Genomic DNA, 144,179 nt, shown 5'->3' on the forward strand with positions numbered 1-144,179 from the left:
CTGTATACATATTCAGTACAGATACAATGTTTTCAAATGTTTTCTGAGTTTGGTTGAATCTGTGGATGCAGAGCCCATGGATTTAGAAAGCAGACTGTACTTGGATTTAGTAGAGTTCCCACTATGGTCTAAATGATTACATTGGCTCTCTGTGCCTGAACTGTGCAAACAATATGGCTTATACTGAACATCTGCTTCCTCTGGGAGACAAACTTTGTTACAAGAGTGCATCTATATGACTGGCCTCCAATAAAATCTTTGTATTTCTAATGAACTTCCCTGATAGACAACATTTCACGGTCGTCGTCACAGTGTAATGCTGGGAGACTTAAACATGTCCTGTGTGAATCCATAGGGAGAGGATTCTTGGAGAATCTTCCAGACTGTTTTCCTCATGTGCCTCTTCCTTTTGCTAATTTTGCTCTCACTGTAATAAATCTTAGCTACAAGTACAACTATATGTTGAGCACTCTGAGTTCTAACAAATCACATAGGCGGTCTGACCTCTGAGTTCCCAGCCAGCCCCTCAAATCAGCTCAGCCTTCAAAATCTCTTCTATATCAGCCTGTGCCTGATTTCTGTACATTCTACCCAAATCCAGCACACCCAGAGACAGTAAACTTGAAAATATAACCATAGCGATATTGGATTTAGAACAGCAGTCTTTCTTTTTTATGATAATTTGCTAGCTGGGGCCAGTTACCTTGATAAAGAAAATAAAACTGTATATTTTATACATAAAATTTTAAGTCTATATTCATAGTTAACAATCTGGTTATTTTACAGATGCAAGTTAAGCCCAAAAGTTTAGTTATAACGGAGTTACCACATCTTTCGTCTACAGAGGCTTTAAGGCAGGTATAAACAAGATGCCTGCCAGAGTTATCCAAAAAGATCAATAAAAGAATTATAGAATGCCTAGTTTTGAGCATTACTCTTTTGTGATGAAATTTCCAAGATACATTAATTGTAAAAATCTACGCTTGGTGAATGGAATTACAATTTTTCCTATGGACTCCTTCTACGTATAACTGATTAAGTCCTTTCAGTTGGTAACATATCTCATTTTTTTTTATTTTTAAAAACTAAATTGAGTTTATTGCTGAACTGCTTTCTTCTTGCCTCCATGTGTAAGTAAGAATGGATTTCGTACACCACAGCTCACCATATGTAGATACTGTTCTTACAGGGTAATGTTCTTAGGTGGTAAAGACACAGGTCTTTTCTCTTTTCAAAATGAACGCATTTTCTTGCATAGAAACTAGGAGGCCCAGAAAACACTTACAAGTAGGAGATAATAACTGATTTAGGTGGTTTAACGGGGGTCTAGGGAAAGCAGACTGCAAAGTTACAAAAGCCCTATCTACATACACAATACCAGCTCTCTGTGAAGGGCATAAGATACTAGGCACGTCCACTGTCTCCTCTGTCTGGAGGATCTCTCTCATCCTCCAAAACCTCCAAAATGTATTTGCTAAAGAGTAAAGCGCAGGAAGTCAGCCTTTTAACAAAGGCTGTGAACAAAGCACCATACTGGAACCAGAGATACTCAGTGAAATTCTGCCTTCTTCCTAAGGACATCTGCCTCCGCCACTTATGCCCCTCTACAACTCAGCTCCAACCGACAAACAGGCTTATACTCTCTTCCCAGGGAAACATAAGAGTCTAGTTTTTGCACCAAAGAAATGGACTGGCTTAAGAGAAAAGATGTAGGTATCTGTGAATATCCTAATGAAATAGCCATGTTCCTGCTTGATTATCCAGTAATGAAGCTAATCTTTTCACCTTGTGCCAGAGATACAAGTCCTTGTCTCATGTTTTATGCTTTGTTGATAAGGCTTTTATTATTTTATTAATAAACTGTTTATTTGTGCCTCACTGATAATATGTGCAAAAATTTTTTTGTTTTATTTTATTTATTTGATAGAGTTAGAGAGAGAGAAAGAGAGAGAGAGAGAGAGAGAAAGAGAGAGCGAGCTTCCAACTACTAGTTTACTCCCCAGTGGCTGCAACAGTCTGGGCTGGGCGATGACAAAGCCAGGAGCCAGGAAGTCCACCCATCCAGGTCCCCCACTTGGTAGTACTTGGTCTAAGTCCTCGGGCCACCTTCGGCTAACTTCCCAGGCACATCATTAGGGAGCTGAATCAGGAGCAGAGCAGTCGGGGTTCAAACCATCACTCCAACATTGTATCCAGCACAGCAGGCAACGGCTAAACCCTCTGTGCCACACTGCAAGCTCAGTGACAAAGTTCTTGAAAAATAGACAAATATCACTAGAAGTTTGAAATTTCTGAGAAAATGAAAGAAGATAAATAGCTCTGCCTCCGAAAAAAGAATACAGAGAAAAATAGAGAAAAGAAAATAAAAATGGGGCCATTGCCGTGGCATAGTGTGTAAGGCCACTGCCTGTAGTGCAGGCATCCCATATGGCCACCACCAGTTTGAGTCCTGGCTGCTCCACTTCAAATCCAGCTTCCTGCTAGTGTGCCTAGCAAAGCAGCAGAATTTGGTCCAAGTCCTTGGGCCCCTGTGCCCATATGGAAGACCTGGAAGAAGCTCCTAGCTCCTGACCTCAGATAAGCCCAACTTTGGCTGTTGCCACCATCTGGAGAGTGAACCAACACATGGAAGATCTCTCTAAGTCTCCAGTCTCTGTCTCTGTCTCTGTCTGTCTCTATCTCTCTCTCCCTCTCTCTTTCTCAATCTCTCTCTCTTTCTCTCTCTTTGTGCCTCTTTCTAAAATAAGTAAATCTTAAAAAAAAAACTGAAAATGAATATGTAAAAAGTGTTAATACTCTCAAAAATAGAAAAAAAGATAAGATAAAAGTCGAAAATTCTCAAGTATAGAAAATAGCTTTTTATTTTAAAAATACAAAATATATATAAAACAAAATATACTTTACAGAATGGCTGAAAAATATAAGGGTGGGTATTTTGCTTAAAGATGCCAGTTAAGCCGGCGCCACGGCTCACTAGGCTAATCCTCCGCCTATCGGCGCCGGCACACTGGGTTCTAGTCCTGGTCGGGGTGCCGGATTCTGTCCCGGTTGCCCCTCTTCCAGGCCAGCTCTCTGCTGTGGCCAGGGAGTGCAGTGAAGGATGGCCCAAGTGCTTGGGCCCTGCACCCCATGGGAGACCAGGATAAGTACCTGGCTCCTGCCATCAGATCAGCGCGGTGCGCTGGCCGCAGCGTGCTGGCCGCGGCGGCCATTGGAGGGTGAACCAACAGCAAAGGAAGACCTTTCTCTCTGTCTTTCTCTCTCACTGTCCACTCTGCCTGTCAAAAAGAAAAAAAATTAAAAAAAAAAAAAAGATGCCAGTTAAGATGGCCACATTCCATTTTGGAGTGCGTGTGTTTGAGTCCCAGCTGTGACTTCTGCCTCCAGTTTCCCCAGTGTAGACTCTGGGATACAGCAGATGATGGCTCAAGCAGTTGAGTCCCAGCCTCTACATGGGACCTGAACTGATTCTTGGCTCCTGGTTTTGGCCTGGTCCTGGCCAATATTGGCACTTAGAGCGTAAACCAACAAATAGGCACTCTCTCTCTTTGTCTAATCATTTCTTTCTATCTCTCAGTCTCTCAAATAAAAACAAATAAACAAAAAAAATGTGGTCTTGAAAAGGGAAAAAAAAAAAGGAAGGAGGGGAGTTGAAGCAGTCCCAAATAAAATGGACTCAAAATTCAAAGAGAATAAATATGAAAGCAAATGCAAAGGAAAACATAGAAAGCCCAATACCTAACTATATATGTCTAAAATAGGATAATGCTCCAAAAAATAGATGGGAGAAAGTTCTTTAGCAGTATGATTATAGTCTATAACTGAAAAACATGCCCTTCAAGATATCAATGGCCTAGAAAGTACCAGCGTGAAAAATCCCACAAGAAATAAATATAACATTCCACAGGAGAAATAACAGATGAAGTATAAATATTAGTAAACCATATTCTGCTTCTGAAATGCAATGCCTGCAGCCAGAAAACCTAGTTTTTAAGACTCCAAAATCATTTAGGAAAAACATCTTAAACACAGAATTCTATATGTAACAAAACATGCAATCAAGGGTTAAATAAAGATATTATTAGTTATGCCAGCAATCTAAAAATTTGCATTTTTAACTAGTAGGTTAACTACTGGAGCATGTGCTCATTAAAGTGACAGAGTAAATCTAGAAAGACAAAAAAAAAAAAAAAAAAATGGGATCCATACAGTCAAGGCAATCAACAGGAAAAAAACAATGAAAGCAAATGCTGGAGCCGGCGCTGCGGCTCACTAGGCTAATCCTCTGCCTCGAGGCACCGGCACACCAGGTTCTAGTCCCGGTAGGGGCGCCGGATTCTGTCCCGGTTGCCTCTCTTCCAGGCCAGCTCTCTGCTGTGGCCAGGGAAGTGCAGTGGAGGATGGCCCAAGTGCTTGGGCCCCGCACCCCATGGGAGACCAGGAGAAGTACCTGGCTCCTGCCGTCGGATCAGCGTGGTGCACCGGCAGCAGCGCGCCAGCCGCGGCAGCCATTGGAAGGTGAACCAACGGAAAAGGAAGACCTTTCTCTCTGTCTCTCTCTCTCTCTCACTGTCCACTCTGCCTGTCAAAAAAAAAAAAAAAAAAAAAAAAAAGGAAAAAAAAAAGAAAGCAAATCCTGGGATAAATGTAAAAGCATTACCAAACCACCAATCCTGTTTGAAGCAGAAATATAGAATATTCTGGAATGACCTCTTGTGGAAGAATATGGAAGCAATAATTTACTGATAAGCTGAGCCCCAATGAGAAGAGCTTCTTTGCTCTGGGAGCTTGAGGAATTTTTAATATTGTATTCATAGCAAAGCATCACGAGAAGAAAATGTAAGACCATTTTCAACTTGTAGGAAAAGTTTTACCACAAAGAAATATATTTAGAGTTTAGATATAAAGATATATAGATAGATATATAGATTAGCACAAAATTATATTTATATATGAATAAATGCTACAGTAAATTTTATTTTTCACAACTTTAGATTGACATTTGAAATAAGGAATATTTGTCTCTGCATGTGTGTGTGTAAAAACAGAGGGTGGTGGGCAGCAGTTAAGATGGTGATGACTGTGATGTCCACATACCATAGCACAGTGCTTAGTTTCCATCCCAAATCCACTCTTTATTACAGCTTCTACTAATACAAACCCTGGGGCGCAGCAAGTCATGAGTCAAGTAGTTGAGTCCCTGCCACCCATTGCCAGGCCTGCTTGAGTTCCTGGCTTCTAGCGTTTATGGTGTGAACCAAGAGATAGTAGTGCTGTCTCCATGCCTTCTCCATGCCCCACCATCTTCCTTTCTATCTCACTTTCTCTCTCTCCCTCTGTCCCTCTCTCTCTCCTCTCTCTCTCCCCCTCTCTGCTCCCCCACTCATATAAATAAAAAAGTATATACATAGTCGTAAAAAATAGAGAGGACCATGCCATAGCGAAAATTTCTAGTATGTTGAATCAAAGTAAGGAGGGTGTTTTGCTGGAGTCAACTTCAAAGGTCTTCCTTCTTCCCAAGCCACAGTTTCATCTCTGAAATTTCTTTTACTGGCTCACTCAGTCTCAAGGGCATGTTCTTTTCCTATGATCATCTCTAAAATTCTCTAACCCCTAAAGATTACCTACAACTCCACTTGTGTTATCACCTTCTGTTTTTAAGCCTCTGAGAAAAAGTGGACACGGATGCTTACATTGTGAAGTTGAAGAATCTGAAATTCAGAGTTTCATTCCTCAAAGTCAGATGACCAACATCAAAATTCAAACGTTTCATTCTGAGCTCTGTGGTGTTTCTCTCACCGATTATGCATGAAGCCACAGACAAATCTTCTCTGCATTTTCTGTCACAAGAAAGTCTACGTTGTCTGCACATTGGGAGGGAGAAGACAAGAATAGGCAATGGTAGAATTAAGGAAAGACGCGAGGGGAGTCAACACACACAGAAGAAGTTTGTGAAAAGCAGCAACCACTGCTGTGGATTGCACTAAGAGAAAATACAAAGGCAACCCTTTCCTAAACACACCCACCATCCCCCTTACACAGACATTTATCAAACAAGAAACACCACCTCAACACTTCTACTCTCTGTCTTTGCCATGGGAGTGGCAAATAGAAGTATTGTAGCCCAAAGTACAAAATACACAATTAGAGCACCATCTTGACTGAACACCCATGTATTCTCAAATGTGCATTGTATAACCTCAAAGGAATGTTTCACAAATTTATGTGTAGTTGATTTTTTTTCTTTCTTCATGCAAAGTGCAAATTTGCCCTCTCCCCTCCTGCCTGCAATAACCTTTCCTTCCATGCATATCTTCAGATCTTATTCTTAATTAGCTCTGGAATATGACAGCATCAATTCTGATTCCCTACAACCTGACATCAGTGTTTTGAGTGGTCGCTTTTTAAAACCTGCCTTGAATTACCCAAATTTGAGTCTGCCATCTGTTTCCTTCAGGAACCATGAATGATAAAAGTGCTGTCTTCCCTTCTTCAAAGATCACAGAAGAGACAAAGTAGAAACTGATAAATCTGAAACAAAATATTGCTGTTCCGATGGGAAGATAAGAACTTCTATGTCCCATAACAGGAATAAAGACAATCAGTCCTGAAAAGCAAATCTACAAGACCTCACATTTGTAAGTAGGAAGTTGTAGTCCTATAGGACAATGGAGGTGAAAAGCAATTCTTATGAGGAACGTAAATAGAACTAGACCTGGGCTTGCTGCATAAATATGGAGACTGATGCCTACCTTCTCTACCCGTTAGGAAAGAGAAAATTAACTCAAAACCTTGCCTTTTTACGGCTGCCTGTATAAAGTGGAAAACCTGAAGAAAGTAGTGAATATTTCCTGGTAGATGAACACATGAAACAAGGTCCTGACTCTGAGCTTTCAAAGTCTGACCTAGATGTGCACTGGTATCTCTTTAAAGACATGAAGAAACACGGACCTAACTGTTAGACACTGTAAACTCTGAGCAAAGAGGAAGAAAAAATAAGAAAAGAAAGGAAAATGGGCTGGTGTTGTGGTGCAGTGGGTTAAGCTGAAGTTTGCAGTATCAGCATCCCAAACCAGAGTGCCAGTCCAAGCCTCGTCCGCTCTGCTTCTGATCCACTTTCCTGCTAATGCACCTAGGGAAGCAGTAGAAGATGGTCCAAGTGCTGGGGCTCCTGCCACCCACATGGGGGACTGGGCTGAAATTCCAGGCTTCTGGGTTCAGCCTTGCCCAGCCCTGACCATTGCAGTCATTTGGTGAGTGAACAAGTGGATAGAAGGTCTCTTTCTCTCTCTGACTCTTCTTCTCCTGTGTAACACTGACTTTCAAATAAATAAACAAATCTTTATAAAAGAAAAAGAAAGGAAGAAAAATTGATTTTTTTTGGTGAAAAGTAAAATACATGAGTAAAACTAGTATTAAGGAAATCAGTTAATAAAATCAATCAGTAGATGAATTCTCCACAGAAAAAAGAAAATAATAAAAATTAGCTTTTCAAATTGTGCATACTAAACAGTATCTCATTAAAATAAAATGCATTATATTAAAGATAGGGAAATCTTGCTAAGAGACACGTTGAATAAATTCATAGGTTCAAAAGTAAACCACTAGGGATTGCAGAAGAAGAGAAGAATTGATGATGGAAAATATCATTGAAGAGGTATTATCTAAGAATATTCTAGAATTGGAGAGAGACATGCTTCACACTGAAATTGCATACCAATTGCTGAGTAGGATGAATAAGAAAGATGTCTACCTTTATTCACATAAAACTATAAAAAACACACCAATTAAAAGATATATCAAAATTTTAGTAAAGGAAAAAAAAGCAGGAAAGGACATACAAAGTAATGGTGGAGAGTAGCTTGTTCATCATCTTCAATAGCTACAGAAGAAAATGGACTCAGAAATACTTTCTACCTTTACAATCAATATCTTGATTATTTTTAACAATTGCTTGACTTGGACAAATTTAATGTCAATTTTCTACAAAGCAGAGCAGAAATAAAGTTAAGAACATTGTCTTTGCATTCAGGCAATCATTTCTAATTTCAATTCACTTTCACTGGTGGTGGGAGATCATTAGCAAGTGACATAATTCCCTTGGGACCTGGTTTCCTTAGAATTTAAATAGAGGCAATGCAATTACTTCAGAAGATTGCTATGAATATTAAACTTGCAATAATCTCTGTCATGGAGTAAATATTTAGTTTCTAGTCCGTGTTATTAATTAAAGAAAATGCCAGATTTTCCTTATTTTTAATCAGACTTATTGGTATATGTACACAGAATCCTTATGACACAAAAATATAAGAACCAAATAATTTTAGGATGTATAGATAGTCACAAAGAAAAAAATTACCTTAGTTTATACTATATAATGGCCTTCTCTTCACGAAAGTCTTTGTCTGAAAATACCATCTATATATATATATATATATACACACATATATATATATAAAGTGTGTGTATATTATAGCTTTAATGACTAATAATTGTAACATCTATATGTTGCAACACATATATGTATAACTGTACAATAATGAGTTCATCTTAGGTAACTTCATCCTCACACATAACAACTACCTATACACTGATGATATCCAAATATTTTACTCTAACCATACAGCTTTTCTGAATTCAGAACCTGTATTCACACCCGATTGCCCTATAATATCATCATGGATAATTCAAATTCATTGTAACAAAATAGAATCCAATCTCTTTGTTTCCATCCTCCAAAAGTAGCTTTTCTCTTACATCATCCTGTAGAGCAAAATCCACCCAGTTACTCAGCAATGTGTGACAAACACTATCTTCTATTTTTCCCCTCAGTCTCTGTAAGAACTACTTGCCATATCCTATTAATGTTATCTCTTAAAGATAGGAGAGATATTAAAAATCTTTAGCAACCTGGACAAAGTATCAGAGAGAATGCCCTGTGTGGTGGCTAGAGCGGTACTGGGAATTCCCCTTGCTAAAGATTCCTTGAACCTACAGTTCCTGGATCATAGGGAGATTGAGAACATTCAGATGATGAGCTGAGTAAAATAGTTGTGGGCTTGGGACAGTAGCTATTTACCAAAGTATATAGAAGGATTTCAATATTTTTACAACCAACACAGCCTATTGATATCAAACAATATCACCTCCTGCCTAAAGTATTTTTGCTAATATGTTCTATTCTCTTTATTCAAAACAACATTGCTGTTTCTCTGCTCATTCTCATCAGTTGCTTGGGCAATTGCAAAATTTTACTAACAGGAATCCAGAGCTCCAATTCCTTTCTTTATAGATCTTCTGCACTGATGATTCAGATGTTGTTAGTTGGTGTTTTCACTTGCTGTGACTTTGATAGTAGTATATCACTAAGGAATTATAAAAATAGTTAACATTTGCTTTATTTCTATAGTTTTCCATGTGATTTTTTCCTCCTTTATTTATTAGATAATGTAGATCTTTATAGCTTTGGGGATTTTAAAAACTGACATTTTATTCATATTCTCTCTTTAATAACTGAAGATGTACTTTCAGTGAGAAGGGAGTTGAGGATAGAGTTGAAAGCAACAAAATCCCTGAACCAGCTGTATAGCATTAAGAAAACACATTTAAAACACATTTTTCTTGAGCCTGAAGTTTTGGGGATGCAAGCATCACTCATCTTGTACGATGAAAAATAGATTTGTACATTCGCACATATGAGACTAAATCTTAATTGGCAACTGCACAGAAAGTAGCAAAAACTAAGTAGTTTATAACATTGTATATTTTCACATGACAATGGGTCATATTTAGTGTTTTCCATCATTTTAAGAAATACTTGAAGATGTTTATGGCTCAAGCATAAAATCACCTGGCATATTACTGAATCAAACAGTAAAACCAAAAAAAATGATATACTACTACCTATATGTTGAGAATCATTCTATATGTTTTCAATGAGCACATAGCTTATATCAATTTCTTGCTCATTTATAAAGTTTAAAATTCATTTGAAAGTGCAAATGACTCACACATGTGTTGATTTAATATATGGTGGTCAGTTAGTGGGATGATGGACCATTCATTTTTAACATGTATATTTACTTTTCATTATTAGTAAAAAGGTAGAGAGACAAAGTGGCAGACAAAAGGAGATAATACATATGCTTGTTATTCCCCAAATACTTAAAAGAGCCAGGGCTGGATCAGGTAGAAGCCAAGAGCCAGGAATTCAATCCAGATCTCTCATGTGGGTGACAGGGACCCAAGTACTTGAGCAGTCATCTGATGCCTCCCAGGGGCACATTATCAGGAAGCTAGACTCAAGAATGAAGCCACTGGCCAGCGCTGTGGTCGGTGGGTTAAGCCTTTGCCTGCAGCACCAGCACCCCATATGGATTCCGGTTTATGTCCTGGCTGCTCCTCTCCAAATCCAGTTCTCTGTATGTGGCTTGGGAAAACAGTAGAAGGTGGCCCAAGTACTCAGGCCCCTGCACCTGCATGCAAGACCCAGAAGAAACTCCTAGCTCTTGGCTTCAGATCAGCTCAGCTCCAACTGTGGCGGCCATTTGGGGAGTGAACCAAAGGATGGAAGACCTTTCTGTCTCTCCCTCTCTCTCTAACTCTGCCTCTCAATAAAAATAAATAAATCTTTAAAAACAAAAAAGCAAAAAAGACTGAAGCCATCTTAATTAGAATCTTAACTGCTGCACAAAATACCCACTCCATGACAAATAATTTCTTTTTGTGGTTAACCTTAACTTTCTCTTTTCTGGTTCAAGATTCTCTACAAAAATTATATGGTTTCTTAAAACAAAGTTTCTACTATTAACTCACTTATTATTAGCTGACTCCTTTAACAATAATGTAAAACACTGTAATAATTTGCTTACCTGGGATAAATCCCACTCAGTCCTCATGGGTGATCTTTTGGATGTTTTCTTGGATCAAATCTGCCAGTATTGTGTTGAGGATTTTTGCAACTATGTTCATCTAAGATATTGGTCTATAGTTCTCTTCCTGTTGTGTCTTTCTCTGGTTTTGGATTTAATTCAATGCTGGCTTCATAGAATGAGTTTGGAAGTGTTTCCTCTATTTCAATTGTTTTGAATAGTTTGAGAAAAATTGGTGTTAGTTCTTCATTAACGCTTTGGTAGAATTCATCAGTGAAGCTATCCAGTCCTGGTCTTTTCTTCACTGGGAGGCTCTCTATTACTTAGTCTCAGTTTTGGTTTTGGTCATTGCTCTGTTCAGATTTTGTATGATTTGTGCCTCCATTTTGGTAAATTTTATCTATCACTTCTTCTAGATTTTCCAATTTGTTGGTAAATAGCTTTCTTAACAATTCCCAATGATTCCTTGTGTCTGTATTATCAACTGTACCATCTTTCTTTGTTTTCTCTGGTTTTATTAATTTGGGTATTCACATTTTTAGCTAGGTCAATGGTTTATCAATTTTATGTATTTCTTCAAAAAAAAGCTCTTAATTTCACTGATCATTTGTATAGTTCTATTTCTGTTTTGTTTATTTAGCCTCTAATCTTTATTATTTCTTTCCTCTTACTAACTTTTGGTTTGGTTTGTTCTTGTTTTTCTAGGTCCCCAAAATGCATTGTGAGATCATTTATTTGATACCTTTCCAACTTTTGATGTAGGCACTTATTGCTATAAACTTTCCTGTTAACATTGATTTTGCTGTATCCCATAGGTTTTGATATGTTTTGTTTTCATTTTAATTTCTTCCAAGGATTTTTTATTTCCCTTTTGATTTCTTTTTTGATTCACTGTTCATTCAAGAACATGTTCTTCATTTTCCGTGTCCTCGTATATTTTCTAGAGTTTCTTTTGTTCTTAATTTCCAGCTTTATTCCATTGTGATCAGAAAAGATACATGATTTCAGTTTTTTTTTAATTTGTTGAGACTTCTTTTATGGTCTAGTATGTGGTCTATCCTTTGGTTTCTTTGTCGACATTTTTGTCTGATTGATCTGCCTATTGAAGACAGTAGGTTGTTGAAGTCCCCATTATGATTGTCTTGGGGTAATGTGTCTGGTTATATCCATTTCCACTTGTTTTATAAAACTGGGTGCCCTAGCATTGGATGCATATACATTCACTGTAGTCACATTTTCTTGTTGAATTGAACCCATAATTAGTAAATAATGACCTTCTTTGTCTCTTTTAACAGTTTTTGTCTTAAAATGTATTTTGTCTGCTACTAGTATAGCTACTCCTACTCATTATTTTAATTTGCATGGAATATCTTTTTACACCCTTTCATTTTCAGTTCACGTATATCTTTATTGGTGAAGTGTGTTTCTCATAGACAGCAAATAGATGGGTCTTGTTTTATCCATTCAGTTAGTTGCATCTTTTAATTTCAGAACTTAGTCCATTTAGTTACAAGGTTATTATTGATAAGTAATGACTTGGTCCTGCCATTTTTCATAAGTATTTCTATTGTTTGTTTTGCATCTCCTTTTTTATTAGATTTTCTGCCTTCACAATTTTTTCATGATGCTGATTAACTCTCTCTGATTCTGTGTGTAGCACATCTTTAATTATCATTTATAAGACTGGCCAGGTGGTTACAAATTTTTGTCATTATTGCTTGCCTTGTAAGGTCTTTATTTCACCTTCATTTATGAATGAGACCTTGGCCAGATAAAGTATTCTGGTTTGGCATTTTTTTTTTAAATTTTGGGACTTGAACTGTATCTCTTCTTTCTCTCCTACTATGCAGGTTCCTGTTGAGAAATGAGCTGTCAATCTTACGGGAGTTTCTTTTAAGGTGATCTGGTGTTTCTTACAAATTTCAGGTTATTATCTTTATGCTTTACTTTTGAAAGTTTGACTATAATGTGTCATTGTAAGGATATTTTCTCATCGTGCCCATTTAGGGTTCTATGCTCTTTCTGTACTTAAATGTCTATACCTCTCTCCAAATTTGGGAAACTTTCTACTATTAATTCACTAAATAGGTTTTTAGAACATTCTTTTGTTCCATATTTTCTAGAACTTTTTTTTTTTTTGACAGGCAGAGTGGACAGTGAGAGAGAGAGACAGAGAGAAAGGTCTTCCTTTTGCCATTGGTTCACCCTTCAATGGCCGCCGCGGCCAGTGCGCTGTGGCCGGTGCACCGCGCTGATCCGATGGCAGGAGCCAGGTACTTCTCCTGGTCTCCCATGGGGTGCGGGGCCCAAGCACTTGGGCCATCCTCCACTGCACTCCCTGGCCACAGCAGAGAGCTGGCCTGGAAGAGGGGCAACCGGGACAGAATCCGGCGCCCCAACCGGGACTAGAACCTGGTGTGCCGGCGCCGCAAGGTGGAGGATTAGCCTAGTGAGCCGTGGCGCCGGCCCTGGAACTCCTAAGACTCATGTATTTCATTGTTTGATGGTATCCCATAGATCCTGAGTATCATTTTAAGTCTTTCTAATTTTTCTTCTTTTTCTCTATTTCAAAAAACCTGTCTTCTGGATTGGGTAGTTTTTCTTCTGCCTCATCAATCTGGCGTTAATGTTTTCCAGTTTACTTTATTTTTCTTATTGAATACTTCATTTCTAATATTTCTGATTATTTCTTTTAAATATCTCCATTACTTTGCAGAATTCCTTGCCCATGACATGTATTGAATTCTTTTTTATTTGTTTTTTTGCGAGGCAGAGCCACAGAGAGAGAGAGGGAGAGACAAAGAGAAAGGTCCTCCATCCACAGGCTCACTTACCAAATGGCCCCACAGCCAGAGCTGAGCCAATCCAAAGTCAGAAGTCAGGAGCCCCCTCCAGGACTCCCACATGGGTGCAGGGGCCCAAACACTTAGGCCATCCTCCACTGCCCTCCCAGGCCACAGCACAGAGTTGCAATGGAAGAGGAGCAGCCAGGGCTAGAACCAGCTTCTATATGGGATGCTGGTGCTGCAGCAGAGGCCCCACCCACCACAACACAGCACTGGCCCCTGTTCTTAGTTCTTTATTTCATTTAATTTTTTCTCTTACAATAATTCTTTTAAATTCTTTTTCAGACATTCCATCAGTCTCCCCATCTTCACAATCCAATATTGATGAATTATTGTGTTCCTTTTGGGGAAACATATTGCCTTCCTTTTGTGTTTCTATATTGATTTTTGCACGTGTGAGTTATCTCTTACTACTGTCTCCTCTGGAGGATTTATTATTATTATTTCTGTAGGCTTTATTCCCTGGAAATGTGATTCCGGAACTTGGTGGAGTAACTAAGGTTTACACTTGAGCTCCAGGGGTTTGGTAGGGCCAAAAAAGTTCTAGCTTCTGATTGTGGGTGGGGCAAGAGTTCAGAGTGACATCCAAGTAGGTGTGGTAGAGCAGCTCTGGTTATCGCCAGCAGGGGATGGACTGTTGGAGCTGGCTAGTATGTTCACAGCCCCAGCCCTTCTCTGTGCCATGGTGAATCAGCTGATTTACAGTCTAGTTTGAGCTCATGGTGCCAGCTCACCCCCCTCACTCACAGGTATGCACTGTACAGACCACTGAAATACTTTGCCCTGCGTACCCCAACCCCTCTGCAAGCTCTGCCCCTAGCGTGCAATGAGCTTTGAGTCTCCAAAGTCAGATTGGGTGAGTGTGTAGGAATCCAGCCACAATCCATGACCTTCTCTGCTCTGAGGCCTGTGTCCAGTACCCCCACAGTCACTGGGTACGGGGGTCCAGTCCACACCTTGCAAGCTGCCCCATTCCCACCCCCAGTAGCCCCTGGCTGCAGAACAGACCACTGCTCTCCAAGTCAAGACAGAGTTTGGTTGCTGATCCACCTCAGCAAATTGAGTCTGGCACTTTGGTGGTGGGAGGAGAGAGAGGCGATGTGGCCTCCCTTCACAGGGAAAAGTCATCTTCCAGACCCCCACCAGCTACCCAGGTCAGATTGAAGCCAGAGGAGACTGTGGAATTCTCCCTCAGTAAAAACCACCCTTGGTGGCTATCACAACAGCTTCTTCTCCCCTTGCCCTGGGAAGATGGTCCTTCCCAGCCAGCAGCCGGCCGTAGAGATACAAAAGAGGCTGTTGGCAGTGTGTCTGTGTGTCTGCCTTTGTGGCTGCTACATGGAGTCCCTGTTCTCTTCTGTTCATCCTCCACCAAAAAGTTCTTAGTCAATCCCTCCAGAATAGGGTCCCTCCTTTGTTTATCTGGTATCTTTCTGTGGCTGAGGTCAGTGCAGCTTTTTTATTTTTGGATACAGATTTTTGACTACTCTGAATGGAATTTTATAAAGCATGTAATAAAAGTCATGAATATCCAAAAATAATTCAAGACATTTTATTTAATGCTAAAAACTCATTTCTAATTTTTGTGTCTTAAATTTTTAGGTTAGTTAAGCAAAGCGTTTTTAAAAAATAAACAATACTGGGGCTGGCATTGTGGTATAGATGCTCTACTTCCAATCCATCTCCCTGCTAATGTGCTTGGGAAAGCAGCAGAGGATAACCACGTGCTTAGGCCCCTGTGCCCATGTGGGAGAACTGGAGAAAGCTCCTGGCTGCTGGCTTTGGCCTGGTCCAGCCCTGGCCATTGTGGTCATCTGGGGAGTGAACACCTGGATGGAAGATTTTCTGTCTCTGTTTCTTCTTCTCCCTGTATAATTCTTTCAAATAAAAAAATATTTTAAAAGGTAAATAAAATAAACAATATCTCTTCATATGTTAAAATTCTACCAGTGTTGACTATTGCAAGAGTTGCAGACATATATTAAATATTATTTTCAAATGGAGATATATATATTATATATAGCAATGCAGAGTAGTATTCATTCTTACTATGTAACCAGAATAATTACACAATAGGCTTTATATAGCAATAACTAAACCTATTTTAAAGTTTATTTTCATAACAAGAAGTAATATTTCACCTAAAGAAATGAAATTCTGGGACCAGCATTGTGGCATAGCCAATAAAGCTGCCTCCTGTGATGCCAGCATCCCATATGGGTGCAGGTTTGTGTTCTGGCTGCTCCACTTCCAATCCAGCTCCCTGCTAATGGCCTGGGAAAAGCAGCAGAAGATGACCTAAGTGATTGCCAGCCTTATGGGAGACTTGGTAGAAGCTCTTGACTTCTGGCTTTGACCTGGCCCTCCTCTGGTTGTTCAGGCCATCTGGGGAGTGAAGCAATGGAGAGAAGGCATCTCCATGTCTTTGTCTCTTCCTCTTTTTGTGTAACTCTGACTTTCAAATAAATAAATAAATTTTTTAAAAAAGAAATGAAATTCTAATACTTTAATTTCAGTTAAGTAGTTGTAAATGCTGAAAGTTATTAAGCATTTTAAATCACATCATGTTGTGATTTAAATGTAAATTATTTGGAAATAAGGATGAAACAAACGTTAACTGAATTGAAATATTTATTTTTAAAATTATATATAAAAATGCTTTCTTCTACAAGTAGTTTTATAAAAGCATAACATTTTTTGTATTCCCATGAAAATTGGATTCTAATCATCAGCTCCTAGAAGACACTCAATGCATATTTGCGATGTGGCAAAGGATATACATTTAATAAATATTTGCTTAATAAGTAATATTCAATGTAATCAGGAATCATAGAAAGACAGAACACCGCTTCCACATTTAAGAATCCTTTTAAAGGATAGTTATGAGGCAAGAGGAGCTATTATTGGCATATGAAGAAAGAATGCAACAAACTAAAAACATGAACAGCAGTTCATAAAATATAAAAAAACTGATAAATACTAATAATTAATGTAAACTTGCTAACAAAGAAAAGTTAATAAAATAATGCAAGTACTTAATTACTTAATTTTTCTTTATAAAATCATGATTTTTTTAAATGGCAATAACAGTGTGGATTCAAGCAAAGAAGACCTCATTGATACCACCTTATCATCAAAGGGTATGAAAGTATGAAACCTACCAGTGAAATAACAAAGAATATTAAAAAAATAAGAAAAGAAATCTTAAAGGAAAAATAACAAGGTCAAGTCATTATTTATCAAAAATAGCCTAAATGTAAATGAACTAAGTCATCAATTAAAAGATACAAACTGACTGAATAATTTAAAAAAAAAAAAAAGATCCAAAAACATGCTGCCTATAAGAAATGTCCTTCACCAGCAAAGACATACACATTCCAAAAGTGAAGGGATACAAAAACATGTTCTATGTCAATGGAAATAGGAGTAGCTATATTTCTATCAGATAAAATAAACTTTAAGACAAAAATTGCTAAAAGGGACAAAGTTACTACAAAATATTCAAGGGATCAATTCAACAAGAAGTTGTTACCATTGTAAATGTATAAGCTCCTGAATGCAAAAGCACTCAGGGCTTTTTAAAATTAATTTATTTGGAAGCAGAGCATCAGACAGAGAGGGGAGGTGGGAGGGAGAGGGGGAGAGAGGGAGAGAGAAAGGCGGGGGGAGAAGGAGAGAAGGAGAGGGAGAGAGAGAGAATCTTTCATCCCTTCCTTCATTCCCCCAATGCCTGCAACTGCCAAGGCTAGGCCAGGACAAAGGCAGAGCCAGAAACTCCATAATGGTCTCCCATTTGGGTGGCAAGAGAAAGCAAAAAGAGGCATAGAAATAGGAAAGGAGGTTGTCAAATTATCCCTGTTTGCACATGACATGATTCCATGGTTAGAGAACCATAAAGATTCCACCAAGAGGCTCTTAAGCTCTCAAGCTGATAAGTGAATGCAAGTTGCAGCATACAAAACAAAGTAAAAAAAAAAAAAAAAGTAGTATATTTATACACACCAGCAACGATCTTCCTGAGAAAGAACTTGTAAGTACTCTCATCCACAATAACTACAAAAAATTAAATAAACTGGGATAAATTCAAGTAAGGATGTGAAAGACCTATACAATGAAAATCACAAAACACTAATGAGGGGCAAGCTTTGTCACAGTAAGTTAAGCCACTGCTTCTGATGGGTGTAAGTTTGGGCTACTTTGCTTCTGATCCAGCTAATGTATCTGGGAAGGCAGTGGAAGATGGCCCAAGTACTTGGAACCCTGCTACCCATGTTGGAGAACGAAACGGAGTTGCTGGCTCCTGGCTTCAGCCTGGCCCAGACCTGGCTGGCTGTTGCAGCCATTTGCAGAGTAAAGCAGCAGATGGAAGACCTCTCTCTCTCTCTCTCTCTCTCTCTCTCATTTTGCCTTTCAAATAAATAAATCTTTAAGAAACACTCAAAAAGATATTGAATACACGCACAAAAAAAATGGAAAGAGTTCCCTTGTTCTTTGATAGCAAAAACTGATATTATTGAAATGTCCATATTGCTTAAAGCAACTTCCAGATTAAGTGCAATTCTCCTAACAATACCAATGAAAAAATCCTAAAATTCATATGGAAAAACAGAACATCCCAAATAACCAAATTAATCTTGAGCAAAAAGAACAAAGCTGGAGGTATCACAATATCAGAGTCCAAAACATAATAGAGGGCTATTATAACCAAAACAGTGTGGTACTGGTAGAATAATAGATACAAAGACCAATGGAACAGAATAGAAATGCCAGAAACAAATCTTTGCATCTACAATCAATTGATCTTTGACAAAGGTGCTGACAACACTCCCTAGAAAAAGAACCATCTTTTCAAAAAATGATGTTGGGGAAACTGAATTCCCACATGCAGAACTTTACTTATGCCCTATACCAATATCAGCTCCAAATGCATCAAAGACCACTAGAGTCATTACTACATATATATGGAGATTCCTCAAAAAAAAAATAGAATGACTATATGACCCAGCTATCTCCTCTATGGGGATATACTCAAAAGAAAGGAAATCAGCATGTGAAAGAAATAGCTTCACTCTTATGTCCATTCACATCACTACCCACAGTAGCAAAGATGTGGAATCAGCCTAGATGTCCATCAATGGCTGAATGGATCAGGGAAATGCAGTATAGATACACATTGTATAATTATGTATAATCCAACAAAATGAAATTCTGACATTTTCAGCAATATGGAAGGAATTAGAGGAGATACTTAATGCTAATTGCCTTAAGCCAGACCCAGAAAGACAAATACCACATATTTTATTTCATATATGGAAGTTAATGTAGATATAAATATAGAAAACTGTATATGTACTATTTGGTGTATAAGTGTTATCTTCACCGAATTATGCCTCTTACAAAATAAGGGGCCAGTGCTGTGGTATAGCAGGTAAAGCCACCGCCTGCAGTGCCAGCATCCCATGTGGGCACCAGTTCAAATCCCGGTTGCTCCACTTTGAATCCAGCTCTCTGCTATGGGCTGGGAAAGCAGGAGAAGATGGCCCAAGTCCTTGGGCCCCTGCATCCACGTGGGAGACTAGAAAGAGGCTCCTGGCTCCTGGCTTCAGATCAGCGCAGCTCCAGCCATTGCAGCCAATTAGGGAGTGAACCAGCAGATGGAAGACTCTCTTTCTCTCTCTCTCTCTCTGCCTCTCCTACTCTCTCTGTGTAACTCAGATGTTAAAATGAACAAATCTTTAAAAAAAAATTATACTCTTCTGTCCTCACTTAATGATATTTATCAGAATTCCACATTATGCAATACTACTATGCCACTCTTGATTTGAAAAAAAATAGTATGGATGTGTATATGTATTATATATGTATATATTATATGTATGTATGTGCATATGATACAACATTTATGCATAAAACGAGTATGCAAATTATTTAAAATTGTTAAATCTATAGTGCTCATTGGACTCTAAACTTTATTATATAATTTAAAATAGTTTAAGATAAAAAGACAAAAATATTGATCCAGTAATTCTTCTTTGAAGAATTAAATAAATATCTACACAAAGAAATAAATCACAGCAATTGCAAATCACAATTATGATCTCTTAAAACTATTCATCATTAGGCCGGCGCCGCGGCTCACTAGGCTAATCCTCTGCCTTGCGGCACTGGCACACCGGGTTCTAGTCCCGGTCGGGGCGCCAGATTCTGTCCCGGTTGCCCCTCTTCCAGGCCAGCTCTCTGCTGTGGCCAGGGAGTGCAGTGGAGGATGGCCCAGGTGCTTGGGCCCTGCACCCCATGGGAGACCAGGATAAGTACCTGGCTCCTGCCATCAGATCAGCACGGTACGCCGGCTGCAGCGCGCCGGCTGCGGCAGCCATTGGAGGGTGAACCAACGGCAAAGGAAGACCTTTCTCTCTGTCTCTCTCTCTCACTGTCCACTCTGCCTGTCAAAAAAAAAAAAAAAAAAAGAAAGAAAGAAAAGAAAGAAAAAGAAAAAAAAAAACTTTTCATCATTAAAGGAAGCAAGGCAACTGAGGGAGTAGAAATAAGTGACTCCAAATCCAATGTAAGAAACCTCGTCACACCAGAAAACAAGTTTATTATTAAAGACCACTAAGATTATGCCAAAAAGTCAAGAAAACCAATTCAAAAATTTCTATTAATCAAATATGAGACAATTTTAGAAGTAATAGAACAAACTAGAGCAGATTTAAATACTAAATATTCTGGATTCTGTGAGCTCATCTTCTGTAATGAAGATTCAATCTTTTCCATTCAAATGTGGATGCATATGGTTCAAAATAATGACTACAAAGTCTCAAAAATGCTGTCAGTTTTCACTCAACATTAGAGGACTCTGGGCGCTGGTGTAGCAGCACAGCAAGTTAAGGCACCCTTTGGTAGGCCCGCACTGCACATCGCAGTGTCTGGGGTGTAGTCCCATTGACACTTCTGATCTCCTTTCCTGCTAACAATGTACCCCAGGAGGCAGCAAATGACAGCTCAAGTACTTGCATTTTTGCCACTCAAGTGGAGACCTAGATGGAGTTCCTAGCCCCCAGGTTTAGTCTGGCACAATTCTGGCTGATGTGGGCATTTGGGGGAAGAGAGCCAGTGGATGGAAGCTGTGTGTGTGTATATATATGTGTCTGTGTGTGTACATGAGTATGTCACTCTGCCTTTCAAAGGAATAAAAACACATAAGCATTTTTTAAAAGAAGAAAAAAATTAGTCCTAATTTTTTTAAACAAATTATCACCTCTAGTGAGAATAAAAATATGATTTTCAATGTTTATTTTCTATGCCAAATTCAAGAAACCTGGGCCAGCGCTGTGGCTCCATGGGTTAAAGCTCAGACCTGCAGCACCAGTGTCTCACACGGGCAGCAGTTCAAGTCCTGGCTGCTCTGCTTCTGATACAGCTCCTTGGTGATGCACCTGGGAAAGCAGTGGAGGATGCTCCAAGTCCATAGGCCCCTACACCCGCATAGGAGACCCAGAGGAAGCTCCTGGCTCCTGGCTTTGCCTTAGCTCAGGTCTAGCTGTTGCAGTCATTTGGAGAGTGAACAAGCAGATGGAAGCGCTCTCTCTCTCTCTCTCTCTCTGTAACTGCCTTTCAAATAAATAAATAAATCTTTAAAAAGAACTCAAGCATGCCTAGTAGTCATCTCTTTTGATCTCTATATGCTTACCTTTCTCCTTTGTTTATATTCAAACATATAATTTGAATTTTCCTATATTGTTTATAATTAAATTATTAGTGCATATTATTTTAAAGATTACATATAGCTTAAATGCGAAAGAAAAAGTAAACATATTTGGGTTGTAAAACTTAGCTGAAAATATCGATTTATTTCAAAAAGAAACAAGAAAGCAGTTTTTTTTTAATGTTTAAGGTGGTATAAGATGGGTACTGTTTCTTATATCGATACCCATAATTGTGATTGCAATATAAGGGGACTTCAAAAAGTTCATGGAAATGGAATTCAAAGATAATTTCAGGTACTAAAAAATTTTGAAATCCACGCAATCTTTTCATAACACACATTTTCTGTAAACTTGCAGGAGAGTCCTCAGGTAGTACAAGAGTACTGCTAGTAACGAAGCATTCTTTAGAAAAATAAAACTATTTTCATAATATTGTTATGTTACTTAATTTATTTGATTAGTTCCAATAAGCTTAAAGAACATAATTAGAATCCAAAGAAATCTTTATTTTATTTATTTAGTTGTTTTTAGAGATTTATTTATTTACTTGAGAGGCAGAGTTACAGACAGAGGGACAGAGAGAGAGGTCTTCCATCCGCTGGTTCACTCCCCCTGATGGCTGCAACAGCTAGAGCAAAGCCAATGAGCTTCTTTCAGGTCTCCCAAGCGGGTGCAGGGGACCAAGCGTGTGGGCCATCTTCTACTGCTTTCCCAGGCCATCAGCAGGGAGCTGGATCAGAAATGTAGCAGCAAGACTCGAACCATTGCCCATGTGGGATGCCAGCACTGCAGGCAGATTCTTAACCTATTATGCCACAGTGCCGGCCCCAGAAATCTTTATTATAAGATGAAAAAAAATTGTTTCTGGATTTAGGCAGCCTACTCCATCTATATTTCTGAAGTATTAACAAATGATTTATTATCTGAGAACATTTCTCACCCTTTTACTTTTTCTTCTCTTTATATTCATTTCTTTCCTTTTTAAAAAGATGTATTTATTTAAAAGACAGAATTACAGAAAGAGGAGAGACAGAGAAATCTTCCATCTACTGGCTCACTCCCAAAATGACCACAAGAGCCAGGGCTGGGCCAGGCAGAAGCCATGCACCTAGAACTCCATCCTGGTGTCCCACATGGGCGGCAGGAGCCCAGGCTCTTGGGCCATCTTCCACTGCTTTCTCAACCTCATTAGTGGAGAGATGGATCAGAAGTGGAGCAGCCAGGACTCAAACCAGTGCCCATATGGGATGCTGGTATCCCAGATGGCAGGTCAATTCCCTACGCCACAATACCAGCCCCAATACGTTTATTCTTTAACAGCCCATTTCTGGGAAAAGCGTGTGAGGTTTTCGATGTTTTTCTTTTTGTTTGTTTGCTTTGCTTTTCTATTTTAAAGATGCTTGACAAGATTTTAATGTTACATTCGAAAGAAAAATCCAACCTTCTAAATAAGCTATAATATAAGCTCAATCATTATTTCAGATTGCCAAGAGTTCAAATTTATGAGCAAACTGAACAAACTTGTGAAAATGGAAAATTGTAATATGTAAATGTTTGTTAGCTTTTAAGTTTGATATCAATAACCTACAGTATTTTATTAGAGGGTAATTCATAATATTTAGAAATCTATATGCATTTATTACTCTAGTCCTTAAAAATGCTAAGCATTCACATCTTCAAAATGATTTATCTTGGCTATAATTCTCTTTTTTTAAATGAATGACTCCTATACCACTTTATTCAAACCTAGATATCATAAGAAGAAATTTCGAAGTTCCTGCTTCTGGTGTACTCTTATCATTCAATATATAGAAAAATTCTCTATCTCTTAGTGCGTGGTAAACTCAGATGGCACATTTGCCCTTAATGGACTGTCATTGATCTAACAAAACATTACTCTCTACCTGGAAAAAGATCAGTATCTATAGAGGCCTTGGTAAAATGACCCTCTATTTTCAGGCCTCTTTTACATCCTGATACCACATAAACTGCCAGAAATGTTGCAGATAAATAAGGAGGACATAGAACCATTTAGAGAAATTGATGCCCAATTGCTCAAGGCTTCCTACAATGCGAAATGTTCAATTTGACAGGAATGTTATTTCAGTTACTAGTTGACTCAATTTTAGAATTCTACTGAAATTATTCTTTATCTTTATTTTTCAGCTGTATTAATTATAACTGATAAGCACTGCACATATGCAAAATGCACAAATGTATGTCATGATACACATATACTTTGTGAAATGATTTACATAGATAAGTTAATAAACATATCTACATACTTAAGGTTTACTGTCTTAGTGATTTTCAATTACCTTATTATTAGCTGTACAGGTTATTCATTATATCTGTACAACTTATCCATCTTGTAATTGAAATTTTGTATCCTTTGACCAACATTTCCCCATTTCCCTCATTCCCTGACCATCCTTCTAATCTATTTTTCCATGAGTTCAACATTTTTAGATTCCACATACGAGCTGAGGTCATGCAATATTTGTCTTTCTGCGTCTAGCTTATTTTCTTTGAAACAATGTCCTCCAGGTTCATCTATGTTCTCACAAATGACAGAATTTATCACATTTAAGGGTAAATAATATTCATATATATTCATATAAACATGTCTGTCATAATTTTTATGCATTCATCTGTCAACAGACACTTAAACTGCTTCCATACTTTAACCATTGTAAATTGTGCTGCAACAAATGCGGGAGTGCAGACATATCTTTGACAGATATTTTAATTTCCTTTTAATATAATCCAAACAGTGAGACTGCTGGATCATATGGTAGTTCTATGTTTATCTTTTGAGGAATCTCCATCCTATTTTCCATAACGGCTGTACGAGTTCACACTTCTACCAATAATGTATAAGAATTTCCTTTTCGGCCGGCAACGTGGCTCACTAGGCTAATCCTCCGCCTTGCGGCACCGGCACACCAGGTTCTAGTCCCGGTCGGGGCGCTGGATTCTGTCCCGGTTGCCCCTCTTCCAGGCCAGCTCTCTGCTGTGGCCAGGGAGTGCAGTGGAGGATGGCCCAAGTGCTTGGGCCCTGCACCCCATGGGAGACCAGGATAAGTACCTGGCTCCTGCCATCGGATCAGCGCGGTGCGCTGGCTGCAGCACGCCAGCCGCGGCGGCCATTGAAGGGTGAACCAACGGCAAAGGAAGACCTTTCTGTCTCTCTCTCTCTCTCACTGTCCACTCTGCCTGTCAATGCTTGTAACTTTGTCATTTTGATAACGGACATTCTAACAGGTAAGAAGTACTATGGTAGTTTTCATTTGCAATTCTCTCATTAAAATGTTGAGTATCTTTTGTACACCTACTGTCTATTTGAATACCTTCCATGCAAAAAAAATAATTCTTCAGATCTTTTACAAATTCATAAAAATTATTTAATCATTATTTGTTTGCAAGGCAGAGAGACAGAGACAGACAGAGAACTTCGATTTGCTGGTACTCTTCCCAAATGCCCACCATGAGGATGGTGGCCTGAAGCACTTGGTGGGCTAGAAAAATACTTAGCCAATGGCAATGCAAACTTCCCAGCTCTACCCAGAAAGGCAAATTACTTAACTGAGAAAATGGACTACAAGAAACTAACTTCAACCTAGCCACGAGGAAGCTGCCGTCATATATAAACATCTCTGATTCTAGTCTTTGTCCTAAGTGCTGCTCCCTTGCAGTGCATTCAATAAATCTAAGTCTATTCATTCTATCTGACTGCTCTGCTTCATTCTTTCATTACACACACACACACACACACACATATAAAACACACACCCATGTCATGAACCCCAATAGGTCACTTCCCAAAACATACTACAGGAAAATTCAGGAGCCTGAAACTCAATCCAAGTCTCTAGGGGTGACAGGAACCTCGCCAGGGTCATCACTTGCTGCCTGCATCCCAGGATGCACATTAGCAGGAAGCTGGAATCAGAAGGCAGATCTGCGCTTGTACCCGGCGTTCTAATCTGGGATGCAATCATCGCAAGTGGCCTTTCAAGAACTATGCCAAATGTGCATTCTCTTTGCCAAGTTTTTAATAGGATTGTTTGATTGGATTTTTTGGCTATTTATTTGTATAAGTTCCTTACGTATTTGGATATTAACTTCCAATAGGATACATAGTTAACAAATCTTTTCTCCTGTTGTGTAGACTGCCTGTTAATTTTGTTTATTGTTTTCCATGCAGAAACCTTTCAGTCTGATGTAGTTTCATTTGTCTATTTTTTTTTCTTTCATTGCCTGTGTTTTCTGAGGAATACCTTAAAAAATTACTGCCAAAACCAATATAATAGAGTGTCCCCTTTGTTTTCTTATAGGAGCTATAAGTCTTACATTTAAATCTATTTTTTTTTTTTTTGACAGGCAGAGTGGACATTGAGAGAGACAGAGAGAAAGGTCTTCCTTTTCCATTGGTTCACCCCCCAGTGGCCGCCATGGCCGGCACCACGCTGATCCAAAGCCAGGAGCCAGGTGCTTCTCCTGGTCTCCCAGGTGGGTGCAGGGCCCAAGCACTTGGGCCATCCTCCACTGCACTCCTGGGCCACAGCAGAGAGCTGGACTAGAAGAGGAGCAACTGGGACAGAATCCGGTGCCCCGACCGAGACTAGAACCCGGTGTACTGGCACCGCAGGTGGAGGATTAGCCTATTGAGCCGCAGCGCCAGCCATTACATTTAAATCTTTAATCTATTTTGAGTTGACTGTTACATAATCAACCCACCTCCCAAAGCAGGTCAGCTAAGGGAGATGCTCAATCAAGGAGATTAAACTCCACATTCCAAATAAAATAAAATAAAATGCCAAATTATTCTTGCTCTATCTCTCTCTGTCTCTTGAATTTTTCAAGGATGTAGGCAACTTGGAAACCCATATTCCCCAGTGTTCCTCAAACTTCAGCAACAATAAGCTACCTGGAGTCCTTGTTATACTACAAATTCCTGGGCACAGACCACAAAGATTCTGAGTATGATGGAATACGTTGGGGCAGGGGTCCAGATTTTGCATTTTTAGGAGTCGCACATAGTACTAATAGCCGCTTGAAGAGTTAGAGGTCTGATTCCCAATTTATTTCATCTTGGTCCTTAGGTAATTTGGCCCATCATTTTTTCACTTTCCACAACACTACTGTAAACAACACCTCCTTTTACTTCAGTTTTTGCCTGGAAATATATCCAGGGAGCTACTGTTCACGTGCTCTTCCTTTACTCAGGCATGGCAGGCATACTGTAGTATAGAATTGAATTTAAATACTCTAAGTCTTGGTCACTGCACACATACATTGCTGGAGCTATAAACAATATTACTTCAGCATGATATGGAAAACTTATCACTTTGGATGCTTATGCACCAGAGCCCCACAGGAATTCTTTCTTTTGCTCCTATTGCCTTTGAACTTTAAAAGCCTTGTTGCTTTCACAAATGTTTTAGACAGAAATTATGCAATATCCATCTTCTAATCACCATTAAGTCTTATAGGATCATATTCCAAAGATTTAAAATTTTATAACATTTAAATTGGCTCCCAGTTCATATGGAAATATAGGATCCTTGTTCATTGGAGGGTTTTAACACTTGATAGCAGATAATAATAGCAGTCACCACTATTTTATAAGTAATTTCTAGGATGAAAACATTTCTAATAATATTAAACCAGTACTCTCGGAATGTCTAGCACCAGAACTCCTCCCAGGGAAAAGGGGGCATTCTGATTTATATTTATATATATATATATATATATATATATATATTTAAAGATTTGTTTATTTAGTTGAAAAGTAGGATGACAGAGGGAAGGAGATACAGATATATTGTTATGGGAACAATGATAGTGATCTTGGTTCTCCTCTCACATAGAATTTCTACATGGACAGGACAGTAAGCAAAGCAAGACTATTTAAGTCAGAAACCTCCTGCTGCAATGGAGGAGGAGTAGGCTCCAAGGGAGAAATACCCCAAGAAACTTGCCAGTGTCTTTTATGCCCAATTCCAGGTAGGAACAGAGTAATAACTAACAATCAGTTAGAGGGCAGGGATAAAACCCTTCAGAGGGCTGGAATTGTAATCCTGTCTATCCTGCTGTTGATAAACAAACAAAAACATCAGAAGAGTGGGATTGGTAATTTTGTCTTGTTGAAGGCTGCCCACTCTTAAAGGAACTCTGCTTCTCTTTTTTTTTTTTTTTTTTAAGAGGCAGAGAGAGAGAGAGGTCTTCCATCTGCTGGTTCACTTCCCAAATTGCAGCGACAGCCAGAGCTGGTCCGATCCAAAGCCAGGAGCCTCTGGGTCTCCCATGCTGGTGCAGGAACACAAGGACCTGAGCCATCTTCTACTGCATTCCCAAGTCATAACAGAGAGCTGGATCAGGAGTGGAGCAGCTGGGACTTGAACCGGCACCCATGTGGGATGCTGGCACTGCAGACAGCAGCTTTACCTGCTGTGCCACAGCTCCAGTCCCTCAGGCTCTCTTCTCATTCCAACACGGAATTGACTTAACTGCCAATTAGCGCATCTAACTCCTCGCAATATTTTCCATCTGCTGGTTTACTCCTAAAATGTCTTCATTAGTGAGGGCTAGGCCAGGCAGGCCAAACCCAATACCAGAAACTCCATCCTGGTTTACAGCATGTAGATGGCGGGAACCCAAATACTTGGGCCATCATTCCTTGCTTCCCAGGCACATTAGCAGGAAGCTGGATCAAAGCACAGAGTAGCAAGGAATCTAACAAGACACCCCTTTACAGGATGTGTGTGTCCACAGTTGCAATTTAACCTACTGTGCCATAATGCACAATCTACTAAAAAAGTCTTGATAAGTCACTAGAGATTTAAACTCATGTGTAATTCATTATATGCATTTTCTATGGATTTTTAAAAGACCCTTTGTATGCATGTCATCAAATAACTTATTTTTAATTGCATTTTCCATCAACTTTTCAAAGTACCCTCATACATGTTAATATATTTAATCATAATAATTATTTCATAAAATATAAATTCTTTCTTCCTGCATTTGACAGATAATGAAAGGGAGGTATGTAAAAGTTAAGTGATTTATCCAAGGTCACACCATTGTCAGCCTCAAAATCAAGATTTGAACCAATCTACAGTCCAGCTTCAATCAATATACAACGCTGACTTTATCTGATAAGAGCAATTTTATAGATATTTGTTGTTGTCTATCAGTTTTCTAGGGAATACAAAGAGAAAATGAAGAGGGAAACTAAGAAGAAAAAGAAATGATTCAGAGAGATTTAAAAAAAGCTAGAGGATGATGAGTTAAGACCTCTGCCTTCAGTGGCAGGATGACAGAAAGGAATTTTTTTAAAGGCAGAGAGTTAGACAGAGATCTTCCTTCCACTGGTTTCACTCACTAAATGTGCACAGTGGTCTGGACTGGGACAGGCCAAATGGGAGTATGGAGTTCAATCTTCCACAGGGCAGGAAGGAACCCAATGACTTGAACCATTACCTGCTGCTTCTCCAGGTCTGCATTGGCAGTAAACTGGGTCAGGAACCGGAGCAGAGTTGGGACCTAAGCACTCTGATGTGGGATGTGGGCATCTGAACCAGTTTTTAGGCCAAATGCTTGCCCTGGAGAGGTGTTTAATATGAACTGTGACAATCTTTCGCAGAACAGTGCATATTGTGGCTCTTCCTCATGACCTTTCAAAATGATGGTAAAGGTCCTGAAATCACAAAGCCTGCAGCAACCAGAAATAGGGCAGTGTTGCACATCTGGGTTAGCGTTACCTGGAACAGAGACTTCATGGGAAGACGGTGGAGAAGCAGCAAGGGCTCAGAGAGGCAATCAGGAAATCGTAAGCCCCAGGAGGTGTCAGAAAGCTTGGATCAAGTTTTTTACTACAGGTTATAGAATTATGGTTCAAATCATCTTTTCTAACTGTCAAGACAAAGGGAAATCACAGATAATACTTGCATTTCAGTTTATGATAAGGAAATAAATGTAAGTGTTCTGCCCTATAAATTGAGGGTGAAAAAAATTCGACTACCCAATGTTAACAATGGAGCGCTTTATTCAGATAATAAAAATGGATTCCTATTTTAATTATAATACGAAATCACCTGAATACTTTGAGTTGAGGACATAGTAGCAAATCAGAATCTTTTCAAATATTTTCTTTTAGCTTTTTCTTTAGTGAACAAGTCAGTTTACTCTGAATAGACAATTCCTGTACCAATTTATGGCCACTCTGTAGTGTATTCCTGAACTAGAGTAAAGCTGTATTCCTATGTCATGGAGCCTAAGTACAGCATTTTCCTTCATATGTGAAGCCAAGAGTTTCCTTTTTCTCATATGTGTGGCACCACAGCCCAAACCAGGACAGGCGCTAGAATGAGGGGCATTGTCAGGCTGCTGACCTGGTTTACTCTGTGCCTTGACTGTTATTGTGCATCTGAGGCCATCTGGGCCCCTGAGGGTTCACAGACAGAGCTTTAGCAGGTGGGCCTCCTGGTAGAGTCAATGAGAGCACTAATAACTTTGTCTCAGCTGGATGATACTCTTTGCATATCTTTGCATTTCCTTGTTCTTCCAAGGAACTGCCTTCAGGAGAAAATTCACCCAGGTCACCAATTACACAGCTCCCCAGTTGGTTTGTGAATGTTTCAGCAGCTTATTTGTTGCAACCAGAACCAAGTTTTTTGGTTACCTTCCCCTTAGCTCTCACAGACAAAAAAGGAGTAATAAATGTCTTCTTAACACAAGACATTTTCCTTCATTCATTCAAAAATCAATTCTTTATGAGGGATTCAGTATGAGTACAACACTACACTAGGCATTCAGGGGTGAAATAAGTAGTGGAAACATTTTATTTAAATGCTTTATATGCCAGAAATGTTGTCAGTTGCTTTGAATACACAATCACAGTTAACTTTCACCATAGCCACATGGAATACACCCCCGAGGTATACGTTAGGAAACAACTCAGAGAGAATTTTGCACTACTTGTAGGTATATAGCCCAGCAGTCAATGTCCCACAAAGGACTGCTTGGGTTGAGTCCCAGCTCTCGCTCATGATTCCAGCTTACTGTTAATACAGACCCCGGTGCACAGCGGTAATGACTGAACTAATTCTTGACATTCATGTGAAGCCCTGGGTTGAATTCCCAGCTCCCAGCTCCCAGCTCCCCGCAGCAGCCTCAACCCAGGCCCAGCTGATATAGGCATTTGCAGAGGGAACTAGCACCAGGAAGTGCTCTCTCTCTCTCTCTCTCTCTCTCCCTTTGCCCTTCTTTCTCTTCTTCCATCTCTCAAATAAAATTTTTTTACAAATTTTGCTTATGTCCATGCAGCCTCTACTTAAGTTGCAAGACTAGGTATTATCTCTGGTAACAGCAGGTTCCATTTTCTTGAACACTTCTGTCGGAAGTAAACGGTTCTGGCCTTTGAAAGACCTTATAGTTTAGAGATATATGGAACTCAGTATACAAAGAGTTAGTTTTCATTAAGAGTTTATAATAATGATATGATCAAGATCCAACAGCAAAAAGTTGGAATGGGCTAGCACTTGCAATTCTGTCAATCCATATGGGCTTTGATGCCAGTTCTAGCTGCTCCCCTTCCAATCCAGTTCCCTGCTAATGTGCCTGGGTAAGCAGCAGAGGATGGCGCTCTCTCTCTCTCTCTCTCTTTTAAAAAATTATTTATTTGTTTGAAAGTCATAGTTATACAGAGAAGAGGCAGAGGCAGAGAGAAAGAGAGAGGTCTTCCATCCACTGGTTCACTCCCCAATTGGCCACAACGGCTGGAGCTGCACCGATCCCAAGCCAGGAGCCAGGAGCTTCCTCTGCGTCTCCCACGTGGGTGCAGGGGCCCAAGGACTTGGACCTTCTTCCTTTGCTTTCCCAGGCCATAGCAGAGAGTTGGATCAGAAGTGCAGCAGCCAGGTCTTGAACTGGCGCCCATAAGGGATGCCGGCACTTCAGGCGGTGGCTCTACCGCTATGCCACAGCACTGGCTCCTGTATCTCTCTGTCTCTCTTAATTCTGCCTTTCAAATAAATAAAATAAATCATAAAATAATAGAAATAACTCCACATCTTGCATGAGAGACAATGGAAATTATACCAGGTCTTTCTGACAAAGATGAAAGTGACACTCCACAGGGTGTGTACACAGAAGTAACAGGCAGAGTAAGAAACCAGAAAACCCGCAGGTAGATTTAGGGCAACTTCTGGTTCATTCCAGGGCAAGCATAAAGCATTGAGTGTAGTGCTTAGAAATATGAATTGAGGCTGGCACTGTATGTAGCACAGCAGGTTAGGCTGTCACTTGCAAAGTACTCATATTTTGGAGGGCCAATTCAGGCATTGGCTGTGCCACTTCCAGTACAGCTCCTTGTCTATGTCCCTGGGAAAGCAGTGGAAAATGGCCCAAGTAGTTGGGCCCCCACCACCCACATGGGAGATCTGGATGGAGTTCCTGGATCCTAGCCTCAAGTTTGGCCAGCCCTAGCTATTGCGAGCATTTGGGGTGTGAACAAGCAAATCAAAGATTGATCTCTTTCTCTTTCTCTCTCTCTTTCTCTCTCTCTTTCTCTCTCCCTCTCTATCTCGCGCTCCCTCTCTCTCTCTCTCCCCCTCTCCCTTTCACTTTCCCTCTCCATTCTTCCCTCTCTCTATTCCCTTTCAGATAAATAAATACTTAAAAATATATATGGGTTGACATCAGTCTAGAAGTGCTTTGAATTTTATAGTGATGTTTAGACAGTATCCATATACAGTGGTTACCAGACATAAATACTAGTCACTCAGTTGTTAATCCAGTTTCTCACATCAGTGTGCACATTGACTGTTAATTAGGGACAACCAGATTTTGAGAATTTCCTCTACTTTGGGAAAATTGTTTCCTCCACCAGTTAATACAGGCTAGAACAATTCCACATAATTCTAGATATTGAGGTATAACAAGCCACAGCTCTACTATTGTAGGTTCAAAGTTTACATTCTCTGATTGGTGGTTGAGATGACGTTCAGTGTCCTTTGTGGAATATTTAAAAGGAAACTCCTGAAAATAATCTCTTTCAGCCTCTAGATCCTGCTGTCATGTGTTGAAGGACAAACAGAGAAAGAAAAGAAGTGGTAGGCATTAATACTCAGGTGCATGTGTGTGAGAGAGAGACAAAGAGTACCCATAGGAGTGGTTTCCCCTTTCCCCTAGGTTATGTTATAGGACAACCAGTGTGTTACAATTTTAGTGAAGCTTTTGAGTTAATTCTTTTTTAACCGTCTGCTAAAGGAAGAGGAAGCAGAAATTAGAATTTTAAAACTGAACATTTTTATTATGTGGGCCTTGAAATAGCTCATTAATATTTCTGATTGTTCTTTCTTCAAATATATTTCATGTTCTTGGCTGTTCTGGAATGCCGACTTTGGAAGAACTTTGTAACGTGTGACTGTATTAGACTCGGTTTACAGAATTTCCTAATGATTTCAAATAGTTTCAGTGGAGTGCAAATATAAAATGATTTTTACGCTTGCAATGTCTTCAGTAGAGAATTTCAAAACTTTGCCTTCCAAAATCCTTGCCATCCTGCCTTGCTGAGTCCCACCAGATAACACAGACTGAGTGGTCTTTTTGTTCTTCAAAAGGATGAACTAAGGACAGGGGAATGTGTGATTGGATGTTTCCTGTTTGCTCCTGTGTTCGAAGTTTATGCAGAGCAGGATACCATAATGCTACTGTGTGACCTTCCCTTTGCCCTTCCTTGGAGAAAGACAAAATTTCAAAGGCAGCCATCTAGGACATTGTAAATTCCAATTTGTCCATGAAAGAGAAGTTAATCATAGTAAATATGATGCTTTCCCATCTAAGCATTTGAGAACCATGGAGTATACAGTAAGAGGTGTTTTGCTGCTTTTGCTATGACAACAACAATTCATTATCATCTAAATCCTCTTAGATGGATAATATCAGGGCTTGATGCCAATAGGACAAACCACATCAGGGTGGAGAGTTAAGCTGATGTCAGTTTCCTTGTTTTGTTTTAAAGTCCTGCTGAAATGTCTCTGAAGCTTCACAAGAGATTTGCTTTGATCAACATTCTTCAACCTTCAAAGGCATCCCCGTGGTGCTTGTGAGACAACTGCTTACTCAAGTCACCTTGATTGCTTGTTCTAAGAGTCCTCTCTGCATGCCTCACAGATCTGTAGGAGGCCTCTAGCAAAAGCTGCTGACATTGGATCCAAATTCATCTATATTCAAGCTACTAAACTTCCCACTATTTTTAATCTTGTCATGTACACATATGTGCTTAAATACAAGTCATCCAAGATGCTATTTAGGTTGTTATTTTAAATGTTCATACAATTTTTCCAGGACAAAAGTAATGCATCCTCAATTATGCAAAGCTTGAAAATAAAAAAAAAAAAAACTGAGAAAATGGAGAAGCATCCTTTCTAAGACCATAGATGAAATAATTTCTTTCTAGTAATCTGTGACATAAACAGGTTTTTGGTTTGTATATTGTTAAATATAGCTCTAAGGAATATTCCCACAGATCAGAGACTACTAGTTTATTTACAATTAATCACAATTAGTTTTTTAATAGTTAAAAAAGCCATCCTGCTGAAACATTGACTTTATGACTAAAGTCCCCCTTGTTCCATTATCAGATTTACATTTTCTTGTTCAATTCCCCAAGCATTACCAACACTCCCTGTAGTGGAAGAAGAGAAAAGCCAAGTTGAGTGGATGGATATTTGAGAAATATTTGGTTTAGAAAACACAAAAAATCAATTTCTGAATTACAGGAAGTTTTCTCTTACATTCTTTGACAAAAGAAGATACCGGCCTTCAAAGTTTTCTGAATACTACTATGTATGAGTTTTGTAGTTACCATCGGACTGATGAAAGGGAAGAAATGGTTAAGCCGGGATGGGGGAGAGCCGATGAGCATGCCCTTGGCATGGCCTGTGGCACAGTGATAGAGAGATCAAAAGTCACATGAAGGAACTGAAAGGCAAATGAGTCTTGGAGTAGGTCGGGCATTTGTCCTGGAAGTTAAGACATCTCCTGGAGGGTCCATACCCTATATTGGAGTGCTTGGATTTGAGTCCCAGACTGTCTCTGAATTCTAGTTTCCTGCTAATGAGAACCCTGGAAGGCAGCAGATGAAGGCTCAAGTAGTTAGGTCTCTGCCACCCAACTGTGTGACCTGGATTAAGTTTCTGGCTCCCAGTTTTCATCTGACCTAGTTCAAGGCATTCCAGACATTTGGGGAATGAACCAGCATATATTTATCTTTCTCTCTCTCTCTCCATCTCTCTCTTTGAAATAAATCTTTCTAAAATTATAGAGATTTTTTTATTTATTTATTTATTTATTTATTTTTTATTTTTTGACAGGCAGAGTGGACAGTGAGAGAGAGAGACAGAGAGAAAGGTCTTCCTTTGCCGTTGGTTCACCCTCCAATGGCCGCCGCGGCCGGCGCGCTGCGGCCGGCGCACCGCGCTGATCCGATGGCAGGAGCCAAGAGCCAGGTGCTTTTCCTGGTCTCCCATGGGGTGCAGGGCCCAAGCACCTGGGCCATCCTCCACTGCACTCCCTGGCCACAGCAGAGAGCTGGCCTGGAAGAGGGGCAACCGGGACAGAATCCGGCGCCCCGACTGGGACTAGAACCCGGTGTGCCGGCGCCGCAAGGTGGAGGATTAGCCTAGTGAGCCGCGGCGCCGGCCTCAAATTATAGAGATTTAGGAAATTTTATAAGCATCACGGTGGGATAAGCAGACTACAATAGGAAGAAGAAACAATTTGATTTGCTATCTGGGCCAAACACTGTGTTTGACACTTTACAAATATTATCTCCTTTAGTTTCTACAACTATTCCATGAAGCAGACCAACAGACTGAAGGCCAGAGGCATTAACTAACACAACCATTTTCTCATGGTCACTAATGACAGAAAGCTCTCTGGCAGATTTTCAAAGCAAATCAAACCAGAAAAGTGTTGCTTTTGAGAAGATGCACAGAAAATGAATTGTCAATCATTAAGAGTTTGTAATATTAGCTTCAAGTTTTTGGTTTAAATATTTGAAATAAAATAGAAGCATTAAACATTCTTCTAAATCTCAACCACATTCTCATCTCCCTGTCCAAAGATGCCATTCTTACCCTAGAGGTCTCATACCTTCCCATTTGATTTTTTCAATCTACTACATAATTTGCAAGTGTTTATATTAGTCATATATTTTATACTGAGAATAGGCAATTGTTTTAAAGAAGCTATCATGATGTATCTGATATTGAAAACACCAGTTAGTGGAAAATGGGAGAGAACTACCCTACTGAAAATTCATGTCAAGATAATATCTGCCAGATACATAAATTGAATTTATTTTAGTAAATTCATATATGCACATCAAGATAAATGTAATGTTTAAAACATTTATGAAACATTTCTTTTGTTTGGGAGTTTCTGTTGGTAGAAGTAAAACTTTAAAATAGGAAATTCATAATGGTGCACGTTGGCATATACTATTAGAAGGTAAATGCTCACTAGTAGAGCCTGGACTTGTTTCTCTTAATTCACTATCAATAATAACACATGGGAGCTACATTATTTTTAAAGCATTGATTTTTAAGTACAATGTAGAATAATTCCAAGCATGAGACATTGAAAGTAGCATTTTTATTTACTTTGTAGAAAACATTTTATTTATAGTTAAAAATTATGAAATATATCATTTCAAATTACTTATAATCAAAAATATTTTTATAACACATTTACCTGATGTAAGTTAATAAATAGAGGAGATAATATAACTTTATGTTATTAAATTGTTGGATATTATATTCAATTTATGGTAATAAATACTATAGTGGTAGAAAATAAAATATTTGGTTTATAATGTTTATGTAACACATGCCAAAACTTTGAAATAAATGAGAAATTTCTATAATTGTTCAATAGATTTTATACTGTCGTGAAAGAGGTTAGCAAGCTAAAACAAAACAGAGGGTGAGAAATGCTAGACTGGAGGTCCTCCAAGGCCCTCGTATTCTGAAATGCTATAACTTGTGGCATCTCATCTTCCCTCCACTCACTAACTGAAGGTCTTGCCACAAAGAAATGGAAAAAGGAAGATATATAATAGCTCTTGTGGATCGATTCACTCATGAGTTATAAATCAAAAGGAAAGTCTGGATTTATTTTTAAGAAAATCTACGCATCATCCTCCACTCCCCCACCAATCCCAGATGTAATTCTTGCACAAAACAATGTAACACAGCAAAATATTAATCTCAGTAGTTACACATAATTCTACTCAAAATTAAAAGATCACTTAATTTCCCACAGGTCCATATGTTCTAATATTACACGCCATTCTTACTTGTATTTTCTGCCAATGTTGACTAGTTAGTAAAGTTAAAATATTTAGCACCTAGCTGAAATGACATAAAATGAGAGATAAATGAATTGAATACAACCTCTGGCCCTTTGCTGGATTGAACTCCCTGTTGTATTTTGGAGAAGGTAGTGAAGGATGCTGATAAGTAATTAGTGCACTTTGGTGTGAAAATTATGAGAATTAGAGAGAAATATATTAAAGGGTTGAATTCACCAATATCTCAAATTAGCTAATCTAGTCTTTTGGCGTAAAATAAGCAGCCTGTTTTGTGCGCATTTTGGAAGGTTTTAAAAACAAATCAATGTAGCCATACACTCAGGACGATGCTAAACAGATCCTGTGCTACACGCACTGCTCCTCCACAGTGTGCCCATTGTGGAGAGCTGCCACATCCCAAACACCTTCCAGCTGTTGGAGAAAACCACTAGAGGAGCAAGTGCAGACAGACACCCTCAGTCAGATAATTACCTTGATTAAGATTCTCAGAATTAAATGGAGTTTAATCAAGGACCCTGTGAAATTGCGAAAGCGCCAGTTTTCTGGGCTTGCCCTTCTTCTCTGCAGATGGTGAGTTGCCAAACAAAATCAAAGGAGACTTAATTACAAGGATGAGAGGCTAAGTCAAAAGGGACTGAGAGAATCTGTGCTTTGTGACGGAGATGGACTAGCACCAATCAGCAGCAAACTCAGCTCTCCTCTGCATGGAGAGAAGCACAATGCATCAAAGCTGAACTCACCATCAACGTTCTTGACAATTCCAAGGACTGAATTAATAGCTATGCCAATATATCTAAGAAAGTGACTAATATTGAATCTTGTTATGATATAATGATATATGTGAACTTTAAAGGCAACAGTTGGATGGATATTACAGAAAACAGCCATGCCACTTCAGCTGTTAGTTACCAAGATAGCATGGTGGAGCTTGAATCTAAACTATTATTGGGAATAAATTCCTATTTAAATGGAAGCCTAAAAGAGCAATGATATAGGGAAATCAACTTTTTTTTTTTTTGTAAATTTTCCTGCTCCCCCTGAATTTGTACTACAAACAGAAGTGACAGTATAAATGATCGATTTAATGGTATGAGACAGTATTTTTCAAAGCTCACTCAATTCAGCACCTATATCCTTTTCACGCATGCTGCCATTAAGCCCTTTCCCACTATCCAGTCTATATTTGATTTTTTAAAGATGGATTTATTTATTTATTTGAAAGCAGAGTTACAAAGAAGAAGAGAGAAAGAGGGAGTTTCCATCTGCTGGTTCTCTCCACAAACGGCCACGAGAGCCTGAGCGAGCCAAGCTGAAGTCAGGAGCCAGGAGATTTTGCTGGGTCTCCCATGTGGGTGCAGAAGCCCAAGGACTTGGGCCATTTTCTGCTACTTTCCTCAGTCATTAGCAGGTAGCTGGATCAGAAGTGCAGCAGCTGGGACTCAAACCAGCTCCGGTATAGTATGCTAGTGACACAGGCAATGGTTTTACCTGCTACGCCACAATGCCGGCCCCTGTATTTGATCTTTTGGCATGCAGGATTCTGTATTTATTTCTATTATTTTGGTTTATTTTCACAACATTTAGCCCTAATTATGAATAATTTCTATAAATCATCATCTCATGATGTTAACTAACTTTGTGAAGTTACTTTAAGAGGGTAGAGTATTATAAAATTCATATCCTCTCCAAAAATCATACATCCTCCACATAAATTTCATGTTTTATATTATAAAAGTTAAACATACATCCAACCCTGTGAATTAGTACAAGCTAAAAATGTGAATGGTTCATGGAGAACCCATTTGCCTACAGATTTTCTTCTTTTTAAAGTAATATAATTTTTATTTCTAGGGTTTATTTTGCTTAGTGTTCTAAAGGCCTTGTTCAAACAGTGTTTAACTAATGCTGTTTCACATCTAGTTTTACATTTTCTCTTTTTCTCTGGTTCAACACCTTCACTTTCCAATATCCTGATATCTAATAACTGATAGAACTTCTATTTTGTCTTCTTATTTTTATGATTTATTTTTCCATCTATGTTTCTGGAATGATCTTAAGGGCTTTAATTTCTGTAGGCTTAAAGCTAACCCATTTGACTACTTTAATTGTTTTCCCCCTGCAAGACCCATTGCAACATAGCATTTTTATAAATCTTCAACATTTTTTTCTTACTTTGTTTTCCTTTTATTATTTTTCTTCCTATAAAACATACTCTCATTTGTTACACAATTCTTCCCAATGTACCCTCTTGTAGCCTGCTTCTTTCAGTCAGATAAAGAGACTGCACTTCAAGCATACATGTACATATTCCAACTTCAACTGAATCTTTTCCAAATCTTGGGGGAGGCACCATTTGGGTAATCTGTTCTCCCTGCTCCAAGTTGCACAGCATAGACACTTTTCACTACTCTTTAAACAGAGATTTCTACCCTTTTGTTACTTACTCAATTTTCTAAGTGCATATTAAGTACAAAACAATTCTCACAACACCCCAGTGTATCAGGAATAAGATGACATCAGCTCAGAAGGTGAAAAACTTGGATTTCAGTGAATATTGAGTAACAAGTGTTCTGTAAGACTTTTGACAATTTAATAAGTTACTGTGGATAGTAGGTTTTATTTTGGTCTGGTTTGGTTTTGTGTTCATTCAGGAACATGGTCAAGTAAAATGGTTGATGTACTGTAACACTTGAATTTTAAGTAAATATGTCATCCAATATAGTCTTTAAAAGTTACTTTTGGGGCACCAGCATTCCAAATTGGAGTGCAGGTTCAAGTACCAGCTACCATGCTTCCAATCCAGCTTCTTGCTAATGCACCTGGGAAGGCAGCAGAGGTTAGCCCAAGTACTAAGTCCCCTGCCACTCATGTGGGAGACCAGGATGAACTTCCTGGCATCAGTGTGGTCCAGATCTGGCTGTTGTGGCCATTTGGGTAGTGAACCAGTTAAACATACATACCTCTCCCTCCCTCCCTCTCTCTCTCTCAACTTCTGTCTCCTTCTCTCTGCTGCTCTGACCTTCAAATAAATAAATTTGTTTTTAAAAAGTTACTTTCAAGCCGGCACCGTGGCTAACTAGGCTAATCCTTCGCCTTGCGGCACCAGCACACCGGGTTCTAGTCCAGGTCGGGGCGCCGGATTCTGTCCCGGTTGCCCCTCTTCCAGGCCAGCTCTCTGCTGTGGCCAGGGAGTGCAGTGGAGGATGGCCCAAGTGCTTGGGCCCTGCACCCCATGGGAGATCAGGATAAGTACCTGGCTCCTGCCATCGGATCAGCGCGGTGCCCTGGCCGCGGCGGCCATTGGAGGGTGAACCAACCAACGGCAAAGGAAGACCTTTCTCTCTGTCTCTCTCTCTCACTGTCCACTCTGCCTGTCAAAAAAAAAAAAAAAAAAGTTACATTCAGGAAAACATTTCAACTCTACCACCATAATTAGCTCCAAAGAAAAAGAAAATATTTTTAAATGTGTAAATATTCTGTAGATATCTTTGTAATGTTGCTCTCGTTAGCATTTTATTTCCTGAATTCTATGAAAATCTATTAACTACTTAGTAAAAAACAAAACTTCCGGCCAGTGCCATGGCCCACTTGGCTAATCCTCCACCTGCGGCGCTGGCACCCCAGGGTCTAGTCCCGGTTGGGGTGCTGGGTACTGGTCCCAGTCATTCTTCTTCCAGTCCAGCTCTCTGCTGTGGCCCAGGAGGGCATTGGAGGATGGCCCAAGTGCTTGGGCCCCTACACCCGCTCAGGAGACCAGGAGGAAGTACCCGGCTCCTGGCTTTGGATCAGTGCAGCACCGGCCGTAGCGGCCATTTGGGGAGTGAACCAATGGAAGGAAGACCTTTCTCTCTGTCTCTCTCTCACTGTCTATAACTCTACCTGTCAAATAATAATAATAATAAAAACCTCTTCTATTTTCCTGTAAATTAGACATGGAACCACAAACAATACTACTGCACTTAGAATCTAACACTGACCATATCAAGGTTAGTGAAAATGGGGAAGAACCAGTAATATTCACTGGTGGTGGGAATGTAAAATGGTGCAACCATTTTAGAAAATAGGTTGAAGGTATCATTGCTGTGGCACAGTGCATTAAGCCACCACTTGAAACCCTGGCATCTTATATCAGTCTGCTGCTCCACTTCCATCCAGGTCCCTGTGAGTTCACCTGGGAAAGCAGCAGCAGATGATCCAAGTACTTGAGCCCCTGCCAGCCTGGCCCAGACCAGGCTGTCATGGCCATCTGGGGAGTGAACCAGTGAAGGGAAGATCTTTCTTTCAAGCTCTCTCTCTGCCCACTCAGCCCCCTCCAATAAATAAGTAAATCTTTTCCAAAAAAAGGAAAAGAAAATAGTTTGACAGCTTCTTAAAAACTTAAACATGTGCTTGGTCTATGATCCAGCCATCCACATCTACATATTAATCCAAGACAAATAAAGTATATGTTCATAGAAGTTTCATTTGTAATAGCCCCAAATTAGAAACAATTGAAATGTCCATCAAGAGGTGGCTTGTTAACAGATGAATGGTTAAATGTACTGTGATATATCCATACAAAGGAATTTAGCAATACAAAGGAATGAGCTAGTGATACACAGCAAGACTTTGAATTTCAAAATAATTATGTTGAATATAATAACACAAAAAATCTTTTTTTAATTTTCAGATTCTATTGAAGTTATAGAAAATGCAAAGTATTCTATAGTAATAGAGAGCAGATCAGCAGTTGCCCAGGGAAGGGTATGGGGGGTGTTACAGGGCTTACAAAGGGACACAAAGAAACTTTTGTGGACGGTAATTTATGTTTGTTATCTTGATTGTGTAATAGAATATATGTCAAAACTTTTCCAATTGTGCAGTATAATACATGCCTTTATTGCATATTAATTATACTTACAGCTCAATAAAACTGTTAAAAGAAGAAATATTAAAAATTGAATAATGTAAGTTACTTTAACTGCTGTGAAATAAAATTTAACTCAAATATATATCTCCTACTTTGAGATAGAAGGAGAAACTTGCACTTGAAATTTGCTGGGTTTTTTAAAATTAGCTTTTATATATTTTTGGTACAGTCATATTTGTCTTAGGAAAAAATAATTATACAGTATCCTTTGTATTCCAACAAAAGTGAATAAGATTAGACCTGTGATATTTGCTTAAAGAAGCACATTTTCTTGAATGCAAACAAAGACTTCTTTCTGATCAAAGTGATCACAGGCATGATGCACATATGGGAAAGCTCTCGGCAGTCATTATGGGGAGGCCTGACAATAGAGGTCAGGACAGGGAGTTCATTACCAGCAGAGAGGCCACAAGCACCAGTGAACAAAGTAGCTGACCGAGTGGCATCTCTAGAAGGTCTGAACTCGAGCTCCTCCCCTACCTGCCATGTCAATTGACAAGCTGTGGGGCTTCAACCTTCAGTTAAATCAGCAGTTTAAAATTTCAGAACACATAAAAGTAAATATTGAACTGATACTATCTCTGGGATTTTGTATCCCTTATTTTTTAGTTTTTATCATAAATATAGTTCATAGATAAAATTCAAAGAATATTCTCTTCCTCCTTCCCTCTCCCTTTCTTTTTTAGCTTTTGAGATAACATATTTTTAAAGTTACATTACAAGATTTTATTTTATCTATTTGAGAGCCAGAATCAGAGAGCAAGAGAGAGAGACAGAGAAACAGAGAGATCTTCCATCAGCTGACTCACTCCCCAAATGGCCACAATGGCTGGAGACAGACCAGGCCAAACCAGGGACCTGGAACTCCATCAGGGTCTCCCACCTGCGTTCCGGAATCCAAGCACTTGGGCCATCATCTATTGCCCCTTTCTCAGGAGCATTAGCAAGGAAATAGATTAGAATACCTATGACTCCAAAGTCTTATAATCTTAATGATTATATGAAAGAAAGGTACTGATTCCAACTTCAAATATGTGGGATAACTTCATGTCACCCAGATTAAAGCGATTCTTTCTTGGACTTCAGAAAACACAATCTTAGGGACTATCAACATCTAAGTAGTCACTGAAGCCATATTAATTGTTGGCAAGCTGCATTCTAATTGCCTGAATAGACAAAACACCAGCCATTTTATTTTTGATAAATTATAATAAATCACAAAAGAGACATACGAAAGCTCACAACACCTCTCCAGAGCTGGCATGCCAATGACTGAAGTTCACTGCTACCTTCTCAAGTACTAGAATGCAGCTGAGAACAAAAAGCTTTCTTGTAAACAGTTTGGTTTTGGAGTAAGAAAAGGAAAGGAGCTTTCGTTCAGAAAAGAAAAAAAATTTTAAGTCCTCCAAAGTGTGACATCATCTGAGTTGTTTTGTTGATTCTGTCCTGAACCTAATAGCAAAGCTCAAAATAGAGAAATAACATGCACTCCTATTTTAATAGGGACATTGAGAAATCCAACTACTATATCCATTTTACAGGCCCTGGCAGGAAATGACAGCTGACATGACAGCTCTGACCAGAAAATGCACCAACAGTGCAGTGACAATGGACCCACACATCTATACAGTGAGTTCTAGGGCATCAAAGAAGGAGAGAGGACATCGTCATGTGACCAAGGGACCTCTAGTTGTCACGGCTGGGTAAGAGCTCACAGGTCTTCCAACAAACCCAGAGAAGATGATGCTTGGTGTCTACCTCAGTGACAGCAAAGACAACAGAGGACTGCTGTTACCTGCCATTATTCCATGCACCTGACTGAATTACCCAGGCCTCCATGACATGAGCAAACATGAATTACTATTGTTCATTCTTACCCATCATCAAACAGCTTTGCTGAGTTTGCAGATCCAATTCTATTCAATCATTCTACAACTTTCCCCAGGAATTCTGATCATGCAATTTAAAATCAGTATTCCTTTTTATAGAAAATGTATAATAAGACTGGTTTTATACTGAAATGTTTTACCAGAGTTGCCCACAAGTTAATATTTTTGAATTACATTTATTGGTATATTTTAATGCTTAAATAGTCTATAATTGCACCAACCTCTAAATATTTAAACATTAATAAAGGTATACATATACATGAAGATATCATAAGTGTTCAGAGAAATATAAAATGAGAAGTCTCTGTGACTCCTTCTCCACAGCCATTGGTCTGTAAATTTAAAATCAGTTTCCATGCAGATGGTGACTTACATACATACATACATACATTTTAAACCATAAACATGATCATGCTATAGTTACTCTTCTATATCATACTTCTTATTTATTCATGGATCTTGAATGATTATATATTATGTATAATTATAATATATAATGTGTTATGTAATTACATATAAGTATAATATATAATTGAAGAAACTCCTTCAAGATCCATGAATAAAAATAAGTAAAAATAAAATAAAAATATATATATTTATAAAATTTTAGCAGTGTCTATATCATGTGGGTGTTGGTAATGCCCTCAATAAGAGTGTCAACTAAAGCAACATATTGTGATTACATGTCTTCTTTAAAAAAAAATTTATTTTTTATTTATTTGAAAGGTAGAGTTACAGAGAGAGAGGAAGAGACAGAGAGAGATCTTCCACCTACTAGTTCACTCACCACATGGCCACAACTGCCAAGGGTATGCCAGGCTGAAGCCAGGAGCCCAAAACTTCTTCCATGTCTCCCACATCAGGGCAAGGTTCTATGCACTTAGACCATATTCTGTTGCTTTCTCAAGTGCATTGTCAGGGAACTGGACTGGAAGTGGAACAGCCAGTTCTTGAACTGGTGTAAATGGGATGCCAGTATCAGGTGGCAAGTTAATATGCTATATCACAGCACTGACCCCAGATTACATTTATTCTTAGGAAGAGAGCTATACTTACACTGCGTACTTAGGTCATAGTGCACTTTATTAGATGTATTGAAAAATGTGGCCCATATTCCAAGATTTTATTTGAAAATAAGTTACATCAAATTCCTCATTCACCAATTGTATGGAGGGCCTCCGTTCCTCTTCAGAACTATCAAGCTTTAAAATAGTTTTTTAACTGATCAACACATGACTGTGTAGCAGCAAGTATTTTGGTAATAAATAACAGAAGTTTGAAGCTATTAACCTAAGAATAATAATATTAACACATGAGTGTAACAAGTTTCTTAATTTAAAATTATTTTTTATACTTTGTGGGTTGTGTTTATTTCCTCAAATATCGAGCTATTTACAAACTTAAAGGGAAAAGAACCATTTGGGATTCCTTTGAGATTAAACGAAAGAAGATAGGCTTTCATTCGTCTATGAATCGCATATTTTCTACATCTCCCTTAACAAATCAGCATGAAATTATATAAGACCCCCACATATTACATTTTCTGGAACTGAATATTTGTCTTACAAAACTAACATAGTCACTAAAGAAAGTAAAGTGAATTTACAAATAAGTAATACGTTTTATCACACCAGAGGATCTATTTCTTTGACATGAAGCTGTTATTATATTGATTTTAGAAAACAATTCTTGTTGTACATTTGTACGTTTCTCTAAAACATTCACTGGAAAAAGAAGACACAAGGAGACAGAACGATCAGCGGAGGGAGAAGAAGAGAGAAAGACATGAAGTTGAAGAAAAGGTGGAAACGAATGCCCAGGGTGGAAATGCCTGCTTCATTTCCTTATGGGATTTCCTTTACCCACCAAAAAAAAAAAAAATGTTTCTTTCTGACATAGAAGATTCACACTGCACATCCCAGTGTATAACATTCTCTTCTGAATTTTGATTTCATTTTGATGAAGCTGATCTGGGTTCACGTTTGGGGCATTATCAGATCCAAGCCAGCAGAAAACAAAATGTTCACAATAGATGATAAATGTTTAAAGTATACTTTAAACAGTTCAGCTTCAAAGAATTCCCACCCAATGTGACCACCTGTGAAATTAACAAAGATTTAATCACTATGCGCTGTGTTTAAACTCTACAGGATATTCTGGTGATGTGCAGAGGGAGCACAGCTACATGCTACAGTTTGTAAATATTAAATAGTATGTATTGGGTAAAAACCCATAAGCAGAGAATTATCAGAGCACACTCAATCCCTTCAGTCCCTCATGAGTCCACAGAGATATGTGCTAAATAGAGCGTAGCTAGGTGGATGCTTTTCCTCTCTGGGAAACTTGTGCTCTGAAAACTTCCCCTATTTATAAGAAAGAGGGTTCAGGAAAAACCTATGCAACTAGGCAATAAGGGAAGGGCTCTGTAGTCAAGAAATGAAAGAATTAGGGTTGGAGGAGGCTGATAGGGAAGCCTCTCCCCTATCCAGAGCTTACCCTCTGGTATGAGCTTAATTTCCCACTAAGCTAATACAAACCAGCTAGGCCAGGTCTTTCCCCAGCATTCATCAACAAGTCAGGAACAGGCCTTTAGAGTTCTGCAGATTTCCCCCTCCTCTGTTGGTTTGCGGATTATTACACAGAATAAAAATTCTAAAGATATAAATTTTATGGCCACTTCCCAATATAAACTCGCAGCTGGGATTTGGATTTTCTGTAGGATAAATACAAGCCAACCTGTTTGCTTATTGACTTATTATACCAAACTTTTATTCAGTATTATGAAATTCTAACTCTGCTGCTTATAATATTTATGAAACTGAGCAAGTGCTGAACTTCACAGAGCCTCAGCTCGCTGGCTGGCCAACGGGAGATGGCAGTTTCTTCCTCACGGTATCATTTAACGGAGAAAAAGACAGGACTAACATGCAAGAGCGCCGTAAACTGCCGCTTCTTGGAGTCCCACCTCCACGCTTCAGGTCTGCTCCTTGTGGGTGCAGCTGGGAAGACAGAGGAGGACGGCCTCAGTGTTTGGCCCTTGCCACACAGATGAAGATCCAAGCGACTGTCTGGCCTGGCCCAGCACCGGCGATTGAGTTATTTGGAAAGTGAACCAGCAGATACCATAGCTCTCTCTGGCTCGCTCACTCTCTCACTCTCTCTCTGTCTTTCTCTCTCCCCTCCCCCTCTCTTTCTGCATTCAAACAAATAAGTCAGTAAGTACAACAGAAAACAAAACAAAACAAAGTAAATCCTGCAAAGCACCTATTTGACATACTCGTCCCTTTCTTTTTATAAGGAAGGAGAGAATATGAATTTTCCAATTTGGTTATCCTAAGTGAGAGGACTATTTAATACTTAAAACCTTTCTTAATAAAATTCTTCACTATACAGAATATGTTAGATTGATGTCTTTTCAAATTATTGCTTCTTATTTTTTCTGTGTGCATGATATCTTATGTTTCAAGAAGATAATGTGGAATCTTTAAAATATAAATCTTATGATAGTGAGCTGTTTCCAAACAGCCCCATTCCAGACACAACTTTAACAAATGATATAAAGCACACTTCCAAAACAAATCCAAATATCTGGTATAGCCAAATAAATACAGAGCAATTAATTTTGCTGAAGGAAATAGATCCAGGCTAAACAGAGAAAACAGCATCTATTGTGGATATATAAACACTATGTGACAGAAAATTAATGATTCTCATCTCCATGGTTTACCAAGTCAGATTGGTTAATTATTTCAATCAGATGACAAGCTCATAAAGAATTTCTGAATAATCTCTAAATACCTCTCTTTTATACTCATAAAACTGAACAAAGCTCAAGTTCTAATGACCTGATCCTTTTTTTTTTACTTATTTGCTTAGTTATCAGTAATTTTAAAAATAATGTTAGTGTTCAAGTTCAGACTAGTTCAGCCTATTTGAACTTATGAACACATATTCTAAGCAACAACCTTGGTACTGGTTTTAGGGAAACACGACATCAAATTCTTTGGGTATTCTACAAAGGACTTCTATTTGAAAGCTAGTGTTTCAAGAGTGTGTTTGACCTGAGGCATATCTGAAATGGAATCATGGTGACATGTGTCAAAATGGGCTAGTCTGTCACCTAAAACACGTCCCCAAGTCTCCCACTGGTAAAATAATGATATTTTGGTTCTGGAAAGTAGGTCCACTCTGGTGGGAAAAGGCAGAGTCCTAAGATCATCACTTTCGTCTTTCCTCAGATCTTAAAGTCACAGAAAAAAAAAAAGCCATATATTTCCCATTAGAGAACTGAAGTTAAAATGTCGTCAAAAATAGAAAATAAGCGAAATCTTTATTGTTTTTTTGGTTTGGGGAAAGCTCTTTAAAACTTTGTTTTTTTAAACTCAGAGCAAAACAACAGTAGTTAAAACCTTTTAGAATACTAGTCTCTAGAGGACAAAATGGTTACCTTTTTGGTTCACCTTAAGTAATCCATGGGCCTGATGGGAACTTTGAATTTTAAAGCTGTTTTCAGACCATTTGCAAAGCTTGAGCAAGCTAGCAAGGCTTGGTTTCTCCATCTTACATGGCAGATTTGAAACAAGATTAAAATGTGGTCATAAATAATATCAGTGTTGGGTAAAAGAACTTCACTAATTGCTTTTCCTTTGTGAAAAAAAATCCCAAAGATCTTTTTTGCCTGGAGCCACAAAGAAGATCAATACAAAGGCAAATGACTGTGATTCTCTGTTCCAAATGAAAACAGTGGGTTCCCAAAATGCACAGCAGGATGCATTAAGTTGAGAGTTGCACTTACCTGTTCAAACAGCTGGTAACTTCCCCCATTTTACCAGTAGGTAGTCTAATTGGAAGGATATCAAGCTAAATGATTGAAATTAAAAATTCAACACTCATGAGTTCCAGTCATGACTCCACCACTTAACTGTGAGTCATTTATGTTACCTATACTCTCTAAGGCCTAGTTTTCCCAACCACAAAAGGAGTTAATTGCCTAGTGCAAAGCCTTCTATGTTGTAAGCACTCAATAAATGTTTTCTCCAATATACGTTCTTTTCAATGAAAAAATATCAACTAATGTGTGGGGTTTGAAAATACCTGATATATATATAGAGAAAAATAATAATCAGGTAAAGATGAATGAACAAATCTGTGAAAAAAAAATCCCTAAAATCTTCCCAGTTCAAAGAAAAATGTTTTTCTCTATTGTCACTCACTGATGTTATAATAAAATCCTATGTCATCCTTACAATATCTCAAAATCGCAAAGTAGATTAATTTATTTGCCATGAGATTCTTCAGTTTGATTTTTACATGACAATCAAAATGCTAACTTTAATCTTAATAGTTTCTGTCACTGAATTTTGAGATAAACCCTATTCAATTTTTCCAAATAGTAGTCTTTTACAATGCAATTGGAAAAAAACAGTCCAAAGCTAATGAATAATGGAATGCATTTTTCATATGAGTTCATAAAATCCATAAGTAATGACATGAAATTTAATTTTAGACATAAATGTTTTTATGTAAGGATGATTTGATGAACTACATTATACTGTAATTGTTGTTTGCTGAAAAGATTTACAATTTATCCCCCATGACATCTGTATCCTGTGCCTTTTACCTTATTCACGAGAAAACTAGCTGTCAGCCACCAAAATAACATATGGTAGAATTAAGCAGATGTCATTACTTGTAGAAGAGACTTCAAATTTTGCAAAAGTGAAACAACTATCTTACTCACAGAAACTCAAAAGAAATCTGAGACTCTCTGCCCCCAAAATAAGGCATGTGCCAAAAGGAATCCAGTTCTCTCAGAAAATAATCACCTCCAGGAAATCCCCAGGGGACAAGTTTCATGCATTGTTCTGTAGCCTCTGTGCAGTGCTCCAGCGTAAGATAGCAGGAAAATTAAAAGATTGGTTTTGTGTACAGAAGACATTGTTGCCTTCAATGCTTTTAAATGAATTCATATCATTCTTATTCATAGGAAGAAAACTCCCACATATTCCATGAAGCCAGAGTCAATAGAAATATCCCCATATCCAAAATAAGGATTTTCGTCAAGGAGGGAAGAGATGGCTGAAAGTATTCTGAACACTGAAGAATTTGTATGCTTTTGAATTTGACAATTTTTTTTTTTTTGCAAAAAAGAAATGAAGTCTCCAACTTCCTAACCTAAAAACACTACTTTTTCTCAAGATCTTCCCAACTATATGAAACCAGGAAATCTAGACCTCTTCAGATACAAAGAGAAAGACATTTATCTTTAGTTATAACTGAATCAGTAAAAATTAAAATAACATTAAGAACGCATTCTCAATTACAAGACAGACAAGAGTTTAACACATGCAACATTAGTATGTGGGAAAATTATGTGGGAAAAGAGATGCAAGCATATATTATTGGTCAGTCCATAAATTGGTGGAAATGCTTCAGAGCAAATTTTGACAACATCTATCAAATAATTTACAAAATGAGGATCTTGCCTGTAGGAATTTATTCTCCACGCTCCTGTGTGCAACAAAAATGTCAGTGGCACTTTTTTTTTTTTTTTTGCCAGACAGAGTTAGACAGTGAGAGAGAGAGAGAGGGAGAGTTATAGACAGTGAGAGAGAGACAGAGAGAAAGGTCTTCCTTTCCTTGGTTCACTCCCCTAACGGCCACTACGGCTGGTGCTGCGCCGATCCGAAGCCAGGAGTGAGGAGCTGGGTACTTCCTTCCGGTCTCCAATGTGGGTACAGAGACCCAAGCACTTGGGCTATTCTCCACTGCCCTCCCGGGCCACAGCAGAGAGCTGGACTGGAAGAGGAGCAATCTGGACCAGAACTGGCGCCCCAACCAGGACTAGAACCCGGGCTGCTGGTGCCACAGGCGGAGGATTAGCCAAGTGAGCCACGGTGCTGGCAGGTGGCCACATTTTGTAACAGCAAAACACCAGGGGTTCTAGCATGGCCACAGTCAGTGAAAAACATATGAATATATACTAGTGGCATTAAGAGGATATATAAATATGATTGAGTTAAGCACCCAGAACCCAGAAGGATCTCAAATGATGAAGTCTTACTATTTGGACTAGAAAGCACTGAGCCACATTCTAACATCTGGTGAAAGAAACAGAAATTCAAAATTCTAAAAATTAACCAATTAATTAATTAGCATTACTTTGTGCTGATAATAAATGCTATAAAATGCATACCACTGTGAATACATATTTCTATCTCATTCTAAAACTTACATTTTTACAAATGGTGATTCTAAGTACTATGATCTCTATAGATTTAGTGGTTTTTCTCCAAGACAGAGATCACAAAAATTATGTTTTCAATTAATTGCAATTACATTCAAGAGCAAGTTAGCTAGATCACATCAAGCTGATACTCACTTCAGAGTAAGTTCCTCTACAAAGCGGAAATTCCATGAAATACTGCTTTTGAATTTTTTAAACATGTTTCCACCACCACCACCAAGAAGAAAGAACAAGTGACACCTAACAGTCAATGTAAACTTGCAGAAAACTTAGCAAGCTTCCTCTAATGAAGCAAGTGTAAGTGCATTACCAATGTGAACTCTCATGTTCTTCAAAAACTTTTGTCTAGCAGGCACATTGAACTGTACATACTTTCATATATTTATTTTCAGAAGTTTGAATACTATGGGTCATCCATTGATTTAAAGAAGCCCTAGAACTACAGAAAACTGAAAGAACATTCAAATAGCTAGAATTCAGTTTTATATGTAAATGGTAGGATGCATTTTCTTTCTGTGGACCCACTAAAATTATGGTCTATGTGGAAAAAGCCAAGGAATATTAACAAAGAGAACTCTCTTATAGAAATAGCTCTAATGTTGAGTAGTTTTGTAAATTTAACCATGTTCTTCCCACACTTTTGTCTGTTTTTTGCAAGATAGAGGTTGGGGAGTTGCTAAGTTTCTATCCAGCTTCAAAATGCTGTAGTATATGACTTAGTATCAACATTATGAATCTTGTTGACAATGAAAGAGGTTCCTCTATAGGGGAGATATGTCAGACAGAAACTCACCACAGAGGGGAAAAAATCAATCTCTTGATATTGCCACTATTGCTGTTCATGTAAGTATTTTCAATGACAACTGGGAAAAGAAAAACCTTGGCCTGGATATTCTATTAAATGTAATATATTTCCCTCTCATCCTTCTCTCTCACTATTCACTTTTTAACAGTCTTCCATTGCAATTCAGAACTTATTGATAAATTCAGCAAAGAGTTAAAATCTCCACATGGATTACTCATAGATCACTTTTTAATTGAGCAACAAAACAGATATTCATATACTGCTGTAGCACTTATGGGATAAAAAGACAACATAAAAGAAAGCTTTCTTTTTTTTAAAGATTTATTTACTTATTTGAAAGTCAGAATTACACAGAGAGAGGAAAGGCAGAGAGAAAGAGAGGTCTTCCATCGGCTGGTTCACTCCCCAATTGACCGCAAAGGCCAGAGCTGCGTAGATCCAAAGCCAGGAGCCAGGAGTTTCTTCTGGGTCTCCCATTCAGGGGCAAGGGCCCAAGCACTCTGGCCAACTTCCGCTGCTTTCCCAGGCCATTGCAGAGAGCTGGATCGGACGTGGAGCAGCGGAAAGGCGGGGACTCAGACCCAGCACCCATATGGAATGCTGACACTGCAGGTGACAGCTTTACCCACTAGGTCGCAGTGCTAGCCCCAAGAAAGCTTTCAAAACATGCAAAAATATTGTACTCAACAAATCCACTTATCTAAATATAGCATTTTAAATTATTTTGAGTTCATTGCAGAGTTAAGAGATTTGCATAAATATTTCACAGAATCTGTATCCTTCATCCATTATCCAAATGCTTAAATTTTATCACATTGTCATTTTATCTATGTTTTTGCATCTCCATAGATATCAAAAGTCATTCATTGGTGTATAATTTATAATGAATAAAACTGAAATATACTTAAATTTGATATTCATCAGGAAATTGTTTCCTCAAATTATGGCATATCCACTGTATGATATATTGAACAGGAATTAAAAAGTCTGAAGTGATTGTTAAAAAGTGTATGGTAGGATGCTTATTTTGAAAGGCTGAGCAAGTTAGTAAAATTTTAAGATGATTATTATAAATATTATACCATAATGCTTACTAAATATTGGCAGGTGAAAACAGGATAATAAAAGTGACAACATATAAATAGACACATTTGAAAAAAAAAAAACAGAAGATGCAAAATACATGTAGTTATACATATTTCATTGATACTATGGATGAATTTCTGTTTTCTAAATAATATAATGGCCAGCATTGTGGCATAAAGGATAAAGCCACCATCTGCAATGCCGGCATTTTAAAAGGATGCCAGTTTGTGTCCTGGCTACTCTACTTCTGATCTTGTTTCCTGCTAATGGCTTTAGAAAAGCAGCAGAAGATGGCCCAAGTGCTTGGGCCCCCGCCACCCACATGGGAGATCCAGACAAAGCTCCCAGCTCCTGGTTTTGGCCCGGCTCAGCCCTCGCCATTGTGGTCTCTTGAGTAGTGAACCACAGATGGAAGACCTGTCTGTCCCACTTTCTCTGTTATTGTTTCAAATAAATAAATAAATATTTTAATTTTAATATAATTATTTATGGGATATTCTTTAAGATTTAATGGATGACTACTTGATGTTGAATTTGAGAAGGTAATTACAGGTCTATGGAACAGAAACCCAAAGTTGAACCACAGTCCATAAACTCCCATGGCTTATGAGAGAAAGAAAAAAAGGATCATTTTCCCAAAGGAAAAACTAAATATGACTCAAAACAGATAACAGATTATTTGGATTGAGATTTACAGAGGGTCATCTGCAGTGAATGTTTAACAAGCAAAATGCTGAGTTCTGCTACATCTCAGTTTAAATTTTTATGTATTACATGATATAGTTGGATTGGTTCTAACATGAAATTTCACTGATATATTTTATTTCTCAAATATCTCAGGTGGCATAAAATAATGTTTTGTTTTGGCAAATTTTCACTTTAAATTCTATTTGATTGTTTGGCTATAAGGCTTACAGACCCTGTACAGACAGTTCTGCTGAAGAAAACAGAGAGGAAGAATTCTACCCTGCATAATGACAATCCTTTTTACCACACACAGTAGTGTTTGGGCCTTGGAACACATCTAGAAACAAACAAAACCAGTATAATATCAATCATGACCAAAGTATAATGCTTTGATATTGGAATATATTACCCAAAAGTAAGCCGGCTGTTATCACACATTCTTGTTTTTTTTTTTTTTTTCCTCATAAAAAGGAGAGCAAAGGATAGGAGTATAGATTTTTAGAAGCCACCAAGCCATTCTTCACTTCCATTGATGTGTTTTATTGAAGTAAGAAAGAGAAGCAGGAAAGGAAAAAAAAAATTTTGTTAGATTAATCATAGTTAAATATTTTTATTTTCATTCTCTCATTAACCCACCATCCTTTCTTACTACCAGCCACGGGTTGATTTTTTGGGATAGCAGCACAATGACAAAGTATAATAAATAAATATTATATTTGCTATTTGGTCATTTTCATAATCTCTTATTTCCTCAGTGGAACTGAATATAATGGTGACTAAAATGAACTCAGTTTCATGAGTAGTTAGGGAGAAATCTATAAAATGATTCAAGAAAATAAATTAAAAACAACACATCATTGTAATGGGTTGATATTGAATTAATATAAACATTTTATCACATGAACACTGACTTTAATAGCCATACAATATATATTAACTTGTGTTGTTAGAATTAGTGCCATTATAAATGAAGTTCTATGCCGATTTGGAACATATTATCTTAAGAAGAAAGTTTCCAAGAGGCATTTCTGTTTCCCTACAAAAGTGGCATTGGTCAATATTTTCAGGTTCCACAGCTGGCAGGGGCAAGGGTTTGGTGCAGCAATTAAGCCACCACTTGGGATGCCTGCTCAGGAGAGCCTAGATTTCAGTCCTGGTTCTATCCTTGATTTCAGGTTTCTGCTAATGCACACTCAAGGAGGGGCAGGTGGGAGATGGCTCTGATAGTTCCATCCCTGCTACCCACGTGGAAGACCAAATTGAGCCTTAGCTCCTGGCTTCCACCTGGCCCACCCTTAAAGAAAATAAACACATAAATAAAACATTTTAAAAACAACTCTGTGGATGACAAGTCATTCAACTATTTTACAGTTCATTTTTTAGCTGATTTAGCCAGTTACAGACACTGAATAGAAGTATTTTTAGGGATCAAAACTCAAGCAGTTCAGAAAAGAGAAATTATACTGAGGCTGATTGTTCAATGGAGAAACTCTGCATTCAATCCTGAAATGTCAATCACTGGATTAAGTTGGACCACCAGAAATCTACACACTATCACAGGGGCACTGGGTTCTTCAAAGAACTTTATTTAGACATGCTCAATTTCTCAGCTTCAGTCAATGCAGAGAAAAATGATAAAGGCTTCCATAAGTGCAATTCTTGGCCCATTACATCATGCAAATTCTATACAAAGCCCTACGTGAAAAAAATTACCTTTTCTTTCATGAGCAATTATTATAATTTCTTATTATGGTGATAATAATATAACTAATCATATTTACCAGTTCCTGCTAATATCCAGGAATCCCTGAGGGAAGTGGTAAGCTCCAAACTTAATTGATACCAATGGTTTGAATTGTGCTTCATGTTTTCCTTGATTATCCTTTTGTTATTGATATTGTAATAAATATCTTCATATATGTTGCTTTAATTCATTCTTTGTAAGCAAATAACAATTAGACAAGGAATAAAGAAATTATTTTCTCAGGGTAGGTAGTTAACCTAGCAGTTAGGATGCCAGTTAAGATGCCCACGTTGCACATCAGATTGCTTGAATTCAAAGCCCAGCTCCAACTTTGAGTCTAGATTTCTGCTCTTGTGAACCCAGGGAATCAGTGGTGATGACTCAAGAGGTTGTGGTACAACTGTAGTAAGCTTCGAGTTACCGGCTGTGATCAAGTCTAGGCCACTGTGGTCACTTGGGGAGTGAACCAACAGATGGATGACATATTTATCTCTCCCAATTAAATAAATGAATGAATGAATGATTAAATAAATAATGAATAAATAAATATTTTTCTCTAAGTCATTAGTTTTGTAGATGGTAGAAATTTTATGAAGGATGTGCATATTAAAAATTCTGATTTCCACTTGATCAGCCCTCACCCTGACTGTTGATGAGCAACTTAATATGTTTTCCCTCTTAGTATTTTTTTTGTTTGTTCTACTTAATACTTTTGGTTGAATACTGTAATCAATACACAATTCTTCTTAAGTGCTGAAACTTAACTGAAAAGTGATCGCTGTTAAATATAAGAGTGGGAATAAGAGAGGGAAGAGATGTGCAATTCGGGACATGCTCAAGCTGACTTACCTCAAACGGTAGAGTTAGAAACATACCAGGGGATTCCAATTCAATCCCATCAAGGTGGCATGTACCAATGCCATCTCACTAGTCCCAGTGATCAATTTCTGTTCACAATTGATCATAATGATAGGACTAAGAACCAAAGGGATCACATAAACAAGAATAGTGTCTGCAAATACTAGCTGATAGAGTGAAAAAGGGAGAGAACGATCCAACATGGGAAGTGAGATACACAGCAGACCCATAGAATGGCAGATGTCCTAAACAGCACTCTGGCCTCAGAATCAGCCCTTAAGGAATGCGGATCTGGCTGAAAAGCCCATGAGACTATTTCAGGCATGGAAAGCCAAGACACTCTGGGGAAGGAAAAAAAAAAACCTAACTGAAAGATCTCCGCAAGTGAGATCCCAGTGGAAAGAACGGGTCATCAAAGAAGGAGGTACCTTTCTCTGAAGGGAGGAGAGAACTTCCACTTTGACCATGGCCTTGTCTAAATATGATCAGAGTCGGTGAACTCAGGGGGCTTCCATAGCCTTGGCAGCTCATGACAAGAGCCTGGGGTGATTACTGAGGCCATAAACAAGGGTGTCAATTTGTTAAGTCAACAACAGGAGTCACTGTGCACTTACTCCTCATGTAGGATCTTTGTCCTTAGTGTGCTGTACATTGAGATTTAATGCTATAACTAGTACTCAAACAGTATTTCTCACTTTATGTTTCTGTGTGGGAGCAAACTGTTGAAATCTTTACTTAATGTATGCTAAACTGATCTTCTGTATATAAAGAGAAACGAAAATGAATCTTGATGTGAATGGAAGGGGAGAGGGAGTGGGAAAGGGGAGGGTTGCGGGTGGGAGGGACGTTATGGGGGGAAGCCATTGTAATCCATAAGGTGTACTTTGGAAATTTATATTCACCAAGCAGAGTGGACATGGACAGCTCTTCCTGCCAACTTCTCTTCCCCAGCACCCAGGCCTGGAGCCCTGTCCCGTGCCTCCTGCCTGCTCCTTCCCTCACCCCTATTCTGCCAGTTGCCATGTTTATGGTTCTGTGCTGCCTTCCCACCTGCCCTTTCCTTTCCACTGTGGTCACTGCCACACTAGCTCACGCCCCCAGCTCTGTTTTCCCTCCCAACTAATCCATTTGCTCTCAAATCTAAAGTTCAGAGAATTTACCACTTCCTGTTCCAAAATGTCAGGCAGTTGTCTTCTGCCTGGTGGAAAATAATTGATGAGATGTTGGCAACGTCCTGTCCACGATCCACACATTATTCACAACTGATGCAGGCCCCTGGCCATCTGTCCCTTCACCGGTCGTCAGGTGCTGCTTTGTTCGCTGCCTGCCCTCACACAGCAATGACCTTCTAAATCCCAAGGCAGCATTTTCCCCACACCCTCTTCCTGCAGGGATAAGTGAGTAAAGGGCTCAGGCCAGGTTCCTCTCTGTTACAGGAGAAAAGCTGTGGATGAGGAAGTGAGGTGGCTAGAGGTGCTGGATTGGAATCAGGGGTGGTATGAACTCATGGCTGTAACGTATGTGTAGACACTGAAACAGATGCACATCTGTGTGAGTGCCAGGCTTAGGAACATGCATATCCTGGCCCTGCTTGCTGGGAGGGCCTGAAAAGCAGTGACACCCCCTCACGGCACAGCATCCAGACCTTGGTTCTTAAATCCCATTCCTCATTTCCCTGGGGCAGGAAAGTACAAGATGAGTCTGGAATATCATGGTACCACAAAGCAAGGCAGCACTAACAAAAGAGGGGCTGGGGAGTTGGGGGAGCCTTGTCTAAAGGACACAGGAACCAACCTGAAGGAGGTCTGTAATGGATTATGAGCCATGGATAACCTGTGAGTCTATACCGATGTGCAAGAAGGGACAGCAGAATTCCAATTCATGTAGAAGGAGTCTTGAACTAGTAACTTACCACTGGGCAAACACCACAGTAATAATTGTTACAGTAATAATTTGTTATAATAATATACTGTATATTTTTCTAAAAAATAAACTAGAAGATTTTGAATGTTTTCACCATAAAGAAATGGTAAATGTTTGAGGAGATAGGTATGTTTACCCTGGTTGGATATTATACAATGTATACATGTATTGAAACATCATATGGTATCCCATAAATGTGTATAATTTTCATGTATCAGTTAAAAATAAATTATTTTAAAAATAAAAAAAAGAAAAGAAAACAATAAAAAAGATAAATTATGAAAAAAAAATTCTTATTTCCCTGGGAATGGCCACAAAAAAATTTATGGGTGAACAATCAAGATAAAAATTTCATAGTCAGGTGGCTCGCACTTTGGTATAGCAGGTAAAGGTGCCACCTATGTTGCTGGCATCCCATATGGGTGCTGGCATTTGAGGAGTGAAATAGCAGGTGGAAGATTTCTGATTTTGCCTCTCTATCTCTCGGTGACTCTACTTTTCAAATAAATAAATGTCTTTTAAAAAAATTCACAATCTACTTTTTCCCAAAAAGCCTTTTATTTAAAAGAGTACAGATTTCATAAGTATAACTTTAGGAATATAGTGATTCTTCCCTCCATACCTGTCCTCCCATCCCCACTCCCACTCCCACCCTACCTCCTCCTCCCTCTCCCATTCCCAGTCCCACTCTCCATTAAGATTCATTTTCAATTAACTTTATATACAGAAGGCCAACTCTATACTAAGTAAATATTTCAACAATTTTCACACACACACACACACACAAAGACAAAACTGAGAACAAGTTTTACAGTTAATTCTCATAATACAACTCACTGAGTACAGAGGTAAAGCATGGGAAGTGCACAGTGACTGCTGTTGTTAATTTAACAGTAACACTCTTATGTATGACATAAATGATCACCCAAGGCTCTTGACATGAGCCGCCAAGGCTGTGGAAGCCTTTCGAATCCACAATCTCCATTAGTATTTAGACAAAGACATTTTTCAAAACAAAGTTTATGCCTAGAAAATACAACTTGTGTGCCATTCCTACAGAGCCCCCATGTTGATGAATCCAGCACCATTACCCTGTAACAATACAGCAGCAAATGCAGATCTAGATTTGTGTAAGTCTCAACAAGTAGGAAATTTGCAATCTGATTCTGCCTCTCTGCCAGATTCTAAACATAGTATTAATTTTTTAGGTTGAGCCCATTTAAAAATGAATATTTTGACAGAGGCTGAGAATCAAAGACACAGGAAAGCAATGTTAATGCAAGAAGCATCTAAAGAGCTCTCTAGTCATTATTTTTTGTTGTGCACAGGTAGAGAACTAAACCATGGAAAATTGGATAATCCCAAATACTAGTTTCTGGATTCTCATTTTTAAAAGTGTTCATTGTGTTTCATCATATACACAATATGAATTTTATATAATATTTTAAAAACATTTATTTATTTGAAAGTCAGAGTTACAGAGTGAGAGGGAGAGCCAGAGAGAGAGAGAGAGAGAAAGATCTTCCATCTGCTGGTTCAATCCCAAGTGGCTGTGCCAAGCCAAAAATCGGAGCCAGAAATTTCTTCCAGCTCTCGCACAGCTGTAGGAACCCAAGCACTTGGGCCATCTTCTGCTGCTTTTCCCAGGCCAATAGCTGGGGTCTAGGTCAGAAATAGAACAGCAGGGACATGAACAGGTGCTCTTATGGGATGCTGGTGTTGCAGGCAGCTGCTTTACCCGCTATGACACAATCCTGGTCTCATAATGTTTGCCACATATTTTAGAAGCTAATTTTGTACTTTGCATATTTTATCCAAATTTCATGACAAGGATTTTGGTTTTACCCTGGGTTACATGAGAATCCAACAGTTTTGAGCATGAAAATAAAACAAGTGACTTCTATTTTATCAGTATCACCACTACCCTGACAGCATTTTAAAGGAGTACAAAAGTGGAAGCTGAATGTTTTACTCCATTTGTCTTGTTATAACAAAGATTCAGAAACTGGGTAATTTGTAAACAGCAGAAATTTACTTCTCACAGTTCCAGAGGCCTGGAAATCCAAAATCAGAGCAGAAGGAAGTTTGGTATTTGGTGAGGGTAGCTGATTGCTTCCAGGATGGAACCTATGGCTACTACTTCTGGAGGGGAGGTATGCTTTATCCTTACTTGGTAGAAGACAAAGGAGCAAGCAAGCCTACTGAATACTGCATAAAATGACTTGGAAATGGACTTCATTCCACTCACAAAGGTAGGAGGCCTCATAACTTAAACACTTCTTAGAATATATACCCTTTAATACCTTCACATTGGCCATTAAGTATCAATATGTGAATTTTGGAATGTCAGACCAAACCATAGCACTGGAATAGACAACAGGGGGCAATTGCCAGAATCCAGTGAGACATGATGGGAGCCTAGAAGACCATGTCAGCATTAGCAGTTACTACAATGAATATCAGTGCCCTGTCCAAATTCCTTATATCTTAGATTTCAGCTCACACCATCCATCTACTAACAACCAATATCTCGGCATTAACATCGCTTTGCTTGAGAGTTGTCTGGGACTGGAGCTAACTTTTCCCATACATGTAGAAGCCCAGAAATCACCGGTTTTTTCTCTTGAACAAGCTACCCACCAATAAGAGACAGAGTTAATATATAAATATCATAGCTTTAATCACTCCTGGAGTTGCTCAGGGCAAGTTAACCCTAGTTGCCCACTGTGGAAACCTGCTTCGTGTGTGCTCCTTTTACTGGTTGACTTTCCTATCATGTCTCATTTTTCCACTCATTACTGAAGTTCCTTGGCATCACATAGAAAAGAGTTATGATACTCATATAATTGTCTTGGGAATAGGAGTATCTGAGAAAGTCAACCTAATGTAGAAGTAGCCTTAGGAAGAACTTCAGGCTTGAATTCTGGAATTTGGTCAAAGATGGGCAACTTGGCCCCTGATTTTGGTGCTAATTGTGATGGCGATAAGCCATCTTTTATGAAAGCACAATGGTTACTGATGCTCTAATCAGTTGAATTGGGATGAAAAGTGGAAATCTATTCTCTAGCTTATACAACAATGCCAACTTTCATGACGTGGAGTCAGCGGTAATTACAAGGTCTATGGGGTTGATTGGTTGTTGTTAAGTGAATCAAAGTGCTGAAAGAATAACAGCTGGCTCATGACAGCCAACTATTAATTCAGGTGAATGTAAAAGCCAGTATATCTCAAGGGACGCATTTAATTGACTTTCATCTTGCACAGCCAATGGTACACTGTTTTGAAAATCAGAAGCAAAGTTGATTATTGAGAATAGCAAGGATGTCTGAAATGACAACATCAGCAAATCTCTGTACTAGAATCAGAATCTGATGGAAAAGAAGTCGTACATACTTTGAGCTAGGATAAGAACCTCTGAGAGCATGTATTTAAGAACCTAGAAACTTCAGTTCCCTAGGAATTCTTTGTACCAGCAGATCTGGCATACAGCCTATTTCTCCTTTCTAGAGGATTATAACCTACAAAACAGCTAAGAAATATGCAAAATTCTTACCCAAAGAAGATGTCATACAAGATTATGCTTACTGTCTTCACAATCTTTCTCCGCCTCCTCTCATTTCTTCTAGATTGAGATGAATAATCATAGTCAAGTTCATCATGGACCAATTCTGGAAAGTCTATCTCTGATTTGGGAAAGACAACATTATTGCCAAAAGAGCTGCATAAGCTGGATAATAGAATCAGGGGAACATATTTGGGAATGAATCTTAAAAGAGCTACACCAGTAGAGATGGAACATAGGACTTAATAGGGAATATTTATTGATATGAAGTCATTCTCCCATAACTCAAGAATTAATAACCTGGGAAGTACATATTAGAGCCAATCCTTATATGCAGTTAGGTTAGTTTCTTTAAGTTTGAGAAATAATAACCAATAATTACTAAAGTTGAAAGTCTTAAGCTACATTGGCAACGTATAGAGAAATGGATTTGAAAGGCTTCAGAAAGAGCAAGCATTGAACCTAGTGGTTAAAACACCAGTTAAGAAGCCTGCATCCCATACTAGGTTTGAACCTCAGCTCTCCTCCCAATTCCAGCTTCCTGCTAATGCACAGGAAGCATTAATAATGCTATTCAGATTCAGCCCATTACAGAGGTAAGAAAGCTAGGGTATTTATATGCCAACTCTGAATATTACTGCTGGACAGCATTCCAAGTGGACAAAGTGAGTATTTCTGGGCTTCTACACACACATGGGAAGTATTACTTCTGTACACATGGCAAAAGTCCAGAATGGCAACTAGAGATCTTTGTCAATGACTAAGACCATGGCATTCCTAGGGATGAGATGACTGGGTGGCACATGAGGGCATTTTATGATACACACCACAGACAACACTCAAGCAAAGACAAGTTGATACTGACTGAAGTGATACGGCATGAGCTGAAATCTAACATCTAGGGAATGTAGGCAGGGCACTGGTGTTGAGTGGTTGGGTCCCAGCTACCATATGGAAGACTTGGATTCAGCACCCAGCTTCAGGCTTCAGCTTGGCCCAGATCAGCCACTGCAGGCATTTGAGGAGTAAACCAGCAGATAAGAGATCACTTTGTCTTTCTGTCTACCTGACTCTTTCTGTGCTTTTCGTAAACAAATAAATTATTAAAAAATAAAGACTATTATTCTCAGTGCAAAATGAGACAAATATGTATTTTCCCTGATTGTGGTGACTCATATATACAGTGCACAAAAAATGTAATATATATGAGCAAAACTAACACTTTGAAACTTGATTATTGTTTATAGCCTTTGGCTATACCATGAGGAACTGTGGTTTTTCTACTTACTACTTGTGGAATTCTTGACTTAGTGGAAGATTACCCTTGTGATTATAAAGAATAGTACAAATATATCATTGTAAAAATTAAAATTAAAATAAGAAAGGAAGAAGAATGGCAGCAAGGGGATAGGTAAGAAGTATCATTATGTTCTTAAAACTGAAACTGTGAAATACATAAAATTTGTTCCCTTTATATAGATAAAAATTTTACAAAAGAAAAATAAAATGAATAAAACATGGTCCTTGCTCTTAAAATAAATAAAATAGACTCAGAGGTCAACCATTATATTAATATTATTATATAAGAAATATTAATATTAATATATAAGGCCATGGAAAAATCAGCCAATTGATTACAAAAGAAGGCACAGAAGATATTCTCTTCATGACGACATTGAGCAGTGTGCTGGTGAGGCAGCCACAGTATCACTGAGAAGCCCAATCATGGTTGTTCTCTATGGGCTAAGGCTGGATATAAGAGTTGCTTTTATGAAAACAGGCTTTCCAGTGCCATTAGGTATGATAAGATTACCAAATAATAAAGGTCAGGGGACCTTTAACCACCAGAGGACAGATGGATGTTAATTACTGAAATTAGCCAAAATAGGGGCCGGCTCTGTGGCACAGTAGATTAATCCTCTGCCTGCAGCCCTGCCATCCCATATGGGCACCGGTTCTAGTCCCAGCTGCTCCTCTTCCAATCCAGCTCTCTGCTATGGCCTGGAAAAGCAGTACAAGATGGCCCAAGTGCTTGGGCCCCTGCACCCATGTGGGAAACTGTGAAGAAGGACCTGGCTCCTGGTTTCAGATCGGCACAGCTCGGGCAGTTGCGGCTATCTGGGGAGTGAGCAAGTGGAAGGAAGACCTTTCTCTCTGTCTCTCTCACTGTCTGTAACTCTACCTCTCAAATAAATAAATAAAATCTTTTTAAAAAAAGAAATTAGCCAAAATATTCAGAATGGCAACTAGGACATTCTGACCTATAAGGATCTGTGAAGATGGTTGAGAGTGAATGAAGGCATTGTTTAACATATAGAAAAAATATAGAAACTCATAAGCAGAAAGTAGATGATGGAAAATACAACAGAGAATCATAAATGCTTGCTCAGCAGACCCAGAGCCCATCAGCTGAGAGAGCACGTAGGACCACTTGAGGAAAGATTTTGGTAACACCACTACGAATGCACATAACAATGAGTCTCCCAAAGGAAAATACTCTGGTCATTTGTCAAAGTAATTGTGGAGAAAATAATATACAGATCCTTTAGATGATATGGAATATGGTATATGAGCTAACATGAATGACAACAACTTGAAATTATTTACTCTTACTAGAATGAGGAAGTTCAAAGCCAGATAGGAAATGGGGTCCAAGTCCAGTCTTCAGATCCATTTGTTACTTTCCCGTCTATGAGCATACATTCGGGATGGACCTTCTTAACAACTAGCAGAACACTCATATTTTATAGATTATATTATTATTCAAAAATATTCACCACTTCTCCTCTTACCTCCATGACAAAGAACACTGCCCTTTGTCATGTGGTTTGACTTAGCCAATGGAATACCAGCCAAACATGAGGCAGGCGGAGACTTAAAATGTAGTTGTGCAATTAGGCTGCTCTCTTTCACCTCCATCATAATCTGAAAAGAGAGTCTTCCAGACAACTGCTTGCACGTCAGCCTAACTGTAAGAATGAACACACGTGGAATGGACCCAAGTCCAACTAACACTGTGAAATTAAGCCCCGTCAAACTCACAGCTTGAAGAAAAGCTGCCCAGCTCAGCCCAGACTAGATCAGCTGACCTCCAGCCAACTCACAGACAAATGAGCAAGAATAACTAATTATTAGTTGAAGTCACTGAGCTTTGGGTTAGTTTGTTGGATAGCAACAGATAACAGTTAACCAAAACATGTGATACTCATTTTGTAATGAGACATTTGATAATGAATAAACTGTTACAGTAGACTGAAAAAACTGGTGAGAAAACTGCCACATGAGACTAGAAAAATGTTGACCCATGTTATGTAACAACAATATTTATTTGGCAAAACTAGTGCTGGAAAATTATGTACATAATAAACTATTTGAATTTGAGTGAGAAAATCAATGAAAAAATTTTAGAGAACGAAATGGCTGCTACTAACACATTTGATAAGATATGATAAGAATGAAATATTTTATACTTAGAAAAGAATTGGCTACTTTGCAAGCCGATTTTATGCAGATATTGAAAATCCAAGTATTACAGTGCAGACATTCTTCAACTTATGATGGGGCTATGTTCCAAGAAACTAATCATAAGTTGAAAATATCACAAGTCAAAATGCACTTAATGTAGCTAACCTACCACACATCACAGCTTAGCGGCAAAGCACACTGTGGAGTATCAGTTGCTTACCCTCTGATGGCATTACTAGGAGCTGCTGCTGCTGCCTAGAATTGCAAGAATCACACTGCATGTAAGAGACCAGGAAAAGATGAAAATTCAAAATTCAAAGTGCAGTTTCTACTGATTGTGTATGACTTTCATGCCATGGAAAGGCCAAAAAGTCAAAATTAATAACTACCGTTAAACTAGGAACCTATATTTAAAAATAAATCTACTTTTGACCGAATAAAAGGTACATTCTTTATTATGCAACTTTATCAAATCCAAGGGTTTCCACCCAGATATACTATACCTCAGATTAAAGATCAAAGCAATATGTGGATATCAGAGTCTTTGCTAAAACAATATACTTAGATCAGATTCTTAATAATTCTCTCAATTAGATAAAAGACCTCCAGGTTTTAGGGTGTGATTCTAGAAAATCAATAATAAGTCAAAAAAGTGACTCATATCCCAAAACATAATTGTGTGGGAAAATGTAACTTGAATACATTTAGAAACCTACAAAATTCTTCACATCTAGATTTCTAGAAACACTGCCAACATGGATCAAATGTAAGTGAGATTTATGAAATGTAAAACAGACATCTCAATCTGTAACTTTCTTTAATCAAAAAGAAGTTCAGAAAACTGCCTAATCTCCAAAATGGTATATTCCAATTGCTCTCTTCAAAAGTGATCAAGGAAGACACTAGAGAAGGAAATAGCTTCAGAAGTCAGAGATAAGGCCCAAGGGAAAAAGACCTGGAGCTTCTTCCAGGGGATAGAACTGGGGGCTAAACAAGCAACATTTCCTATAACCTGAGGAAATAGTCCTAACATGTTTTTCTGTAAGGATTATCAGAAATGCTATGAAGTAGTCATTCATCTCCCCATTTTTTCTTTTTAAATGAAGATGTTTCTTAATTTTTCTCTTGCTTCTATCTCATCACTTTATGCTGAATCAATGTGGAGCAGATAATTTGGTGTTTTTTTTTTTGTTTTTTTTTTGTTTTTTTTTTTTTGTTTTTTTTTTTTTAGTTCATGGTTCTCTGGACCAAGAGGAATAACATTTAGATTATGAATTCCTAGTGACCCTGATGAAATAATGCCTCAGGAGTCTGTGCAGTCTTAAACTACAGTAACTATATTTAGCATTTGGAAAGGATACCTGTATTTGCAAGCAAAATACAAGATTCTGATAGATTCAATTATTCAAAAATAACCACTTGCTTCATTAGTTCAACTTCTGTGGAACAAGCGTATGTCTCCAATATGTAACTCGATTGGGCAATGGGAAAATTTCAAACATGACACAAGCAGAAGCTGAAAATGTGCTTGTACAATCTATCTTCCCTTCTTGTTCCTCTGTCATCACCAATTAGGATGGCTTTTCTGAGAACCTGTTGTCCGTTCAACATGGCCTCAGATTTGAAAAGACACGTAGAACACAGTTAAGTGCAAATAGCAATAAGGGGACAGCATCCTATCCAGGAGCTCACAGAGTGACTGATTTATTTGCATGGCACACCTCATAATATTATCTCTAATAATCTACTCACTTTTTGATGAAATAAGTACAACAATCGGGCATGACTTCAGAATTCACTGGTTCCATGCTCAGTATCAGTGAAAAATTGCCACCTGATAGAAAATTCGAAAGGCCTTTTTTAGGTAAAACTAAGGAATTAGTTTGGAAATAAAACCTTGTCAAGTTTAGGTGCTATTTTTCCAGATACATTATATGCTACCAATCATATCTGCTACACTCTGGGCAATTGATCACACCATGTGAGTGAGAATGTAACTCTCACCATCAACGTCAAAGACCAATTGTGGGAAATATGCTTCCCATCTCCACAAACCGGGCTCTTGTGGATGGCACATCCTAAATGACAGAAAAAGACGTGGAGGCAATTTTACCAGGGAATACAGTAAGTATTCTACTAACCTTCAGGCTAGATCTACCACATGGAGTCTCTCCTTACTAGCATAGCAGCAGTTAAAGAAATACTATAATGAGTAAGTAAATTAATCTTTATTATCATGGGAAGATATGGTTGCTGTTAAATAATGGGGTGGGAGAAATATGCCAAATATGTCTCAAACTGAAGAAATTGACTATATGGTGTCTCTAAGAGCTGCCAGACCCAGGTGGACTTTTAAGTGGGGATTTTTAAAAAACTGAGCCAAGGGTAACTCAATCATTTACTTGGATGAAGGTCTATAGTATCTATATTCAGGCAAACAAATATACTGGCTGGAAGTGAGAAGAATGTAAAATGATTAAGAGGAGGAAGATGATGAATATCAACTATAGCCCTAATCTCATTGCTTTAAATCTTTCCTCTGGAAATTATGACCAGCCAACATTCTTGAATAGTCAGGGACAGGATGAAGTTAATTTAATATGGGGTACAAGAGAATCTGAACAGTGCTAGAGATGTTCATTTGAAGATATCTAGTGCATAGCACCTCCATTTCCATCCGATGATATCTGTATCTTTTTCCTTACTGCTTATCTTTCATTTCTGAAGCACATTTGTATGGCCTGAACACAATTTGGGTGTTGCCCCCCTGTCATTCACAGGTTAGTTAGCTCATTTCCCCACTGACTCGGTAAGAGGTGGTGGAACCGTAGAGAGATAGTGTCTTGGGAAGTGCTGACATCGGGGGGCACTCACATTGGAAGAAATTAAGGTAGTTCTCACAGGATCTTGGTCAGTTCTTGTGTGAGGGTTGTTATACAAAAGCAAGGCTGGCCTCTGCCCAGTCTCTCTGGCTTCGTGTACCATTCATTTTATGATCTCTCCCTGTCACACCTGCTGTCACCAACCCCAAAGTGATGCAGCCGAGTGGGCCTTGCATGAGCGAGTACCATCCTGTCTGTACTGCCAGCCTCTAAAACTATGAGCTAATTGAATCTCTTTTCTCTTTAAATTGCCCAGCCTCAGGTATAAAACAGACTAATAGACCACTCTGCACATACAGCAGGACAGAAGCACTAGGAAACTAATATCCCTTAAGAACAGCCCTCAACTAATCACAGAGGAAATCTGGTGTATAAAAACACATTTTGTTCATTATTTGAGTGGAATGATAAAAGTGAACTATGTGTTTTATTCTGGTTTCCAGTAACATTAAGCTTTAGATGCCTATAATAGTAATTTACTTAATGACACACACTTTACTAGCTGTGATCTCTTCCCTGTCTTATGATTTCATTTCTCCAGTGGCATGTTCTGGAATTTTCTCTCAAATGAACTAGGTTTACTCAAGTTTTTCTCTCAAGGTCAATATCTAGTGGAAACTCTACCTAAGGTAGGGGTTCCCAGATTATAGATTTATTTTAAATTGACTATGGCTTGATTCGCTAATAATCTGGGCATGTGGTTTGAAAGAATGAGTGGAATAATGCTGAATGTAAATTTTTGAAGGGAAAACCTACAAGAATGAAAGAGGTATAAACTAATATGGTAATGACCACAATGGACGAATTTTGGCAGCCAAGATAATAAATTTAGTTCTGGACACGAAAAATTAGAATTGCCTGATAAATACACAAATGAAGGCACTGATGAAGCAGTTAGATAAGTAAGTCTATACTTCATGGAGAAGTCCTGGTTTGAGAAACAGGGTGCAACTAGTGTATAGATGTAATTTAAAGCTGTGACTCTGGGTCATGGTCTCCAAGAGAATGTCCACAGAAACAAAAAAGCACATAAATGTTTTTATAAGAAGCTCATAAGCTTTTCAAAAGTGAAACTGAAAATCTCAATTGATTATTTAAATAGCATATTAGAATCAGCTGAAGAGAAAAATAGTGAGCCAGAAGGTTAGGTGAAGTAAAAGGGATAAATTATAAAGGAAAAGTAAAGATGCTGGAGGGGAAAACTATGAGAACATCTAAATCAGAGATTATTTTAGATACTGAAACATAGGAGAAGAAATATGTGACTGCGGTAAGCAAAGCACAATTCTAAAGTGTTCCCCAAGGTTATTGCTCCTCTGGTGCACATAGCCTATGTAACAATCCCCTCCCCTTGAGTATGAGTGGAACCTATCAACATTATTGGCTATCACTCTTGTGATTATGTTATAATTTGTTGAGATTATCTTAGTTGGGCCGGATCTAACTGGGTGAGATTTTCAAAGAGATCAGTGAGATTCAAAGTGAGAGATCTTCTATTGGTTTTCAAGAAGAAAATTTCATGTTATGGAGAAGACCACAAACAGCTGAGAAAGTCCCTCACTTAACATTAAACAATAAAGAAAGAAGTGTCAGTTTTACAGCCACAGGAACTAAATTCTACCAACAATCAGTAAGGTTGGAAAAGGGTCCCAAGCTTCTAATGAGATTGTAGCTCCAACCAACACCTGGATTTCAGATATATGACACCTTAGGCAGAGGACCCTGCTGTTTTGTACCAACAGAAACTATAATATAATAAGTTAGTGCTATTTCAAGCCATTAAGTCTGTGATGAGTTGTGCTTTAGCAATCAAAATATGAATCTGGTGGCAGAATAAATAATTGAAGAAATATTTTCATATGCTGAAGAAGACATTCAGTCATAGATTCAAGTCATGCTACCAATTTCTAGCACATAGCAATTTAAAGAAAATTTCATAGGAAGATAATAGAAAAACTATTGGAAAATAAAGATTAATACATTTTAAGTGCACACAGGAATTAAATATTAAGATACTAGATTTCTTTCACAGGAACATCAGTCTGACTAACAGCAGATTTCTTATTACTGCAAGGAAATAAAAGAGGAAGCCAGAAGAAAATAGTATGCAATCTTTATGGCACTATCCAAAGAAGAGGAAAAAAACCATAATCTTAGAATTCTATACCCTGTAAAAATATCCTTTAAATACACACACATACACATGCACACATGCACATGCCTATATACTTGTGGAAAATAATCTTCAAAAAATTAAAGTAAAATAGAAGTATTACTATGCAAATTAAAACCAAATGAATTCAGAGTCAGTGTTATGGCATATTGAGTAAAGTTGCTTGCTGCAGTACCAGCATCCCATATGGGCACCTGTTCAAGACCCAGATGCTCCACTTCTGACCCAGCTCCCTACTTATGGCCTGGGAAAGAAGTAGAGGATGGCCCAAGCCCTTGGGTCTCTAGGTTTGGCCCAGCCCCAGCTGTTGAGGCCATTTGGGGAGTGAATCTGAATAGAAGATCTGTCTCTCCTCTCTCTGTATCTCTGCCTTTCAAATATAAATAAATAGATCTTTAAAATAATGATCCTATTGGATATTCACAAATAAAGAAAGAAAAGTAGTTGATAAGGCAAAAAATATTCATAAATATTAATTCATAAGACAATAATATTGTCTTGAGGCATTTAAATATATTAATATGAATTATAGTATTTTAAGTCTATGTGAATATAATAAAATAAAGAGATAAGTTAGATAAAGTCAGTTAAGTAGTTCTAAGGTGGTTATATTTTTTAAGTAGATGGCTTTAACTTTATTTAACTAATAATTAAAAATATGTATGGATAATCTTCAAGGAAACCACTAAATATTAAAAATTATATACATCAAAATAGGAAATGGAATAAAAATCACAGACCAAGTGCTATGGAGGAAGATAACAAGATGGCAGATTTAACATCAAATAAGCTTAAGTGGAATATATCCTGGTTAAATTCAAAGATTGTGTGGTAGCTAACCCCCAAGATGATCCCCAAATTATTCCTACTTCCTAGTATTCTCATCTTTGTGTAGGCCGATTTAGTGATTTGTTTATAAGAAACAATTCACATCCCTCCCACTTGCAAAATGTATTTATTCCTTTCCAAGACCCACAAATGTCTTATCCGATTACTTCATTAGCTCAGAGTTCAGAATCCATTCAATAAAATAGGGCCCTTGTCTAGATGAAGTAGCCAAAATAGTTTCTCTTGATTTTTGGACTTGGTAAAGAACCCAAGTTATCTTACTCCCACCAAATCCAACATATATATAGGATAGACACAGGACAATATCTACTTCAGCTTCCTCTTAATGTATAATGAATTACTACAACCTGATTCCTTAAAACAGTCATTTTGGGAATGCTATAGCAGAACACTGTAGAATGGTTGATTTATAAACAGAAATTAACTTCTCACAACATTGGAAGCTGAAAGTTCAAGATCAAGGAAGATCTGGTGTCTGGTGACACCTGGCACCTCATGGATGCTGACTTCTTGCTGTGTCCTCATGTGGACGAGAGAAGAGAGCAAGTTTTCGGGAGTCTCTCATACAGGGTCATTAATCTCATTCATGATTCCTCTACTCTCATGATCTTAGTAACTATCAAAGTCCACCTCATAATATCAATGTATTGAGGGCAGAGGATTTTGGACTAACAAATAATTCGTTATTGTGCATTAGTATGGAACAATATAAATATAAAAGCTGAATGTTTTACATGCTGGCACAATGAGAATTGGTTCACCTTCATTTGTAATATCTATTACAAGTCATTTTCAAATGTGGCTGTGAATACAGTCAGTATGATGACAGGAGAAGAGAGGATTTCACATGCCAGGATACTTCAAAAAGATGGCAGAAAGAGAAATTAGATGGAATAAATGATGCAAAAAATGAAATTCATGCATAGTTTTTTCATAATAATTTTCCATTAACTTTTGGAAGATTCCTTGTATAGTGTCTTAAGGTCAGTTTTGGGCTCAAGATGCTTAAAGTTGCTTTCTATGACTTTGGTATCATCATCTGATAATGTAGTTTTGGTTAGTATTAGAAACTTCAGTAAAGAAAGTTATAAGGTGGTAATCAGAGATGCATATGCTGAAATCCATCAAGTATAAGCATAAGCAGGGATTCATTTACTTAGAGGGAACAAAATCAATAGGGAATCAAAGCTAGATTTTCTTCTGTTGAGAATGAATTAACATGATTCTACCTGAAGGCCGGAACTCTATGAATGTTTTCCAGTTCTTTGATTGTAAGATCTCAAAGAAAAAAATTCCAAAAAATTGTATGTGACTTAAAAGACTTTACACTTGTATTGATATAATCTGTCCTAATCCATTTTAATTACATGTATTTAAAAATACAGTATTGATAAGAGTTGTAACTGTCTACTTACTTAATTTCTTATAAATTAATTTCTTAATACATCCTTTTATGTAGGTTAAAGATTCCTAATTTGTCTGCACAAACTACTAGACTACAAAATTTTCATCTGTTCTTTATGCATTATAATTGCCACAGATTTTTCAGAGATAAAGGAAGCAAGGAACCGTGGCCTGCCAAACAGTGAGTTTCAGTGGCCTACTTTAAGTTTTTTGGTCTTAATCCACAAAACATTTCTCTTTCTCAAATTATTTTATATTATACATTTTAGATATATTTGGTTCAGTCCCATTCAATATATGTGATTTGAGCACTCTGTAATCATCAGGCAGGCTACGGTGAAGATTCTTAGATGAGGTCCCAGTCCTCAAGAAGCTTAAAGTTGAGGGCAAGGCTATCTTTGTAAATTTTTATTTCTTATGAATTGTAAATTATAAAATGCATGTCACCTATAATTGTACAGTAACTATCTTTTCATGCCAATAAATATAATTCTACCATAGTGATTTTAGTAGCTGAATACTATATCATGCTGAAGATTATAAATGAACAATTATGTTTAACTGTTCTTTATTTTTGTATCTAGCTATTACTTATATTTTACTATCATAATCTTCTGTCATTCATTTTAATTTTCATATACAAGTTAAATTCTGACTGAAAATGTTTCATGTTTTAAAGCTTTAGTAATGTTGTCAAACCATACTATTTTTATAGAATTGTCAAACCCTCGTATATGTATCATAACAAAGGAAAAAATACTAGATCTGTGTTTCCTGGAAGATGTTATATAAATACTTCTGTACCTCTTGAGGCTTCCCAGAAAGAGCTTGACTGAAAAGACCTTGGAGAATCTGATATTATTTCCCATAATTTGCTATTCACAATTCATGTTAGCATTTCAAACACTCTAAGTGCAACACTATAGAAACATGTTCAATTTTGTTTAAGTCAACATTTATTAAACAGGGCATGTTATTTCAGTGTAATATTCAGTGGCATGCTTTAGAATACTCTTCATTGATAAAGAGAATTTGAAAATGCCCAGATTTAAAGAAAATGAGAACACATTCAGATGTTTACTCAAAGGAAACATAGCTTATATGATTTGGTGATTAGCATTTGAAAAATTTTAAATAATTAAAACAAAGAAATCTAATTGTTATAACATTATTGTTAAAGTGTTTCAGTTTGAAACTCTCGCATTCACATTTCATTCAATAATTCATTGTTAAACTTTAGAGAAACATTTTTACTATGTATTTATCTGTAAGCCAGTAGTATTATAATGTGATTATGAGAGATATGTAGAAAGGATATTGGGATTAAGGTTTATAACATATTTACTTCAGTGGTTAAGTATATTTCTCATATATGACACAAGATGTTCCATCATCAATTAATAGTAAAGTTAATCTAATGACTATTTTATATTAACTGAAAGAAATAAATAAGATAATGCATAATAAAATATTTACTGACCATCTTTTATTTCACTTCAGTATAATATCAATTTAGATAGGAATATAAAGACATATTGACATTTTTCATATGTCAATCAAATACCTCGTTACACATGACTGTAACATCATATCCATGTGTAAAAATCTACCCTGTCAATCAAACGTCTTGTTATACACAAATCTGACATCAGATTTAAGTATAATAAGATGTAAGATTGACAACTAATTAGTCAAATATGAAGGAAATAAATTGTCCTTTGCTCTGCTTTTCTAAAATAGACAGTTCTTATTTTTTTATTACTCGTGGCTTCTCCAATTTGTAACATTTCACTCTTACTGAAATGTCTATGCCATAGTTCACTTTAATTTTTGGACCACTTTTCTTACTTTTATTTGCATGCAGATGCGTGTGATCTATATGCATTGATGATTATGTGATACTAGTTCAAAAATCAAATATCAGTGGTTACAAGTCATTTCTGGAGAATTTTTAAGACTATAAATGTGGTGCTTCACAGGTTATTCTGAAGAGCAAAGCAAAATTGAGCCATAGTATACAAACTGCATTTTTTGACTCTTACTCTAAAACTAATTAACAGTCCTGGGTGCCAACCATTGCCACCAAACTTGTATAACTTATTTTCCTCATCTCCAAGGGTTTTGGACTTTTTTGATCTTAACAGGTCAGATCCAATCCACAGTGGAATTTAGTGTCCTATTATGACTTAAAACTACCTTAGCAGTAATATCTTGCAAAGGAAACATTTGAGTAAACAGAGGTTTAGACAGTCCAAACAACAAATAGACTATAGACAGAGAGAAGGTCGGAAACAAAGCAAGCAAATTTCAATACGTAGAACAAAATACAATATATTGAATAGTACTGACATAAAATGGAGTGAAAACAAATATCTTCACAATTGACTAGCATTTCTTTGCACCTCTTACAAAGATGCCACCAACCATAACCTGGGGTTAAAGTTTGCCTGTGGATAAAGGTGCCTCCTCACCTCCTTCAAAGGGAATCATACTCAACCATCTACTCCCTACTTTTCCTCTCATTTTAAGTTGTGAATAAAAGCCACAGTGCATGAACGGCAGAACCAATCCTTCAGTTTGGCCATATTCATTTTCCTCTGGCAAGATTTTTAAACTGAAAATGGAAGTATTCAATGGAAGCATGGAATTAAAAACTAATCTCTGTAACATCTCTTAAGCATGACCCCCAGAATGTATTATGGCCCCGAAAGGCCTTTTCCACTGAACAAAGTTGTATTTTCTCATCCCTTGTGACATCTTGAAACTACATATCACAGAATAGTCCTTGATAACTTATAATCATTTTCTAACACCTGTGGGCTCCAAACACTCTTCAAAAGTTAGTAAGCAGAGGAGTTTTCACTTGAGTCAGGGAAATATTACATTTCAGGAGATATCTTTAAATGTACATTTTTATCATGATTCACACTATGTTAGTCTTTTTTCAAACTAAATTTCACTCATTAAATTTTAGATAGATATATAACATGCTCATGTAGGATTATGCTAGAGATATACCTGTGAGGCCGGCGCCGCGGCTCACTAGGCTAATCCTCCGCCTAGCGGCACCAGCACACCGGGTTCTAGTCACGGTTGGGGCGCCGGATTCTGTCCCGGTTGCCCCTCTTCCAGGCCAGCTCTCTGCTGTGGCCAGGGAGTGCAGTGGAGGATGGCCCAGGTGCTTGGGCCCTGCACCCCATGGGAGACCAGGAAAAGCACCTGGCTCCTGGCTCCTGCCATCGGATCAGCGCGGTGTGCCTGCCGTAGCACGCCGGCCGCGGCGGCCATTGGAGGGTGAACCAACGGCAAAGGAAGACCTTTCTCTCTGTCTCTCTCTCTCACTGTCCACTCTGCCTGTCAAAAAAAAAAAAAAAAAAAAAAAAGAGAGCGAGAGAGAGAGAGATATACCTATGGAAATGAGGGAGGAAAGGCATAAGAAAAGGGAGAGATGGGAGGGACTGAACTGGAAATGGCAGAAAGTAACAATGTATTCTTAGAGATGTGACCTTATCAAGTTTATAAATTTCTTAATTGTCATTTACCTGTTCTTTGGAAGAGACGATATCATTTTAGGAGTCTAAATCTATTAATAGAAAAAGTTTTGATGGACTTTTAGGAAAGAGAATTTATAGAAATAGGGAATGAACACATACATAAACAAACACAAGCCACACAGAGAAGTATTTCAACAAAATTTCACATTGAATCTTGAAATCCCACTGCTTAATGACCACACAATCTACTTGACTAGAAATTGAGGGTATGCAATTACTGAATATAATTCTCATTTGAAGAAATGGTCTATCTAAATGTTAAACATGTACTCTCACTTCCTTATGTATTTATATGAGCCTTTTGTTTAAAACAAATAATATGATAGTATCATTAATTAGCAATATTGCTTTTTCTAGATTGCTTACATTAAATAATACTTCATACAGGTTCGTAGAAACCATTTTTCCACAGATTAATAAAATATACTTTGTTCATGTGTGGATAAAGTCTATTCAATATATGCAGTTATTAAAAAATACTATTGTTACACAGAATTTTATAATTCTGGGACTCTCCTGTCTCCCCATTTTCTTAATTAGGACCCTCATGATGATATTGGGCTCACCCACATATTCCAGAACAATCTCTCCATCTCAAGATCCTAATCACACCTGGAAAATCTCTTTTGCCATGTAATGTTCCAGGGATTAGGATGTAGATATCTGTTGTTGGGGGGCTGGGGAGAAGGCAAGGGTGAACATTAGTCTCCTTACTCCAATGTGTTGCTGTGACTTTAATAAAAATATTTTTCAAAACATTAAAAACTGCAATTGTTTTGTTTGAATGAAATAAAAATCTTTAAGATGTATTTGTCAGTAAGGGTATTACCTTGTGACATATGCATCAGGTAGTCTGGTCCAAATTTGTACAACAAGCATTCATAGATCACTTAATGTCTGCAGGCACTCTTAGACAAAGGGGATACATTTGTGAACAAAATAATCCAAAATCCTTATCCTCAGTTGAAGATGATAAAATGGCAAGGTGATGGTAGGTGATAGAAAGAGTTGGGAGTTAGATGTAGTGGTGGTGGTAGGAAGGGGTGCTGGGGGAGTTTCATTTTTTAATTTATTTTTTAAGGAATACAAATTTCATAAGTACACCTTTAGGAATATAGTTGTTCTTCCCACCATATCAGCCCTCTCAACCCATACTTCCACCCCTTCTCCTCCTCCCTCTCCCCTTGCCAGTCCTATTCTCTGTTAATATTCATTTTCAATTAACTTTGTACACAGAGGACCAATTCTATACTAGTAAAGATTTCAACAATTTTCACACACACACACACACCCACACACACCCTCACACCCTCACACACACACACACAAAATGTTTGAGAACTGGTTTTACAGTTAACTCTCAATACAACTCTGTCCTCAGTAGGTTTCATTTTAAAGGGAAAAGTCAGATCTAATCTTGAAAAGGTTATTATTGGGCAAGGACAAAAAGGCATTGATGGGTATACAGGAACTAGCCTGTGCAAAATTCTATGACAGGAACATGCCTGGCATATATGAGGGACATATAAGAGTGGGTACGGGAAAATGAGAGAACAAGGGAAGAATTCAGAAAGGGAATATGGAACCAGATCCTTCAGGATTACAGGTCATTGTATTCCAAATGGAATGGGAAACACTGCACAGCTGTAGAATAAAGAATAAAGGTGGTAAAAGTTTGCCTTACCTTTTCAATGGTTCTTTCTGGCTGCTGTTTGGAGAATTATGTGGAACCAAGAAATCTAGTTAGATCTTCTAATCTGGATAAAAGATGATGGCAGCCTAGAAGAGAACAGAATCAATGGAGATATGTTAAGTGTGGCTTTGTGGATGTATTTTGACAGGACTTACTGAGGGAGTGATGGGAGGTGTTGGGGGAAAAGAGCCTGTAGGGGTGATATCAAGATTTTTGTATTTGCACCTTGGAAAGATGTGGCTGCCATTTATTTCCATCAGAAAAAAAATTCTTTCAGTATCTACATGACAAAAAGAAGTTTAATACATGGGAGAAGGATAGTTCTTTAAAGCTGTTCATTAAAGCTCTATTCATTCAGGCACAACTAATTCAAAATGTTGGATGGCCCATAAAGATTGAGACTTGCCAGAGACCGCCTTTGTACGCTCTACAATGGAAAGATTTGCAAAACATATTAACATTGCCTACAAATTTTTAGGAAGGGAAGAAAGGAGCATTAAGTTAACTTGCAAAAAATTTGTTTTTTAGAATTATCTCTTTTTATGGGAAAATGTTGTATGAATAGATATTCTCAAATAAATGCTCTGTGAAACCTGAGCTTGGCAACACATATTTTTTGTGAAAATGTGAACACCTGCTTTGCCTGAGTCAGCCATGGAGTGAATCTGCCTCTTATACATAGAGAGGAAGACAGAATTATTTAAAAATGTCCAACCTTTGAGAGAATCAAGATGGCTGAATGGGGAAAAGACATAATGATTTTGACCACAAGAAGATACTAGTAGAACAGGGGAGGGACCATGTTCCCAGGGGACAACCGTAGAGAAATTTTCAGTGGAAAGAGCAAATACACAATAGCTAACAGGATGATACCTGTGACTTCCATGGCTAGTAACTGATGGGGATTCCATCTTATCAGAGTGAGCTGGGAGGGCATGCCACAGCTCGCAGGCCACTAGTGATCTTGTCGGAGACAGTACTCCACAGTTCACACAGACTGTGGTTCCAGCCCAATTAGATGTGTGAGGGGTGAACTCATTGCTTTCATCCTCTCACCCACCAAAGCACTCAGCAGCAGGTAGGGAGAGGTGCCATCCTCCCACAACAAGGTGAGTAGAGGCTACTGTAGCTTCACACACCACAGTTGTTTTTGTTGGAAGGAGAACTCCATAGTACCCACTGGCTCTGAGCCCAGACTGAAGGGTTGGAGTTGAGGAAGCAGGGCATCTACTTAGTTCTACAGTGGCAGTGGGTTGGGAGCACATTGCTTCCCTCTCCACCCCGCACCAAAGTGCCAACTCAGCTTTCCCAGGCAGAGCACTAATAGACCTCACGCAGGCAGGTGGCTGGCTCCTGGGACAAGGAGATTTGCTCTGTGGACAGAGAGGCTTGCAGAGAGAGGATCCTCTGTAGCCTGTGACTATGGGAATCCTGTGACTGTGCATCATATGCATAGGCCAGCAAACCGAGGGGGCCTGATCTGACTCCAGAAGCTCAGAATTCCCTAGAATGGGGAGGGACATTTATGGGGGCTCTGTGCCAACACTAGAGAGTGCATAGATCATTTGTGCAGTGCATGCACATGAGTGGGTGGGGTGTAAAGGCACAGTAAGCTCACCCTAGGCAATTGATTTACCTTGGCACAGAGAAGAGCTGAGGCCGGCCAGCATGATCATGCCCCTCTTCCCCTTACTGACAGTAGAAGAGCTCTACCACATCCAATTTGGGTGTCACTGTGGACTCTTGCCAGATCCACAAACAGTGGCCAGAGTTCCCTGGCCCCACCAAGCACACACCTCTGGATATCTGCTGAAGGTGCTGGCATACCACCAAGTCAGAGGCATTTTTCTAACAAAAAAGCCTTCAGTTGAGATACCAACAAGTGTTTCCCCAGATACACAAAAATAAACTTAGATATACAAGAAACATGAACCTGTAAGACAGTATGACAATCCCAAGTGTTTGAGCCATTGCACACAAGTGGGAGACCCAAATGAAGCTACTGGCTCCTGGCCCAGCTCTGGCCATTGTGGCCATCTGGGAAGTGAACCAGTGGATGGAAGATCTCTCTTTCTGTCTCTCAGTCTCTATAACTCTGACTTTCAGATAAATAAAATAAAGCCTTTTTAAAAAAGTAAAACATAAAAAGATGCTAAAATTAACAAGAGAAAAAGGCCAAATTACCTTTAAAAAATCTCCAATTAAATTGACAGGAGATTTCTCATCAAAAACTCTACAGTCTAAGAAAGAATGGAGATATATAGCCCAAGTTCTTAATGAGAAAACGAACGGAAAAAAAAATACCTTTTAACTCAGAATACTGTTCCTAGTGAAGCTCTCATTTGTAAATGAAGATTAAGTGAAGATCTTCCAAGAAAAACAAAAATTGAAAGAATTTGTCACCAGTCAGCCAGACTTACAATTGATATTTCAGGATACACTACACACAGAAACAGAGAAAGATAATCAGCATCACGAAAAAAGAAATGTGAAGGCAGAAATCCTGATAGTGATTGTACAAAGGAGATCCAAAGCAAACAAAAGGAATAATTATGAGAAGAAAAATGGCATGACCATATCAATTCCTAATCAACAATAACCTTGAATGTAAGTGAACTAAATTTTCCAATTAAAAGATTCAGATTGGAAGAATAGATTTAAAACCAGACCCATTTATACATTGTCTAAAAGAAACACACCTTATCAACAAAGATACACACAGACTACAGGTACAAGGATGGAAGAAGATATTCCATTCAACTGAAACTCAAAAATGAGTAAAAGTGACTATGTTAATATCAGAAAAATAGACTATAAGACAAAACAAAGAGACTAAGAAGGTAATTATGTTGTGATTAAAGGATCAACTCAACAGGAAGATGTAACAATAGTAAATAGATATGTACTCAATGCTAGTGTGCCTACCTATACAAAATAAATGTTAACGGACCTGAAGGGAGACTAGGCTTCAACACAATAATAATGGAGACTTCAAACACCACTTTCATCAGTTAACAGATGAATTAGAAAAAAAATTAACAAAGAAATAATAGGTAATCTACACTATTGACCAAATGGATCCCATTGGTATCTACAGAACATTTCATCCCACAGCCACAGAATATACTTTTTTTTCATCAGTGCATGGAACTTTCTCTAGAATAGATCATATGCTAGGTCATAAAACAAGTCTAAACAATAAAAAAAAGAAATCATACCATGTATCTTTTCTGACAAAATGGAATGATGCTAGAAATTAATAACATAAGAAACTCTAGAATACATACAAATATGTGGAGACTGAACAGCATGTTCCTGAATGAACAATGTGTCATAGAAGAAATCAAAAGGGAAACATAAAAATTCCTTGAAACAAATGAAGTGACAACACAACATACTAAAACATGGGGTACAGCCAAAGCAGTGTTAAGAGGAAAGTTTATATCAATAGTGCATACATCAAGAAATTATAAAGGCATTAAATAAATGTTCTAAGAATTCAACTCAAGGACCTAGAAAACCAAGAATAAACCTAATGCCAAATTATCAAAGAAATAAAAATTGGAGGAAAATAAACAAAATTGAAATTTAAAAATAGATATGGGGGCCAGCACTGTGGCATAGGGGATAAAGCCGTCATCTGCAGCGCCAGCATCCCATATGGGCACCGGTTGGAGTCCTGGCTTCTCCACTTTTAATCCGGCTCTCTGCTGTGGCCTTGAAAGGCAGTAGAAGATGGCCCAACTCCTTGGGCCCCTGCACACACATAGGAGACCCAGAAGAAACTCTTGGTTCCTGGCTTTTGATTGGCACAATTCCAGCCATTGCAGCCATCTGGGGAGTGAACCAATGGATGGAAGACCTCTCTCTCTCACTCTCTGCCTCTGCCTCTCTGTAACTCTGCCTTTCAAATAAATAAATAATTTAAAAAAATAGATAAAAAATATCAGTGAAATGAAGAGCTCGTTTTTTTTTGAAAAACAAAATTGGAAGGGGAGAGGGAGTGGGAAAGGGGAGGGTTGTGGGTTGGAGGGACGTTATGGGGGGAAAGCCATTGTAATCAATATTCTGTACTTTGGAAATTTATATTCATTAAATAAAAGTTAAAAAAAAAAAAGAAAAACAAAATTGATAAACAATTTGCCCAAAAAACAAAAAAGGGGGAAAAGACCCAAATTAATAAAATCAGAGATAAAAAATATGCTACAGCTGATTTCGTAGAAATAAAAAGATTCATCAGAAAGTATTACAACCAACCATATGGCAAAAAATTGGAAAATCTAAAATAAATTGATAGATTTCCTGACACATACGATTTACCAAAACTTAGGCATAAAGACAAAGAAAATTTGTGTACATGTACAGAACAAGCAACCAAGATGGAGACTGAATCAGTAATAAAGTTTATCCCAACAATGAAAAGCCCAGGGCCAGATGGTTTCACTGCTGAATTCTACCAAACTTTTAAAGAAAAACTAATCCCAAGCCTTCTTAAACTATTCAAAACAATTGAATGGGAGGTAACCTTCCAAAGTTCTTTCTATGAGGCCATCATCATCTTAATTCCAAAACCAAAAAAAGATAAAACAAAGAATGAGTACTATACACCAATGTCCCTGAAGAACATGGATGCAAAAAATCCTCAATAAAATATTGGCTAATTAAATCTAACAACAAAACAAAAACATCATCCACCCACACCAGTGTCTATAACTGGGATGCAGGGATAGTTCAATGTATGCAAATCAATAAATATGATACATCACATTAACAAATTGAAAAAAATATAATTATACCCATAGATGCAGAGAAAGCATTTGATAAAATACAATATCACCTTTCATGATAAATAACCTTAAGAGATTTGGGTATAGAAAGAGCATAACTCAACTCAAAGCAATATATGATAAACCACAGCCAGCATCACGTTGAATGGGGGAAAGCTGGAAGCATTTACACTAAGATACACTAATAACCAGACAATAGTTCTAAAGTTTTAGCCAGAATCATTAGACATGAAAAGGAAATCAAAGGGATACAAATGGGAAAAGGAAGAAGTCAAATTATCCCTGGTTGTAGATGACATGATTTGGGTTCTCCTATGTATAGGAGAACCCAAAGACTACATTAAGAGATTATTGAAATTCATAAAATCACACAAAAATCAATAGCATTTGTAAACACAAGCAATGCCATGGCTGAGAAAGAACTTGTAAGATCAGTACCATTCACAAGAGCTACAAAAAATTTCAAATACCTTGGAATAAATTTAATCAAGGATGTAAAGATTTCTATAATGAAAATTATAAAACATTAAGGAAAGAAATAGGAGACACAAAAAATGGGAAAATCTCCTATATTCATGAATTCAAAGAATTAATTTGATCAAAATATCCATACTACCTAAAAGTAATTTATATATTCAATGCCATCCTAATCAAAATACCTAAGATATTTTCCTCAAATCTATGAAAAAAGTCCTAAAATTCATACAGTAACATAAGAGATCCTGAATAGCTAAGTAATCTTGAATAGTAAAAATAAAAATGAGGGATCACAGACATAGAACTGTCAGTTATAATCAGAACACCCTGCTACTGTCACATAAATAGACATATAGACCAAGGGAACAAAATTGAAACCCCAGAAAATAATCCACACATTTACAACCAACTAATCTTTTACTAACTGAAGTCACTCTGGAGAAAGGACAGACTCTTTAACAATTGATGTTGGGAACATTGTATCACCATATGCAAGACTGTGAAACAAGACTGTCCTACCTCACACCCTAAGGTGTTACCTTACATCTAAATCTATGACCTGATACCATCAAATTACTAAAGTAAAACAGGAAAACACTGTAAGACAAGGACATAGGAAAGGACTTCATGGAGAAGACTCCAGAAGCACATGCAATAAAGGCAAAAATAGACAACTAAGATTACATCAAGCTAAGAAGCTTTGGCACACCAAAGGAAACAAGACAGAGTGAAGGCAACCAACAGAATGTGAGGAAATATTTACAAGTTTTGCATCCAGAATATATAAGTTGTTCAAGAAACTCAACAAGAAAACAAAAAAATTCAGTTAAGAAATGGACAAAGGACATGAACATGCATTTTTCAGAGTGAAATACAAATGGCCAAAAAACAAATGAAAAAAGTGCTCAGGATCACTAGCCATCAGAGAAATGCAAATAAAAACCACAGTGAGGTTTCATCTCACTTCAGTTAGGATGGCTATTGTCGCTCCCCGTCTTCGTGGAGGAACGACACAGGACCCTGCGCTGTTCTTTCGTCTGCTCGGCCCTCCCCGGGTTTGCTGCTGGTTCTTCCCGGGTTGGCTACCGACCCTTCCACCTCCGTGGAAGGGCGGTTCCCCCTGCCACATTCCCCACTTCCGCGGGGGAGCGGCACACCGCCAGCTGGCTCTCTCGGGGGCTGCACAGGTGTTTCTTCAGATGTTCCCCTTAGATGTTCCTGGTGCATGCCGTCTCTCTCCTCCTTTATAGTCCTCCTCCGCCAACCCTAACTCGACTGCCCACACGCCGAGTATGCTGCTCTCCTCCAATCAGGAGCAGGATCAGCTCCTGGAGGTCAGCACTCAAGTTGGCAAGAGGCAGCTGCGTAGAAGCTGTTTTCTCCTCTCCCAGGGCCATATTGTGGGAGAGCAGATGCATAGAATAAGTCTTAATTCCAGTAACTTAGTCTAGTCCGGGTTGCTCCCCACAGCTATCATCTAAAAATCAGGAAAAAAACAAGTGCTGATGAGGATATGGAGAGAAAGGCAGCCTAATACATTATTAGTATGAATGTAAAGTAATGCAATTATTATGGATCAGTATGGAGGTTCCTCAGAAAAGAAATATGCCATAGGACCCAGTCAGTCCTCTCCTCAAATTTACCCAAAGGAAATGAAATCAGAATATGAAAGAGTTATCTGTACTCCCACTTTTATGGCAGCCCAATTCACAAAAGCTGAGATCTGAAATTAACCCCAAAGTCCATAAACTAATGACTGGATAAAGAAATTGTGGTGTACACACACACACACACACACGATGGAAAGCTACTCAGCCATAAAAAACTAATGAAATTCTGTTTTTTCCAACAAAATGGATGCAAATGGGGACCATTATGCTTAGTGAAATAATTCATACTCCAGAAGACAAATATCATATATTTTCTATGATTTGCTGTACAAATACATAGAGTACAAAAAAACCCTGAATATAAGTATGAAATTGACATCTTATGATCTGATTGTCATTTGTAGCCCTTTCCTATATTCCTGTGTAAGAGTGGTCTTTCTACTTTCTACTTGTTGTAAAGTATATTTAGTGTTTCATTAAGCCTAAAGTTATAAAGTAAATTGAAAGTATGTACTACAGAGATTAAAAGAAAAAAAGAATGTAAGGAACAAAAAGGAAGAAGAAAGGGAGAGAGCTATCCTGAAGTTCTTAGAATTTTGTCTTTGAAATATATGAAATCTGTTCTTTTTACATCAATAAAAATTTTAATGTTTAACGTTCAAAGTTACTGGTTATGTGAGTTTAATCCATACTAAGATTACACCTGACATCCATCAAATTAATAAAATTTGAAATATTTTAAAAACATCTGATTTTCAGATTTAAGATTAATTCAGTGCATGCATTTGTCTACCTTCTTAGGCCAAATTTTACTACAGAGTTGGGATATACACAGAATACATAAGGATAATGATGAAGAAAGTAAAAATGATAAGCAGATAACAGATTTTACAAACTTCCAGATGACAGTTTTAAAACTATATCATTTTTAAAGATATGCTTTAACAGTAGAAACAAAAGCTTGAGATTTACAGACAAGCACATTTAATCAAAGGTGAAAGCTACAATTTCCATCGATGTTCTGGAGAGGATCCAACCATGTAGCCAGTAGGCTTGTAGAGCAACCATGAAATGGAGAGCTGAAATCAGTATAGTTAATAACCTGGATATCCACAAACAGCTGGAAAATCCCTGTTCCACCATCACCCTGAGCACATACACAAAGCTGGTCTGATGGCATTTAAAGAACTCTTGTTCAAAGAAATGTGCAATTTTAGGGACACTGTGGGGAAAACGAAATATGAAATATTTAAATCATGATTCATTGGGAAATAATTTCTATTTAATGGCAATAGTGGATATCAAACATAATTTTTCATTTTAAAAAAGTCAAAACTTCTCAAATAAAAGTGTTTGTAAGATCACCAGGGCCAAAGTTAAAAAGTTAAGTCTAGGGGCTGGCACTGTCCCATGTGCGTGCTGTTCGAGTTTGGGAGGCTCCACTTTCAATCCAGCTCTCTGCTGTGGCCTGGGAAAGCAGTAGAAGATGGCCCAAGTGCTTGAGCCCCTGCACCTGAGTGGGAGCCCCGGAAGAAGCTCCTGGCTCCTGGCTTTGGATAGGTGCAGCTCCGGTCATTGCAGCCCATTGGGGAGTGAAACAGTGGATGGAAGACCTCTCTGTCACTCTTTCTCTGCCTCTCCTTCTCTCTCTGTATAACTCTTTCAAAAAATAAATAAATCTTAAAAAATAGTTAAGTCTAAACTACAGAAAATCTAATTCAGCCAAGTTTATACTGCAACCTAGGAATATGTATTCTGAACAAGTACACTCTACAAGATTATGCTGGAAATGATACAAAATAGAGTAAAATGCAAAAAATAGTAGACAAACTTTATGTGTTTTCTAGTAGTAACACTTGCATCATCATCATTTCTTTATAGAAGTTCTTCCTTCTTTACTCAGATACCAGAAACCATTTAAGTGTTAGCCTGCCTCCATTAAAACCTCCTTCCTCAAATGTCTATTTTGCTTTATTTTCTTCACAGGCATATGGCAACCATTCACTCTATTAATATAACTGTACTATATCTTTTCAAGTTATTACTTCATTTCATTACTACATGTCTTTTGTCTCAGTAGAGTATAACATAGGTGTGGATTTGGAATATATTAACTGAAACAATATTTATTCATGGATGATGGACTTATCGTGTTTATTGAATAAATTGATATTTCCCCATTTTCTTGCTTTCTATCATACAATGCCACTCAGGAAAAAAAGAAGGGAGTGCAAATAGGAAGGGAAAAGAAACACAAGTGGCAAATCCTGGACCTCTGCCAAATTTTTTAAAGATATCATTTTTAACTTCTCCATGTATCACCATTCTATGAATTTGATTTAAAAGTAGAAATGTTAAAAGATAAATCCTTTACCTCAGAAATCTGAATATAGACCTACCATATGATCCAGCCATCCCACGCCTGGGAATTTACCCAAATCAAAAGAAATCAGCATACGAAGGAGTTATCTGTACCACTATGTTCATTGCAGCTCAATTCACAATAGTTAAGATATGGAATCAACCCAGATGTCCACCAACTGATAACTTGATAAAGAAATTATGGTTTATATACACTATGCAGCAGTAAAAACAAGAAAAAATGAAATCCAATCTTTTGCAACAAAATGGGTTCCACTGGAAACCATTATACTTAGTGAAACAAGCCAGTCCCAAAAAAAACAGCTATCATTTATTTTTCCCTGATCTGGGGTAACTAATAGAGTACCTAAAATGTAATGTATTGGAGTGAAATGGACATTTTGAGAGTTGATGATTGTTTACAACCCTTGTCTTGACTGTTGAGGAATAGTATTTTCTTCTTCATACTATTTGTTGAACTCTTTACTTAGTATAGAGTTAACCTTTTGATCATTAAGTAAACTGAAAGTAGATATTTGTAAAAATTGAGTAGGAAAGGAAGAGGAAGAAAGATTGGAACATGGGCAGGAGGGAGGGCAGGGTAGAAAGTATCACTATATTCCTAAATCTGTATATATGAAATACATGAAACTGTATAACTTAAATAAATTCTTTTTAAAAAAGATAAATCCTTTTCACCCATGACCCTATATCCACCTACATATTTTTTCCAAAGTATCTTTTATGTGTGGACATTCCAGGTATTTATTACCTATACTCCAAGAAATTTATAATCTGAGGAGGAAATTAAATATCAAAAAATAAATCCAACATTAAACTCATTAATTAGGATTAGATAAACACAGAAAAGCATTGGTGTGATTCTTATAATACTGAAAAGTTTGAATAATTAAATTTTACACGATAATAATTATCCTGTATTTGACAATAATGTGTTACTTTTAATTTTAAAATAATTTATTATTTAAGTTGCAAAATCAGAACACACTCATATTAGCAGGGATACTGAAGCCTAATATCTCATAAGTACATGTGTTCCTCAAATTCCCCATTTTCTACTCATTGCACTGCTCCTCCCAGGGCAATCTACTACTATTAGTCTATGCAAATTATCCCAGAGTCGGTTTCAGTACACTTACATAATCATAATGATGGTGCTGACATTTACAGAATATTCAGAACAACTATCTATGTTCTGTACCTGGACCATCTCACTGATGTTCATAAGTACTCTGTAGATATAAATCATAGAAATCCCCATGTTTTCTAGTGAAGAGACTCAGATCTAGAGAAGTAAAGTAACTTTACAAGGGCATAAAGCTAGTAACTGATGGAAACAAAATTACAACCAAACTTGAATGGATGCAACCTCTTACACTTCCACACTATAACTGTTTAATACATATGTTGATATGTATTAAATCATACATAGGAAATATAGTAATGAGATATGTTTCAGAACATAAATTTTATTATTCAAATGAGGTCATGTTTTATATATTTTGCTATGATGAGCTAAGAAAGTGCCATCCATAGTACATGACTGATGCTTGTATGGCTGTGATTACTCTCCTTTCTAACTAAACACAGTGAGGCATTTGATCTGAAGCTATTTCTACTCACCACAGCACCTGTCACATACTAGATGCTTAATAAATATTTCTTTCAGCCTTGTTTCAATTTTTAGACAGTCTTCAATTTAGGTTTTAAGAGAAACATTTTTTCTTCCCACTTCTATGGCAAATAGTTATTGATTTTGTTTGTACATATTTCCTTTAAAACATAATAAATTAACCCAGGATCTCATGTTCTGAATTTTAGCCTTGAAACCAATTTACCACAAACAATATATATTTATATGGTAAGAAACTTAATGGTAACATCAAGAGATAAAAAACTGATGCTGCCTTGGTAATACACTTTTGATACACATTCTTAGTCAAAACCAAAATATTATCAGAAAGCAGGAAATTGAATGTCTACCTGTAGTGTCATGCTTTACTTTTAAAAATAAGGGAGAGATGATGAAAGTGAAAAAATTGGCAATGAATCAAATTGTTAGGTAAACAATCAGAAATGGTTTTGAGTTCTTGATATACAAATTATCTATAACTTTGGATAAAATAAATATTATTCAGTGGATAAGCTACTATATTCCATTCTTTTCAAATTTTAGCTAAAACACGTCTTACATAGGAGAGTTTATTTTAAACTAATACAGGTAAAACTGATCAAAGGTACAGCATGTGGCTGATGAGGAAATGGGTGACAGTAATCTGCTTGCCCTTTAGATTCATTCCTAATGAACCCCAAAAAGTTTATGGAAGACTCTACTTCTATTCCATATTCAGGAGGTCGCTTTAAATAGTAGGCACTATTAAAACTAGAAAGTGATCACATGTTCAATAAAGAATAATTTCCTATCAGTAGACGCAGTAATGTTAAATGAGTTCACACGTATTTTAAGGAATTCAGTCTGTCTCAAAGTCTTATTCATGGACAACCTACAACACCTATAGCAAAATCACCTGCATGGTTGTTAAAAAGTGTCATTTCCTGGGCAGATGCAGAATATTTCAAGTGTGATATGGAAATTTGCATTTTTAATAAGCATTCCACTTGAAACTTATGTTCCTGAAATTTTTAGAACCATTGATTCAGATTTTACAGTAGAATTATGTTGTGGAAGAATCCAAATGCATTGAAAAATATGTGCAATAACTGAGCCAAAATTTTCCTAATTTTTAATGCAAAAATAATAGAAATAAAGTTTTTGCCAGAAATCTTCCTTTGTGAATGGATGGTTCAGTTAGATGGCTTTGTGTATGGATTTAGAGGGAGTTAATATACATTTTGATGCAACATGTCACAACTCCTCATGTCTGGATAACTTTGCCAGCAATAACAAGTAGAGCCTTCCCTTAAGAAATTAAATGTTAGATTTTTCGCACTTAGTTTTGGTTTCCATAACAGGCATCTTTTTTACACGGGGCAAATTATCAAGCATTCACTGGTTTGTGTTTTCCTCTATGATGAGAAACTGCAGTTTTTGCCTCTCTTACTATAGAATGTGTTAAATCAAGCCAATATTTTTTGAGGAAACAGTATACAGAATGAATCTGAACTGAATCTATAAGCAGGAAAAGAGCCCAAATTGAATCAGAACTGAAATAATACTTTGATTCAGTTACATCACTCTCCTCAGGAAAAGTATTCCACAACTGGAAGGAAACAATTCTTTCAATTTAAATAAGAAATAACAAAGTTGTAGCTTTATGATATTTGAGTCCACTGTAGGTTTAACAAGGGAGCAGGTGAATGACATTAAGCTACAATAGTAATGATGTAAACACCAAACACTGTGTAAGACTATGCAAGACAAGGCTCTGCTCTCTGTAGGGAGGATATGACCCAACACAGACAGAAATGCTAGAAAGGTGGACAGCATAAACGGTTGAGTATTTCAGAGAAAAGTAAAATTCATTTTGGATTAAAAGGGATAATGAAAGCCCTCAAATAATGTTGAAATTTCAAATTTACTTTCAGTAATTAAGAAAGGGAAAGTAAACTCCAAGTGGAGGATTTTGGCAACAAATATAACCCTTCTAGGAGATTCATTCTTTGCCTAATACAGAATCTTCTCCAGAAGTGCTCTCAGATTCTATGCGAAGGTATATAGATCATGTGCCTTTACATTGTGATACTATTTATGTACATACGGCTTAACTTATTATAAATAAAAGTAACCTATTAAAGGCCATTATCAGCAGACAATGTTTATGCAACTCAGTCTGAATTGTAGCATCTGAACTATTTGATCAGATTTCGACTGGGTTTCCTGGTCCACCCAATTCCTCTTGTAATATAAATGTAAAGAGTATCTAGTATCCTTTCTTCTTTTCTACACTGTTTTTTGATTTATACACTATCTCCTTAATTCATTGATTCAGTCAAGTATTTATACAATAAAGCTAAGAAACAAACAGCCACAAAGCACATGACTGTGCCTCAAATGGGTGTTGGCTGATTCAGGCTGAGCTTAGCCTCGTAGCTCTATTGACTTTAGCTAAATGTGTTCTTGTCCAAGGAAGGTCTCTGAAAACTTAATGAAAAAAGCATATATTGGAAAAAAATACATAGATCTCAAAATTTTCTGTACCCAAATAAGCAAATCTTAACTCCATTTTCCACAACATTTTAAGTATATCTTGCATCTTCCTCCTGAATCAACAGGCTAACCAACGTGTATACTATTGATGAGAAGGCAGAGGTACATGGTAACTAGCAAAACCTTACCAGCCCTCTTACAGCATTTCTAGCCCATTCAAATATCAAAGCAAACAATAAGGCCAAACTCACATTTAAGGAGACACAATCAATATATACTTGGAGCAGCAGGGGTTGTAAAGTCAGATTCCACTCCTCCCATGAATTAAGCATTTCACCCCATATGTCTTTAACACTCCGTGTTTACTGCTAACTTTGTTGCTACCACAGCAGGGTATAGTGTTCTGATAGCTTGTTTTATTTCCCTCAAACGATGAGGATTTTCTCCTGGGCAAAAACCTTGACACATTCTTCATCATGGTATCTGATATACAGACATTTGCATTTTCTGAGAGACAGATGGGAGTGAAGGAGTTAGGCAGGAGCAAGGAGGATAAAGCATCTCAACACAGCCTATCACTGCTGTTATAGTACAACAGGATGCTGTTTCCCAAGGTTTTTAGGCCTGGTGTCACTCCTCCAACCTCCCCATCCCCACTTCCCAAGAACACACAGAAGCAGTTCATGAGAATACCCAGAGCGATCAGAGATGAAGAAAACATACAGTTAAGGTTTTTTCTTTCATCAACAACTGGATTAAAAGTTCCCCGACTCTGTACATTAATCTGTTTCCTGCTACCATAACAAAATACTGAGACTGGATCACTTCTGAAGAGGCTTATTTAGCTTGCAGGTTTGGAGGCTGAAAGTCCAAAATGTCAGGGTCCCAGTTCTTGAGGAGCTCTTTGGCTGTGTCACACCGTGTCTTCTGTTATCATGGTACGAGTGTGCACCAGAAATAGAGATCACATGACAAGACAGGAAGCCAGGGAGTGAAGCATCAGACCTTTTTTTTGATAACAGCCAGTCTTAGGAATTAACCAGGGTCCAAGAACAACAATAATACCTTTCAAGAGTACCTTGTGCTTTAAGTGGCTCACCCTTTAAAGCTTCTGCCACCTCCCAACCTGACAACTCTAAAACTAACTTCCCAACACTTGAGTCTTTGAGGGAACACTTTCAAACTACATTGAAATCATAGCATTCTAAAAAAAAATGCTTTCCTAATCTTGAAAGGAGAAGCATCAACAGCCACTGATATTGTTCTTTTAAATATAGTAAGACAAAAAAAAAAGACATTCACCTTATCATTTGGCAGGTTTAAGAAATTGCATGTATTTGAATGACTAGTAATATGACGTTTGTTATATTCAGAAGTCAGGAGTTATATAAAGAGTAAGATATTTAGAATTAATACATGTGGATTCCCTCTCTCTCACCCCCCCCACTTCGTGTGTGTGTGTGTGTGTGTGTGTGTGTGTCCCTGTCACTCTGCCTTTCAAATAAGATACAAATAAATCTTTTTAAAAAACAAATGTGGATTTATTTACAGTTAGGCTATCTGGATCAGCTTAAAATTAAGCTTCTTTTAAGCTCTTCTAAGCTTCAATTGATTCCATATGTACAGCTATTATTATTAGCAATTGTCAGCTCTTTGTTTTGTAGGAAAAATTATACATGTAATGCAGTAGTGATCACTAGATTATTAATATCCCAATTTTGAGTGCTTACAGTTCTCCTGGCAAAATGCTAGGAAATTTTCATAGATTACTTTTGAGCCTTAAAAGAGAATCTTTGTCCCACTTTACAGAAAACAAAACAGACTCGTGGCATGCTCGAGCCAAATAAAGAAATGCTAGAACGAGAATTAAAGGACAAATCAATGTAATTCTCAAGTTTGGGGATTTCGTGCCTTAGCAAAGCTGAATAATTTTACAATGAATATTGGAGTGCAGCTATCTCTCTGTTTTACTGATTTTAATCCTTTGAATACATATCAGGAAGTGGGATGGCTGAATCATATGATAGTTCTATTTTTTTCACATTTTGAGGAACTTCCATACTGTTTTCCTTAAGTGCCTACAACAATACACTTTCCCACCAATAATACACAAGTGTTGCTTTTTCTCCACATCATTGCCAGTACTACTTTGGAGAAATGCCTATTCAGGTCCTCGGCCAATTTATTTTTTTAACTTTTATTTAGTAAATATAAATTTCCAAAGTACAGTTTATGGATTACAATGGCTTCCCCCCCCCCAATTTCCCTCCCACTCGCACCCCTCTCATCTCCCACTCCCTCTCCCATTCCATTCACATCAAGATTCATTTTCGATTATCTTTATATACAGAAGATCAATTTAGTATATATTAAGTAAAGATTTCATTAGTTTGCACCCACACAGAAACACAAAGTGTAAAATACTGTTTCAGTACTAGTTATAGCATTAATTCACATTGGACAACACATTAAGGACAGATCCCACATGAGGAGTAAGTACACAGTGACTCCTGTTGTTGACGTAACAATTTGACACTCTTGTTTATGGCATCAGAAATCTCCCTAGGCTCTAGTCATGAGTTGCCAAGGCTATGGAAGCCTTTTGAGTTCGCCGACTTCGATCTTATTTAGACAAGGTCACAGCCAAAGTTGAAGTTCTCTCCTCCCTTCAGAAAAAGGTACCTCCTTCTTTGATGGCCCCATTCTTTCCACTGGGATCTCACTCGCAGAGATCTTTCATTTAGGTCTTTTTTTTTTTTTTCCCAGAGTGTCTTGGCTTTCCATGCCTAAAATACTCTCATGGGCTCTTCAGCCAGATCCAAATGCCTTAAGGGCTGATTCTGAGGCCAGAGTGCTATTTAGGACATCTGCCATTCTATGAGTCTGCTGTGTATCTCACTTCCCATGTTGGATCGTTCTCTCCCTTTTTCATTCTATCAGTTAGTATTAGCAGACACCAGTCTTGTTTGTGTGATCCCTTTGACTCTTAGACCTATCAGTGTGATCAATTGTGAACTGAAATTGATCACTTGGACTAGTGAGATGGCATTGGTTCATGCCACCTTGATGGGATTGTATTGGAATCCCCTGACACGTTTCTAACTTCACCATTTGAGGCAAGTCCGATTGAGCATGTGCCAAACTGTACATCTCCTCCCTCTCTTATTCCCACTCTTATATTTAACAGGGATCACTTTTCAGTGAAAATTTAAACACCTAAGAATAATACTGGGAAAATTGGATTTCCATGTGCAGAATCATGAAGCAAGACCCCTACCTTTCACCTTACACAAAAATTCACTCAACATGGATTAAAGACTTAAATCTATGACCCAACACCATCAAATTATTAGAGAACATTGGAGAAACCCTGCAAGATATAGGTGCCGGCAAAGACTTCTTGGAAAAGACCCCGGAAGCACAGGCAGTCAAAGCCAAATTAACATTTGGGATTGCATCAAATTGAGAAGTTTCTGTACTGCAAAAGAAACAGTCAGGAAAGTGAAGAGGCAACTGACAGAATGGGAAAAAATATTTGCAAACTATGCAACAGATAAAGGGTTGATAACCAGAATCTACAAAGAGATCAAGAAACTCTACAACATCAAAACCAACAACCCACTTAAGAGATGGGCCAAGGACCTCAATAGACATTTTTCAAAAGAGGAAATCCAAATGGCCAACAGACACATGAAAAAATGTTCAAGATCACTAGCAATCAGGGAAATGCAAATCAAAACCACAATGAAATTTCACCTCACCCCGGTTAGAATGGCTCACATTCAGAAATCTACCAACAATAGATGCTGGAGAGGATGTGGGGAAAAAGGGACACTAACCCACTGTTGGTGGGAATGCAAACTGGTCAAGCCACTATGGAAGTCAGTGTGGAGATTCCTCAGAAACCTGAAGATAACCCCACCATTCGACCCAGCCATCCCACTCCTTGGAATTAACCCAAAGGAAATGAAATTGGCAAACAAAAAAGCAGTCTGCACATTAATGTTTATTGCAGCTCAATTCACAATAGCTAAGACCTGGAACCAACCCAAATGCCCATCAACCGTAGACTGGATAAAGAAATTATGGGACATGTACTCTATAGAATACTATACAGCAGTCAAAAACAATGAAACCCGGTCATTTGCAACAAGATGCTGGAATCTGGAAAACATTATGATGAGTGAATTAAGCCAGTCCCAAAGGGAAAAATATCATATGTTCTCCCTGATTGGCGACAACTAACTGAACACCAAAGGGGAAACCTGTTGAAGTGAAATGGACACTATGAGAAACAGTGACTTGATCAGCCCTTGTCCTCACTGTTGATGTACAATGTAATACTTTATCCCTTTTAGTATTTTTTGTTCTAGTACTACTGGTTGAACTCTGTCAATTTATTAACAAACTGTTTTGGTTTTTGTTTCATTATTGAGTTGTACGAAATCCCCACATATTTTCTCTATTTAATCCTTTTCAAATACATGGTTGGCAAATATTTTCTTCTATTCTATAAGTGGCCTTTTCCTTCCATTGGTTGCTTCCTTTGCTGTGTGTGTAAAGCTTTTTAGTTTAAGGTAATCCCAATTGTCTATTTTGCAGTTGTTGCCTGTGCTTTCAGTCTTATACCCAGAAATCATTGCAGAGGTCAATAGCAAGAAACTTTTTCCTTATGCTTCTTTCTTGAAATTTTTAAGTTCCAAAGCTTACCATCTAATTCTCTAATCCATTTTGAGTTGATATTTGTCTACAATATGTGATTGGGTCCAAATTCATTCCTTTGCAAACAGATACCTGATTTTCCTAATATCATTTGTTAATGAGACTATGCTTTCTCCATTGTGAATTATGGGCTCCTGTTAAAGATCAGTTGACCATATATGCATAAGATTATTGCTGGGCTCTCTATTCTGGTCTATTGGTCTATACAGGCTTTTATGCCAATACCATACTGTTTTGATTACCGTAGTTTTATAATATATTTTGAAATCAGGAAGTGTGATGCCTCAAACCTTATCTTCTTGCTTAAAACTGTGATTTGGAATTGGTGATTTGAAATCTTCTATGGTTCCATAGAGACTTTATGGTGTTTTCTCTATTTCTATTTTTAAAAAAAATTCCCTGAGGATAGTATCCATTAATCGATGAAGGGATAAAGAAAATATAGTATATATGTACAATGCAATGTTATTCAGCCTTAAAAAGGAGAAATCCTGTCACTTGCAAAAACATAGATGTAACTTGAGAATATTATTCTAAATTAAATAAGTCAGATATAGAATGACAAACACTATAAACCACTATCCAAAAGAGCTAAAATAGACTTTTAGGTGGAGAGAATGGCATGGTGGTTGCTAGGCCTAGGGGAAAGGGAAATGTGTAAAAAAACTAATTAGAGTACAAGGGTACCAAATTTTGATTATTCAGGATGAAGAAATACCACGGGAGTATTATACAGCATAGTGACTATAGTTAATATTCTATTATATACTGAAGAAAGTGCTAAAAGGGTAGACCTAATGTTGTAGTCTTGCAAAAAAAATGTTAATAAACAGAGCCAGGGAGACTTTTAAAGGTGATAGATGTATTAAATAGATTGTGGCAATAGTTTCAGGGATGTACACATGTCCACCTCATTGAACTGTATATATTAAATATGTACAGCATTTTATCTATAAGCAAACATTTCAATAAGGTTATTTTAAAACAGTAACATTTGTATATTTTGTTTATAATACATTTACAATCTGCACTTTAAGGATTGTATCTTATTTAGAAAATAATTGCATTTGTTAAACAATACAATAGGGTCTTGTGTTTCAGGTAATACCAAAATTTCCAGATTGTTCCCTGTTTGACAACCAGTGAATGATAAACTCACATGTAGTGAGTGCTGACATTCAAACAAAATCACTGCTTCCGTGTGCATGACTTGAAGAGAGATGTAATAGAAAGTCAGAGTGCAAGGACAATACAAACCATCCTGAAATCTATGCATTAGAATACACATACTTAAGATGTCAGGGTCTCAGCTCACATGCTTTGCAGGAATTAATTTGTAAAGCCCTAGTTATGCTTACTGGAAAAATCAAAAGACATAATGTGATTAAACAGATCTGAAAATACAATTTTACTTTAAATTGAAGATAAAGAAATCAAATGGTCCATACCTCTTTTTCATATCCAATTACTGAAATTCATAGATATAAAAGATTCTTATTGTATTCTCTTAGTATGTGTCCACTTCCATCCTTCTTGTCTTTTTCCTTTTTAGAGAATAAAGAAGTTCATTTGTTTGCCAGACACATGTTAACAACATTCATGAAGTTTTGAGCAACTGTTGAAAATAATCATACCGAATCCCTTTATTTCTCTCTGAATACCTATTTAATATGAGGAGAATGAGGTGGCATAGGTAGACTGAAATAAACATAAAATATCTCCCTGTAATTAATTGTTTAGTATATGGTAAAGAAAGTGCAAATCAATGAATATGTCTTAACCAACACATTAAAAAAGCTATTTAAAAGTAAACTGTGATTTTTTCCACTATTGCTTCAGATTTGTAAACAGATCAAAAACCTAAGGTAAGTAATAGCATCAAAATGGAATAAAGAGAAAGATTGGTACTAACTATGTTGTTTTTTGTTTTTACTTGAATCACAGCTGTCCTAGTAAGCATTTAATTTGTGGAAATATACACATCGGACTCAAAATATTCTTTTATTACCTTGCAATCAGTGGTATTACAAATGCCTTATCCCAATATTCACACATAAAATCTAAGGTTGCAGAGGACCAAGATAGGAAATCTCAGTGATAGAGCAGTCAGTGACTAGACAAATCCCACCTTGCTACACAGTGACATTGCTACATAGGTGTCATTAGACATGATTAAGAAAAAGTAGAAACCTACGAACCATCAAATAAACTGATTTTTCATTATTGTTATTTAAATTATTCATTTGAAAGGCAGAGATAGCTCAAAAGAGACAGAAATCTTCTATTTGCAATTTCATATCCCCAATTGCCCACAACAACTAGGTCAGGAGCAAGGAGTTCAATTCTGTCTTCCCACCTAAGTGACAGGGACCCAAGTACTTGAGATGTCACCTGCTGCCTCCCTGTGTACTTGCAGGAAGTTGGATCAGAAGCAGAAGCAAGACTTGAGTCTAAGTTTTCAGATATGGAATACAGATGTCCCAAGTGGCTACTTAATTTCTGACTCATGATTTTTTTAATGTTTGTTTAATCTTAAATATAATTATTGATGGTACATATTATTTTTTAAAAAGCTCACATTTCTTGAAGGACAGCAAGAATATGCAGAAAACATGGGGTTTGAACTATGACTGAATGATTTAGGCAGTCATAGCTTGTCAATATTATCACTCTTTAAAATTTTATTTTTTATTTACTTATTTATTTCTCATCTTCCTTTCTATTAGCAGCCTCACTCAAGGCATTATCATCTGCAGATGTCATGGTCAAAGTCTTAGTTTATCCAGTATTGTAGATATTGCATACAACTAATTCGGGGTTCAAGAGTGCAGCCTTAGTGCCAGTTATACTATTGCTCCTGCTTGTCTGGTGCACTTCCCATAATTACTACCATTATGCTGGTGCTTAGAGAGCATATAGCATTGTTCTTCCTACTAAGCCATTAGAAATTAGACTGGAACTTTAGATACAGAAAATATCCTTACGTTTGTGTGTTTTAGAAATGAGCACAAAAGCAGTAACTATTAAAGAAATGAATAACGGAATTGCAGTACGTGGGCTAAGTAGGTATCACTCACTTGATCCAAAGTGAAACTTGTTCTCTCACAAATATAAAATAAGTTAGGGCAAGGATTCTTCCACATATGAAAACACTCTTAGGAGAGGCATACATACTCCATAACTTTGTTTAGAAGCCAGTATCTCCCTTGACTACAGGATGAATAAAACAAGGAACAGGAAGATGTGTTAAGTTGTCCAAGGCCTTAGAGCTAATATGATAGAGTATGAGGTTTTCTGAAATTGAAGCCTGCACTCACAAGAACACAACTGCCTCTCACCCAACCACTTCTGCTGCAGAGTTACAGATTCTTTTGATCACATATCTTGTATTCAGATACGAAAATTTAAATTCAATATAGATGCCCAACATGAGAAGATTGATTCTTACACACAATTGAAAAATCACAGAAGTAAAATTGAAGTCAATATTATCATATCCTTTGTAATAGTTTTCTTTAATCTCCAATTAGATTACAAATTCCTCCTCCATTATTCCTTCTTCACAGTATTCACCTCGTTATATGGAGATTGTCTGGTATTTTGCCTTTCTCTACTGACTAGATTTTAGAAAGCTAAAGACTAATGAATTAAGAATCTTGTTCACTTAAGATGGTTTCTATTGTATAGGGATGATTACATAAATGCTTCTTGACTGACCACTTAAATTATCACTCTTGGGGTTTGCAATTTGACCAGTATTTTAGGAATTTTCAACATTTTTAGTACATGAAAAGCTGGAAACTATGTGACACCCATCTAGCAGTGTGGTAATCATCTATTGGTGGCAGTAGTGACAATCTTTCCATTGAAACAGATACACACACACACACACACACACAATCAGCTCCCTTCTCTCTATTCCATGGCTATAGTCTTATAAAAGAAAAAAAAGCAAGGGAAGTTAAAGAAAAGAAATTGTCATGCATACTAAGATTCCATTGCCCACACACAAAAGGGTCATTTTGCACTCTTGAGGAATGTATATGCCCTGTGTCTGTAGTCATCAAAGCATATATCACATCATCCTGTAGACTCTTCGAAAACCAAAGATACAGAGCCTCCAGGCTCAACGTCACATCACAGACAGATGTGAAATATAACTACCAGCCTCCTAAAATAAGTTCATCAGCTCAGAAAAGAACAAACGAGACTTGACAACATTCTTGTCAAGAGAATTGATAGGAAAGGCCAGGGCTTTGCCACATGAGTACACACTGATTGTTGCTCGGGGCTCAGAGAATGATGAGCAAGTGGAGGCTCTTTGCTGAGAATCTTAGCCATGAACATCCAGACAAAGAAAAAGGTGATTAGAGGAGAAAAGTTGTGCACTCCTGGATGTATTGTACCGGAGAACAAAATTTTCTCCCTGATTTTTTGAAGTAGATCGAAAAGGAAGAAGATAAAGACAAGGAAAATCCTGCACATTTTTTTCCATTCATTTGTGATAATGTTTCAATGCCAAAGATAAAATGTGATGAAAATGCCAAAGAAAAGAACTGTGGAATCTATAGCATTCATTGTGTTTATATAGAAATTATGCGGCTGGTTGTTACAGTCTCCAGAAGGTAAGCAAGTGCTATATCTCTGCATTTAAAATAGAGGAGAGCAGGCACACTTCCCATTTTTTAGTATAGCAAAATGATTGGGAGCTGAATATAACTTCCTTTTCCATATAATAAAAACTTTATAAAAAGTTGTACTCTAATTCAGAAGTTACTTTATATTTTTCTCTTTCCCTTCTAAAAAATCTTCATAAAAACCACAGATTTTTTTGCTATTTTATTTCAAAATTTCAACCTGAAACTATGATGCAATTATAATCTCAGAAAGGATTGGTAGAGATATATTCTTACTCTTGCTTGTGTCTGTTCCGATTCTGATTATAAATTAAACCCAACATCTATCTTGTCCCCAACTCCCCTGCACACAAGTGCACATATTAGGACACACACATATACATTATTTCAGGCTTGAGTGTCAGCTATACTTGATGCACTCAGAGCTAACATAATGTGTTCCATTTCTCAGGGCTGCAAAACAATCAAGTTGAGAAACACAGAAGAAATGCAAATATAAAGAAATTGTTCAAATGAACCCCTTTACAATATTTACAATATTATTGCATCAACAAATAACACCAACTGTGCTAGTTAAATAAATTATGGCACAGTTCTGTAATGCAATATGATTGAGGCTATTAATAATGGTGTCTTAGAATAATATATAATGACTTTCAAAAAGTCCATAAGCTATTGCTGGCAGAATTAAGTAGACCACTAAACAGCATCCACTGTTATTCTCAATCCTGAAACAATAAAAGATAATATTTTTATAGTAGTCTTACCCCTAAAGAAAAAAAGTAGTCTAACGTATAGCCCCAGAATGCATGTGTTTTGAAAAAAAAAATTAAAAGAATATCCACAAAAATGTTAACTTTTTTTTTTGAGTGTTAGAGAATTTTCTTCTAGTAGTTTAATTTATCTAGTAAACTGAGAAAACAAATAGACCAACAAATGACAAACAGTAAATTCAGATTGGCTACATTTTTCCAAAATCAGTGATATGAAGATTTTTGAAAAATACCATACAACAAATAGGCTATCATTGGACATTTTAATATGGAGCTATGTTTCTTTTTAAAAAAAATTACTTATTTATTGGAAAGGAGAAAAGAGATAAAGAGTGAAGGAAGGAAAAAAGAAATGAAGGAATGAAAAAGGGAGGGAGGGAGGAGGGAAGGAGGAAGGAATAAGAAGGGAGGGAGGGTGGGAGGGAGGGAAAGAGGAAGGAAGGAAGGAAGGAAGGAAGGAAGGAAGGAAGGAAGGAAGGAAGGAAGGAAGGAAGGAAGGAAGGAAGGATCTTCAATCCATTGGTTCACTCCCTAATGACTACAACAGCTTGGTTTGGGCCAGGCCAAAGTCCAGAGCCAGGAACTCCATCCGAGTCTCCCAAGGAGTGACAGAAATCCAAGCACTTAGATCACCATCAGTTATCTTCTTGGGAGCATTATCAGGAAACTGGATCAGAATCAGAGTAGCTGGGACTTGAACTGATGCTCAGATATGGGTGCTATCTATGTAAGCAGCAGCTTAACCTGCTAAACCACAATGCTGGCCCCAAATGTTTTAATTAATCAATTGATATTTCTGTTTTAAATAAGTGAGAAAATATATAACCTATCCAAAGTTCTATTTGCCACCATCAGGATAACTGCTAAAAATAGACAACTCATAATGCAGTATTTTGTATAATTTAGAGCAATGAACAATAGTAGGGTAAAAGAGAGGCAAATGAAAATGAATAAAAAAATTCATCACCTTGTAACCTATTTTCCATGTTCCTGCTTATTTGTGGGTACCTTTAATGAAGCTAATTTCAAAATTATATGAAATACAACATATAAAGGTAAATCATTTATGGCTCATAATGGTTCTGTTTTCATTTTCTCCTGTAGGCAGATAGAACTCTAATGTACTATGTTTTTCCACCATGAAAAAGCTACAAATGATTAATTTGGCTGGGGAGGAACATTATCTGACACCAAGTGCTCCTCTTTTTTTTTCCTTCAATAAACTTCATTCTATATTTACGTTAGTATTCTTGCATTTTGACATTCAGCAGGCACTAAAAGTCAACTGTTTGATAATGATATATCATGAAAACAAAAATAAAAGTTGTAAAATATTGAGATTTGGTGGTACTAATTACATACATACACACACACACACACACATATATAATCATAATGATTTATACTTTATCCCATAGTAATAAAAACAAAAAATGAGAGTAGGTCTCTGCTCTAATTGTTCAGCAGCCATTTGAAACACCCACATCTCCCTTCAGAGTCCTGAGTTTGAGTCCCAGCTTGGGTCTTTATTCCAGCTTCCCTCTGGGGTACAACCTGTGAGGCAGCAGTGATGAATCAGGTAACTGGTCATTGATGCCATGTGGGAGACTGAGTTCTCAGCTCCCAGTGTCAGCCCAACTCAGCTCAGGTGAGGAGTGAATCAGTGGATGGAAGCGCTCTCTGCCTCACTTTTTTCACACCTCTCTCTGTCTCTCTGCCTCTCAGATAAGTGAAATAAATTAAATAAATCAGCAACCCAGAGGCAGAAACTGAATCACATATGGTTTTGTCTGGCTTAAAATCTCTGCTTTAAGCATTGATTTTTATACTTCTCTCTAGCTTTTAATAAATAGATACCTGGTCAATCATTATTTCTCCAAAATTTCCTTCATATTTAATCAACAGTCCTTCCTTAATGTCAAGATGAAGTTACACAGAAGTAGAGATTGGATGTATGTTCCAATTACAATTTTTTTTCTTTTTTTAACTTTTATTTAATAAATATAAATTTAGAAAGTACAAGTTTTGGATTATAGTGGTTTTTTTCTCCCCATAACCACCCTCCCACCTGCAAACCATCCCATCTCCTATTCCCTCTCCCATCCCATTCTTCATTAAGACTCATTTCAATTATCTTTATATATACAGAAGATCAACTTAGTATATACTAAATAAAGATTTCAACAGATTGCACCCACACAGACACACAAAGTACTGTTTGAACACTAGTTTTACTGTTAATTTGCATAGTAAAACACATTAAGGACAGAGATCCTACATGGGGAGTAGGTGCACAGTGACTTCCATTGTTGATTTAACAATTGACACTCTGATTTATGACATCAGTAATCAAATTACTAGGCTTAAAACTTCAAGGAAAATGAGACAACCATAATGGTCACTGACTAATTGTGCTAGCACGATCAACATTACAGAACACAAGCCATAAGAAGGTACAAGATGTAGGCATCTTAATTAGCTATTTACATTGTGCATCTCTGTGAAAACATGTATTTAAGGTAAATGAAATGTACCTTTACCTGCTTTTATTTTGGCAGAAAGATGGGGATGAAAAGAAAATATAAGGCAGGAAAAGAAAACAGATCCATCTATTATTCTTTCCCTCTGCTTAAAGCAAGCAATTCATTAATGTAAAGTTTCTTCATTGTGACCAGTTCTTTTTTTAAAAATTCAGATTGTCAAAAGTGCAAAATAAATCAACGATGATCTAACAAAACAAGTCAGAAAATGAGAAAAAATGACATCTTTCAGGATCAACTGTTCCACAGAGTACTGAACAAGCTGGCAGTCTGCAGAAGATCATACATTAACCAGTGTAAGCACTAAAGAAAAAAAAAAAAAAACTGACAGCCAATGCATATCAGAGTTAGGAGGCAAAAAAATCAGTTCTCCCTGGGGAGTAAGCTGTGGTATCTCTGTAGGTAGGAATTTCTTAACTGTATTGCAAGTTCTTATTTTATTGTATCACCACAGTACACACTTGGTGTGTCTCTCTCTCTAAATGAAATCCAAGGCTATAGCAAGCCACTAGAAGAGTATGAATAAGAATATGAGAAACACAGAAAAGCAGAAAGTGCAATTCAATTTTACCCAGTTATGGATACCTGGCAAAAGGACTCAATAATCTTTGTTATGGATAGAGAAAAATGCTAAGAAAATAGATGAAACTTAATGAAAATGATATCCTATACATGTTTCTTTCAAAAGATCATCAATTATTTCTTCCCAACTATGTATGTCTTCTTTGCACTCATTCTTTTTTGTGTTTATTCAACAATTAATATAAATCATATATTAAACATTCCATTAGACTTGAAAGCAATAATAAGCTAAGATGTTATGTCTGAGGCATTCAGTCAAGCAAAATTTTGATACACACCACTTATTAATCTCGACGAAGGTATCTCTGAAATTTGGGGTCAATAGATACTGAGTGAGAGTCAAAGAGAAACAGCAAAGCACAAAATGGAAAGTGGAGAACTTTGGAGCAGCAGTAAAGAGGGGAGAACAAAAAACCACACACACAGCAGTGGGCCAGTGCTATGGCATAGCGGGTTAAGCCACCATATGCAACACTGGAATCCCATATGGGCACTGGTTCCAGTTGTGGTTCCTTCACTTCCAATCCAGCTCCCTGTAATGTGCCTAGGAAAGCAGCGTGACATGGTCCAAGTACTTGGCGTCCCTGCACCCACATGGGAGACCCAGATAAAGCTACTGGTTCTGGCTTTGGCCTGGCTCAGCCTCAAGCTATTACAGCCATCTGGGGACTGAACCAGCAGATCAAAGTTTCTCTCTTTCTCTCTCCCCTCACACTCTGCCTTTCAAATAAATCGTTTAAAAAATAGGAAGACAATAAAAAGAAACGAGAAGCAGGACTATGTAAAGGAAAATAGGAGTCTAGAGCCACTGGAATTGATCAAGATCAGGTATTAAAAACTAAACCAAGGACATAAGAATAGACAGGGCCAGGAGTTTAGCACAGAGATTAAGGTTAACATAGAGGCTAGGCAGCCACTTGGGATGCCTGCTTCCCATGTCAGAGTGCCTGGGATAAAGTTCCAGCTCCACTTCTTATCCCAGCTTCCTGCTAATGCACATCCTGGGAAGCAGCAGATGACAGCTCAAGTACTTTGGTCCCTATTACTCACATACTAATCCAGATTGAATTTCCGGTTCCTGGATCCAGCTTGGTCCAGCCTTGAATGTCACAGACATTTGGGGAGTGAACTAGCAGATGGAAGATTTCTGTTTCTGTCTCACTACCTTTCGAAATAAGGAAAGATGAGTAAATATTTGGGTATTGTTTGTTATGATCTTTTAAAAGTAGCTAAGATTAAGGGAAGTAAAATAGAAAAGATAGTTATAAAAGACCCAAATTTAAAAATTTGTGTCAGTATAATGAGAACTTTAGATTATTCTTGTCTTATTCCTGAGAATTCATAGATTCTAGTTTTGTTTTCTTTTTACCAAGTGTGATGAAGTGATGCTTCCATTGAGAACCACCAGAGAAAATGGACAAGATATATTTTAAAACTCTTGAAGGAGAGTGCAGAGCTAACAAGAAAGTTAAGAAACACAGGGCCAAGACCTGGAGGAAGAAGGAAACACAGAAAAGAGAAGCAGACAACTGACTCCAGTTTATGCTGGGAAGCACCCAGCAGCTTGAGAAAGGGGAGCTGAAGGCTGAGGAGCTCAGCAGAGCGGTCATTAGACTTCCTTCCAGAAGATCAAGTACTTAAAGTCCCGAGCCCATCATAGAAAGAGGAATGGCTGGGGTGCTTTGGGGTGACAACCAAGAAAACAAAGTGCCAAGAGAATCAAGAGAAACTAGGACAAACTAACACTGAACTGAAATAGACTAGACTGCCAAAGGACCGAAGCCGAGATAATAATCATTTTAATCTCTACTTGAAGTAAGAGCTAATTACTAGCCATCCCTGCCTCTGGCCAAATCAAACTTAACTTCTCTGAAGGAAGATAAAATTAACCTAGCCTTGAAACTGTCTTTATAAGTTTTATATATAATATTCATAAAAAAATGATCAGAAATATAAAGTTGAAGCTCAATGTGATCATAAAATAATAGGAATAGCAGTAAACAGAAAGCCCATCCAGAAGGGATCCTTTGGGGTTGTTAGGCACAGGAACATTAAAAGAACAAAACCAAAAGAATTTGGTCTGTTTAAGAAAATAATATGTTTTGTTAATAAGACATATAGATAAATATAATGGGCAACAGAAGAACAGAAATCTGCAACAGAACAGAGAATAGCAATCTCAAGTTACAAAATTTTCTGGAAAACATAATTGTGAATTTATAATATTTATTACTAAAGAGCACATATAGGCCATAAGATAATTGATGAAAACAATTAAAAATAACAATTTCAAGGATGAGCAAGGACAGTTGTAAAGATAAAAATAATCAAACAAAAGAAAACTTGGAAAGGAAAAGGTGGCAAATAGGATGTGCAACAAATGGAAAGATTCTAAGTTGATAGCTACGCCCATCATATCTCTATTTCATTGGTTATTTTATAATATGTAAGTAGACTAAACCTTCCAAATAAAAAAGACAGGAGTGTCTGATAAGTAGAACAAGGATGCCACCATTTTTGCTTACAAGAGAAACATTACTTTGAAAAGCAAGCTATATATACCGTGTAATCATTAGTCAAAGAAAGCAGCTATAGTGCCATGCTATATGGAACTATACATATAATAATGCTATGTATAATAGTGTTTAACAAATCTGCCATGTGAGAGTACATCAAAAATATCATAGAAACTGAAATTAAAGGATAAGTTTATTTTGGTGCAAAAAATTTGAAATCCATGCATAATTCTTTTTGAAGACCTCCCATCTATAAGGGGTAAACTTTAAGGTAAAAATTATTACTGAAGAGAAAGTGGAAAACTTTTATCACAGGACATAAAAATTTTATTTGTTGAACATTATGGTTAATGGTGCATTAAGCCTGTGATTATAAAGTAAATTGAAATTATGTTATTGCAAAAATTAAAGGAACAACGAAAAAAAAGAAAGTGGAGGGGGTATTGAGAGGGAGGAAAGTACAGTTATCTTCTTAGAATGACATCTATGATATACTTGAAATATATTCTTTTTATAGTAATGAAGATAAAAAATAAATAAAACAAAACCCCTAAACTTATTTGCATTAATAACATAAGTCATGCACTATTATTAAGCAAACTAAATATACAACATGTAAATGTGAAATCTAATCCTGAGATAAAGAAAATATGAAATGTGGACATGTAAAATATATAAATACACAATCACAATGGGACATTTTCAAGTAAATTTATATGTAAATGCAAATATAAGCACATAAAAATCAGTATCGATGCAAAGGATCTGAACATAATTAACAAAATTAATCTAATTGATGTAATAAAACACTAAGTCTAACAACTACAGAATGCACGTTCTTTTTAAGGAAACACAACTGTACCACTTACTAAAATTAACTAGCTGCTGCAATAAAGTAACCCTCAATGATATTAAAAATTAAAATCATACATATTATATGCTCTCCACAGTAAAATCAAACTTAGAAATTAGTGTCAAAACATTAACTAGAAAATTCCCATCTCTCTAAAAGTTAAGAATTGTATTTTAGGGGCAGGCATTGTGGCACAGCAGGTTAAGCTGCTACTCAGGATGCCCACATTCATATGTATCTAGGCTCCAGTTTTACCTCTGCTTCCAATCCAGTTTTATGCTAATACACCTGGGAGGCAGCAGATAATGGCACTAGAACTTGGATTCCTACCATCCATGTGGAAGAGCAGATGGAGCTCCTGGCTCCTGGCTTCAGCCTGGCAGGTTGTGGCCATTTGGAAGCTTGCGCTCTCTCATTTTCTGTGTGTGTGTGTGTGTGTGTATCTCCCTCTCTCTGTCACTCTGCTTTTCAAACAATAAATAAATCTTTTAAGAATACATTTTAGAACCTGGGAAAAAATACATTTCAAAATAACCATTAAGGCCCAGCACTGTAGTTCAGCTGGTTAAGTCACCATCTACAGTGGCGGCATTCCATGCGGGCACCAATTCGAGTCCCAGCTGCTCCACTTCTAATCCAACTCCCTGCTAATGAGCCTAGTAAAGCAAAAGATGGCCCAAGTCCTTGGGTCCCTGCCAACCACATGGGAGACCTGAATGAATCAAAGGATGGAAGATCTCTCTCTCTCTCTCTCTCTCTCTCTCTATCTCTCTTTTCTCTCTCTGTAAATAATTGAATCTTTAAAAATAAAATGATATAACCAACAGGTCAAAAAGGAAATCACAATGGAAGTTAGAATAAGATTTTAGCAAATAAAAATGAAATTATGACACATAAAATTTTTTAGACAGAATTATAGCAATGCTCAATGGAAAAGCTGTAACTTTAGATGCAAATATTAGTCTCTGAAAAAAATCTCTAATCAACTTAAGAAACTGCTTCTATGAGCTTGCTAACAGTTTTTAATGGAAGCATTGTTGAATGGTAAAATTTTCCTGCATATGTATATGTAATCATTGTCTCACTATTAATGGTCAAATGTAATAGCATACTCCTTGATGCTGACTTTTTCATATATTCCTGAGATAAACACTAAGTGGTCAAGATGTAACAATTTTTAACATACTATTGTATTTGTCAACATTTTATTTTAAAATTTGAGATCCTCCCTACTTGGGTTCCCTACCAAAAAGCCCAAGAGCCAGGAACTCAATCTAGATGTCTCATGCAGTGACTGAGTCCCAAGCACTTGAACCATCACCTGCTGCCCCCTAGGGTACACACAAACAGGAGCAGAGATCAAATCCATGAACTCTGATATCAGATGTGGGCATCCTAAGCAGTGTGTGTATCTTACACGTTATATGGGGATCCCAAGCACTGCATTAAACACTGCCAAATAGCACCAACCCCTTGAATTTTTTAAATTTATTTTAAACTGTCCTTTCACTAGTTTGTGATTCTGATAACAATTCTCTCTTAAAATAACTTTGGAAATTTCTTATCTTCCTCTAAGCTCTAGAATAGTCCTGGAGCATTTCCATCTCTTGGTATAGCTTACATCCTGCTGCCTTGGTAACAGTGAAGGGTGTCATATATCAAGTGTCCTTAGGTATCCAAGTCTGTTTCTGGACTTTCTATACTAATCATCTATTTATATATTCTTGTCTTAAGATATCTAATTAGTGTAGCCTTCCAATCTACAAATACGCTATAAACATGTATCTTTCCATTTCTGTGGACTTCATTGTTTTTATCTAATAATGTAGAGTCTCAAATAACTTTTTTTTAGATTTAAAAGTGAGATTTATTAGAGTCAGAGACCCCCAGCAAGAGTGGCATGGAAGGGGCCTGTGATACTGGGGTTTTAAGCATAATTCTGGGGAAGAAGAAAGCTAATCAGCTTGACATTCAGTTACAAGGTAGGAACAAAACCCATCAAAAGGCGTGATTTGTCAAATAACTTTTGAAAGTTTTTTTCCTAGGAACTATATGTTCATGACTATATGGCATCTTCATCTGCTGTATAATTACTGAGTCTGTTTTCCAGATGAATGAGAGATCTTCAAGAAGTGCTTGGAAAATGCATATCATGAAAAGACTAAACATAATTTCAAAAATTTTTGTAGAGAAATAAACTTATTTTTTAATTCCATTTACATGAACTTTTTGAAGTACCCTCATATGAAGAAACAATTTGTTTCTACATGGGCCTTATAGCTAATGATATTAAATTCACCTAAGAATTCTAATATTTTATTGGGTTCTTTTTATGTTTTTATTTTGTTTGTATTATATAAGTTGCATGTATTTCATATTTACAGATTTAAGAATAAAGGGCCATTTCCCCCCACCCTCCCTGCTGCCCATGCTCCAACCCTTCCTCCTCCTCCCTCTCACATTCCCGTTCTTAATTTTTACAATAATCTATTTTCAGTTTACTTAATGATCATATAGTTCACCCTACACTAATAAAAGAGTTCAACAAATAGTATAAAGAGAAAACAAAAAAACACTGTTCCTCAATGAAGAGACAAGGGCTATAAACAATCATCGAAGTCTCAAAGTGTCTATTCACTCCAATACATTACATTAGTTATCTTGATTCTGGGAAAACAAATCATATCTGTATCTTGGGACTGGCTATTTCACTAAGTATAATGGTTTCCAATTGTGTCCATCTTCTTGCAAAAGACAGGATTTCTTTTTTTCCCACTGAGTAGTACTCCATCGTGTATAAATATACCATAATTTCTTTATCCAGTCAACAGTTTATGGAAATATGGGTTGATTACATATCTGAGCTGTTGAGAATTATGTTGCAATAACATTCAGGTACAGATAACTCTTTCATATACAGGTTTCTTTTGGTGTGAGTAAATTCCCAGGAGTGGGATGGCTGGATCATATGGTAGGTCTATATTCAGATTTCTGAGGTATCTCCACGCTGTCTTCCACAGTGACTGCACCAGTTTACATACTAACCAACAGTGGATGAGGGTACCTTTTTCTCCACATCCTTGTCAGCATTTGTCATTTGTTTATTTCTGTATGAGAAACATTCTAACTGGAGTGAGGTGAAACCTCAGTGTTTTGATTTTTATTACCCTGATAGCTAGTGATCCTAAACATTTTCTTTTTTCTTTTTATTTATTTATTTTATGACAGTCAGAGTGGACAGTGAGAGAGAGAGAGACAGAAAGAAAGGTCTTCCTTTTGCCGTTGGTTCACCCTCCAATGGCCGCCGCGGCCAGCGCACTGTGGCGGGTGCACCGCGCTGATCCGGGTGCACCGCGCTGATCCGGTGGCAGGAGCCAGGTGCTTCCTCCTCGTCTCCCATGTGGGTGCAGGGCCCAAGAACTTGGGCCATCCTCCACTGCACTCCCGGGCCACAGCAGAGAACTGGCCTGGAAGAGGGGCAACCAGGACAGAATCCGGCGCCCCAACTGGGACTAGAACCCCAGGTGCTGGCACCACAGGCAGAGAATTAGCCAAGTAAGCCACAGCTCTGGCCCCTGGAACAGGCATTTTTAAAGACAGGAAATTCAAATGTCCAACAGACACTTGAGAAAATGTTTAGGATTGGCCGGCGCTGTGGCTCAATAGGCTAATCCTCCGCCTGTGGCACCAGCACACCAGGTTCTAGTCCTGGTCGGGGCACCGGATTCTGTCCTGGTTGCCCCTCTTCCAGGCCAGCTCTCTGCTGTGGCCAAGGAGTGCAGTGGAGGATGGCCCAAGTGCTTGGGCCCTGCACCCCATGGGAGACCAGGATAAGCACCTGGCTCCTGCCACCGGATCAGCGCGGTGCACCCGGATCAGCGCGGTGCACCCGCCACAGTGCGCTGGCCGCGGCGGCCATTGGAGGGTGAACCAACGGCAAAAGGAAGACCTTTCTTTCTGTCTCTCTCTCTCTCACTGTCCACTCTGACTGTCATAAAATAAATAAATAAAAAGAAAAAAGAAAATGTTTAGGATCACTAGCTATCAGGGTAATAAAAATCAAAACACTGAGGTTTCACCTCACTCCAGTTAGAATGTTTCTCATACAGAAATAAACAAATGACAAATGCTGACAAGGATGTGGAGAAAAAGGTACCCTCATCCACTGTTGGTTAGTATGGCTTCAGATCGGCGAAGCGCGCCAGCCGTAGTGGCCATTTGGGGGGTGAACCAATGGAAGGAAGACCTTTCTCTCTCTCTCTCTCTCTCATTGTCTAACTCTGCCTGTCAAAAAAAAAAAAAAAATGCCTGTTCAAGTCCTTTGCCCACTTCTTAACTGGATTGCTTGCTTTGCTACTGTTGAGTTTCTTGCGTTCTTTATAGATTCTGGATTGTTAACTAGATAGATTATTAATCCTTTGTCAGTTGGATAGTTTGCAAATATTGTCTCCCATTCTGTCGGTTGCCTCTTCATCTTATGTTTTTAAAATACTTATTTATTTGAAAGGCAGGGTGATGCAGAGGGAAAGACACGCAGAGAGATATTGCATCCACTGTTTCACTCCCCAAATTATGACAACAGCCAGGGCTGGTCTAGGCCAGTGTTATGAGTCAGAAACTATATCCAGGTCTCCCACGTTGTGTCGTGGCAGGGACAAAAGGACTGGAACCATCTTCTGCTAATTTCCCAGGCATATTAGCAGGAGGCTTGATCATAAGTAGAACAGCTGAGACCCAAACTGGTGCCAAATACAGGATGCTGGCATTGCAAACTGGCTTTGCCTGCTGTTCCACAGTGCGGGCCCCTTATTGTATTTTCTATGTACAAAATCATATATTTTGCAAGTAAACATAATTTTGATTCTCCCATAGCTATACCTTTCTTCCTTCCTATATACCTTTCTCTCTCTTCTATCTAATAAGTGTTTGGTTTTTTTTGTTTTTGTTTTTGTTTTTTTTTAATGGCACCTTCTCAGTTGCCTTACATAACAGAGCCCATTCAAGAGCCCTGTAAGTTCCAGGCAGATCTGTGATAGACACAAGAGACTGAATTGCATGTTGAACTTGTTAGAGATTTTGAAGTATGTCTAGGGTTATAAGAAAAAGGTTGTACCGAACCAAATCACATTTCTTTGTGTATTATATACAGGCATCTGAATGCCAATTAAAGCATAAATAAATTACTTCATAATGTGCAAAATGTAAAATAGCACAATAATTATTGTCACTTAATCATTCAAGCTATGTCCAGGTACATATTCTCACTTGGAAGTATAAAGCAATATCCAAAGGGTTATTCGTTAACTTTTGCACATTTCTTAAAATAAATCTCAAAAACCTCTATATAATTCAAAATTGATGCTACAAGCTTCTGTTCTCTTATAGTTTCTCCATAAAGCTTGACGGGTATTCAACCTCCATATTTGCATAACTAGCTCTTCAAAATGATACATTAATAGATTCACCAGTGAGGCCTCATGATGAACCATCCCCCATTCAGAACAGAGCCAAAGAAATGCCACTGTGACTGTAAGATTGTGGATGCCTCTCTGGACAAATGCCATTCTCATGTACAAATTTAAGAGGAGTATCTATTTAAAATAGAAGAAAAACAAGAAATGAAATAACAATCTAAATGATTCATCAAGAAAACCATTTAGGAAAAATTGGTTCAATTTAGGCATGCATTTTATTTAATCTGCGTTTTACAGATGCCTATTTTATTCATTCACCATTAACGGATAGCTCCAGATTAAATGCCCAATTTAGAAAGAATCCACTAACACAAGAATAAACAGATATACCACTGAAACACAATAATTAAAATATGGAAATACATAATATACAAGTGAGTATCCATTTAGACAAGATATACTATTCAAACACCAGGGAAGAAGTTCCTGGCTCCTGGCTTCGGATGGACACAGCTCTGGCCGTTGCGGCCATCTGGGGAGTAAACCAGCGGATGGAAGACCTCTCTCTCCCTCTCTCTGCCCCTCTTTTTCTCTCTGTGTAACTCTTCCAACTAAATAAATAAATCTGAAATAAAAAGAGATATTTCTCTATTTTTAGAAGTATATACATAAAAATGAGGGTTGGGGCTGGTGTTGTAACCCAGGGACTAAGCCACTACCCCTGACGTTGTCATCCCATATAGGAGTGCCTATTTGAGTCCCAACTACTGTGCTTCTGGTACAACTTCATGCTAATGTGCCTGGGAAAGCACTAGAAAATGGGCCAAGTACTTAGGGCCCTGACACTCATGTGGGAGACCAGAACGGAGTTCAAACTGGCCCAGATCTGGCTATTATGACCATTTGTGAAGTGAACCAGTGAATAGAAGATCCTTCTCTATTCCTTCCCACCTTCCACCATCCTATTGCTTTGCCTTTCAAATAAATAAATACTTTTTTATTTAAAGGTTTTTATTTATTTATTTGAGAGGTAGAGTTACAGACAGTGAGAGGGAGAAACAGAGAGAAAGGTCTTACTTTCGTTGGTTCACTCCCTAAATGGCCGCAACAGCTAGGGCTGCACCGATCCAAAGCCAGGAGCCAGGAGCCTCTTCCCGGTCTCCCGTGCAAGTGCAGGGGCCCAAGCACTTGGTCCGTCTTCTACTGCTTTCCCAGGACATAGCAGAGAGCTGGATGGGAACAGGAGCAGCCAGGACTAGAACCGGCACCCGTATGGGATGCCAGCGCTGCAGGTGGAGGATTAACCTACTGCGCCACAGCACCAGACTCAATAAATACTTTTTAAAAAGAAAATGGGACTTGAAAATATGGTGATTTAATAAAGTCATAAAACTACACCCACAGACACTAACTCAATATGGAGTAGGTGATTGCTTTGGCCTAAGTACCTCTTTGTCGCTCCCCCTCTTCGTGGAGGAGCAACACAAGACCCTGCGCTGTTCTCTCGTCTGCTCGGCCCTCCCCGGGTTTGCTGCTGGTTCTTCCCGGGTTGGCTACTATCCCCTCCACCTCCGTGGAAGGGCAGTTCCCCCTGGCCGCATTCCCCACTTCCGCAGGGGAGCGGCACACCGCCGGCCGGCTTTCTCGGGGGCTGCACGGGTTCCCTTAGATGTTCCCCATAGATGTTCCTGGTGCATGCCGTCTCTCTCCTCCTTTATAGTCCTCCTCCGCCAATCCCAACTCGGCTGCCCACACGCCGAGTACGCTGCTCTCCAATCAGGAGCAAGTCCTACAGTTTATTGGTTGAACTGGAGGCAGCTGTGCGGAAGCTGTTTACTTCTCTCCCAGCGCCATATTGTGGGAGAGCAGATGCATAGAATAAGTCTTAATTCCAGTAACAGTCTAGTCCGGTTTGCTCCCCACACCTCTTGTTGGACATTCAACCTGCATTGCATTTCAAATTATTAATGATCCCAAACTGCAACTGTGACCTAACAGAACTAACGCTTGAAAGAGGTCCAAGATGACACATAAAAAAACCTTTATGTCAATGTTATATTTACAGTTAATTTGCTTTTGGTTAGGATAGTAAGCACCCTTTTAAAATGTGTTTCATATGAGTTTAGACCAATAATGAATTCTTCCTAAACTAATACATACTTCGGGTGTGTATTATAAGGTGCTTAGGAAAAAAAAAAGGTGTATAAGGTGCTTAGAAAAAACTTGGTAATAGTTTTTAACCATGTGAGATAACTTGGTGAAGAAAACAATGCTATAATTGATCAGAATTTTCAATGTATATCTCATTTTTTTACAAATAAATGTATAGTTTTAAATACATAAAGGCATCCCAAAAGTTTTGAATAAATTCCTCTTCTAAATGCCTATATTTATTATAAAGCAATGGACAGAAATTACATACAATTCCACTAAAAAAACAAGCCAAGGTCAAACATTGCATTTATTCTCTTCCAATGTTTTTCTTCTTCGCATCTGCTTTGATTTAAGAATTTTAACATCTACTCCACAATCTTGTTTATAGTTTTCTTTATGAGAAAAAGGATTTTCTTAGCTAGCAGCAGCTCTATCAGAATGATCACCAATTTTAAATCAGGAAAAGTCCCAAGTAATGAGGTTTTACCATATCTTAGAGAAAATCTTGGGCCTCCTAAGTGTAATACCTTTGTATAGGAAATATCTCCTCTGATATGCTAAACCTATAACAAGGAGGTTAAAATCATTAACCAAAAAATGTAATTAAGGTCTCCTACTACATGGCTCTTTTTCTTCTTGGGCACCTTAATGCTATCTGTGATTGTTTTTTAAAGAAACTTATTTCTTATCAGGCAGCTTCACAGATTAGTGACTTATCCAAGGCCAATCCAAAAATAATTCTGATGTTTTAAATTCACTTTCTTTTTTCTGCTTGCCTAGTTTCATGTGATGTGATGTGTAGAGAAAGTAAATCCTTTTAAAATGTATATAGGTTGCAAATTCAAAGATATTTATCTACCGGGTTTCTGAAAAGTCGGGGCACTTGAACACCTGTATGTGTGATCTGCATAAAAGCAGTAGTGACATTTTACAAATGCAACATGGCTCAACTGCTATAAAAACTGATCATAAGACTGCACTAGTCAAATATTCAACTTGATGTGAGTGAAATAATGTTTTTCCATATAAAAAGATAGCTATACATCCAATATTTGAGAAACTATACCCAATCTGACTTTAATTAGAAAAATGCCCATTCATCATAAAAATGCTGTGATCTATTCCATCATGATTTCAGGTACACACACACCTGGGAATTTTATAAATTGAATTAATTTGTATATGTATTTTCTAAGTTTGACTTGCTCAAACTTTATATTATTAGTTTCTTAATATTATCAAATTACGTGAAATTTTTTTTCTATTATAAATAAAACAACTGATTCTGAAACTTGCTGTCATATCTTAGAGACATCAACCCTGATTGATTTGGAAACTCAATCAACTGAGCACCAAAGACTGAATGGGAACAGCAAGTCAGGTGTTAAGTATACAAATCAAAGACATCCACACTGACATCTCCTCATGATTCATTATTCACAGGCACTGATAACCTAGCATCAGAAGGAGAAGCTATAGTTACACCTCAGAGCTGCTGGGAAGAAGACACTGGTACAGTGTGGCAAAGCCCTCACAGGAGCATAGAGCCCTGTAGTCACTGACTAGCTGTACAAATGACCTTGACCTGGCCTCTCATCCTCTAGTCTATGATTCTATGCAAAGCTGTTAATACTACACAGATTTAGGGAACTATTCAAGTAAAAGCAAAAAGAAAATCATATTCAACAAATACTGAGTTCATCAATGACTGCCAAATACACAGTCTATGGCTTCCAATAGTTTCTGAGCGTGCTCTCCAAAGTAATAGATGCAGCTGGCAATTGTCTGATTTGTGAGCAGTGCTTGAAATGAGACGGCTTGCCAGTACTTTTCTGGGGAGTTTCTCTTCAAATTCCAAGCAGATGAAAATCTTTCCGGAAATTGCTTCTAAAATACTTCTTATCTTGACCCAGGTTCTTTGTCTCATCTTTTTTCTTTCTTCCTGTCTTTTTTTTAAAGCTGCTTTTACTACAAGCTTACTTTTTTGTCTAATTCTTCCTAAGAGGTAATAAAACACCAACTAAACCTCAGTTCTGCTCAAGTCTGACTGTACATCTCCATCTGCAATTGTCCTTGTGTGGCGAGGGGGCTGTAGTTCCAACTGTCACTCACATGGAACAAAACGGAGTGGGTGCCCAGTAGGGGTAGAAGGATCAATCTTTCTGAGATGGCCTCTACCTCAATTACCATCTGGATATTTTCCTGACACCTCCGAGAGATCTTGACAAGCAACCCCCACCTTAAAAAAAAAAAACAAAAAAAAACAAACAAACAAAAAAAAAACTCACTGTGTGAAGTCAGGTTCTCAGAGTTTGCAGAATTATTCATGACACACATCGAAAACTCAACACTCTTCTGTTCTTCGTTCACTGAGATTCTGTGGGTAGTCACACCTCTCAGAATGTACCTCAGAAAACATGCCGATGACTTCCTCTTGCTCTTTACCACCAATTAGCTTCTCTTTCAAAATGGATTTTCCTGCTCTCCAAAATGTCAAGATCCACTTACTTTTATCTCTTTATAGTTGTCCTTCCTCTTTAGCTAAAGTCTCCCTTTGATGTGAAGATCGGCCAACTTAGTTGAAGACCCAAAGCTGGCAGGGATACCTCATTGTCAGCCCTATGTTTCATTTACCCAGAACCCAGCACAGGAAAAATATAAAAAAATAAAACCCTATTTTCACATGCAACCGACACCAGCTCAGTTGCTGAGATTAGCTTGTGAGGGTGGGGGAAACGTGCACCAGTTCCCTTTCATATATGTATCCTTTTTATCCTCTTCCATCTGCAACTCAATGGATAGAAAATGTGATGGGTTGGAGAAATCTGTTCATTCTGGTAAAACTGTTTGGAGGTGTCAAGGCTAAGAATAGTCATAGGCTGACATTAAATAGTAGGGACACATGCTGAGCTGGCTCACCCAAAGCTGGTGTCTACAGCAGTAGGCTAAATTAGAATTTAAATGGGAGACCTTTTTTAGAATATTCTTAGGTCTGATCACTCAAGAACATTTCAGCTTAGAGATGCATTGTGCCCCTTGGGCCAGATTGACTCAGGTGCTTTAAAAAACTGTCTTTAAGGCAGAACACAGGGAAGAAAACTAACAAAATAACCTTCCCTCTATTATTCAAGAAAGGAATTTTCCCTGAACAGAGACAGAACCTGTATAAGGGAAGCAGCTTAAACCATGCAGCTACTCTAGAGTAAACTATAAGGCTTTCTGGGGTTATGGAGCGATTCTATCTTTGAAGCGTTCCAGCTTGTGGGTTTGTCTCTCTGAGAGTATAGCCGTTTCAAATTTTGGCAGCATCCTTACTCAGAGTAGGTTGAATGTATGTCTAAATCTGTGTCACCCATAAGTGTCACAATTATGGTAAAAATATCCCTTCCCTTTGGAAAGCATGTCTCACTTCCAAGCACTGCTCCTTTAAATCTTTAGACTTTCCAAGCACAAGTGGTTAAATTGGCAGATGTGGAAAGGAACAGGTCACTCTTTAGATCATATTTGGGAAACAATTTGTGGATATAACTGATCTTCTACTCTGGAGATTTAACTGAGTTCTCTATTAAAAACAAACCTTTCCCATGCCTTCAGATTTTCCCAAACTGCTATTTAAGTCTGTTTTCTTTCACAAACTATCAAACAAGTTTGTTCAAAGAGATGTGTTAATTCACAGACTTAGGGGGCAGGGAGCCTTAGGCTTGAGAGCTCATGTGGCATTCAAGTACATAACCCTGCCTCCAGGCAGGACCCTGCCAAAAACCTATCAAAAGAATTGAAAGTGTAACCATCTTCAAGAGCTAGAGGAAAGAAATTTGCAGCGGTTCCAATGTTTAGACACCCCACGTTGCCTATCTGTATGCCCAAAAGGGATTTCTCCCATCTTGTTATTTAAAACTCTCTCGTCACATTTTGTTCATCACAGAAGTGGAACACATTTGTTAATAAGCCTGTGATAATCATACTATTCCATAGACATTAAGTCCAATAACCCTGATCTTTTTTTCCTTTTCATTATAGCCTGAAGTATTGTTTAAGTCAACATCACTGCTTGTGCCCTTACTTTGTTAAAGCAAGAATTCATAAAAATATATTTATTTATTTATTTTTTTGACAAGCAGAGTTAGACAGTGAGAGAAAGACAGAGCGAAAGGTCTTCCTTTTTACTGTTGGTTCACCCCCCAAATGGCCGCTAGGGCTGGTGCGCTGCGCCGATCCGAAGCCAGGAGCCAGGCGCTTCCTCCTGGTCTCCCATGCAGGTGCAGGGCCCAAGCACTTGGGCCGTCCTCCACTGCACTCCTGGGCCACAGCAGAGAACTGGACTGGAAGAGGAGCAACCGGGACAGAATCCGGCACCCCAGCTTGGACTAGAATCTGGGGTGCTGGCACCGTAGACAAAAGATTAGCCAAGTGAGCCACAGAGTCAGCCACATTTTTTATAATCAAATAAACCACAATCTGAGTTCAGCCATTCAATAAGTATTCATAAAAGTCTTTATGAATTGGGCTAGTTTTGGGGACTGAAATTCATGCAATTAGCAAAATAAAGCCTCTGCTTTATTGAAAATTTAATTGAAATGTAGAGCCAATCTAGTGATGAGAGATAGACAATCAACAAAGTATTTAAGTGAAAGAAATGAAACATAGACCCAGATGGATTTTTTGTTTATTTGTTTAGAAGGAAAAGCCAATGGCAAAGACATGACTGGGAGTTTGAATTGGGACACACTGTTGGAAAAGCCTGTCTGATTTCTGATAGATTTGTCAAGTAGGCTGTTGGAGTCATGTTTCCAGAGTAGAGAAAACACATCCAACTAGGAGACATAAATCTTGGAGTCACCTGTTAACTCAGATTCCACCTAGGACTAACTTACTCCTATCATATATTTTGTAGTGAGGTGCAAATCATTTCGATTGTCATTTTTCCAGCCCACATTTCATCTCTCAGTTGAAGCAACTGCATCATTTGACAGATTTTTGGTTTAATTTTCTAATACAATTTGACAAGTTATCTACCAGACTGTATCTAATCTCTAAACTTAAGGAGTAATTTCACCTTCCAGATCACATTTTTACCAGAAGTTATTAAGTGAGGACTTTACGTATAGCTTCATATTAAGCATTTTTGTGTATGATGCAATTTTGCTCTCCAAAACCCTTACAAAATTATTTTGTAAGCTATGTTTTGTTAATGAAGAAGTTAAGACAAAGACATTAAGCAAGCTGCCTCAAGTGAAATCACCAGTGTTTCAAACATGCTTTTTGTCAGCTGCAGTTTCCCAATGAGTGAAAATGTTACCTGTTTCCAGGTTATTTCAATCCTGTTAGATGTGTATGCCAAGTCTACAAATATCCATTGTGACCTCCTGGAATATGATACAAACATCTGTAGAACTGGGCTCAATATGAGCAGACATCCAAGAAGGCCTTCACCACTGTTCTTTGAAATGAGGACCAATAACTAATTATTGGCATTTCGGAGTGTTTTTCAGAACTTTCTCATTTATTATCTCATTTTCTTTTCACAACAAACCTAAAGAGAGGTAATATTATTTAAACCCTCAAACAAATATAATAATCACCTCAATTCATGAGAAGATGTGAAATCTCAAATGATTCAGGACACTCTGAATGCAGGGCCATAATCTCTCCATGTTGATAGGCAGCTGCGCCAATAACTGGGATTTTTAGGTTTCAACAGGAAGAATATAAAAATTAAGGGAAGTTAACTATTAAGATTAAAAAACTTTTCCCTAATACTTTCATAAATTTGTAATAAGATAGCACCATGTCTCAATGAAAGATAGAAAATAGGCATCACTTATCTATGAAATAATATATATATATATATATACTCAACTCAAACAGAAGTCTAAAATAAAGAGAAGTTAAGTAATTTATCCAAGGTCCTAATTAAATTTAAAGGCAGGAATCAGAATAAACGCTGGAGGCCAGTGCTGTGGCTCACTAGGCTAATCCTCCGCCGTTGGCGCCAGCACCCCAGGTTCTACTCCAAGTTGGGGTGCCGGTTCTGTCCTGGTTGCTCCTCTTCCAGTCCAGCTCTCTGCTGTGGCCCAGGAAGGCAGTGGAGGATGGCCCAAGTGCTTGGGCCCCACACCCACATGGGAGACCAGGAGAAGCACCGGGCTCCTGGCTTCGGATCGGTGCAGCACACCAGCCTTAGCAGCCATTTGGAGGGTGAACCAACTGAAAGACCTTTCTCTCTGTCTCTCTGTCTAAATCTGCCTGTCAAAAACAAAAACAAAAACAAAAAAAAAGAATAAACACAGGTGTCTTGCCACAAATCAGGTTTTCTATGCTGCTATATAGTATATAATAGAGCTCTTTAACTCAGGTTGTACAGTGAGGTAGAACACTATAAAAACTAAATTAACCTTATGTCAAGAGCAACATTAGTGTTAGTCTTTCTGCTCCATGCCTCTGTCAGCCCTGAAAGAAGCATGGAAAACAGATTCTTTCCTAAAATGGATTAATTTGTATGATTTGTATCACATAAGAAAATTATTAGGAGTGTGGAAAAGTGATGGGTTCCTTTTCCCCTGCCTTACACAATTTCCTTAAATTATTATAATGTTAAGAATTGCTCTACTGCTAGGTTTCATACTGTGAGGACAACTTCCAAGAAGGTTTATTTATAAGGAGGTCATTCTGAAATTTCAGTAGATAATCCCCTTGGATGGTTTCCGAGGCATACCCACCTGCCTTATGATGAATTTTTCCCTGTCATGAATAGAATCTCAGGATATAGCAAGTTTGAGTCTAATATATCCTTATTTTATGATATAGAAACAGATGAATTGAGGCTGAACTTTCATGTGATAACTAGGACCAAAAAATTCTTCCTCAAGCTGTGAGAAAGCAAAAAGGAAATAGATTACAAGAAGAAAGTATCTTCTTGAGAAATGAATTTATGAAAGTAGCCAATAACTATTTATTGTGCTGTATCATTTCAAGTGCTTTTATTACACATTTTAGTACTTTGCTCTGACAATAACCTGGTAAGGTAGGCAGGTGAGGTGCTATTATGCTCGAATTACAGATGAGGTATCTGAACCTAAAAGAGATTAAGGGGTCCACCAAGACACAGATCCTGAAATGATTAGAACTTCGGGATATTTATTGGCAGAGGGAAAAGTCTGGGGAGACTTCAGTCTGCAATGCAGGGCCACATTTGTGAAAAGAGAGAATGACGGAAAGGAGACCGCGTAGTAAGCCCCCTGGACAAGAGCAGATCTCTGAGGAAGTCTCAGCTAGATGATGAGATGTTCTCAAGCTGAACACCCTCACGAGCACAGCCCGCCCTTTGTCTTGCTGTTCTGGATCCCTCTTAATAACACCTCGGTGTTCAATCACTGCCTGAGAGCAGCCCACAGAAAGCATGATCTCAAAGCGCACACAGTGGTGGACCCAGAAGTGTAACAGCTGAGAATGGCAACCAATGTTCCTCCTCAGAGCAGGAGTACTAAGCAGCCCATTTTCGTACTGCTGCGGGCTCATGAGCAGCCAGCAGTTAAAATGGTGGGACCAGAGTCTAACATCTAGTAGAGTTTAGGTATAGAAGCACAAGGCTGTTTGGTAAAAATACTTTAATGTACTTTGGATACTAATGAGGGAGAAAAAAATCAATGCCTGGAATTTTTGGAAAAAGAACACCCACAAATTACTTTTGCCACTAGTCACCTCATGGTGCATATAGTTATACAACTATTTTTAGGCTCGCTTGGTAAAGTTTTTTTTCCCCCAAAGAAAGCTTTTATTTAATGAATACAAATTTCATAAGTACAACTTTAGGAATACAGTGATTCCTCCCACCATACCTGACCTTCCATCCACACTCCACCTCTCCTCGTCGTCCCTCTCCCATCCCAGTCCCATTCTCCAATAAGATTCACGTTCAATTAACTTTATACACAGAAGACCAACTACTCGGTGAAGTTTGATACACTCATAACACTCAAGATCCTATTTGTTTTCACCCATGTATCTGTATAAGTGAATATTCACAAATGAATTATTAAAAATCAAGGTCATTCTTTAAATGAAAGAACACATATATATCTTGATTAAAAACTATTTAGTCCACAGGGAAAAAAAATCTCATTTTATCCTGTAAACAAACCTGCAAAATCACCTCATTTCTTGAAATTTCATATGAAAAACTGAGACTCTGAAACTAACACTTTGATTAAGCCTAACATAGAAGGACAAAGTCTGGATTTGAGTTTGGCTACATTGCCAATCAAAAGAGGTGAAACACAATTGATAAAAATACAAATCATTTTGAAATTTTTTCTGGTAACTAAAAATTATACAGATTTATAGGCTATCATATGATATCTCTACAAATGATATTATGTTCAAATCAGGATAGACATATCCATAGCTCCAATTATTTATTATCTCATTATGGTAAAAACATTACAAATATCATCTAGGTTATTTTTGAATATCTATTACAGTAGTATCACCAATAATCACCCTACTGTGAAAAGAACACCAGAAATTATTCCTCCTATCTAACTGTACCAACATACATATTACTCAAAATTTTTCATTCTTCCCTCTCTCATATTCTCCCCAGCCTCAGGTAGCAACCATTATATTCTCAACTACTATTAGATCAACTTTTTATATTCCACTTCTAAGTGATATCAGGTAGTATTTGTTTTTCTGTTCTTGGTTTATTTTTCCCACCCATACTGTTGCAAATGACAGGATTTCATCCCTTTTTTAAGGCTGAGTAATATTTCATGGTGTATGTATTTTCTTTATCCACTCATCAGTTGATGGCACTTAGGTTGTTTCCATTTATTGGCTATTGCAAATGGTGCTGTGCTGCATCAGACATGGGAGTGCAGATTTGCCTTCTGCAGACTAATTTCATTTTTTGGATATGTACACGATTACCTATATAAATTACAGTTGTATTTTTAATTTTTTGAGAAATGTGCATACTGTTTTCCACAAAGGCTATATTAACTTACAATCACACCAGCAGCATGAAAGAGTTCCCTTTTATCCACAACGTTGCCATCACTTGCCTTTCGTCTTTTTGATACTAGCCTATCTAACTGGAATGATGGGATTTCACAAAGAGATTTCAGTTTGTTTCCTTGGTGATTATTTGAGTATTTTTTTTCATGTAACTCTAAGCCATTTTTATGTCTCCTCTGATTTTTGCATATTGAGAGGAAGGAGGTATCTAGCTTCATTCTTCTGCATATGGATATCCAATTTTCCCAGTACCATTTACTAAAAAAAAATGTCCTTCCAATACATGTTCTTTTTTTTATTTTTTTACTATTTTATTTTATTTTATTTTTTTTGACAGGCAGAGTGGACAGTGAGAGAGAGAGAGAGAGAGAGACAGATAGAAAGGTCTTCCTTTGCCGTTGGTTCACCCTCCAATGGCCGCCGCAGCCGGCGCATTGCGGCCAGCGCACCGCGCTGATCCGATGGCAGGAGCCAGGTACTTATCCTGGTCTCCCATGGGGTGCAGGGCCCAAGGACCTGGGCCATCCTCCACTGCACTCCCTGGCCACAGTAAAGAGCTGGCCTGGAAGGGGGCAACCGGGAAAGAATCCGGCGCCCAGACTGGGATTAGAACCTGGTATGCCAGTGCCACAAGGCGGAGGATTAGCTTATTGAGCCACGACGCCAGCCCAATACATGTTCTTAACACATTTTTCAAGGTTCACTTGCCTATAGATGTATGCATTTAATCCTAGACTCTGTTTTCTTGCTTCCTTGGTCTACTTGTCTGTTTTTGTGCCATGGAGGTTATTTATTATAGTTTTGCAGCATATGTTGAAGTCAGTTATTACAATGCCCTCTGCTCTGTTCTTTTTGCTCAACATTATTTTGGCTAATTGGACTTTTTGTTTTGCTTCAATATGAACTTCAGGTTGTTTTTTCTAGTTCTGTAAAGAATATCAATGATATTTTGATAAGGATTGTATTGAATCTGTAGCTCACTTTGGGTATTATGGACATTTGAAATATAGTGATTTTTCCAATCCATGGACACATAATATTTCCACTGGGGGGTCCTTTTCAAATTTATTTTATCACTGTTTCATGGTTTTCAGTATAGAGATCTTTCATCTCTTCAGTTAAATGTATTTCTAAGTGGGTTGTTTGGGATTGCTTTCTTGATTTTGTTTTTAGTCAATTTACTGTAGGTGTACAGTAATGCTACTGATTTTTGCATGTTTATTTTTTGTCCTGTAACTTTGTTGAATGTCTATTAGTTCAAATAGTTTCTTGGTAGAGTTTTGGATTTTCTGTATATAAGATTATGTCATCGAAATAGAGGGAAAGCTATTCAAAACACTTCATAGGAAATCCTGCCAAATTCCTTCTATGAAGCCAGTATCACTTTAATTCCTGAACCTGAAAAAGATACAATAGAGAAAGGGAACTCCAGATTAATTTCCCTGATGAACATAGATGCAAAAATCCTCAACCAAATATGAGCCAATGTAATACAGCACTTCAGAAAGATTATTCACCTGCACCAGGTGGGATTTCCCCCTGGTATTCATGGATGGTTCAACATCCACAAATCAATCAATGGAATACATCACATTAATAAATTGAAGAACAAAAACTGTATGATTATGTCAACAGAAACAGAGAGGGGCCAGCACCGCAGCGCAGGTTAATCCTCCACTTGTGGCACCGGCATCCCATATGGGCACCAGTTCTAGTCCCAGCTGCTCCTCTTCCAATGCAGCTCTCTGCTATGGCCTGAGAAATCAGTAAAAGATCACCCAAGTCCTTGGGCCCCTGCACCCACATGGGAGACTGGGAAGAAGCACCTGGCTCCTGGCTTCACATCAGCGAAGCTCCAGCCATTGCGGTCATTTGGGGAGTGAACCAACAGAAGGAAGACCTTTCTCTCTGTCTCTCCCTCTCACTGTCTATAACTCTACCTCTCAAATAAATAAATAAATAAAATTTTAAAAAAATAGATACAGAGAAAGCATTGAACAAAATACAACACTGTTTCATGATGAAAACTCTACGCAAACTGTGAAAAGAGAGAACATTTCTCAACACAATCAAGGCAATTTATGACAAACCAATGGCCAGTTTCCTATAAATGGGGAAAACTTGGAAGCACTCCCACTGAAATCTGGTACCAGTCAAGGATGCCCACTCTCACCATTGCTATTCAAAATAGTCCTGGAAGTTTTAGCCAGAGCCATTAGGCAAGAAAAAGAAATCAAAGGAATAAAAATTAGGAAGGAAGAAGTCAAAATATACCTATTTGCAGATGATATGATTTTATATATAGGGGATCCAAAAGACTCACTTAGAGACTATTGGAACTCATAGAAGAGTTTGGTAAAGTAGCAGGATATAAAATGAACACACAAAAATCAACAGCCTTTGTATACACAGATAATGACACAGCTGAGAAAGAACTTAAAAGATAAATTCCATTCACAATAGTTATTAAAAAATAAAATACCTTGGAGTAAATTTAACCAGGAATGCCAAAGATCTCTATGATGAGGATTACATTAAAGAAACAAATAGAAAAAGATACAAAAAAGTGGAAAAATCTTCCAAGTTCATGGATTCAAAGAATCAATTTCATCAAAATGTCCATACTATTGAAAACAATTAACAAATTCAATGTCATACCAAACAAAATTCCAAAGACATTCATCTCAGATATAGAAGAAATGATGCTGAAGTTCATATGGAACTGCAGGAGCTCCCGAATAGCTAAAGCAATCTTATGCTACAAAAACAAAGCTGGAGGCATTACAATACCAGCTTTCAAGACATACCATGGGGAAGTTATAATCAAAAAGCCTAATAATGATAAAAAAGCAAGTGGATAGAGAACTGGAACAGAATAGAAATGCCAGAAATCAATCCAAGAATCTACAACCAACTTATCTTTGACAAAGGAGCTAAAATTTCTCCCTGGAGCAAGGACAGTTTCTTCAACAAATGGTGGTGGGAAACTAGATCTTAACATGCAGAAACATGAAGCAAGACTCCTACCTTACACCTTTCACTACAATCTACTCAAAATGGACTAAAGACCTAAATCTACAACCTGATATCATCAAATTATTAGACAACACTGGGAGAACCCTAAAAGACATTGGAATAGACAAAGAGTTCCTGAAAAAGACCCCAGAGATACAATCAAGGCTCAAATTGACTAATGGGATTACATCAAATTGAGAAGCTTATGCACTGCAAAAGAAACAATCAGCAAAGTGAAGAGGCAACTTAAAGAATGGGAAAACATATTTGCAAACTCTGCAACTGATAAAGGATTAATAACCAGAATGTATAAAGAGATCAAAAAACTCAACAGCAACAAAACAAACAACCCATGAATTCTGTAATCAATGCACAGTTATTCTTAAGTGTTGAAACTTAACTGAAAAGTGATCGCTGTTAAATATAAGAGTGGGAATAAGAGAGGGAAGAGATAGGCAATTCGGGACATGCTCAAGATGACCTGCCCCGAACAGTAGAGTTAGAAACATACCAGGGGATTCCAATTCAATCCCATCAAGGTGGCATGTACCAATGCCATCTCACTAGTCCATGTGATCGATTTCTGTTCATAATTGACCATAATGATAGCACTAAGAGTCAAAGGGATCACATAAACAAGACTAGTGTCTGCAAATACTAACCAATAGAATAAAAAAGGGAGAGAATGATCCAACATGGGAAGCGGGATACACAGCAGACCCAGAGAATGGCAGATGTCCTAACAGCACTCTGGCCTCAGAATCAGCCCTTAAGGCATGCAGATCCGGCTGAAAAGCCCATGAGAGTATTTCAGGCATGGAAAGCCAAAACACTCTGGCAAAAAAAAAAAAAAAAAAAAAAAAAAATGACCTAAATGAAAGATCTCCGCGAGTGAGATCCCAGTGGAAAGAACAGGCCATCAAAGAAGGAGGTACCTTTCTCTGAAGGGAGAAGAGAACTTCCACTTTGACTACGACCTTGTCTAAATATGATCAGAGTCGGTGAACTCAAAAGGCTTCCATAGCCTTGGCAACTCATGACAAGAGCCTAGGGTGATTACTGAGGCCATAAACAAGAGTGTCAATTTGTTAAGTCAACAACAGGAGTCACTGTGCACTTACTCCTCATGTAGGATCTCTGTCCTTAATGTGCTGTACATTGTGATTTAATGCTATAACTAGTACTCAAACTGTATTTTTTACTCTGTGTTTCTATGTGGGTGCAAACTGTTGAAACCTTTACTTAATATATGCTAAACTGATCTTCTGTATATAAAGAGAATTGAAAATGAATCTTGATGTGAATGGAAGGGGAGAGGGAGTGGGAAAGGGGAGGGTTGCAGGTGGGAGGGAAGTCATGGGGGGGAAACCATTGTAATCCATAAGCTGTACTTTGGAAATCTATATTCATTAAATAAAAGTTAAAAAAAAAAAAACACATTTTGCCACGGGGGGGGGGGGAACCCAGTTAAGAAATGGGCAAAGGACTTAAGCAGGTATTTTTCAAAAGAAGAAATCCAAATGGCCAAGAGACATATAAAAAAATAATCAGAATCACTAGCTGTCAGGGCAAGGAAAATCAGGTTTTACCTCACCTCCATTAGAATGGCTTCCATATAGAAATCAACAAACAACAAATCCTAGCGAGGATGTGGGGGAAAAGGTACCGTAATCCTCTATTGGTGGGAATGTAAACTGGTAAGGCCACTATGGAAGACAGTATGGTAATATTTCAGAAATCTGAAATAGACCTGCAGTAGTTGTCTTGATGGTTGAGGAACAGTTTTTTTCTTTTTTTTAATACTATTTGTTGAACTCTTACTTAACATAGAGCTAATCATATTGTATAAAGTTCACTGAAAATAGTTCTTAGTTAAAAAAAAAAAAATAAGGGTGAGAATAAGAGAGAGGTCTTCCACCCACTGGTTCATTCCCCAATTGGCCAAAATGGCAGGAGATGCACCAATCTGAAGCCAAGAGTCAGGAGCTTCTTCTGGTTCTCCCACATGTCTGCAGAGGCTCAAGGACTTGGGCCATCTTCTACTCCTTTCCCAGTCCATAGCAGACAGCTGGGTTGGAATTTAAGCTGCTGGGACTCAAACTGGCACCCATATGGGATGCTGGCACTGCAGGCCAGGCTTTACCTGCTATGCCACAGCGCTGGTCCCACTGATTTTGATTTAAAGTCTATTTTATCTAAGTATGATTACTCCTGCTTTCTTTTGTGTTCTATTCACTTGGACTATCCTAATTCATACCTTCTCTTTCAGTCTATGCATGTCCTCAGAGATGAAGTGAATTTCTTTTAAGTAGTATGTAGTTGGGTCTTGGCTTTTTCAATCCATTCAATCACTCTAACTCTTCTAATTGGGGAATTTATACATTTGCATTTAAGGTAATTCTTGTTAATTAAGGTCTTACTATGTCATTATGTCACTTTTTTATTTTTATTTATTTTTTTATTTTTTGACAGGCAGAGTGGACAGTGAGAGAGAGAGACAGAGAGAAAGGTCTTCCTTTTTGTCGTTGGTTCACCCTCCAATGGCCGCCGCGACTGGTGCACTGTGGCCAGCGCAACGCGCTGATCCGATGGCAGGAGCCAGGTACTTATCCTGGTCTCCCATGGGGTGCAGGGCCCAAGCACTTGGGCCATTCTCCACTGCACTCCCTGGCCACAGAAGAGAGCTGACCTGGAAGAGGGGCAACCAGGACAGAATCCAGCGCCCCGACCGGGACTAGAACCCCATGTGCCAGTGCTGCAAGGCGGAGGATTAGCCTAGTGAGCCGTGGCGCAGGCCCTCACTTTTTTATTGTCCTTTTCTCTCTTTTTTCCTCCCTCCCTCCCTTCCTCCCTCCTTTCTCTCTCACTTTCGCTTCTTTTATAGTTTTCCTTTGTGGTAAAATTATTTTCTCCAATAATGTGTCTTGATTTCTTATTTATTATTTTTATTATGTCTGTTACAGATTTGTACTTCATTTTTACCATGAGGCCTACAAAAAAAAATATTTTGGTTATAAGCTACTTTGCAATGGCAGCGGGTTAAAACTGACCATAAAGATAGGAAAAGAAGCCAAAAAAAATGTTTAATGTTAATAACAAAATTTACAGTTGCATTTTACTCCTCCCTTCATTTTGAATTTTTGACATCTCATTTTACAACTTTCTCTTTTGTCTATAACATACTAATATATTTATTACTGTTTTCATTCTCCATACTAAAGAATATTTTAAGTGCCATGTGTACAATATTAAAGCATTCTGAAATTGTCTATATGGTTACCACTGAGTTTTCTATCTTTGATATTTCCCTCTAACTCTCTAGTATCTCCTTCTTTCATTTAAAGAACTTATTTTAATATTTAATATAGTACAGGTCTGGTGACAATAAATTACTTGATCTTTTATTCGGTAATCTCTTTATGCTCCATAGCTAAAAGTTAGCTTTGCTGGGTATAGCATTGTGGGTTGGGAGATTTTTTCCCTTCGGTATTGTAAACATATCATCCATTCTCTTTCATCCTGTAAAGTTTCAGCTGAAAAGTCTGCAGTCAGGCTAGTTGTAACAGCCTTACATGTTGTTTCATTTCTGTTACAGCTTTAAGATTGCTTTTTTCATCTTCTATCTTGGAGATAAAGACTATAATATGTTTTGGGGTAGAAACGCATGGGTTGAACCCAACTAGTGAATTTGATATTTATATACCTGGGTAGCTGTATCTTTCTCTAGGATTGAGAAGTTTCCTGTCCCCTTTTTTTGATAAGCTTTCTATTAAGCCTATCTTGAACTCAATAAATCAAATATTTACTCTGGTTATGCTATCCAAAATTTCCCACAAAGTTTTTTTTTTTATTCCTCTCCATTCACTTTCTTTATTCTCCTCTGGCTATATATTTTCAAATATCCTGTCTTCAAGCTCACTTATTCTTTATTTTTTCTGTTTGATCTATTCTGCTATTAATTTCTTCTATTACATTTTAAATTTTGCTTAGTATACTTTTCAGCCCAAGGATTTCTGTTTTATTTTTAATTGCTCCAATCTCTGTCAGGTTTCTCTTTTGGGTATTAAATCATTTCACTGTATCCTCTTGAAGTTCATCCTGTTTCCTTAAATTAGCTATTTTGAATTTTCCATCTGGAAGTTTTCAGATATCAATTATAATATGATGCTTCTCCTGACTTATTTTATTCATTAGGTGAAGTTGTGGTTTCCTGACAGTTATTCTTTTTAAACTTTTTTTTTTCTTTTAAAAGAGGTAGGGGGGAGGGAGGGAGAGAGGAAAGGAAGAGGGGGAAGAGGGAGGAGAGAGGAGGAGAGAGGAGGAGAGAGAGAGAGGGAGAGAGAGGGAGAGAGAAAGAGAATATCTTACATTCACTGTTTATTCTCCAAATGGCTACAGCACTCAGGGCTACCCAGGCTGAAGTCAGGAGCCAGGAACCCTATGCAGGTCTCCCACGTGGGTAGCATGGATATGAGTGCTTGAGCTGTAACCTAGTATGTAACCTATATGAGTGCTTGAGCTGTAACCTAGTGCCTTTCAGGGTGCATATTAGCAGAAAGCTGGAATCAGAAGTGGAGCCAGGACACCAATAGAGGACATGGATGTCCCAAGTAGCATCTTAACTGCTGTGCCAAATAGCTGCCTCTTCCTAACGGCTCCCGGTGCTTGTTGGCATACTAAACCATCTGCATATTGAAGAACTAAGCATTTATTCCAGACTTTATATGTGGCTTTGTTTGTGCGTGTTCTTCCAGAATTCCAAGAAGTCTGTTTAATGTCTCTGGTTCTGTGGAGATTTCTGCTATTTTAGCACTAGATGGCACTCTAGGTCAAGTCTGCCACAAATTTGCTGTTGCTGTGTTGTCACTTCAAGCACTAGAGGCCACTTGAAGCCCAGGTTTGCTCCAAATACAGTTGGTATGCTGCTCAGATGAACTGGGGAATTTTATTAAAAAAGTAGTCTGTGCACACAAGCCTTTATCTGGGGCCAGGGTATTTCCACATTCCTCATCCATAGTCAAAAACACTATGCTCTATTCTTCCCCCAAATAGTCAATTACACTCACACAGTCGCTTTATCTATTGTGCTGCTTGGTTTTATGGAAGGAATGGGATAGGCAACACAACAGTGACCAGTGTTGCAATACTAGATCAGGCTCTGGGCCCAGTCCACTGAAAACACTTGCAACACAGAAATAAGAACAAGACTCACACTTCTATGAGCTCACGGATGAACACCATTACAACCAGACACAGGTGATGCTGCCCAGGATAGGTCTGATCCATTGGCCAAGGCATAGGGCTTCCGCCGGGCACTGTGGAAGGTCAGAAACTCCATCAAAGGCACTGGCCCAGGCACAAGGACAGTAAGAATCTGCTCAGTGTTCAGTTTTACCAGCCTGACATTGAGTTAGTGTCCAACTCTGCTCCTCAGCATGTGGAGTGCTACTCTTTCACTGCTTGCCTGTAATTAAGGGAGAGATGACAAAGGCAGCCCAGAGCCACCCAGATTGATACTAACCTGGGTTGCACCTGGTCTCACAGTCACAGGGCCCTGTGTAGTCTCACGGTGGCACACTAGGCCTGCTGATAATTCACCCCTCGAGGGGGCAGATCTCTGTCTTAGGCCAGAAAAGGTACAGCAGCTCCATCTGTGAGCACTGGCCTAGGGAAAGGGACCTTGGTGTTTATCCAGTGCTGAGACTCAACACAACAGGCCTGGCACTGAGCCCCTGTGCTCACTTTCCTGCCATGCACCCCAACAGCTCGAGTGCCATTCTACTGTCTAACCAGATCTGGGGGGGGGTATGGAGACAGCCCCTTGACTAATGGGGATACATAGGTCTAGTCTGTGTGTATTGGCTTCAGGGCAGGAGCATGGGGTCCTGTCCAGCACTGTGCTTCAGCCTGGCAAGCCTGGTACTGGACTTCAAATCTAAGGTGTGGACTTACAAAGGAATCCTGTTGGATTAATTTTTTTTTTTTGCTTAGTACTTTTCCTTGAAAATTCCTGAAGACAAATTCAATTGTTCTATCAACTGGAATAAATTTTTTTAAAAGATTTATTGGGGCCAGCACTCTGGCATAGCTGATAAAGCTGCAGCCTGTAGTGCCGGCATTCCATATGGGCGCTGGTTCAAGACCTGGCTGCTCCATTTCTGATCCAGCTCTCTGCTATGGCCTAGGAAAGCCATAGAAGATGGCCCAAGTCCTTGGACCCCTGTAGCCATGTGGGGGACCCGGAAGAAGCTCCTGGCTCTGGATCAGCACAGCTCCAGCCATTGTGGCCATCTGGAGAATGAACCAGTGGATGGAAGACCTCTCTCTGTCTCTCTCGGCCTCTGCCTCTCTGTAACTGCCTTTCAAATAAATAAGGCAGAGTTACAGAAAGGAAGAGAGAGACAGAGAGAGATCCTCCATCCACTGATTCAATCCTCAGATGGCCACAATGGCTGGAGCTGCACCAATCTGAAGCCAGGAGCCAGGAGCTTCTTCTGGGTCTCCCACGTGGGTACAGGGGCCCAAGAACTTGGGCCATATGCAAGCGGCAGGTTTACCAGCTACACCACAGTGCTGGCCCCAAGGAATAAATTTTGTCTATACACAAATATGTTGAAAGTTTATCAAAAGCAATGAAATGTAACTCCTCAATTTTTCTCCCATCATACAACAACCATGTCATTGTATGTGCTTGTTTTCTGTCCCTAAAATAGTCTTTTCCATTGATATCATTCTTTAAGATTCAGTTGAAATCTGACTTTTGTCCTGGGATGTCTCCTGCATAGTACATACTTCGCTCCCCATTTCTTTATCACATCCAGAAGCTGGTTGACTGTGCAGCATCCCAACTCCTTGTATGACACCTATTGTAGTCACTATCATATGACTGACTACATTTTTTAAAGGTTTATTCATTTTTTATTTGAAAGACAGAGTTACTGGACAAAAGCGAGAAAGAGAGAGAGAAGACAGATTTCCATCTGCTGATTCACTCCCCAAATGGCCACAATGGCTGGAGCTGGGCCAATCCAAATCTGGAAGGCTAGAAGCCAAGAGCTTCTTCTGGGTCTCCCATGTGGGTGCAGGACCCAAGTACTTGGGCCTTTTTCTGCTGCTTTCCCAGGTGCATTAGCAGGGAGCTGGATTGAAATTGGAGTGGCCAGGACTAGAACCAATGCCCCTATGTGATGCTGGCACCGCAGGTGGCTGCTTTATACAGGATACCACAGCACTGACTCCCTAGTGCATACATGGTTATCTGTCTTCAGTGATAGCCAAATAATTCCTTAAGAATAGATTCTCGCTTTTACTCAGGTTTGTCTTTGGAGTCTGACACTTAACAAATGGTTATTGAGAGTAGATATTTGATGTAGCAGTTAAGACACCACTTATGTTGTGACTCCTGTCAGAGTCCCTGGGATCAAATCCCAGCTCCACTCCTGATTTCAGCTTCCTACTAATGTACATTTGGAATCAGGGTGAAGGCCCATTTGTTTGGGTCCCTACAATTCATGTGGGAGACTAAGATTGAATTCTGTGGTCCTGTCTCTGGAACAGACCCACCCCTGCTGTTGCAGTCAATTGGAGAGTTAACCAGGGTATGGAAAATCTGTCTGCCTCTTTATCTCATGCTCTCCCTCTTTGTCTCTCTTTCAAATAAATCAAGATAAATAAGTAAAAAAATGTAATGGTTGCTGATAAATGTAAGACTAAATAGCAGAAAGAAAACAGCATAAATTAACTATGAATCTTAAAATTGCATAAAATTATGCTCTTTTATACCTAATCTTCAAATTTCCCCTCTCTGAGTGCAATCATATGATTTTGCAAGGTAAAATTCATGTTAACCTTTTTTATTCCTTTTATATTATCTTTACCATCAAAATAAAATCACAAAATATCACAGTTATATTCTTATAGTATCCAAAATGATACATAGATGATAAAGTGATAGTTGGATGGATGAAGTATACAAAAGTATATTCGCATACTAGCGACACCCAGAAGAACTACCAATTTTTTGAAAAACATTGACTTATATTTCATGTGAATAGAAAAACAACAGAAATGATATACTGAATGTGGCTTCAGTGTTAAGTAAACTTCCCTGTTTGCACTAACCTTGAACTTGTGTTGTCTTAATGTATCCAAATATAGTGTGCTATTAACATTTCATCTATAGAAAAAAATTGACTAACAATAGCATAATTCTTCTACAAAGTTGTAATGAAGTGTTTTTAATTTTGTGCAATTGCAATAGAACAAAATACATAATCGTGTTTCATATGGGTTAGTAATGCATTGTTCGTGCATCAGTATCTCATACCAAACTATAAATCATTTGCTCTTGGCCCTCCTTATAAATTCCCCACAAAGGATAACACAATACCTTGTACACAACAGCCACAAATATATGCTTATCAAATTATAACACAAAAATGAAATTGAAAGATAAAGTGAATATCTTGAAAACAAAAAAATCAATTTGTGAGTTTCTTTCTGAAAAATACAAAACCACTATTATGTCTTAATATAGACATGCAGTGTTTTCATCATTTCTTTCCCTCACCAAAAAGCATTCATTTAGAGAGCATTAAGGTTTTTCTGAGTATTGTGTTATAAATCTAAAGACACAGTAGAGAAAACTGCTGCATCCCCCATTCTGATAATATCCTTGCAGAAGAACAAAGAACCTCTGGTCACCAGGAAAAATCAAATCTCAAATATTTCAGGGAATCAAAAGAAGGAAAATGCTTTATACTTATACTTAAAAAAACATGACACAGTGCAGTCACAAATTTATGTGTCTGTATGAAGAACAGATTGTTACATGGTAAAAACATTATTATAACACACTAAAGAAACTTAGCGTGGGATAAGGTAAATCTATACATCATTATTTATCTATATAACCTTGTAATATTTCTTGATCTCTCAAGTTTAATCCCCTTTCCATTGTTACCTAGAACATAGTTTTAAGATGAAATGAAAGAGATAATGCATATTCAACCCATGTGAATTCTCTACTAGAATACTCAGAAGCCATAATAATATCATGTTTTTATAAATCCTACACAAATGCATAGACATACAAAATTCACAGAGAATTAAAACCCATCCTTGCATGAGCATATGCACATTCTACAAGTAGCACCGGGTCCTAACAGATTGCTGTCACACTGCGTTTGTATCTGTAGGCATTAGTGCCATTTTCACATACCTAAGCAATCTTCTGTTATTACTTTGCACCACATCATTTATGTCTCTCTCTTTACTAACATAAGACCATTATCTTGCCATTCAGCAATGACAGGTGACTCATCCAAGATTCCAAATGACACCTTCTTGATATAAAGGGGGACAAAAAAATTGAACATTTGAAAAAAAAAACCAGGATGTATTATACATGTGCCTTAGATTCAGTTCTTAAGAAAAATTCAGAAAACATATTTGTAGCATAAACCACCAGGAATTCATTAAATTCTTTCAAAGGGTAAGGGACAAGAGACATTTTATTCAATTATTTATAAATTACATCAAGAGGCAATTTTACATGGTAAATCCAAAATGAAGGAAGTTTAAATTAGGAGAGGGAGACTGATGAGAGGGAAAATTTCATGAACTTAATGACACAAAATACACAGGTCCTGATTTCCATGTATCATCTGGGCAATATCAAATTGCCAAAAAAGGGAAAGAAATTTACAGCAGCATTTGGTGAAGAAGTTTTACTTTCTGTTTCAAGTCATAATTTTTATTATGGGTTTCTTCTTTGATGTCCACATTTTATTATCAATTATAGCCACCTGTAACTGAATATTTACAATGCACTATTATTTCATCACATTTAATGATCAAAACCATCTCGTGTAGCAAATAGATGTAAATAAACAAGCTTTAGTTTGCATAGAAAATTATAAAAGCCTGTAGATTTGAGTCTAAATATATTTGAACACAAAACCACTGTTCTTCACAGATATTTTATCTGGTCTGTCATGGAAAAATGGAAAGATTAAGTCATAAAAGGCATGAAATTCATGAACATAAGGATCCAACTATCAAATCCCCTTCACAGAAGACTTTCGTAAGGAAGAGGGTACCTGTTAATGCCATTCCTCGGTAAACATAAAGGACAACTGAATACTCTTCAACTCTGTGGACACAGTCACTGTCTACAAAGTCATTTGTTGTTCGGTAATACGCAAATGTCAACCCAGTAGAGTGTGTACATGTAAAACAAAGGTTAGGCTGAGGTTACTCTAAGAGCACAAAGGATGGCCTAACTGCCTGATGGTGGTGGGGAAGACTTTCTTTAGGAAGTCAATACAGAAAACAGGTGTGAAGACAGACATTTCCAGGCATGCAGAATAGGAAGTGTAGGTTTGAGAGATGAAAGGAGGCATGGGGTAGAAGGAACGGTAGGCTCAAAGGAATAGAAGTCAGAAAAGCCAGTATGCATTGACAGTATAAGACAGGAAGGTCCTTCGAAGGGAATGAGAGGACCTGGAATTTAAAAGCTTCATGGACCCAAATCATGGTCTTGTAAGCCATCCAGAGAAGCTGGAATGCAGGTTTGAGACAAGGTGGAGCTATTGAAGGATCTGCAATAGGAGAATGAATTGAAGAAACTTCAATTCTTCATATTGTTTAGGTCTTAATATACAAGTATATGTAAAGGAATTAAAGATGCAAGCAGGGAGAGAACGTGACAAGATTGTCCCAAATCAAACTGCATTTTTAAAATGTGTAAATTCTTAGATGGCTGAGAGATCCAGAATTTTAAAAATCTTTATTTTATTTTACTTGAGTTGTTTGATCATATGAAGAAGAATCTTCTGGCCAATTTTGTTCTTGTCTGCCTGTTGTTGAATTTATAATTCTGCTGTAAAAATGACAATTGTTATAGATATAAGCTAATTCATTAGGTCTTTTACCAATAAGATATAGTTCTCCTTTGCATTTATATTTTCCAATTTAAAAACATTTCGCAGGGGCCGGCACCATGGCATAGCTAGTAAAGCCACCACCTACAGTGTCGGCATCCCATATGGGCACCAGTTTGAGTCCCAGCTGCTCCTCTTCTGATCCAGCTCTCTGCTATGGCCTGGGAAAGCAGTAGAAGATGGGCAAAGTCTTTGGCCCCACACCCGAGTAGGAGATGGGGAAGAAGCTCTTGGCTGCTGGCTTTGGATCAGCGCAGCTCTGGCCATTGCAGCCATTTAGTGAGTGAACCAGCAGATGGAAGACCTCTCTTTTTCTCTCTCTCTCTCTCTGCCTCTGCCTCTGTCCTCAGAAATTAAAATAATACGTAGATATAGTCTTTATTGTGGCATTCTCATAATATCAACTTTGTCTTATTTTATTAAATAACCTAAGAAACTAAAACCTTGATCTATGAATTTCTTTAAAGATTTATTTATTTTAAAAGAAGAAAGGTGGATTTTAAATGATGAGTTTGTGCCACACTATTCAGAATTAGTTTTATAGTTGTTCAAATGAGAAAAAGTACTGGGAAAATTTGATTACCAGAGTGCATACTATACAGTTAAGTATAAAAACTAAAAAGAGATAGTATTATAGCACCATATGTTTAATTCCTATCATCACATGCACTAATTAGGAAGTTATCTGTGGGGCTGGAGCTGTGCAGTAGTAGGTAAAATTCTGCCATCCCATCTGTGCTCCTCTTCTGATCAAACTCCCTGCTAATGTGCTTGGGAAAGCAGCAGAAGATGGACCCTTCAAGTACTTGGACTCTTGCACCCATGTGAGAGACCCAGAAGAAGTTACTGGCTCCAGGCTTCTAATTGGCACAGCTCTGGCTGTTGCAGCCACTTGGGGAGTGAACCAGCATATGGAAGACATCTCTCTCTCTCTCTCTCTCTCTCTCTCTCTCTCTCTCTCTCCGTAACTCTGCTATTCAAAAAAATTATCAGTAATCACATAATAAAATAACTTTTCATTACATTTAGATAGTAATAAATCATGTGATAAACCATCAAATTGAAGATTCATAAAAATAATTGTATAGTGCTTAAAATATCAATGAAAAAGAAAAATGGGGGCTGGTGCTGTAGCATAGCAGGTAAAGCTTCTGCCTACAGTGTTGGCATCCCATATGGGTGCCTATTCGAGTCCCAGCTGCTCCACTTCCACTCCAGCTCTCTGCTATGGCCTAGGAAAGCAGTAAAAGATGGCCCAAGTTCTTGGACCCCTGCACCTGTGTGGGAGACCTGGAGGAAGCTCCTGGCTCCTGGCTTTGGATTGGTGCAGCTCCAGCCATGGTGGCCAGTTGAGGATTGAACCAGCAGATGGAAGACCTCTCTCTCTCTCTCTTTGCTTCTCCTTCTCTCTCTGTTTAACTCTCACTTCCAAATAAATAAATGCTAAAAAAAAGAAAAGAAAAATGTTCATAATTAATGACAATAGTGACAATGATATTTATGATGGCTTACTACATTTAGAGGCAAAATAATAAAGTGGACAACAATGAAATCTGATGATACGTTTTTGTTTTTTTTTATTTTTTTAACTTTTATTTAATGAATATAAATTTCCAAAGTACGACTTATGGATTACAATGGCTTCCCCCCCATACCGTCCCTCCCACCCACAACCCTCCCATTTCCCACTCCCTCTCCCCTTCCATTCACATCAAGATTCATTTTCCATTATCTTAATATACAGAAGATCAGCTTAGTATACATTAAGTAAGGATTTCAACAGTTTGCTCCCACACACAAACATAAAGTGAAAAATAATAGATGCTTTTTTTAAATGATGATGAAATCAGATCAGACCTATTGTCATGTTTAATCCCAGTGAGAGTCAAGTTGGGAATTGATAATTTCTTTTTTTTTTTTTTTTTTACAGAAGATCAGTTTAGTATGCATTAAGTAAAGATTTCAACAGTTTGCACCCCCATAGAAACACAAAGTGAAATATATTGTTTGAGTACTCGTTATAGCATTAAATCTCAATGCACAGCACATTAAGGACAGAGAACCTACATGAGGAGTAAGTGCACAATGACTCCTGTTGTTGACTTTACCAATTGACACTCCTGTCTATGGCATCAGTAATCTCCCTATGCTCCAGTCATGAGTTTCCAAGGCTATGGAAGCCCTCTGAGTTCTCCGACTCTTATCTTGTTTAGACAAGGTCATAGTCAAAGTGGAGGTTCTCTCCTCCCTTCAGAGAAAGGTACCTCCTTCTTTGAAGACCTGTTCTTTCCACTGGGATCTCACTCACAGAGATCTTTTGCCAGAGTGTCTTGGCTTTCTATGCCTGAAATACTCTCATGGGCTTTTCAGCCAGATCCGAATGACTTTAGGGCTGATTCTGAAGCCAGAGTGCTATTTAGGACATCTGCCATTCTATGAGTCTGCTGAGTATCTCACTTCCCATGTTGGATCACTCTCCCCTTTATTTATTCCATCGGTTAGTGTTAGCAGGTACTAGACTTGTTTATGTGCTCCCTTTGACTCTTAGTCCTTTCATTATGATCAACTGTGAACTGAAATTGATCACTTGGAATAGTGAGATGGCATTGGTACATGCCACCTTGATGGGATCGAATTGGAATCCCCTCATATGTTTCTCTCTACCATTTGGGGCAAGTCAGCTTGAGCATGTCCCAAATTATACATCTCTTCCCTCTCTTATTCCCACTCTTATGTTTAACAGGGATCACATTTCAGTTAATTTTCAACACTTAAGAATAACTGTGTATTAATTACAGAATTAAACCAGTCATATTAAGTAGAACAGACAAAAAAACTACTAAGAGGGATAATGTATTAAGTTGTTCATTAACAGTCAGGGCTATGCTGATCAAGTCACCTTTTCCCATAGTGTCCATTTCACTTCAACAGGTTTCCTTTTTGGTGTTCAGTCGTCACCGATCAGGGAGAACATATGGTATTTTTCCCTTTGGGACTGGCTTATTTCACTCAGCATGATGTGTTCCAGATTCCTCCATTTTGTTGCAAATGACTGGATTTCGTTGTTTCTTACTGCGGTATAGTATTCTAAAGAGTACATATCCCATAATTTCTTTATCCAGTCTACCGTTGATGGGCATTTAGGTTGGTTCCAGGTCTTAGCTATTGTGAATTGAGCTGCAATAAACATTAGGGTGCAGACCGCTTTTTTGTTTGCCAATTTAAATTCCTTTGGGTAAATTCCAAGGAGTGGGACAGACACCACAGAAATAAAAAGAATCATCAGAAATTACTACAATGACTTGTATGCCAGCAAACAGGAAAACCTATCAGAAATGGATAGATTCCTGGACACATGCAACCTACCTAAATTGAACCAGGAAGACATCGAAAACCTAAACAGACCCATAACTGAGACAGAAATTGAAATAGTAATAAAGGCCCTCCCAACAAAGAAAAGCCCAGGACCAGATGGATTCACTGCTGAATTCTACCAGACATTTAAAGAAGAACTAACTCCAATTCTTCTCAAACTATTCAGAACAATCGAAGAAGAGGGAATCCTCCCAAATTCTTTCTATGAAGCCAGCATCACCTTAATTCCTAAGCCAGAGAAAGATGCAGCACTGAAAGAAAATTACAGACCAATATCCCTGATGAACATAGATGCAAAAATCCTCAATAAAATTCTCACCAATAGAATGCAACAACACATCAGAAAGATCATCCACCCAGAGCAAGTGGGATTTATCCCTGGTATGCAGGGATGGTTTAATGTGCGCAAGACAATCAATGTGATACACCACATTAACAGACTGCAGAAGAAAAACCATATGATTATCTCAATAGATGCCGAGAAAGCATTTGATAAAATACAACACCTGTTCATGATGAAAACTCTAAGCAAACTGGGTTTGGAAGGAACATTCCTCAATACAATCAAAGCAATCTATGAAAAACCCACAGCAAACATCCTATTGAATGGGGAAAAGTTGGAAGCATTTCCACTGAGATCTGGTACCAGACAGGGATGTCCACTCTCACCACTGCTATTCAATATATTTCTGGAGGTTCTAGCCAGAGCTATTAGGCAAGAAAAAGAAATTAAAGGGATATGAATTGGGAAGAAAGAAGTCAAACTATCCCTCTTTGCAGATGACATGATTCTTTATTTAGGGGACCCAAAGAACTCTACTAAGAGACTATGGGAACTCATAGAAGAGTTTGGCAAAGTAGCAGGGTATAAAATCAATGCACAAAAATCAACAGCCTTTGTATACACAGACAATGCCATGGCTGAGGAAGAACTTCTAAGATCAATCCCATTCACAATAGCTACAAAAACAATCAAATACCTTGGAATAAACTTAACCAAGGATGTTCAAGATCTCTACGATGAAAATTACAAAACCTTAAAGAAAGAAATAGAAGAGGATACCAAGAAATGGAAAAATCTTCCACGCTCATGGATTGGAAGAATCAATATCATCATAATGTCCATTCTCCCAAAAGCAATTTATAGATTCAATGCAATACCAATCAAGATACCGAAGACCTTCTTCTCAGATCTGGAAAAAATGGTGCTGAAATTCATATGGAGGCACAAGAGACCTCGAATAGCTAAAGCAATCTTGTACAACAAAAACAAAGCCGGAGGCATCACAATACCAGATTTCAGGACATACTACAGGGCAGTTGTAATCAAAACAGCATGGTACTGGTACAGAAACAGATGGATAGACCAATGCAACAGAATTGAAACACCAGAAATCAACCTAAACATCTACAGCCAACTTATATTTGATCAAGGATCTAAAACTAATTCCTGGAGCAAGGACAGTCTATCCAATAAATGTTGCTGGGAAAATTGGATTTCCACGTGCAGAATCATGAAGCAAGACCCCTACCTTACACCTTACACAAAAATCCACTCAACATGGATTAAAGACCTAAATCTACGACCTGACACCATCAAGTTACTAGAGAACAATGGAGAAACCCTTCAAGATATTGGCACAGGCAAAGAATTTCTGGAAAAGACCCGGGAGGCACAGGCAGTCAAAGCCAAAATCAACTATTGGGATTGCATCAAATTGAGAAGTTTCTGTACTGCAAAAGAAACAGTCAGGAGAGTGAAAGACAACCGACAGAATGGGAAAAAAATATTTGCAAACTATGCAACAGATAAAGGGTTAATAACCAGAATCTACAAAGAGATCAAGAAACTCCACAAAAACAAAACCAACAACCCAATTAAGAGATGGGCCAAGGACCACAATAGACATTTTTCAAAAGAGGAAATCCAAATGGCCAACAGGCACATGAAAAAATGTTCAAGGTCACTAGCAATCAGGGAAATGCAAATCAAAACCACAATGAGGTTTCACCTCACCCCGGTTAGAATGGCTCACATGCAGAAATCTACCAACAACAGATGCTGGCGAGGATGTGGGGAAAAAGGGACACAAACCCAGTGTTGGTGGGAATGCAAACTGGTCAAGCCACTATGGAAGTCAGTCTGGAGATTCCTCAGAAACCTGAAAATAACCCTACCGTTCGACCCAGCCATCCCACTCCTTGAAATCTGATGATACGTTTTGTTTTGTTTTGTTTTGTTTTGTTTTTTTTGTTTTTGTTTTTTTTTTTTTGACAGGCAGAGTGGACAGTGAGAGAGAGAGACACAGAGAGAAAGGTCTTCCTTTGCCGTTGGTTCACCCTCCAATGGCCGCCGCTGCAGCCGGCGCACCGCGCTGATCCGATGGCAGGAGCCAGGATCCAGGTGCTTTTCCTGGTCTCCCATGGGGTGCAGGGCCCAAGCACCTTGGCCATCCTCCACTGCACTCCCTGGCCATAGCAGAGACCTGGCCTGGAAGACGGGCAACCGGGACAGAATCCGGCGCCCCAACCGGGACTAGAACCTGGTGTGCCAGCGCCGCAAGGTGGAGGATTAGCCTATTGAGCCACGGCGCCTGCTGATACGTTTTTAATAGTAAATCTAGGCTGGCGCCATGGCTCAATAGGCTAATCCTCCACCTAGCGGCGCCGGCACACCAGGTTCTAGTACCTGTCAGGGCGCCGGATTCTGTCCTGGTTGCCCCTCTTCCAGGCCAGCTC

General features: G+C 38.0%; 1 long non-coding RNA gene across 1 annotated transcript; it reads right to left on the bottom strand.

The window, feature by feature from the left end:
* Positions 1-15,331: 15,331 nt before the first annotated feature.
* Positions 15,332-84,092, bottom strand: LOC149128791 (uncharacterized). Its single transcript, XR_016213795.1, has 3 exons — positions 83,766-84,092; positions 77,529-77,623; positions 15,332-15,594 (listed from the first exon to the last, which is right to left on the bottom strand). It is a non-coding gene; the product is annotated as an uncharacterized LOC149128791 (long non-coding RNA).
* Positions 84,093-144,179: the final 60,087 nt, after the last annotated feature.

This window comes from Oryctolagus cuniculus, chromosome 1 (assembly GCF_051225735.1).
Source record: "Oryctolagus cuniculus isolate XC-2025 breed Fujian yellow rabbit chromosome 1, ASM5122573v1, whole genome shotgun sequence".
Lineage (NCBI taxonomy): Eukaryota > Metazoa > Chordata > Mammalia > Lagomorpha > Leporidae > Oryctolagus > Oryctolagus cuniculus.